Raw genomic sequence first — 144,179 nt, forward strand, 5'->3', positions numbered from 1 at the left:
ATAGTACATGATGCCCCAAGCAATAGGAAACCAAAAGGTATTTGATGGGCAGTGGGGGCACAAAGGGGGCTGTAGGGGAAATGGGAGCACTGAAGGGCCAATAGATTGGTTTATAAGGACACAGGTGGGTACGTGGGGGCTGGAATGGACATTTAGGACCTAGGGAGGGCACTTGTGGACTGCAGAGGCGGACAGTGGTGTTAGGTTGGTCATAAGAACTATGAACATACATCTTAGAAACACAGGCCTTCATGGGTCATGGCGAATCGCATAGTGCTTGAGGGACTGGAAATCATCTAGGCACTGGGTGGCGCATGTGGCATAAGACTGCCACAGGCAAATGGGGTCATAAAATGAGATTATGGGATTGGATGGGGCATTGGCAACCTTATGACTCCCCTCGGCACAGGGGCCTTGATGGACATAGGGGACTAGATGAGCCATAGGCGCTGGATTGCTTATGAGGCGACTAGCTGTGTTTCGGGTAACCTGTATTTTCACTGTCCACTTTTCACAGCGCTTATTTTTACAGTTTTTGCACTAAAATGTAGATGTAGGTTTGGGTGTGACAATATTAGAAGGTGGGTGACTGGCTGGGAGGAGTGGGGAGTGATGGGAGGAGGGTGCAGGTGTTCTACTCAACAATTTGCACAAAAAAGTTACATTTGTGTCATTAAAGAAATGGGCGATAAAAATTCAGCCGGTAAAAACGCATGGAACTGTATTGCATAGCGCTAGTTATTGGATGGGATTTTTTTTCGGGATGTACTTGGAGGTCATTTGTAAAGAGTATAGTGCCCCCAAAGGTTGTGCCACAGATTAAAACAGTAGAACGTTCATAGGACTCGTGGGTTTGCTGGCCCCCACCACAGTGGCTCTCTTTCTACTCCCACCTGTGGGACTAAGAACCTCAAGGTCATCTTCGACTCCACGCTTTTCTTTTCTTCAGACATCTCTGACGTCTATAAGAAGTCAAACTACAAACTGCACCTCCTCAGAGGTATTCTTCCTTTCCTCTCCTTCCCCCAGAAGCTCACTGTCTCTAGAGCTCTGGCTCGCTCTAGGCTGGACTACTGCAACAGCCTCTTTCTAAATCTGCCTGCCTCTACTCTTCACCCTCTGCAACTCATCCAGAACAGGACTGCGAGACTTGTCCTTGGCCTCAAGCCCAGGGATTGTATTTCTACAGCCCTGAAATCTCTTCATTGGCTCCCAGTGGTTGCAAGGATTAAGTTAGGTTCAAGACCATCTGCATTGTCCACAAGGCCTTCTGGGGGCTGGGTCCGCAATACCTTCAACTCTCCCTTTGGAAATACCTGCCTACTCGAGCTCTTCGCTCCTCCACCTCCAACTCCTTCAGGGTCAGTCACTTCTTCAAGCAACAAGTTGGTGGTAGAACTCTTTCTCTGGCTGGGTCCTCCCTCTGGAACAGCCTCCCTGCCTCTCTGAAACATGAGGAGAACCATCTTCGGTTCCGGAAGCACCTCAAGACCTTCCTCTTTGCTTCTGCCTTCCCTCTTTCTCTCCCCTGTTGATATCTGTCTGTTTCTGCACTGAACACCTGGCTACCCTCTGATTTCGGGCCCAGGTCCCTACCCACACATCTGCATACCCGCACTGCCTCCTGGCAACCATTGCACTTGGGTCTGTATCTGCAACCCTACAGTCCACTTACCTGCCCTTATTAGACACCCGGTGCCTGCGCTTAATTCTTGCACTTGCCAACTGCTGGCCACACAACCTGTCAAATCATATCGTATCACAGCCCCCGCTGGATCAGCGCACTTGATCCTGCTTCACAGAGGCAAAAGTAGCGCCTTCTAACCCACTGGCAGTGGCCGTGTTTAATGCATTTCCTTTCTACAGTGCTTGTTGGCACCATGGTGTTGTGCCAGTGGTACACAACTGGGTTTGCACTTTTGATAGTGGCAGTTGTTTCTACTTTCTACACAGAACATGGTTCGCTGTTGTGAAGGTGGTGCCCAGTCGATGGTCTGGGGTTAGGAGGAGGTGGCGTTATGTTCTCTATAGTCTCTGTGAATATTCTGGTGTTAGGGAGGTAGAGATGGTTCCTCCTTGGTGCACATAGGATGTTTTGGTCTCTGAAGATGGTGGTGGGTGGGTTTAGGATGGGAAGCCTTGGGCTGGCAGCTTGTGCACCCCCCTTGCAAGTATTGTTGTTTTTTTTTGTTGCCCACCCATTGACTGTTCATGGCCATGAAAATCCCTATGACCATTCCCATCCAGTTCCTGCCCTTCCCTGCCCAACTTCTCGCTTTCAATCGTTAACATCAAACTTTGCAGTCAAAGTACCTGTCAGTATCTTTTTAAAGCAGTCTTCTGAGAGTTAATGACTTAATTGGAGCTGTAAATGCACAACTGGCGTAATAGAAATGCCAACCAGGTCTGTGTTCAACCATTCGACTTATACGCGCCATGAGTGACCTTTACTAAAGTCCTGTTAAAATCAAGCACTGGCAGAGGGAACAGTTTTGGCTTGTGCATAAGCATGAGGCAAGTGCCTTACACAAAAGCCCAAATTGTTGACATTGCCAATGCTTGTTTGGGGAATGAGTTCCATTTGGTGTACGACAGTGGTTACGTTATCGGCTAAACAAAAAATAGCCTGGCTTGACAGTAGTAAAGAACTTGCCTGTGGCCCACCTTCCTGGATCAATGAGTCTTGGCATGCGTGGTGCTATGTATTAGGTAGCTTGGAGATTTCACAGAGATCTAGAAATGAGGACACCCAAAGCAATTGACTCCAAGGAGCTACTTCCTGCACCCTGCCTAATAACGTTTCAACAACCATTTCTTCTGTCTCGGGAGGATAGCTCAGGTGCAACGTGCTCGCCTTGGAAGCAAGACGACGCGGAGCAACACAGGTTTGAGCCCCGGGTCCGTGCTTAAAAACCTCTGGGTATTAATCGCGTTATAAATAACCAATCATATCATAACCTTTTATTGTTGCTCACTTGGCCCCCTTCAATTGGTGTAGTTCAGTCTTTTGTGCATACAATGAATATGTGGTGCTGTTGCACGAATGATTCTTCCATTCTGATATTTTATTTTTATATTCAGACCTGCATCTTCTCGTGGGAGTCCCTTTCTGTGTTCTCACACTTCAGTAAACCGCACCACTATTGAGCAGCTGACATCCAGCCTTATCTGTGACCACTGTGGGAGGTAAATGAAAATGAAGCAACTTATTAAAAATGGATAGCATATCCTAATGTTCTCTTAGTCCTTATGTATATCGACATTGCAGCACTGGCTAGACTAGTTGTTCCAACACTAAGGATTGCTGTGTTTCTGCCAATGAATCAGGGAATGCCACCAAATTAACTTAAAACTGTATGCCACTAAAGACATGCTTCCCTTCAGTCCATTTTCAGAACCTAGTGTTTTTCTTCTTTTTAGGGGCAGAGTTTGAACAGGGTACAACTGTTCATCTCTCAAATCTAAACTATAAACCCGATAGATAGGCCTGGCCTAAATCTAAGCTACACAAAGAAAGATAATTGAAAGCACTGCTTGGTATATACTGTTAAAACATATACGTCCTTGCATTTAAAGAGTATTTCATACATGCATGAAGCCAGCGAGGTAAGCTAATGGCCGGTATGCAGTTCCATCCAGAATACCCTTTTTAATGTGCTTACCTCCTCTAACAAAACTCACAACCCCATTAGTCAGAAGCTGTCCTATCTGTCAGACAGTTGATGCTTCCTGTTGACTTATAGGCTTTTCAAACTTCTGTTAGCTATCATAAACCAAAGCAAAACACAAGTGGTGATGGCTGGAAGGTTTAGAATGAATTTTAACCCCTGGCATTGCTCTCGGCAACCCTCCAGACCATCGTTCTTCGTCTGCCAAGCCATCACCTCTTTGTTTTTGAGCTATCATCGACCACCATTGTTCAGATGTGCTTATTGCCATTGATAGATAGTAAAGCAAACACATTTGTGAAGTGCTGTATTCTCGCAATATGGATGTTAGTTAAAAACCAAAACAATACATTTCAGATGTGTCTCCTATTATTTGATACGCAGCAGACCTGGTTTCTCAAAGAAGAGTGAAGAACAAGTGAGGAGGACACCCAGGAATCCATCATTTGCTTGAATAATAGCTTCTAATTTAGCAGAACTAAAACTAAGAACGTGTCTACACCTACAGGAAAAACCAAGGATCCAAAGCAGAGGTCAATACTTGAGCTAGTTGCTCAAAAACCAAAAAGAGCTGACACTACTACAGGCTCGGATTCAACCAAGTGAAAGAGGATGTCTTCTGATGATATCTCAAGTGGCAGTTCAGGCACTGCTGTACATGTTGTCCAACCTTCGGCCAGCACATCAACTCTTGCTGGCAGCAGAGCTGCTTCTTCAGGTGCAGACATTGTATCAACATCTACATGTGCTGACATTGGTCCGAAATCTTCAGATGCTGACACTTTGCCTAGAACACCTCCTTCCATGCCTGACATAGCTCCTAATTTATTTGTAGTGGACACTGAAGTCTCTTTTTTCACGTGCAGACATTGGCGTGATGGTTTCACGTGATGCTGACCTAAGCAATACTTCAACTTTCCTGGATAACACTGAATGTTCTTTCAATCCTGATATTGAGGATTGTTCATCCCGTGTTGGCATGTTTGAGGATCCCCCCTCTGTTGCTTGTCCTACCGACATTTCCTTCCTCGGAGAAAGCACAGGCGGCTCTTGGTTGCTGAGTGATGAGAGTATGCAGATGCGTCAAGCTGAACAGGGCATTCAGAGAAGATCTGCAGCTCCAAATTTAGATGACAGTGTGGTGACTGATCTGTCACCAAATCAATACAGTGACCCTGTACAGCCAAAGCTTCCTACATACCCTGTAACTGCTTCCCATAAGTTTAATGGAGACTACAAAACATATAATTAGCTGGAGTATTCAGTTCTGAAAGATAAGGTATACTGCTTTGCATCCAGACATTTTGGTTCTACCTCAGAGGAGGGGGCGTGCGCGTGGCAATGTTCCATTTGTTGACATTGGCTTCAGTAAATGTGAAAAGACAAGTCATGCTTTAAAGACACACTTAGATCCTGATAAGCATAAATCTTCAGTTGTAGATTGGGCAGACTTTAAGCATGTACAACAGACTACAGACCCGGCTCAACGGTCCATTGTTTCCATGCTAGAAAAGGTTGGAGACCAAGAGCTTGAAGAGAATCGTCAACATGTGCAGCAATTACTAAAGGTTGTATGTCTCTTGGGTTGTCAAGGGCTTGCATTCCGAGCCACATATGAATTGCAACATTCCCACAATTAGGGAAACTTCATTGAAATATTGCATTTGGTGGATGATAATAATGAACTTCTTCAAGTCAAAATAGCTAGAAAATATGGGCACTATACATCTCCTGAGTATCAAAATGACATGATCAGTTGTGGCAATTCTTGTACGTGAGAATATTGTTAGGAAAGTGACAAAGCACTTTGCGGTTTTAGTTGATGAAACCAAAGACATTTCACATAAAGAACAGATGAGCTTTGTGATCCGTTTATAGATCAAGATGGGAACATTCAGGAAAAAGCCATGGGATGTTACCACATGGAGAAGTTGGATGCCTCCAGTTTAGCTGCATCCATTGACAATTCTGTTTGAAAAGCAGGCCTTGACTGGAAGAACTGTGTGGCTCAATGCTATGATGGTGCATCAGTTATGAGTGGCTGTTTCAATGGAATGCAAGACAAAATCAAAGAATTTGTTCCACAGGCTATTTATAATCACTGTCATGCACATTGTCTAAACCTTGCGTTAGTGCAAATTATCATTAACATACAAAGAGTACAAGATTTGTTCTCAACTTTGCAGGCTGTGCATGTGTTCCTTTCGCAAAGTTCTCATCAACATGAACTCTTTGTAAAAGCTCAAAAAGAAAGTGGTCTGCAAGTATACAAATTAGAAAGACTTGCTGACACTAGATGGTTTTATTGGTACGCTAGTGTCCGAAAAATACAGGATCCATTTCAGACTGTTAATGTTGTTCTCAAGGCAATCAAATCACAACAACGTGACAAGCAGTCTAATTCAGAAGCCAGAAGACTTCTCTGAAATATTCAGAGCTTTGAGTTTTTGATAACTTTGCTAAGTATGGAAGTGATTCTCCAAACGATTAATGTGTTATCTGAAGAACTTCAGAGAAAGGATCTTGATTTGCCAAAATCCGAGTGAACTAATTGAAGTGACAAGAACTGAACTCGTCGACCTTCGACGAGAATGCCATTGGATGCAAATTGTCAATGACGCATCAGAACTGGCAAAAACATGTGCTATTGAAAAGTAGAAGACCACAACCGAAGAGTTTTACCATTAAGGCAGCACAAACTGAGCAACAAACTAACAAAATACTACTGTAGGGAAGAGGCCTGCCCATTATGAGCACTGTGAGGATAGAAGGCAAGACTGAAGGGTTAAAGCAAGAGGTGTTTTTCTCCACCTTTGATAGGTTTGTAATTGAGTTGGATGCTCATTTTACAGATAACATGGGGCTTATGAAGGCTGCTTGCATGTTCAATCCAAGGGCTACACATTTCTGGGACTCCTCATCTGCAAATGTTCTTATTGAGCAATACCTCGGGGACCAATAAAACAAAGTAGCTTGCATTCAGAGCTTGACAAGGAGCTTTTTAGCTAACAAGAATATGGCAGGTATTCAGCATCAGAAGGATTTTCTGAGGTCCTAAACTTGTTGCATCTGGTCCTTGCAATGCTGATTACAACTGCAATACATGAGAGGTTCTTCTCCTGTTTGAAAAGAGTTAAAAAATATTTGCGAAATAGGTGTGGAGACAAGAGACTTAGTGATTTATTGATAATGGCATGTGAACCTATGGAGGTTAATGAGATCAATTTGAGTGAGGCCATTGACAGATTGGCTGACGAGCGGCACAGGAGGTATCCTCTGAAAAGATGAACCATTATTTATTTATTTATTACATTTATATAGCGCGCAGGCAGCCCAGGGGCATTGTGGCGCTGTTACTTGTAAGGGAACTTAGTTACAGGTACAGGTACATGTTGTGCCTTGGGTTACAGTGAGGCCGTTCCCTGAGTTAAGCAATAGGGAGAATCATCCAGCAAGGTACATCAAACACCATAGTACATCATACATGTTAGTCATTAAAGTTTGAGCATGTGAGGCTGGTTAGGTGAACAGGGTAGTTTTCATGGCTTTGCGGAAAGCAGTCAGTGAGGGTTCAGCTCGCAGTGAGGTGGGAAGTGTGTTCCAGTGTAGAGTAGCCAGGTAAGGGAAGCTGGCGCCATCTGCTCTAACACTTTTTACCCTGGGTACTGAGAGCATCGGGTGTCCTGGTGGGTCTTGTGGAAGCGACCGGGTGGATTCTTTGGGATAGGTACAATGGAGCTGAGAGATGGACACATTTGTGGGTGATGCTTAGCGCTTTGAATATAATTCTTTCCTTTATGGGGAGCTAATGGGACGCTTTCCTGGCAGCGGAGATGTGCTCTCTCTTGGCAATGCCTTGTTTAGCACGCAGGGCGCTATTCTGAATTACTTGCAGCTTCTCAAGGTTTTTGCTGGAGGTCCCTAGGAAGAGAACATTACAGTAGTCTAGCCGGGAGCCAGTTATGGCTCTGGCTATGTTGGTGCAAGTGTCTTTGGACAGAAAAGGCCTGATTGCGTTGAGGAGTTTTGCATGGTAGGCTGCAGAGGAGGCGATCGCGTTTACTTGTCTGGTCATAGATAGGTTAGAGTCTAGGTAGATGCCTAGTGTTTTTACCGTGTCAAGTACTGGGATTCTGATTGAGTCAATGGTAAAGTGGCTGAACTGGGAGTCAAGTTTCTTGAGGGTGTCAGTGGAACCTACAAGAAGAAGCTCAGTTTTGTCTGAGTTAAGACAAAGGTTAATATCCATCCACATTTGGATTGTGTTGTATATGTTGTTGAGAGTAGCGCAGTCAGTGTCATAGTCCCCTGTTAGTGTGAGAAGGATCTGAGTGTCGTCAGAGTAGTTAGTGTAGGAGATGCCCATGGCGTCAAGGATAAAGAAGAGGGAGCGGGTGAAGTTGTTGTATAAGGTAGGGGAGAGGCAGGAGCCTTGGGGCACACCACATAGCATGATGGTGGGTGACGCTGTGGCTAGGTCAGAAAAGACCTGCATGGTCCTACCTTGGAGGAAGGAGGTGATCCAAGTGGTAGCTTCTTGGGAGAAGTTGGCTGTGGAGGTGAGGTGATGGCAGAGGATGTCGTGGTCTACAAGATCGAAAGCTGCAGAGAGGTTGAGGAGAAGGAGCGGGACAGGTTTGCCTTGGTCCCTTGCGTCATCCATTTGGTTTTTGAGGTCGAGTAGGGCGGTCTCTGTCCCATGTCTAGGCTGAAAGCCGGATTGTCTCAGTCCTAGGAGATTATTCTCTTTGAGGAAGTGCTGGACCTGCAGGTAGGCTGCCTTGTTCAGAATCTTGAGGAGGAATGGGACTGTGGTGATGGGGCGGTAGTTGTTGGGGGAGTTGGGGTCAAGTGTAGGTTTTTTTATGAGCGGTCGGACCCATGCTTCCTTGAGGCATGAGGGGACTCTCCCTGTGGTGAAGGATGCATTGACGAATGCTGTTAGGAACGGAGCAAGGGTGTCAGCGCAGTCTTTGATGATGGAAGCGGGGCAAGGGTGTCATGATGCCTACCCCCGGAGCACCAGGCCAGGCCCAGCACCCCCAGGAGCAGGCATCATGCCCCCGGGTAAAAGCCCAGCGGCCCCTTATAGGGGCTCTTTGGACTCTGTCCTGGCGCTGTTGGCGCCAGGCTCATGTTGGACATCAGTCCTGGCGCCATAGGCGCCAGGCTCATAAAGGAAGGTGTTTTGTGCACTTACCTGATGCAGACCTTGCTGCAAGATTCAGGCCTCCCTGAGACCTGAAAGGGACTATTTTTTCATCGGGACTATTTTGCCACTCGGGCGTGGCCGGGGAAGGATACTTACCTGGAACTACTTTGGGGAATATTTAAGCCACGCCCAGACAGTAGCTCACGCTTCGCGTTGTTCTGCATCCAAGCAGCTGAACGCTCACCGTGTCTGCTCCTGCATCTGGTCTCCAGCCACGCCCGCCTCGATCCTGGAACATCTGTAAGGAAAGAAGAGAAGAGAAAGGTGAAAACCAAGAATTTTATCAAACTTCTTACCTGCATCCGGAACCTTCATGCCAGCGTTCCTGAGAAAAGACTTTCATTTAAAAGCACCGCGTTGCTCGCTGCAGCGCCGCGCTTCACTTACCTGTCCTCGGGAGTTCTTCTGGCTCCACCGCGACTGTCTGCACCGGTCGCCACATCTCTGCGCCTAGGGGAGAGAAGAAGAGACAAAAGGTGAGCAGAAGGAACATATGAGGAAAGCCTAATTTTCCGCCTTAACACTTACCAGTCTTCTGTTGGTGGACCATTCCTCATTTCGGGTCGGCGCCGCTTCGTTGGCAGGTAACGCACCCCGGCCCCTATGGGGAAAGGATAAAAGACATTACTGGAGGAATATAAAGACATTGGGCCTCATTACGACCCAGGCGTTAAGGGTTAACGCCGTCGTTAACCCTTAACGCCTATTCTGATTTTAACGGCTGCTTTTAGCAGCCGTTAAAATCCATGGCGCTAACCTGCCATGATGCTAATTACGCCACCGTAATTTACGGTGGCGTAATTAGCGCCTTCCCCACTCCCATTATGCCCTATGGGGCAAAAATGGGAATGGGGAAGGGAAAATGGGAAATGGGGATTTACTGCCCCACTCACCTTGGAATGGGGCGGTAAATCCGCCATCCACCATGGTGTAAACATAGTTTACACCATGGTGGTAAAGTTGGCGCAATTAGCGCCTGGGTTGTAATGACCCCCATTAAGAGGGATCGCCCCCATCGCTAACTCACCTGAGTTTACCATCGGCAATTCTATCCCTCAACGCATCGCCTTCATTCTGCACCTGAAATAAAGGACAGATCACAGGTTAGGAAGGCAACAGAAAAGGAGGCTCAACACTTGAAATTTTGTAATCTTCATACTTACGGTGTTCCGCTCGGAAAAGTCAAGTGGATTTTGCCAGCGCCATTCTGAAAACCAGTGAAGTAACTGGACAAACACGCGCCCCTGCCCCAGAAGCAGGATGGAGAGTTCATCCTTTCAAACCATAAGGTGAGCTTCAACCGGGGATTTCGGAGGATGTTAGAGAAGAACGAAGGGGGGAAGGGGGGAGCAACCACACTATTCTGCAGACTGTTAATCCCCTTTCTCATCTGCAGAAGGATATTCCTACGGGCCAGACAAGCAAGATTTGAGGGTCCTGTTCAGTCGGTGCTCCGAGTTCTGCGCATCACGCTCGAAGAGACCACAGCAACCCAGACTAGACCAGCGCCTCCGTGGGAGTCAGGTGAGCGTTACAAAGGGTCTCCTTTGCAGTTGGAGGGTTTGATGTTTTTCATGATGTTGATCATGTCTTTCTCTTGAATGGTTTTGAAAGAGAAGGTAGGGGTGGCCACTGTGGGTGAGGAAAGGGGGGGTTGGGTAGGGGGTTGGGGGGCGGGGAACGCTAGTTTAGTGTTTAGAATTTTGGCTTGAAGTGAGCTGATCTTGTTGCGCATGGCTGTTTGGATGTCATCACACCATGCTTTATCTTTGGTGAAATCTTGGGGGGTTGGTGTAGGGGTCTCGAGTTCCCTGAATATGGCGAACATTTCTTTGGTGTTTGATTTGGCTTCGGAGATTCTATCTTCAAATGACTTGGCTTTGATGATGGCTTTCTTATATTCATTTGCGAGGGATTTGAAGCTAAATTTGTCTTTATCATCACGGGATGTTTGCCATTGCGCTAGCGCTGCTCGCTTGTCTGTGCGCAATTTGAGAAGGTCTTGGGTGAACCACGCATTGGTGTGGCTGGTACGTTTGGTTTTGAGCGGTTTAAGTGAAGCGATGGCATTGATTGCTGCTGTGATAGCAGAGTTGTAGTTCTTGGCAAGGATTTCTGGGTCGTTGGAAAAGGGGTGTCTAAAGGCAGGTCCCTGTAGGAAGGGTAGGAGTCTTTCTTTGGTCAGTTGGCGTGCACTTCTTGTGAGAGCTGGAGGTAAGGGTAGGGGGGGTGAGGCGGAGGTGGGGATGTTAAAGGTGATGGTGTGGTGGTCGGACCATGGGGTGGGGGTATTGACTGTGACTGTGAGTGTGCAGTTGTGGTGAGCTATCCAGTCTAGTGATCTGCCTAGTGTGCGAGTGGGGTCTGTGATGGTGTTTGCAAATCCTAGAGTGGCTAAAGCTTTGTCAAGTGATTTGGCAGCAAGGTCTTTGGAGTCATGCAGGCCTAGGTTGAGGTCACCAAGGAGAATGGCTTTGGATGACTCTTTTAGGTTGTCAGCCAGGAGGTGAGTGAGGGAGGCCTGGAAGTCTCCCAGGGGGCCTGGTGGTCGATAGACGAGGTGTAGGGTGATGGTGCAGTGGTGTGAGATAGTGAGTTTCAGTTGAAGGTAGTCACTGTTGTTGTTTATAGAGTCTTTGGCTATGAGAGCAACACCGCCTCCTGTGGTCAGGCGATCTTGTCTAGTGATGGCATAGCCTGGTGGGAGAGCGAGGGATAGAGCTGGGCCTGAGGCTTCGTGTAGCCAAATCTCAGTGACCATTAGAAGATCTAAGTCTAGGGTGGTGATGAGGTCGTGAGTGTCTAGGGCGTGTGCATTGATGGATCGGGCGTTGATAAGGGCACACTGGAGGTGGGGTTCGGGGGAGACATTTACATTAGTGGATGGTAGGGCTGTGGTAGAAAAATTGCACATTGCGGTAATCACATTAGAAGTAGTGGGGGGCACATTTTCTAGGGTCATAGGCATGGATAAAGTAGCATTTACATTAGTAGGTGGCAAGGCAGTGGTAGAAGAATTGCACATTGCGGTAATCACATTAGAAATAGTGGGGTGCACATTTTCTAGGGTCATAGGCATGGATAAGGGAGCATTTACATTAGTAGATCGCAAGGCTGTGGTAGAAGAATTGCACATTGCGGTAATCACATTAGAAATAGTGGGGGGCACATTTTCTAGGGTCATAGGCATGGATAAAGTAGCATTTTCAGCACTGGATGGCAAGGCTGTGGTAGAAGAATTGCACATTGTGGTAATCACATTAGAAATAGTGGGGGACACATTTTCTAGGGTCATAGGCATGGATAAAGTAGCATTTTCAGCGCTGGATGGCAAGGCTGTGGTAGAAGAATTGCACATTGGTATAGTCATATTCAAGCCTGTGGGTGGTGCCTTATCCGGGGTTGTGGCCAATGTTACAGATGCATTGTGGTCAGGGTAGTGCTTACTGCATGGACTCTGATCCATAGTGTGGTGCAGCCTATGGGGATTGTAGTTAGATGAGGCTGGAGTGTTTGGGCGAATGGAGAGTTTCATTGTTCTGGTTTGCAGGCGTGCATTTCGTACGCTTGTTGGTGTGGGTATAGAGGGTGGTGCCCATGTAAAGGTACGAGCACGCAGACGCTGGGTTCTAGTAGCGAGTGTGTTAAGCTGATCAGGAGGGCGGGACTCCTTACCTTGTGATGCAGGCAGAGTTCCACATCGGACACGTCGAACGGCAGACTTCGAGCAGCGAAGAGCTGCAAAGAGGAGTGCAGGCCTTGTCCTCTGGCTTTCTCCTGGCGGCTTCACCTGGCGGTGAAGGCGTCTCCCTTTATGGTGGGGGGGGTGGAGCCGGCAGGGCAGGAAGCCGTATCAGGCTGCGGGCTGCGGGCGGGAAGAGGCATCGGATCGGCGGGAAATTCAAAAGATGCTTTTTGAACAGCATTGCAGACGGTGATCATGCCTTCCATGGTGGAGGCCTCTGAAATGTGCGCGAGGCACGCTGGGGCTCCGAAACGAAGGTTGAACGCTGCAGATAGCTGATCAAGCTCAGCTGATGGAGGCACTTGCAGCAGAGCTGCAAAGAAGAGTGCAGGCCTTGTCCTCTGGCCTTCTCCTCGCGGCTTCCTTGACATTATCTTCCTTGACACTGTGCTTGCTCACTTTCCAGTTACGCCCTTCTTTTCAAGTCACTTAGACCTAATCAGCACCACATACAGTCTTCAAAACCGTCTGCCACCGTCCTACACTGCCAGCCTCTTCTCACCATGAAGTCAGCCATGCTACATCTCTGATGCATTACAACAGTTTCTGTCTACCTTCAAAACACTGTCTTCTATGCTGTTGAGGTTTGTCAGCATCCTGTTGTATAGCAGTGAGATAAGCAACAACGAACCATTAAATCAGAAAAATACCAAGTAATAAAGGAACCATAAGGACTTACAGCCAGCCATGTGTGCCCTCAAAATGGCAGCATCCACCACACTACCAGCCTGCTAATGATTTTCAGTCCAAGCAACAGTGAGACATACAATCAGTGTTTTCATCGGAAGGCAGACAGGCACTACTAAAGCGCCTTGGAGTAAGGCGCTATATAAATAAATATAAATACAAATACAAATACTACTAGCAGCACAGCCAGAAGCATCTGCCAGACTGCCAGTCTCTTAATTTCCAGACACCCAAGAAATGAGTAGCCTCCGTCAGCATCTTCTTGCCAAGTTAGCCACAAGCTGAACCACAGCCGCCAGAGTTTTGTGTCACAAAAGCATTTGCTATCCTGCCTGCCCCTTCTTGATTTCCAGTCAATAAAGCAATGATGGACCATTTTAGCAGCATCTCTCTTTTAGGCCAGTCACCAGCTGCCCCACGGCTAGAGTTCTGTCATCAAAATAGCATCTGCCACGCTGTCGGCACCATCAGGATTTGTAGTCAACCAAGCAACCATGAGACACACCCACTCAGTGTCTTCCTTTAAAACCAGCCACGAACCATCCGCATCACAGCCAGTGTTCTATGACATCAAAACAGCACCTGGCATACTTACAGTCTCTTCTTTGCCAAAGACCTGCAGCTCCACCACCAGAGTTCTGTGTCTTGATCTGTTGCCATTGAACACTCTCAGCCCTCTTCTGTGGTTTCTGGTCCCCTAAGCAACAACCTGCCTTCCTGTCAGAATCTTCGCCTGACATGAAGAAAGGCATGCACCATTTGTTCCACAGCCCAACTGTTTTGCCATTGAAATAGCAGCACCGGACAAGTCTGTGAAGCCATTGTTCTGCTCAACGTGGCAAGGAACCCAATTTTAAGTCTTATGATCAGAACAGTGAAGGTAGAGCAACTGTTGGGCATTACCCAAAAATCTATACAATAGTGCTAATTCTTGGAATGTGTACCTCTATTGAAAGGTACACAGTGTAGAGGATAATGAACATGTAGGAACAGAACCCTAGGCATATAAAGGGTGTTGGTGAGTGTGGAAGTGATGCAAAATGCAGCAAGGAATTGTTTTCCATAAAGTATAAGAATATGAGTGATGAGGCTTTTGGTACTGAAGTTGGCATCACTCAGTAATAGACCCTACGTCTTTAACATTTGACCTTTTCTGTTTGCAGCCATAATCACACAAGAACAAGTGTTACTCCAAAAGCTTCACAAGAGTAGAAGGAAGTAGATGGAATCTTGATCTCTGTTTTTCCGGATGTGAGTATAATACCTACCCATCCTTCAAATGTGTGCTGGGCATGGCAAGTTTTCAGGCAGAGTACTGTAAATATTCTCCTTTTCAGATTTTGGGTAAGGATGTGGCAGTAGATGGCAATGCAGAAGCCCTCCAAAGTGGAATAACAGGTTTTCAATGTTGGCAATCAGGTTTTGCAACACAGTAAACTTCTGCAGACTGTGTATGGAAAGATGTGTACATGAAACAAAAACATACTTGTTTGAAAGTGTGGGAGCGCGATGATAGTAATGTATAGAAATACTGTGAAATATTTTGTTCCTCTTGAGCTATGCAAGCACTTTGAAGAGATACAGAAAGTTGATCAGGTACCAGTGTTTGCCAATACTCTAATTAAACCCATTTTAAACGTACTTCTGAAGGAGATGAATATCGGAGAAGTCTGGCTGCTTTGTGCAGGAATAATGAAGTCCATGGAATTCCATGAAACAACTGCAAACAGTACAACACAATGCATCCGACTGACAGGTAACACTGAAGGTAACTTGTCGAATCAGAAAAAAAGGGGTAAGTGCCAAAATCATTGACTGTGGATTCCATTGACTATAAGAACACATTTTGTCTGGTGAAATATTCTCTCTCTCCCTTTCTGCCCTGGCTTTCCCCTATCCCCATACCCACCTATCCCCGCCTGTCCCCCCAGAATTTGATTTCGCTCTGTAGTCATGTTGAAATAACAGGGCGGATCCACATAAAGAGGGGATTTGGGTTCATACACTTCCTGTGGTAACATGGGCCTTGACAAACTGCTACATATGATGATCCATTCTTGTATGATGTGTATGTCACATTACAGTGATATCGTAACCATGTTTTTCTTAGCTCACAATAATGCTTTATGCCACTTCCTGTGATGACACTCGGGGGCAAGGCAAAATGTCATCACTTCCTGTGATGTCACTCGGGCGGGGTGAAATGACATCACTTCCAGTAATGTCACCCAGGAGTGGGATCAAATGACATTGCTTTCTGTGATGTTGTTTGGGGGCAGGGTCAAACAATATCACTTCCTGTGATGTCACTCAGGGGTGTGGGTCGTGTGATGTCACTTCCGCTACCCCTTTTTTTTCGTGAAATGACATCCCTGTTAGATTCTGGTGCTTGGAGTCGTACATTTATAATGTGAACAGACTACAAGTACTGTGCTGAAGTTCAAATTGACGTGCTTCAAGCTAGGGCTGCAAAGAACGGCTTATAATCTTTTCTGCAAGCTCGTTCATTACCATCTGCTTTTCTCTTTTCTAGTGGTGTTAAAGGGGAAAGGTGGTCAGTCAGTGGTTTGTTATGATTACTAGCTTTTCTGAGCTTTTGATCTTTAATATTCCTCAGATGTGTTGTGCTACTTCACTAGTAGATTACTGGGTGGTCTAGTTTTGCAATATCAAGACGTGTCCTGGGAATGTGGGTCATTAGTAAATGGGAGTATTTAATTAAAATGTTATGCTGATGTTTGTGGACGCTCCTGCGGGACATTGTGTGATCTGTTTGAATGCCCTTTTCAGTATTCCTCTACATCCAACCCTCCCCCAGCAAACATGGCGGCTGGCTCACCCGCTGGGTATACTTATAGGGAGTTATTTCAGGTAACATAGCTCAGAAATCAATACAAAACTGGCCTAGATGTTGCAGAATGATGCAGTCCATATTGTCAAGAATGTATCTAGAAGAGAGCACATCTCATTGCTTGCCTGTGGCATCTAGAATCTGTTTTAAGATAAACACTCTCACCCATAAATGCCTGTATGGGTCAGCCCCTTCTCAGAGAGAGTCTCATACAACATCCTCCATGTAGGTCCACATGGTCTTGTAACACCTTGCCCCTAATATGCCCTAGAGTGGCTGCTCCTTTCCTGTCCAAGCAGCAATTGCTTGGAATAACCTGCCGGCTGACTTGCGTAAAGAAAGGAATTTGTTTACCTTTTGGGAACGCCTAAAGACCTCCTTGTTTGATTAAATGGTCCTTCTGATACCCAGTCCTGTTGTGATATGTCCTTGGTGTTAATGTGCCCTCTGATGTCGGCGGGCTTTGGCACGCAACAAATAAACAAAATAAAGTAAATGAATAAACAGGCAGCAAGCACACCAGTCGCTCTGTTGTACAAATAAATAATCCGCCTTTGATTATCCCACCTTTTGCCAATACAAAACAAAATATGCCACCCTCAATACAAATTCGTCATGTGTATTTTTGACACCACAAAAGAACCCACAAGACTGTGGGTGGGGAGGTTGCTACAATGATTTATTCACCTGGTTTATAAAGCACAAAGCATTAACGCAACACAGTTTAAAAAGCAGGTGAAGGAGGTTTAACTTCTTCAGTGATACTTTTAATAAGCATTTTAAAGCCATTAGTTGCGCTACTATGGGTATTATGCATGTCTTTATATTTATTTCCTTTAGCCCTTACATGTGTGTTTGTAAAAAGAGTTTTAAAATACAATGTACTTTTATTGTATTGATTCTTGTTTGTGTAAGTATCGCCATCATTATTAGCACCCAGGGTGCAGCCAATCGGGTTCTGCAAAACACGGGCTGAAACCTCTGATCTCAGCCCCCGTTCCACAGAACCCGCAGGCTGCTTCCCGTGCCCCACAGCGCCATCTTCCCCCCACCCTCCCCTTCCCCTTCTTTTTTTTTTACTAGACGCACCCCTATCCGTAAACCCACTTACATGATTTTGGCGGTGATGCCGCCCACTGCCGCTGCAGCAGCTTCCCTGGATCTTGGTTTTCCAGATACCATGGTAATGGAAGAGGGGCTCTGTAAAGAGCCCTGCCTTTTACAACCATGTTGGTCATCTTGACAAAGTATTTTCAATCATTGAATGGGACGCCGTTAATGAAAATACTTTTTATTTTACAAAAAAGGTAGCAGGCGCCCCTCTCTAGAAAGCACATGGCATGATAACCTGTTCTGTGGTTTTTACCCACTTTGAGAATCCACAGCCATCGCTTTTTGCTCACTGTACTTTTCACAAAGGAGGAATATCCATTTGCATATCAGTCTTTTTCCCGCCCACAAGGACAATCCAGCACTGAAATGCCTGGCAAACCTCCTTTGAACAAGAGTACCAACAGCAACCACAGACAAGTGTTTCGGCCTAGTCGGGCCTCATCAGTGAGGTGGGTCTGTGCTGCTCTGAGCACAGTAAGCAAGAGGTCCACGTCTGGGTTCCCCCAGGGAACTTGGGGTACGAACCCCAAGTTGCTTTCAAAAATACAAAAAAGGTAGCGGGCGCCCCTCTCTTTTTTTTTTTTTAGCACGCTGAGTTACCACTTTGGTAACCTGGGGTGCTAATGGCATTAGTAATCTGTTCCACGGGCTACACCGGGGGTAGCGTCCTGGTGCCCTCATTAACTGCCCTCTCTTAGCTTTTGCCGTTAACTCGAGCTGCCAGGCCATTACTCACCCAACCACCCCCTTGTGTAGTCCGTAGAACGGGTTACTAACTCCACTTTATTGTCATTATATATGTAAAAATATGAAAATCCATTTGAACGAAGTGACACATTCCACAAAGTGGTTGCTAGAAGTTCACCTCCAGTTCAGAGCCATATCAGCAAAACATTTTGGGTATGCAAGCCTTTTGATCCACGCAAATTGTCTTTGCTTTTAATGATAATGATGTGTTATTTATATAGCGCCTTGATCCAAAGCGTTTTACAGAGCACATATTTACATACATTGGCCCCCATTACAAGTCCGGCGGTGGACCATGGTGCTATTAGCACCATGGTCCATGCCGGATTCCGCCATGGTGGATGGCGGAATTACCGCCCCATTCCAAGGTGAGTGAGGCGGTAATTCCCCATTCACCATTTGCCCTTCCCCATTCCCATTTTTGCCCCATAGGGCATAATGGGGATGGGGAAGGTGCTAATTTACGCACTGTAAATTACGGTGCCGTAATTAGCACCAAGGTCCCTTAGCGCCTTGGACTTTAACGCCTGCAAAAAGCAGGCGTTAAAGTGTGAATCAGGCGTTAAGGGTTAACGGCACCGGCAAACCCTTAACGCCTGACTTGTAATGAGGGCCAATATCACCCAACCGAAATTGGTACTCATTTATCAACCTCGAAAGGATGAAAGGCTGAGTTGGCCTTGCCGGGATTCGAACATGCAACCTGCTGATCTCACTCAGATCACAGCAGCAAGCGCTTAACCCGCTGAGCTATCTTACCGGCTTAGAGGGCAGTCCTACTTTATATTTAAGGTTTCCAGTTTTCCGTTTTCACTGATTTGTACACATAAATACCGACGGAAATCAATCTGCTTTCTGTCTGTATTTATTTATAAAAATTGAAAAATTGCAAAACTGGTCTTTCTGTCTGGTTCCCTATGTTGTCACTCATACATCGCAAGCCAATCACATTGCAGATTGGCAGCATGGAGAGTGTAAGAGTTGTATAAAATAGCACTAAGGTTCTTCAAATTGCTGACAGCACATATCTTACGGCAGCAGAGTCACAGGAGCAACCATTTGTTGTTATGGAAAAAAGGAAGCAAGCATTTCTTTCCTAAATGTCTGCAGGTGTGCTTCAATAAATTCATTTTTTATTAGAATAAATGCAGAAAAATACTGGCTGCAAATTATCTTTTATATGACCAAAATTAATGTGGATAAACAAAGAAAAAAAAGCCAACAAAGAAATATGGATAAATACAGACGGAAATGGCTGAAAAATAAATACCAAAGAACCGGAAGCCTTAATTATATGAAGCTTAATCAACCCAAGACAGACATTTCTCAAGGCTGCAAGACAACCACATACCTGGCTTCTCCCTTATTATGGATCATTAGTGCAGTATAGTCCTGACAGCCTTGTGGTTGGGGGCACTGGGGCATGTTTACAAAACTCCAACGAAGTAATGGTGGCCTTAGAAGGGCTGGAAACAACCCTTTCACTTGAAATGTGAAAGTAGGATATTCCATTTAAACCAATATGTATATATAGATTCACTGACAAAAACATTGTTAAAGGGACATTATGGTTAAGTTGCGCTGCTAAAAACCTATCATCTTTACCGAAAAAACTATGCTAAAGGAATGTTCTGGTTACAGTGCCCTACTAAAAACCTATGAAATTCACTGACAAAAAACATTGTTAAAGGGACGTTATGGTTCAGGTGCCCTAAGAAAAACCTATCAACTTCAGTGCCACAACTATTTGAAAGGGACATTTTAGTGACTTTGCACTAATAACAACCTATCCACATTATGGTTACACGTAAGACCGAAAATAAAACCAGAAATTCGCCAGTTATGGTAAGCTAAGCAACCATAACTCGCGCCACCACCGTGCACTGCTAAGAGTAACACCCAAGACATCAAAGATCACAACATAAATGCCATTGATGACATCACTAATGACATCACATGTGCAATTAATTTTGATGTAAAGTCCCTAAAACGGGTTGTGTTTATAATGTTGGTAACAAGATGTCAGGGGTAATCGGGAGACCTATCATGAACTACTTAATCTATTAAAGAATGTACTCATCTAAACAACATTGTAATGCAGTGTTGTTGGTAATACAGGAACCTAATCATACATAAACATAGCAATGGCTGCAGCATGCACCATAGAAGTACAATATTTGTAATCTTGTAATTTTGGATAGTACAATAATGAATGCTACCTTATCAGAGTTTTGAGTAATGTTAAACATGTAATAACTAGCTAACAATTCAAGACTTACTACACACGTGTGCTAGTACAAACAATACATATGAAGACCCACAATGCATACAAATCAGAGGCACATACTGGGAACCTAAAGTATGGAAAAAAGAAACAGCATCCTCAGACAATGTTAAAAACAATACAGTTTATCGTCATGTATACAAATGAATTGTGTGTTTGAGGCCTGCTTATTGCCCCATGTATGTGCACCATGACCTGCGACCAAACCCTAAGGAAAGTAGTTTACGAACATATGACAAGGTTAACGTCTAGATATGTAGCAACTTTTGATATTTAATATTCTGACTGTCAGTGAACAGAACAACCTTGTCTACATATGTCAGTTAACAAAAGTGGCCCAGATATGTGATGTCATCAGTGATGTCAACAATGGCATTTGTGATGTCATCTTTGATGTCCTGGGTGTAAGTCTTAGCAGTACACAGTGGTGGCGTGAGTTATGGTTGCTTCACTTACCATAACTGGCGAATTTCTGGGGGTTTCGGTCTTACGTGTAACCATAATGTGGATAGGTTATTTTTAGTGCTAAGTAACTAAAATGTCCCTTTCAAATAGTTGTGGCACTGAAGTTGATAGGTTTTTCTTAGGGCACCTGAACCATAACGTCCCTTTAACAACGTTTTTGTTAGTGAATTTCATAGGTTTTTAGTAGGGCACAGTAACCAGAACATTCCTTTAGCATAGATTTTTCAGTGAAGGGGATAGGGTGTTAGTAGCGCAACTTAACCATAACGTCCCTTTAACAACGTTTTTTGTCAGTGAATTGCATGGGTTTTTACTAGTGCAACTTAACCATAACGTCCCTTTAACAATGTTTATTGTCAGTGAATTTCGTAGCTTTTTAGTAGGGCACTTTAACCATAACGGTCCTTTACCATTGTTTTTTCAGTAAAGGTGATGGGTTTTTAGTAGCGCAACTTAACCATTATGTCCTTTTAGCAATGTTTTTTGTAAGTGAATTACGTAGGTTTTTACTAGTGCAAATTAAGCATAATGTTCCTTCAACAACGTTTTTTCAGTGAATTTCATCGGTTTTTAGCAGGATACCCTTAGTTTTTGAAGATGTACTGTACAACATACTGAACCTGCCGGCGCCGTGTGAATGTGCACAGCGGTCTCGGAGTATGCGTCTGGTCGCGGACATCGGGTGGCATCCAACCTGCTCAGAAAGGCAGAGGTTCTCTTACATTGTGGTACCATTCAGCAAACACAAGGAACATATGCAAGCAGTAGCATGCACATGAATTGCAAGGTAAAATAGAGTAGGAGTGCAAACTACTTATGAAGCAAACAGCACAAAGGCATAGGGACTGCACCATAACAGAATGCACCACCAACAGAAGTGACGTCTCCCTTAAATAATCTTACTGCACTGCTACTGTGCATAGGAACAAATAACAAATGGCCAGAACAAGGACGGGAAAGTACTAAGACCAGAACATCACTGCAATGTATTAAGCACACAACAGTTTGTCTGATAATTGCACAATTGGTGCCGTATACAATAGTACAGAAACATAACATTTTGTTTTTGTACATAGCAATGGCAAGCACCTTACAGCGGCTGGAAGAAAATGTCCCTCATGACGCAATGGCGTACAATAGTAACCCCATTGGTACTCACAGTAGTGTGAAACATACATTATGTAATATATATTGCTTCATGTACACCTAACACATTTTGTTTTCTGTAAGAGAACATATTGGAAAGGAAAGCAAGACAGCACAAGCGACACCCCTTCAATAACAGCATAAAGGCATAGGAAAGGAATGAAACTCTGTAAATAGCCAAATGGACAGCCTGGAAGCCAAAATGGAAGAATTGGTGAACAATTGTGCCGCCTTAAAAGATTGCGTACTATGGATATTATGGGCAAAATAAAATAGCACTGCCAGACCTGCATGTGTATCCCTTTCCCATGTCAGAGCCCGCCATCCCCTCAAAATCTGTGTGATGGGAGACGTTACAGTGATACCTCAATCCCTTCCTCCCCTCAAGGCCAACTTGTGCAAATCCCCAAATCCCCACAATAAGTATCCACTTCTGCTACCCCTTCCCTTTGCTAATGGTGTGTATGAATGTGTGCAAATAAAGGTTGATATTTAAATTGTTGCTGAGTGTATATGTGGTATTGTTTTTTTTAATGCTGCTATGCCTCAGCGGCGCACAGTCCTCGTAGGAATGACTGCAACTAAGCAAAAGGGAGGTGTCCTACGGACACCGCACCTGCCCGGGCTATCCGCAATGACAATGGAGGCATCCATACGACGCCAGTATGACCCGCATGTCTGCATCTTGTGCACCACCTATAATTACGTGTGGGACAGGACGTTTGTTCTTTGCACAAGTACACGCATGTGCATCTGTTCCTCTGTGTCCTGGTAACACCGCCACTGTGCAGCATATGCAAACAAACTTGAATGAGTTTGAGCCGCCCACCCATGTCCTACAGGTAGCTATACACATAAACATCCCACCTGCTATACCCTATAAACACCCAGTGTGTCCCAAAATGGCCGGCGCACGTGTGTCGCACTATTAATCAGTACAGAACTGGCAACGGTGTGCATAGGAAACCTATGCACATGCGCACAATGTATTCTGCCCAAAAACTGTCCTGCGGACACCCATTGCAAGGTAGAACAGTGTTGATGTCACCATGCGACCGCACCCACGCTGCACGTGGGCCCTTATTTCGTGGACACGATCCGGACGCTCGGACAGCAGAAAAGTGCAGTGTTGTGCAATGTACAGAGTGTTTTTCAGAAAGTGCACGCTTACAAACACACCACAATGTGCCATTGCACATGTATGTATGTTTTTGAACAATGTAGGCCTGTTTTCCGGGTGCAAGTTCTCCACCGCAGCCCTACAAAAGGCCACACCCCAGAGCTGCTCCGCAATCTGTTTTCAGAATAGAGTAGCAGGCCACGTAGGTTTAACCTGTAATTGATGTTGGACTGAATCTGCTGTGCTACATTGCCTTTGCAAGTAATGGCAACCATGTCAGCCCGGCTCACTACACACAGTAATGGAGAAAAGTATTTATGGCTTTTCCTGTGAACCACACCCTCAGTAGCGGTAGTCCCCACTGTCCCATTTCCATGGGTAGCATGCTGAAAACGGTAATATGTGGCATGTACGTTTCTCCAGGTACGGTGAAAGCTGCGCCCCAGTAAAGCAGAAACATTCCTTCATCCCTTTCCACGTTCATCTTTCCAGCACGCCGTCATTGGGTACTTTTAAATAGCTCCACACGCATCCGCTAATCACATTGAAGAGCTCTCCATGTAACAGTAGCAGCTCTGTACAACAGTCCTCTGCGTACACACCACACCCAGAAATGTTATTGCGCAACACCTCAGCCTCCACAGTCCCATTTCCATGGCCGCCATCCTCAAATCCCTGAATGTGGCTTTTGTGCTGCATGTGGCCATGGGGGAATAAATTGCAACCAGGGTAGGGGAGTTCGTTTTTAGTGGCGGCTCTGAAAAGAGCCCTTTTTTTTAGGTGCTTCTAGAGAAACACCTTTTTTCGGGTTTTATTTTATTTTGTGTTTTCTTGTGCTCACCTTGTTACAGTAAACTCTTTGATGCATCCTGTAGATGGGCAAACAAAACAGCATTACCAATGGGTGACAACGAAATGCCATTTGCATGGAAAAACTCTGCATTTCCACAACTAATGAGGTAATTGTTGCAGAAGAGCATTCCCCCAGCGGACAAAAAATTAGACCTGCTTCTGTTGATGAGACACCTTCCAACCTCTGGCTGGGAACAACATACATTAGCATTGTCCCATACTCTTCTTGGTCTTATGGATGAGAAAAGCACATGGGCAGTGGGAAAAAGCCACTTCAGTACATTCAGCAACCTCTTCAGTCGACAGAACAAACCTAAACAAACCACGTAACCCAAATGCATGCCACCCTAGTGCACGACGACAACATCAACAGTAGCAAAAGAGGCCAGGTCTCTGCAAAGTGCATGCATATTGGTGACACTGCGGTCATGGACAGTGCTCCACAATGCGTCTACTCCTTCCAAACTGAAATTGCCATCAAAGTGTCTTTCCTGGGCATACTTGTGCAGATCTATCACAAAGGCATCACCCAAAGTCAACACAATGCGTTTCTCCATGTCAGCCAGACTCACTACACAGAGTAATACAGTATGACTGCCCCTTCCTGTGAACCACACCCTCAGTACCTGATTGGATAATCCCTACAGTCCCATTTCCATTGGCCAGCATGGTGAGAAGTGCAGAATGTAGAATGTACACTTCCCAAAGTACCGCGAGGGCCGTGCCCCAGTAAAGCAGGAGCAGTCCTTCTTCCCTTTCCACTATTTTTTGTCCACCACTACCTCATTGGGCACTAATAAATAGTCACACATCATCCACAAATGCCATCCAAGACGTTAACATCTAACACTGTCAGTTCTGTACAAGACTTCATATGTTCCATTACACATTCAGCCTGCAAGCGTCGTGTCATTCGAAAGCACGTCCACTAGAAAATTCAGTAAAAGAATGCAAGATTTGTGCATCAACATGAGCACCCATCAACACAAAATAGAGGTATGAATACTTTTTCTGCAGTGTGTTGACAACTCTTTTATAAGTGCCTCTGCGCAGGGGTCCGGTATTTGCCAATGAGCATCCATTACGTTCTTAAAAAGCATACTGTTTTTTTCTCCCATCCCCTACCATCAAGTGGCACTTCAATGGTATATGCTTGCAACTGTTTTCATTTACCCATATCATCCATTGTAATATCGAAACAGGAACTCTCTTTGTTGCTTCCGACAATGCTACACATTTTTTCCCCACTCACCCATCTCCTACATAAATCGTAAAAATATGGCACCAAAACCAGCACTGCGTGTATCTTACCAACCTAAAGCAAGTTCCCAAAAGGTCACTGTCTGCACAGATGTGGTTCTCTCTATGCTGGACTATTGCAACAGTCTATTTTTAAATCTGCCTGCTTCTACTCTCTGCCCTCTGCAACTCATCCAGAAGAGGACTGCACGATTTGCCCTTGGCCTCAAACCCAAGGATCTTATCTCTCCTGGACTGAAATGTCAGCTCTAGCTCTCAGTGGCTGCGAGGAATAAGGTGAAAACCCTCTGCATTATGCACAAGGCCTTCTAGGCCCTGGGACTTCCATACCTTCAACTCTCACTTCCTAAATATCTACCTGCTCGAGCTCTTCCCATATCCGCCTCCAACTCCCTCAGGGTCAGTCGATTCTGCAAGCAACCAGTTGGTGGTAGATCTCTTTCTCCGGTGGGTGCCTCCCTCTGCAACAGCCTCCCTGCCTCCCTGAAACTTGAGGAGAACCATTGCCGGTTCCGGAAGCACCTCAAAGCCTTTCCCTTTGCTTCTGCTTTTTCTCCTCCTCTACCCTGCTGACTTCCTGGCTGAAACTGATTCTGCACTGGTTACATAGCCACTCTCTAATGTCGGGCCCAGGCACCTCCCCCCACCAGTCACACCCCTGCACTGCCTTTCTGGAAAACTCCGCACTTGGAGACTGTTTTCTGTATCCCTAACAGTTCCACCACCACCTGATGTCTGCACTTATCCTTGCACTTGCCACCACCGGCCCGTATTTTTACTTATTGTCATTTGTTCTTCTTCCCATGTACTGCACTTTCCCCTCCCGATGCCCTTTGGCGATCTGAGTGACACCTGGCCTAGTAGGTTTGCTGTCTCTGTCTCCCCTCTGTTCCCCCTCCTTTGCCTTGTTGTGCCTCAAAAAACTTGTGTATAGACGTATTATAAATGCCATATCATACAATTTCACATCATATCATATCATACACACATTGCATTCATAACAACAGGATTCATGCCACTTACCTTGTAGACTTCACAGATTTTCTTTTCCTGCATTACCCCACTTACTACATACTTTGCAAAAATTATCGCACAAAAGCAGCACTGAATGCGTGTTAGCAACTTCAAACAAGTACATACAGTGCATGCATACAAACAGGATGCCTGCCCCTTAACTTTCACACTTCCACCATAGCCTTCTACACTTCTCTGTACAAAGAGACATTCTGCCACATTTTTTTGCGTACACACCACAACCAGAAACCTTACTGAGCAATGGCTTAGCCTCCACAGTCCCATTTCCATGGCTGCCATCCTGAAAATGGCCGGATGTGGCAAGTGTAATCCTGAAACTACAGCGGAATACACTGAGTGCTAGGAAGGGGGGGTGTGAAACAGGGAAGGGGATTGGGCCTTTAGTGGTCATTCTGAAAAGATTTTTTGTTTTTTTGTTGTTTTTTTCATGTTTTTTACGTGCTTGCAAACAACTTTTTTTGTTTTTTCTCTTTGTATGATTTTCTGTTTGCATGGTCCCATACTCCTCTTGGTGGAATGGTTGAGAAAACGACCTTGGCAGTGGGAAAAATCTGCATCACTGCATTCATCAACTTCTTCAGTTGACGGACAAAATGTCCACATGACATGTAACCCAAATGTAGACCTCCATAATGCACCACAACAACTTGAACAGTAGCGACAGAGGCCACATATCTGCAAAGGCAAACCATCCCGCCAAAACTGCATGCATAGCGACTAGGCCACAAAGCGTCCACTCCTTCCAACCCGAAATTGGCAGCAACACCTCTTTGCACGGCATACCTGTGCAGATCTTGTACAAAGGTACCACCCACGATCAGCACTGTGCGTCTCTCAATCTCTACCAACCTCATTACACAGAGAGTATTGGGAAAAAGTATTAACGCCCCTTCCTGTGAACCACACCCTTGACACCTGATTCCATAATCCACACAGTTCCATTCGCATGCCCACCATGCTCAGAATGGCAGGATGTGGCACATGCGCTTTAACAGCTAAAGGGAAGGCTACACCCCAGTAAAGCAGGGACAGTCCTTCTCCCCTCTCCACTGTTCTTTTTCCAGCACTTCCTCATTGAGTACTGTGAAATATTCACACCCGCATGCAGCAATCACATTCAAGACCTCTACATCCAACACTATCATTTCTGTTCAGCACTCCATATTTACCGTTGAACACTCTGAGTACACGTCACGTGTGCTTCCAAAGCACCTGCAGTACAAAGCTCTGGAAAAGAGTCCACAATTTCAGCATCCAAAATCATCCAGAGGTTCACCCATCACGCCTTTGACCATAAACACAACAGTCTACTGCTTGCCCATACCCCACACAACATAATGGAACCATGCATGCGAACATGTGGGCAGAAACCACTATCCACAAATGTAACATAGCCAGCAGCACTTCTACCCAACCCCAGCACCATAACACAGTGATGCATGGAAACATATAACAGTTAGCAGATTCCACAAACATACCACTGCCTCTGCCACCCCTACCCACTTCCATTCACAAAGTACTGTGTCACTGCCAACCAAACCACACAATCTTCACGAAATTGGGCCTACTCCCAGGAAGCTGCACAAACCACAGTATACAAGCACATAGAAGATTCACTGCAACCCTCTTCTATACTGACAGTGTTCCAACACTGCACGCAGTGGGCATACTGCAGGACTTTTTACTGCACAATTTCCAGCCATACACTGAAAACTGTAGGATATTCTAACAATGACCACACCCATGGAACCAACGATATATGCATGTCAGCTCACTTGTGGTGCTCTATGAAGAGTAAAATGTGTTCCACAACCATTCTGTAAAGGTATCCACCCTCTGAGAGATGCAGTCAGAACTGCATTGCTGCGGTGGGTGTGGTGAAGGCCTTGGCTTTTGGGTGCATGGCCTATGGCCTACGGCCTTTGGTCATGCACCCAATAGTCTAGGCCTTGGCCACACCCACTGCAACGTAATACAGCCATGCATGGCAACATGTCACCAACTAATACAATCCACACACGTACCACAGCCACTGGCACTCTTACCCAACCTCTGCACCGTTACACAGCTATGCATATAAACATGCAACATTTAGCAGAATCTACAAACTTAACACAGCCTCCGGCAACCCTACCCACTTTCATTCACATACGATGGTGTTACTGCGAACCGAACCAACCAACAATATATGCGTGTCAGCTGACTTCTGGTGCTCTATCTAGTCTAAAATGTGCTCCACAACCATTCTGTAAAGGTGACCACCCTTTGAGAGATGCAGTCTAAACTGCATTGCTGCGAGAGTTGTGGGCAAAGCCTAGACTATTAGGTGCATGGCCTACGGCCTATGGCCTTTCTACATGCACCCAATAGTCTAGGCCTTGCCCACACCCACCGCAATGTAATGCAGCCATGCATGGCAACATATGACCAAGCACCACACTCCACACACATACCACAGCCACCGGCACTACTAACCAACCTCTGCAACGTAATACAGCTATGCATGGAAACATACAACAGTTACCAGAATCTACAAACATAACACCGCCTCCAGCACCCCTACCCCTACCCCATTCACATAGTATGGTGCTACTGCCAACCAAACCAAAACAAAATTCGCAACAGTGGCCCTGCTCCCAGCACTCTATTCAGTGCACAAAACCAATACTTCATAGTGCAGTACAGTAGTCAGTACTCCGCGCAATGGACACTACCCAATCCTATGAAATATGAAGTTCACCCCTATCCACTTCTATGCACACACTATTTCAATTTTGCACCCAGTTCAGACACTGCACTATCCAAGCAGATAGAAGATGCACTTCAACGCTACCTTCTTCTATACTGACAGTATTCCAACACTGCACCCAGTGCACACACTGCAGAACTGTTCACTCCATTAACTGCAACCATGGAGTAAACACTGTAGGATGCTAACAATCACCACACCCATGGAATCAACAATGTATGCAATGGTGACGAACCACACACAGAAGGCAACAATGTGAAACCTAATTGCAACCACGGCTCATAGTTGTCGGGGCAGGGCCTCCATCCGTGCATCGAATGGGCTACCGACTTACCACATGCAACACACTGTAGTACACGCTATCTTACAATGTCCATTTCATGTGCAATGCACTCCCCTTCTGTAATTCAGCTCCCACCAGTCACCACGGAAAGAGGTCGTCGCACCAGATATCTTGCCGTAACGAAGGCTGCCTCCATTCAGCATGCATGGTAGTCGGCTGTTCAGGGACCCGCAAACTGGCGCTTTATGCAACGATATTGCAGGCACACCAACGTCTTCGTCCACCTATTGACATAGCTCAGATGAACCACTTCTCACTCCCCTACCCTTTCCATCCCTTCTTCCCACGACCACATTGTGTAATGTATGTTTTGCAATGCACTCCCCTTCTGCAATTGAGCTGCCAACATTCACCATGGTAAGAGGTTGCGGCACGAGCTATCGTGCCGTAACGAAGGCTGCCTGCATTCACCACAGATGGTAGTCGCCTGTGCAGGGACTGGCGAATTGGCGCAGAATGCACAGATACTGCAGGCACACCACCGTCTTCGTCCACCTAATAATTACATATCTCAGATGAACCACTTCTCACTCCCCCACACTTACCATCCCTTCTTCCCACCACCACATGGCGTAAAGTATGTTTATCAGTCCCTTTCGGTGCTGCACTGTCCTCCGATACCCCATGGCAGCGTTTTGCAAAATCGTTGACGCACAGCGCACTCCCCTCCAGCCAACCACCGGCGTCGTACAATGTTCGCCGACATCACGCCGTACTGCAAGTCAATGAAACGTTTGTCCGCGGAGCGAACAGGGAAATCGGTGCATGGAGCGGAACCAGATATCACTAATTTTTTTAGACGTACATTTCAGTTCTTTGCAACAAAGTACTGGTCGGATTACCACCAAACACACAAAAGCACAAATTCAGAACCAAGCCCCAGCTCCTGCCGCAAATTTGTTTAAAATCCGTCCAGCCGTTTGGGCTGTAGCCGTGCGCAAAGTTTTTGCCCATTCAGTCTATGGAAGAAAAAAAAATGTGGGACCCCCCCCAATAATTTTGCCCCCCTGCACGAGACCTCACCAAACTTGCTGCAAAAATTCAGAGCAGGCCATATACTTTTTATTGCAAAGTTGGGTGAGGATTCGACCAGGGAGAGCGAAGTTATAAGCCGCCCAAAAAGTGCTCTTCCTATGGGTTTAGCAACTTAACCATAACTACACATATAATAGGTGTGGCAATAAGAATCAGTTTCATAACCTTAAAAACATTTCATGAATGAAGAATATTTGCATTGGATGGCTGACTATCTTGGAGCTCACATGATGATAACCCATGCCTGGGGTTGGGATGGGAGCAGGGTGGGGGGTCTCTTCTGCCTGGCTGCTGCCTATGGGGCCACCACGTAGGCTGAAGTCCCGAACGGAAGAAGGTGATTAACAGCAGACAACCGCCCGCTGCTGTGTAATCTCCGAGCGCCTGGAAGGGCACTCGGGAGCGGGCTCTGGCGCTGGCGGTATGAATGCTGACAGCTCTGTGAGGCAAGTTGTTGAATCACGAAGTAGCCCGGGGGCAGGGGAGGGCCGTGCTGGGCGAGTGCAGTTATGGGGTTGGCGCTTCCTGCCCTCCTGTAACCTGATCAGCTGTGCTCAGGTGCATTCCCGGAGCACTTTCCCCTTCTGCTCTGTGCTGAGGGCGCTCATTCTGTGACAGCCCTGCCAAGGGCACACCGCACTCCTCGGACAGGCTCCAGGATTATTTTTCATTTCCTCATTTTATTTCGGTAAAACCAGGTTGGGCAGTTTCAATTTTAAGCTATATTGTTTATTGGCGAGCGAGTGGGCACAGAGGCTGCCCGGCGCACTTGAGCCATGAACAGGTCGAAGCACTTCGGGAAAATACGGAAGCGCCTGGAAGAGGCCAAGAACCAGTGGAGCCGCTTGTCCAAGGTGGACTTCAGCCACAACGAGAGCGCCCGCCTGGCCACCGACGCGCTGCTGGACGGGGGCGAAGAGGCCTACCGCCGGGCGTTGCAGGAGGAGGGCGAGGTGGACTTCCTCTCCGCCCCCGAGGCCGCCTTCATCACCGGCCACGCCAGGGAGCCGTGCTGCGGCGAGGGCCCCGAGGGCGACCCGCGGAGCGGCGCCGACTCCCGCTCCGTGCAGTCCGGCACCTGCTACCCTATGAACTACTCGGAACCGGGGAGCGAGCCCGAGCTGCTGCACCACTGGGGCGCCGACGAGAAGCCCTACCTCAAGGACAAGTCCAGCGCCACCGTCTACTTCCAGGGAGACAAGGCCAACAGCCTGCGGGAGATTATCCGGCGCTGCATCCACAGGACCACCCAGGTGAGGCCCCCGGGCGGCCAAACCGCTCCCGCTCCCTGTGGCACCCTACTGTACGTCCACGTGATTACACGGCTTCCTCCCGCTGACATGCAGCCCACAGCGCGCAGGGACACCGTGCTGTGCATGCAGCCCACACGATCACACGGTTGACACCTGCTAAAATTAACCCCTGGTGAAGCTAAGCATTACAGCCCGCACGATCGCACACGTGCCCCCTGATCCTGCTTTGCCAACAAGATCACACAGTTTACGCCTGCCAAAATACAGCTCGCATGATCACACACGTGCCCCCTGATCCTGCTGTGCCACGCACAAGAGCACACAGTTTACACCTGCTAAAATACAGCCCGCATGATCACCCACGTGCCCCTGCTGATATGCGACCCGTATCACGCTGGGACACCTTGCTTTATATCCCACATCACGCGGGGACACCGCGGTGTGCTTGCAGCCCACACGATCACACAGTTTACACCTGCTAAAATACAGCCGGCATGATCGCACACGTGCCCCCTGCTGATATTCGCCCAGTATCACGCTGGGACACCTTTTTTTATATCCCATATCACTGGCGGACATCCCGCTGTGCATGCTGCTCACACGATCACACGGTTTACACCTGCTAAAATTAACCGCTGCTGAAGCTAAGCATTACAGCCCGCACGATCGCACACGTGCCCCCTGATCCTGCTATGCCGTGCACAAGATCACACAGTTTACACCTGCCAAAATACAGCTCGCATGATCACACACGTGCCACTGCTGATATGGGACCCATATCACGAGGGGACACCTTGCTTTATTGCCCAGATCAGGCAGGGACACCCTGCTGTGCATGCAGCCCACACAATCACACGGTTTACACCTGCTAAAATTAACCCCTGTTCAAGCTAAGCATTACAGACCGCATGATCGCACACGTGTCCCCTGATCCTGCTATGCCGCGCACAAGATCACACAGTTTACACCTGCTCAAATACAGCCCGCATGATCGCACACGTGCCCCCTGATCCTGCTATGCCGCACACAAGAGCACACAGTTTACACCTGCTAAAATACAGCCCGCATGATCACACACGTGCCCCCTGCTGATATTCGCCCAGTATCACGCTGGGACACCTTTTTTTATATCCCATATCGCTGGCGGACATCCCGCTGTGCATGCTGCTCACACGATCACACGGTTTACACCTGCTAAAATTAACCGCTGCTGAAGCTAAGCATTACAGCCCGCACGATCGCACACGTGCCCCCTGATCCTGCTATGCCGTGCACAAGATCACACAGTTTACACCTGCCAAAATACAGCTCGCATGATCACACACGTGCCACTGCTGATATGGGACCCATATCACGCGGGGACACCTTGCTTTATTGCCCAGATCACGCAAGGACACCCTGCTGTGCATGCAGCCCACACGATCACACGGTTGACACCTGCTAAAATTAACCCCTGTTGAAGCTAAGCATTACAGACCGCATGATCGCACACGTGTCCCCTGATCCTGCTATGCCGCGCACAAGATCACACAGTTTACACCTGCTCAAATACAGCCCGCATGATCGCACACGTGCCCCCTGATCCTGCTATGCCGCACACAAGAGCACACAGTTTACACCTGCTAAAATACAGCCTGCATGATCACCCACGTGCCCCTGCTGATATGCGACCCGTATCACGCTGGGACACTTTGCTGTATAGCCCAGATCACACGGGGACACCCTGCTGTTCATGCAGCCCACACGATCACACGGTTTACACCTGCTAAAATACACCCCTGTTGAAGCTATGCATTACAGTCCGCATGATCGCACGCGTGCATCCTGATCCTGTTATGGCGCGCACACGATCACACAGTTTACACCTGCTAAAATACAGCCCGCATGATCACACACGTGCCCCCTGATCCTGCCATGCCGCACACAAGATCACACAGTTTACACCTGATTAAATACAGCCCGCATGATCACACATGACCCCGCGCAGCCATGTAACCCACTTCACTCGTGGACACCGTGCTGCACAGTCGACGGGAAATCACATGCGCCCCCTGCTGATATAAAGCCCACATCACGCTGGATAGCCTGCTGCACAGTCCACATCACCATAGATGAGACCCCACACCGCACATCATCCAAGGACCGCCCACAGGGCAACGGGAGATACCCCCTGTGGAGATACCACTACCCACATCACCCGGGGACACTGTTCTGTACAGCCTGGCCATGTGTGGTACCCACTTGCTGATGTGCATGATGCATCCCACATTACTGGGGCCAGCATCCGGCACAGCCTACACGAGAATTACCTGCCTATATACAAAACAGATGTGCCAGTGATCCTTAGCTGACATGCAGCCCACATCACCCAGGGATTCCCTGGTGACATGCAGTCCACACCACCCAGGGATTCCCTGCTGACATGCGGTCCACACCACCCAGGGAGTCCCTGCTCCAACACCACCCAGGGATTATCTGTTAATAACCATCCCACACCACCCAGGGATTCCTTGCTAACATTCAGCCCACACCACCCAGAGATTCCCTGCTGACATGCGGTCCACACCACCCAGGGAGTCCCTGCTCCAACACCACCCAGGGATTATCTGTTAATAACCATCCCACACCACCCAGGGATTCCTTGCTAACATTCAGCCCACACCACCCAGGGATTCCCTGCTGACATGCAACCCACACCACCCAGGGATTCCTTGCTGACATGCGGTCCACACCACCCAGGGAGCCCCTGCTCCAACACCACCCAGGGATTATCTGTTAATAACCATCCCACACCACCCAGGGATTCCTTGCTAACATGCAGCCCACACCACCCAGGGATTCCCTGCTGACATGCAGCCCACACCACCCAGGGATTCCCTGCTGACTGGTAGTCCACACCACACAGGTATTCCCTGCAGACAAGCAGCCTACACCACCCAGGGATTCCATGTTGATATGTACAGCCCACATCGCCCAGGGATTTTCTGCTGTTATATACAGCCCACATTATCCAGGGATTACCTGCTGATATATACAGCAGACATCACCCGGGAATTCCTTGCTGATTTATACAGCCCACACACCCCAGGGATTCCCAGCTGATGTATACAGCCCACATCACCCAATGGTTCAGTGCTGATGTATACAGCATACATCAGCCAGGGATTCCCTGCTGCTTTATACAGCCCACATCACCCATGGATTCCCTGCTGATATATACAGCCCACATCACCCGGGGATTACTTGCTAATATATACAGCCCACATCACCCAGGGATTTCCTGCTGAAATATACAGCCCACACCCCCCACCCCCAGGTATTCCTTGCTGATTTATACAGACCACATCACGCAGGGATTCCCTGCCAACATATACAGCCCACATCACGCAGGGATTCCCTGCTGATATATACAGCCCACATCACCGGGGATTATTTGCTAATATATACAGCCCACATCACCCAGGGATTCCCTGCTGATATATACAGCCCACACCACCCAGGGATTCCCTGCTGATATATACAGCCCACACCACCCAGGGATTCCTTGCTGATTTATTCAGACCACATCACCCAGGGATTCCCAGCCAATATATACAGCCCACCGCAGGGATTCCCTGATGATATCTACAGCCCAGATACCAAGGGTTGCACACTCAAACTCAGATACAGCTCATATTGCCCAACAACAGCTCGCTGTAAAACGCATTAGACAGGGGCCTACATCACCCATAATTCATCCCTCATAATACCGGGAGACGTTTTACATTTCAGCCTACGTCATTCCGTGACGTCAGAGCCCATCCCCCTAGGGCCCGCTTCTATATAACCAGAGGGACCCCTTCTGAAATACGTATGTATTTCAGAAAGGACTCTATATATATATCCCATATCACGCTGTCACTGCATGCTAACATGGGCTCTTGTGGAGAAATAGAGTACCACACACAAGGACGTCTACTGGTGTGCTGCCGCAGCACCCCAGACCCCTCCTGGTATCCAACCTACATCACCCAGGCACTTCCATGCTTATATACATCTCCCAGAGACCAACCGGCCCACATCATTCAGGGACAACCTGCCTCCTTAGAGCTCACATCGCTATGGGACACGGTGCTGATATGCAGGCCTCGTCCCCAGGGACACAGTGCTGATATGCAGTCCACATCACCCAACGACACACTGCTGATATGCAGCCCGCATCACTCAGGGACACCCTGCTGATATACAGCCCGCATCACTTGAGGGCACAATGCTGATATACAGCCCACATCACTTAGGGGCACACTGCTGATATACAGCCCGCATCACTCAGGGACACACTGCTGATATGCAGCCACGTCACTCTGGGGGACACTGCTGATATACAGCCCACATCACTCAGGGACACACTGCTGATATGCAGCCACGTCACTCTGGGACACACTGCTGATATACAGCCCACATCACTCAGGGACACACTGCTGATATGCAGCCACGTCACTCTGGGACACACTGCTGATATAAAGCCCACATCACTCAGGGACACACTACCGATATACAGCCCACATCACTTGGCGGCACAATGCTGATATACAGCCCACATCACCCAGGGACACACTGCTGATATGCAGCCACGTCACTCTGGGACACACTGCTGATATACAGCCCACATCACTCAGGGACACACTGCTGGTATGCAGCCCACATCACTCAGGGACACACTGCTGATATACAGCCCACATCACTTAAGGACACACTGCTGATATGCAGCCACATCCCCCTGGGACAGACTGCTGATATGCAGCCCGCATCACTCAGGGACACACTGCTGAAATGCAGCCCATATCCCCATGGAACCGTTGTTGATATACATCCACACAGAAGGTGTGTAATTTTAAGGAAAACATGTTGTGGCATCCGCCATGCACACCGTGTCCCGGCTGATATGTATCACCCAGTGGCCACGCCCCCTGCCGATATTCAACCCGCGCCATACAGGGAACGCTGCCCGCGCTGCTATAGAGTCTACACCAAACCTGCTGCCGTGCTGCCAACCTGACCTAGAGACCACCCCCTCAATGCATCCCAGGTGACCCAAGCCACATCCCTCAATGACCACCTGTTGGCATACAGCCGACCTATAGCGACCACATCAGCGTGGAATGGCCTGCCCCGGAACACATGCGTCCCTCGCCACCCGACGCCATACACAACCGCCAACATCTCCAAGGGGCCGCCGGCTGTACCCCACCTGCCATACCATGCACATCACCTGAGGGGTTGGGAGGGGGGGCTGGGGCTGCCACGATGCGCGCATCCGTCAAAGACCCCTAAGTGTTACTACTGCCCAGCTCAATGGCCAAACACCCTACGATGTCCCATGTTGGGTGGTCCGAGTACCTCGTTTAATTCCCGCATTTCGGGCCTGGCATGTGTAATGGTGAAAACCACGCGCCAGACAGAAAGGAAAAAATGCCAGTGCCCAAACTAACCAAGCTCCAGCGCACGAGACCTCGCTCTCGACATGTCCCATGGTGCAGCGCGCGCAGCTCACCCAGTCCTTATATTCTTTCTGTGAGTTCGGTGCTTGCAGCGGTCTTTTTTTTTAATGTATGACTCCAAGATCCCAAATGCAAACTTAAACCCGGGACTGTACGAGCCACCCGTGCACGTTAGGACCATTAGAGAGCTCTTGCCGTCTTGCTGGAATGGGAGCCTGCGACCTGCGCATTAACCCACTGAGCTACCGCACCCTTGTTTTCCTTCATGAAAGCACCGGTGTTAATCTCAGATAATGCCGAGGTTTAGAAAAGCTTGCGCCGGATCCAGCTCCTATTGTAGCCGAACAATGGCTCCCTGCGCTTGAACACCTCCTGCTTGACGGGGATTAGCGAGTGGATGACAGCAGTTCACACGCTCCTTGCCCGGGAAGGGCCACTCCGTGCTCACGCTGAGCTGTCGCGCCTCGGGGCGCGCATTGTCACCCTCTCCGTGCAGATGCGCCAGCCGCTGCGCCCCCTCGGACTCAGCGCCAACAGCTCATTAGTGCGCAGAAAGCACGGCCCAACCGGGGAGCCTTTCACCAACTCATATAATCCTTCTTGGAGAAGTAGATCCCGTTTAGTGTACGGATTTCTTATTTTTAAAATACAACAGAGAGTGTTTTTTTTTTTTAATTCGGGCTTTCATTTAAACTGAATTGCATAATGAACATTATGGAACTCATGAGCCACGTAATTCTGCAGCCGTTGCCCCTTTACGTGTAGGCATACACCCAGGTGACTCCCCGCCGCGGAAATGTGTTCATTTGCATGGTGGAGCGCAAAAGTGCACGGCAAAGGTCGGCGCACGTTGCCTTCTGCCCTGCACCTTTGCACTCCGACGTGAACATTGAGTAAACTGTAAATTGAGTAAACGTTGCCTACCATGTGTTTACAATTGATCTCCATGGGGACCATCTGCTTTTTGCTGGCGTATGAAGCTGCCGGATCTCGTAGGGATCCACAGCATTTGCGCTGGCAGGAAACTGCATGCCGATGCAGATGCTGGCAGTATTTCTATGGTGGAAGTGGTGGAAGCACTTCCTCTTGGTCATTGTTCTCGGGAGGATAGCTCAGGGGCAACGTCACGGAGCACCACAGGTTCGATCCGCAGGTCCGCGCTTAGAAACCTCTGGGTATTAGGCGCTTTATAAATATCATATCATATCATACAATTAACAAAAAACAGGCCTTATGCACGACTTTTACACTGTCCTTTTAAACATGGCCGAAGACACGCACACCTTGAGGGCTGATCATGAATGTAGCATTTAATTTCTTTGTTTCTCTTAACTGGTTCTCAAAGCTCTTTGACCAAGCAGCCCTCCTGCAGAGCACTGTCTTAATTCTCAAAATGATCCCTAAAGGGACGCTGCATGCAACCTTTCCTTTGTGAAGGGTGGGTTCTCGCTTAAGAGTAAAGATTAAATCATCCAGTTGAGGGGCGCGACTGACCCACCAGCCAAGGGCTTGGATTCTGTGGAGTTGGGCCGTAGCATTCACGATTGGGCCTTCATGCAGGATCGGAAAGGTGGCATGGTTCCTCGTCATAAGTAAGTACCTTTTAAAATCCGATTCACTCCTATCGTATAGAGGACACGAGCACCCCTTCAGGGGATTCCCGGTGCTACGGACATGGTCAATTAAAAAGAATAAAATAAAGTTTAAAAAAAGCATTAAAACATAGTTTAATAGTAGCCATACACTAAAGAGTAGAAAGAAAAAAAAATCATAAGGTCCGCGTAGATGTTCAGGCTGAAATGTTGCAGGTCCAAACGACCAGGGTCCTGGCTACGCCATTGAGCAAGCGTGCCACAACACCAGACTCTCCATCAGCATCAACACTCGAGAACGAGCATGCTCCTCCTCCCCTTCCGCCTCGCGCACTGCAGTGCGCGGCTGGTGTTAGTGGTGGAAATGAACTAGTTCTCCCCTGTACCCACATATCTGTCATGGTAATATCAGCTCCAGGGGCGTTGCTAGGGGGGTGCTAAGGCGGCTATAGCCCCTGATCTTTTGGTTGTAGCCCCGGATAGAATCTCAGGAGCTACAGCCAAAAGACTAGCTAGCCCCCAGTGCCAACAGTTCCGACATCAGCTTAGCCCCGGGTCTTTTCCAGACCTAGCAACTCCCCTGATCAGCTCCCTAGTGGGTGTAATTTCTAATTGTTAATCATAAAGGATCAATATAGTGGTTTGTGCGTATGAGTGAGTCAGTGAGCAAGTGAGCGAAATATACATGTGTAGTGCTTTATAAATGACCTACCCATCTCAGAAGGTTGTAGATTGACGGCTAATTGGTGGCAGCTTAAAAGGAAACGTGTAGGAGAGGCTTCCAATTCGGTTCCATGTTGTGGTCCCTTTGAGGACCGATACCAGATGAGTGTCCCGGGACTTGCTTGCCGGGCCTCAGCTAGGTTTTTCTTGGGTGTTTGTCTTGCTGATGAACTGAGGGTTAGAATAGGTGGCTGTTTGCTAGTCTTCTGGATCATCAGATGTTCCCTTTACGTTTTAGAGCAGTAGGTTATTGTGGCTTGGACTAATTGCTGGTTAAGGAAATACTCCATGATAATGCATCGTTCAACGATGGCCATCAGCATGCGTTCCTTGTTGGCCCTTTTCTCTGATCTGTGATGTTGTGTCATGTTCATTTTTCAACAGCCTGTGAGATAGCTCAGTGAGATAAGTTAACTAAGTAGCAGCTCGCAGGTGTGAACCCCAGCAGGGCAGACTCAGAATTTCATCCGTTCATACTCTCAAAGTCGATAAATTAAGTAACAATAATTGGATAATAGTAACTAGCAATTATTATTCAACTATAATGGAAAAGAGTGAAATCTGAGACAGGAAGCAGTATACAGAAACACGTTATTTAATGAACGAGTCTTCTTCTAATGTGGTTTTTTGCTATCGTCCCCAAAATATGTGACTTTTTCTCTTGAGGTTGGCAAGATCCCGTTGACCCACTTGTTGATGACGTTTTTCTCTAAGTTCATTTTTTGCTTTTTCTGGTAAATTGATATTTTTGGTTCTATGTGAAAATGTCCCCAGGAAAATGTAGTCAATGTGAAAATGTAGTCAGCAGAAAGTCGCCCAAAAAGTTATTTTTAAATACACAAAAGTACAAGGCTGTTACCCCAACCCTCTAATAAATCCTGCACATTCACCCTAACTGCATTCCTAAACCTTCTCCTAATTCTAATTACAGCCCTGAACTCTTACAGAACACTAAACCTTCCACGCGCTAAAGCATTTTATTTGCACGTTACTCAATACAAAATAAATATCCTAACTCTTACCCTAATTCTAACCAAAATCTTTACTCCAACCCTAACCCCTATCCTTACCCTAACCCTAAACCAGGCAATCACAAGACCACTAAACCCTCCTTAACCCTTACAATGACCCTGGCAGCACTACATTTTTGGCAAATGTTCAGTTGTTTTGTTAGTCTACTTTTTGCTTGGCAACTTTTTCACAGCTGAGGTATTTACACCACACCTTTCTGACTGACTACATTTTTGTTTGCAACATTTCCATTGGATGCCATATTTTTGAGCTAGTTCCTTAGCGTTGTTGGTGTCTGATAAAGGTTTTTCGGTTCCAATCCGGTGCTGTTTTCTGATGAAAGCTCTGGAACTGGCTGCCGTGGCACGGATTCAGCCGAGCATGTCCGGCTCATGTGTGGTGTCTATTGAATCTTTTCTCTGCGCGATCCAATACGTGTGGTCAACGTCGCGGCTACTTTCCAACACTTGTAAGGGCAGACCAAGTAAGCCAAGGCCCCTCCGCTCGGCCTTTGATTTGAGGCTGTTATCCACTCATAGGGGAACCGTGCTCATCACATTTTCATTTCGACTGCCAATTTCCTGATTTTCCACGCTGAGGTTGCGTGTGTTTATTGGGTGGGTTTTCTTATTGCATCCGTTTTTAATGGCTCATTTTTTTTTTTTTTTTACTGAATTTCAGTCAGAAATAGTTTAGAACTCCTCAAAAATTGAATCTTTAAAAAAAGAACTGCCTCGATTTTACACATTTTGAGGGACAATTGCTGGGCAAATTGGAGGAATTAAATTCAGTTAAGATGTACCCATTTCATTTTAATGGTGAAAAACATTGTCCCTGCTTTATTACAAAGGGGCGTGCGAGGAGGAATTTGGCTGCTGGAGGTTAGACACAGATACATGTAAGATCTCGGAGGGCGGAAGCATGGGCGTGATCAAGTTATTTTTCTATTTTCCTCTTTTATCTAAAATCGTCCCAACATGAAAACGTATTCCCTAAGGGTGCACTCGCAGAAAATCGCGGTCCGCTTGGCTTGCCAAGTGCCAACCAGATTATTGTTACGAGTGTCTCGGGCAGGTTGGGGCCAGGTTTCATTCTGTAACCTTTGGCGGTCTGAGCTAACTGCGCCAGCAGTGATTTGGTCGGGACATTTTCAGAGGGATTCTTTGCTCTGCTGCGCCCTGTTATCTTCTGCCTCAATGAACCGTAATCAAGGAAAGCCAATTGCTTCATGGCCGCATAATCACGCACATTACATGCCCCAGTAAAGCCTTTGCGGCCCGTGAGAAGTATCGGCAGATTAAGGCTTTGGCTCAAGTTGGAGCTTGCAAGCAGAAGTGCACACTTACACACAGGCCTGTGATTAGGAGAAACAAATGCTCTGGAGAAAAATATGAGGTGAGCAGAGGATGGAAGCACTCGGCAAAGCAGGGTGGGAAGGGGTGGTGGGTGGGGCAAAGGTTTATCAGCACATGCAAGGTCCTGCAGTTTTTTATTGAAGGTAGGAGTTATGAATGCATGTTCTTCAGGAAATCACAGGGGGTCATTGCCAGCCCTCACTTTTAGGTCTGTCTGCGGAGAGCTTTAGATATCTTTTGACAGACTGTAGTTTAAATGCCAAAATGTTAAGAAATTGAATTTGTAGGTACATATTACATACCATGAAATTTATTAACAGCGATTTGGTAGTGTGAAAACGTATAAAGATTTGAGGGGTAAGGTGAATGGGGATGTGAAGGGAAGTGAGGATGGTGCGGGAATGAAGAGGGTACATAGAAGTGCCCCCCCCATGTTGAACATTTGGAGAGCGGGATGATTATCTGATCGTGAAAATGGAGGTCGGGGTAATCAGCGTCGAGACTATGCCTGCATCCATGCACCTACATTCAAGGCGCTCCACTGATGAGTGAAGGGTATCTGGCATTCGACTGCTCCATTGCAGAGCCATTGCACCTACATTCAAGGCACTCCACTGATCAGTGAAGGGTATCTGCCATTCTACTGCTCCATTGCAAAGCCATTGCACCTACATTCAAGGCGCTCCACTGATCAGTGAAGGGTATCTGGCATTTGACTGCTCCATTGCCGAGCCATTGCACCCTCATTCAACGCGCTCCACTGATCAGTGACGGGTATCTGGCATTCGACTGCTCCATTGCAGAGCCATTGCAACTACATTCAATGCGCTCCACTGATCAGTGAAGGGTATCTGGCATTCGACTGCTCCATTGCAGAGCCATTGCAACTACATTCAACGCGCTCCACTGATCAGTGAAGGGTATCTGGCATTCGACTGCTCCATTGCAGAGCCATTGGACCTACATTCAAGGCGCTCCACTGATCAGTGAAGGGTATCTGGCATTTGACTGCTCCATTGCCGAGCCATTGCACCCTCATTCAACGTGCTCCACTGATCAGTGACGGGTATCTGGCATTCGACTGCTCCATTGCAGAGCCATTGCAACTACATTCAACGCGCTCCACTGATCAGTGAAGGGTATCTGGCATTCGACTGCTCCATTGCAGAGCCATTGGACCTAAATTCATCGTGCTCCACTGATCAGTGAAGAGTATCTGGCATTTGACTGCTCCGTTGCAGAGCCATTGCACCTACATTCAACTCTCTCCACTGATCAGTGAAGGGTATCTGGCATTCGACTGCTTCATTGCAGAGCCATTGCACCTACATTTAAAGCGCTCCACTGATCAGTGAAGGGTATCTGGCATTCGACTGCTCCACTGAAGAGCCATTGCACCTACATTCAAGGCGCTCCACGGATCAGTGAAGGGTATGTGGCATTCAACTGTTTCATTGCAGAGCCATTGCAACTACATTCAACGCGCTCCACTGATCAGTGACGGGTATCTGGCATTCGATAGCTCCATTGCAGAACCATTGTGCCTACATTCAAGGTGCTCCACTGATCAGTGAAGGGTATATGGCATTCGACTGCTGCATTGCAGAGCCATTGCAATTACATTCAACGCGCTCCACTTATCAGTGAAGGGTATCTGGCATTCCACTGCTCCATTGCAGAGCCATTGCAGAGCCATTGCACCTACATTGAATGCGCTCCACTGATCAGTGAAGGGTATCTGGCAAGCGACTGCTTCATTGCATGGTGGCATTCTGGTTACTGGCACCATATCGTAGACAAACAATGTTTGCGGTGGGAAAGGGCAGGGAATTAGTTTGCATGGGTTGCGCGCCCCATTCAAAACCAAACTAGTATCATACGATTTCCTGAGTCTTTTCACGTGGTCATGCCTATTTCTCTAACACATGGGGTGCAACTGTTGGTGTTTGAACTGTAGATAAGAGGGTCAAGTCCTGGGGGGGCTTCTTCAAGTTATCATTATTCAGGAGTGAATAGAATTAGTACCAATGAGTCGGAAAAATGCACCATCTGTTATTTAAAGAGCAAAAAGTGCATTAGGGACTATGCATTGCACATACCCAATACATTTCAATGGAAATTATTTAATGCCATACTTTGGGGTATCTTTTAAAGAACATCTCTGGGAAAGCGCTTCAAACAAACTTCTGTGAGCCCCGAATCCCTGGATGTCTTCTTGGCATTGCCTATACATTTGTTGGTTGGACTACGTTTCTGATATGGATGCTTTGATTGGCTTATTTGTGTGCAATGTTTTGTGAAAATACAGCACACGGCCTGATATTTGCAGGTACTCCATTTTGTGCACAGCGAAAGGGCCCCATGAGATTTATTTACCCAAAGATTGGACATTCTTATAATCCTTTCCTGACCCATACATTGAGGTGTCAATAATGGGTCTTCTGGGCCTAGTCTTTCTCCAGAATCCTACATCATGCACGTGGGTTATGTGGACACCTTGTGAGACTGGTCTAATGGAATGTACACCAGTGCAGACACATAGTGTACCAGTCTTCTGGCATTTCCAATTGGGTCATGGTCTCCTGCCCAATCACCACCTACACCCCCCTGCACTGCCCTCTGGGCCCACAAACGCCTGTTGGGTGGTTCCACCCAGTCACCACTTGTACCCCCCCAGCCCTGCCCTCTGGGCCCACATCCACCTTTGGGTGGTTCCACCCAGTCACCACCTGTACCCCCCCTACACTGCCCTCTGGGCCCACATCGGCCTGTCGGGTGGTTCCACCCAGTCACCACCTGTACCCTCCCCTGCACTGCCTTCTCAGCCCACACCCGCCTTTGGGTGGTTCCACCCAGTCACCACCTGTACCCCCCCTGCACTGACCTCTGGGCCCACACCCACCTGTCGGGTGGTTCCACCCAGTCACCACCTGTACCGCCCATGCACTGCCCTCTGGGCCCACACCGGCCTGTCGGGTGGTTCCACCCAGTCACCACCTGTATCCCCCCTGCACTGACCTCTGGGCCCACACCCACCTGTCGGGTGGTTCCACCCAGTCACCACCTGTACCCCCCCTGCACAGCCCTCTGAGCCCACAACCGCCTTCGGGTGGTTCCATCCAGTCACCACCTGTACCGCCCATGCACTGCCCTCTGGGCCCACACCAGCCTGTCGGGTGGTTCCACCAAGACACCACCTGTACCCCCCTGCACTGCCCTCTGGGCCCACACCCGCCTTCAGGCGGATTGTCCCACCCTGCACTTACCTGTTCAGCGGTTGACTTTCCTCTTCACTTGGGACATTTCTGCCCATGCACTTACGTGCTGCCCCCCCCCCCTCAACAGGCACCTATTGCACTTCCCCACGAGGGGACCCTAATAGCACGTAACCCTCCCCCCAAACCACCTCCCACCCTTTTTCTCTCTCACTGCCCTTGCACGCTCCGAATGTCACAAGGCCCAGTAGGACCACTGTTTGCCTTATTATTTATTCATTGTCTTTTCCATTGTTTATTCACTCCCTTGTTCCCTTCCCTTCTGCCTTGGTGCGCTTTGAAACACTGGGCCTCATTCCGAGTGGGGCGGTAAGAGATACCGGGCACCGGTAAGGAGACCGGTGCTGGTAATCCCTTAACGTCCAACTACGAGTTCCCTTAGCAGGTCCCTCCTTTAACGCCTGGTTTTACCAGGTGTTATGGACGGGACCCGTTAAGGGAAATCAGAGCCAATAACCGTACCGCAAATTGCGGTACCGTTAATAGCTACTGCCCCCTTCCCATTGAGCCCCACGGGGCTCAAATGGGAATGGGGAATGGTTTTTTCAATGGGGACTTACCGATCCCGCAAAGGTCGAACTACACCGCTAAGTCCCCATTGAACGAGACCGGTGCCGGTACCGTTATTGGAGGCAGTCATGGTGCAAATAGCACCATGAATACCTCCAATCTCAGAATGCGGCCCACTGTCTTGTTGTACACGCGCCATATAAATAACCAATAAAATAAAATCAAAATACATGTAACTTCATGTGTGAAGGGGAAGCTCTTCTTTAAATTAGTGTATACATCAAGTGTTCTTCAAATGTACAGATTTTGATTGAACCACCCATGAAACAGCAAAATCTTGTATGCACTGGGACAGTCATGGTGGACGGATGGCATAGGCTGGGTGGGTGATGCGTAGCCGACATTGTGTGTACGCATTGAGCTGTCAACACAAGGCCTCTCGCACAGGTGGCAATGTAGCAAATCATTGGATACAGCATATATTTTGATTAAGTTCAATAATTTGCATTACCGAATAATCCCATAATGTTGTGGTGTCTCAAGTCTCCAGACACCAGCTACTGAGTAACACTCTTTTGTAGGAGAGTGTATGCAGTGTGTTCTGGATTTGGCTCTGCGGTCGCCCGAGGATACTTTGCACATGTTCTTAGCCTCTCCTTCATTGTTTCAGGCCCTGGCCATTATAATGGATGAATTCACCGATGCCGAGATCTTCTGCGACGTGCTGGAGGCGGCGAACAAACGGAACGTTGTCGTCTACTTGCTCCTGGACCTAAGCAACATAAAGCTCTTTACGGATATGTGTGAGAAGCTGCAGGTCAGAGACATCCACCTCAAGGTATGCCCAAAGCTAAGAATGCATTTAATGTTCAGATGAAAGCGCTTGCCTTGATCCCCACCTCCACGCTCCGCCCGCTCACGCAGCGTGGCCTATTCAGCCATCCGTTGGCGCATTCTCTTGCCAAGGCCGCCGTAAGGGAAGGTAAACAATATCAGACAGATGCAAAACGGAGAAACCAATCTTCTGGAATTATCAGCTATCCCAAAGAAGAAGCTACCGAATCACTGTGTACAAACATGGGCAGGTGCACAGCACCCACCCGTCAACTGCCATCCCAACAAGGTGGTGTCATTGCTGGCTGTTATTTGCAGAGCACATTGAGTCCTGTTGATAAATAGTTAGCTGTAACACGGCATATGGTTTGCTGACACAGGAACAGAGGCCAACCTCTTTGTCATGTGATGTAATGTTATGCCCCCTGCCTGCCTCCTGATTTCCCTATTTTCTCGTTTTTCTTTCTCATCCTTTTAGAGACTCCCACCTTTGTTACCCTCCCTGTTAGGATCTGGAATGCAGTCTTCCGGCTTAGCAGTGAGTGACTGTGATACTCCCTTCCAGTACCCTGTATCGCATCTGCTGTCTCCCCTTGGTCTTTTCCATAGGATCTGGAGTGCAGCCTTCAGGCATAGCTGTGACTGTGATACACCCTTTGAGTACCCTCAGTCGCAGCTGCTGCCGTCCCTTGGTTTCTTCCATAGGATCTGGAATGCAGTTTTCAGGCTTAGCAAAGAGTGACTGCGATACTCCCTTCCAGTCCTCTCTATCGCATCTGCTGTCTCCCCTTGGTTTCTTCCATAGGATCTGGAATGCAGCCTTCAGGCTTAGCTGTGAGTGACTGTGATACGCCCTTTGAGTACCCTCTGTCACAGCTGCTGCACCACCTTAGCTTCTTCCATAGGATCTGGAATGCAGTTTTCAGGCTTAGCAAAGAGTGACTGCGATACTCCCTTCCAGTCCTCTCTATCGCATCTGCTGTCTCCCCTTGGTTTCTTCCATAGGATCTGGAATGCAGCCTTCAGGCTTAGCTGTGAGTGACTGTGATACGCCCTTTGAGTACCCTCTGTCACAGCTGCTGCACCACCTTAGCTTCTTCCATAGGATCTGGAATGCAGTTTTCAGGCTTAGCAAAGAGTGACTGCGATACTCCCTTCCAGTCCTCTCTATCGCATCTGCTGTCTCCCCTTGGTTTCTTCCATAGGATCTGGAATGCAGCCTTCAGGCTTAGCTGTGAGTGACTGTGATACGCCCTTTGAGTACCCTCTGTCACAGCTGCTGCACCACCTTAGTTTCTTCCATAGGATCTGGAAGCAGCCTTCAGGCTTAGCAATAAGTGACTGCGATACTACCTTCCAGTCCTCTCTATCGCATCTGCTGTCTCCCCTTGGTTTCTTCCATAGGATCTGGAATGCAGCCTTCAGGGTTTTGGCGTTAGTGACTGTGATACTCCTTTCCGTTCCTCTCTATCACATCTACTGTCTCCCCTTGGTTTGTTCCATAGGATCTGGAATGCAGTCTTCAAGCCTAGCATTGAGTGACTGTGATACTCCCTTCCAGTCCTCTCTATTACATCTGCTGTCTCCCCTTGGTCTTTTCCAAATGTGACTCATTTCCTACCCCCATAAAATCCATCCAAGTCTAACACTTTTTCTACCCCCAAAATCCTCCTAGTACAGCGAAGTGTGACACATCTCCACCCCCAGAAATCCATCTAAGTGCAAGACAATTGTTACCCTTTGAACAGCCTTATGCAAACTTCTGAATTTAAGCTCAGTATTTTCCTGTTTATGCAGGCTTTGCAGAGCTTGGCAAGGCAACACTTGTGTACTCTATTCTCACCTGTCGGAGCACTGACTGTAAATGGATTCCTTGTGTATAGATGACACAGAATTATGGCATAGTCAATATCATCGCAGCTATGACAATCCCGAACCATGACCTTTTGTGTCCTTTTCAGAATATTTGCATTAGAAGCCTGGCGGGCGAAGTGTACTGTGCAAAATCGGGAAAGAAATTCTCAGGTCGCATCCAAGAAAAATTCATCATCTCAGATTGGAGATGTGTCCTCACGGGATCCTACAGGTGAGTTGAGCATCAGTGCAGGCATAAATTATCTTGTGACATCTCGATAGCCAACACTGTGATTTAAATGCAGCATGAATACACAGGCTGACCTAGACAGATACACTAGGACGCCCCCTCAACAGCACTCCGACCCTGAACCACTCAAAGCCTCAACCGACCAGGGCCACATTAGACAACAAGAGAACAGATAATGCCAACCCAGTTCCACACCCGAAAAAAGGTTCAGACACACTTTTCGCTCCACCGTAGGAGATGGTAAGCACTCCATACAATTTTCACTATGATAAAGCTGGATCAGTGCAGCACCAGCACAGCCAAACGACCCATAAGCAACAACTCCACCCACAGGGATACAGCCCGAACGGGACCAGAAGTACCTGACATCAAATCTGGCATCAGGATGCAGACCCCACTAACCCAAACCCTCGACTTTCTGCATACTTAACCCACACAAAAGTCACACAACAATTTCTCTCCCAGCAATCCGCATGCAATTTTCCACACCACAGCAAAAACACATAAACAGCACCCACAGCACACGAGGTCTCATCGGGTCCGATACTTGGACCAAAGCCCAGCACTCGGTGTATACCGAGCTGAAGCTGCCAACAGCACACCACTTCTCCCACTCTCCTACTCCCCTCCTCCCGACTAACCCTACCCGCCCTCCTTCCTGTTTACAGATCCGCCAGAGCGCCTGGGGACCAATTCCGTTGGTGACGGTGCGCTATATAAATGCATTTAACATAACATAACATAACATAACATCTGTACATATACATATACACTTCTACACATGTATTATTATAATCATAGCTCATGTTTTTTTAGTGGGGACCTAACTAAATTTATCAGTTTCATGGCACTACAAATAACAGGAATTTTTATTATGCATGTAAATAGTATTAATTTGATGGATCTCAGAAGGATGAAGGACTGAGTAGGACCCGACAGAATTCACACCTGTGCCATGGAGGATACACAAGCATCTTAAAAGGAAACACCTAATACTCTGAGATATCTTACTGCTTGCCACTTTCCAACTTAGCAGCATCAAATAACTACTATAGTTCTTTTTGATGATATCTGTTCGGTATGAAAAGTAGGGTGATTGTTAAATTCCAACACCAACTATCAGGATTTGTTGATACACTCTGGAGCTCATGTTCGTCATTTGTATAATGGAGAGGGGCGGGTGGTGAACACAACTTGAGTTTCTGACGCTTCCCTTCTTGTCTGCAATACAAATGCCCCAGCATTTGCACCAGCATGGATTTTAATGCCGGCGCAAATGCTGGCGATCCCTATGGGGTCCTCCAGCTTTTTGCACAAGCATAAAGCAAGCACACCCCATAGGAATTCATTGTATATGCTGCCTGCCATGCTCGCGACAAGCACACATGGTAAGCAGCGTTCACAATTAAAATTAAACGTTGCCTGTCATTTGAGCTTCTATGCCAGGCAGAGGGAGAAAGTGCAGGGCAAAAGTGCATGCCACCTTTTGCCCTGCACCGTTTCACTCCACTGTGCAAATTGTTTGGCAGCCGGGAGCCATCTACGTGTGTGTGTATACGTAACGGCTCCCGGCTGCCTAATTACTCATTTGACAAAAATGAGCTCCCTGTCCCTGTGTGACTCAGCGGCTCAAAGTGATCATGAATTAATGATAGCCAGAGCATCCATCTACCCCTATGAGCAGATGTGAGCTGTAGTTTAACTCCAGATGTGTCGACACTGTGGCGAGCAGCTGTGGGTGGTGATAGCAATGGTTGGCAACTGCCGGCCCACAGTGACACAAGCGTGCTAGAACATATTTGGCCCTGTTACTTATTTTAAGCACTGGGGCGGGGCATGCCTCCTCAACCCCCTTCATGTCCCTGGTGCAGTGCATACCCTGCCACAATGGCTGCCAGAAAATTAAGACCCCACCAGAAGGAAAATAGCACTATTTTAAGATATCATTAAGGGGATCCTCTTTCCCAGGTGTGATGGTGCACCTCGTTTCCTACATCTCTTCAGGAGCAGCAGTCCGCGTGAAGCCCCATCACCCTAAGACGCATCCAAACGCCTGTCTCAAAATGACGAACCAGTAGGCAGAGCCCTTTACTAAGGGTGCTTCACTGCCCACTGCCTTCCACAGCAACTCCATGAACTAACTGTTCCTTTCCCGAACAAGTGGCCCACAGTTGCCAATGGCAATTTGTTCCTTTTGTGACAGACCGTTTGAGTAGTACACAAGGGGGACGATTCTGATCAAATGTGATGCAAATTGTGCATTTCTAAGAATATTTATTCTGCAATACTAGTCAAAACTAGTAGGCGCATGGTGAAGTAACTTATCAAACTGGCCCACATGGGCCATAAAAGTGGCCCACTTCGACCAAAAAAACTGTCCGGCACCAGCATTTTGTGTTTTTGGTCATATTACTCTGTAGGCCAGTCCGAGCCCAACGGGCGCCATATCATAAGGCATCTTAAACCATAATCTCAAGGATTTGGGCATAGACTTGGTCCGATACCTGCAAAATCCACAACACCCTTTCCTGCATGGGCAGAGCAGCTGCTGTGCAAGGCGATGTAATCTAGGGGGTTCCAGAGCTGCAATCGCTATCTACCTGCTGCGCCGCATTATATCTAAAGGTGGCACCTCTCTGTATCCTGAATCGTATAAAAGCTCTAAATGCAAGAATCCTTTTTGCTCCATCCATATGATAATGATGTGTTATTTATATAGTGCCTTTATCCAAAGCGCTTTATGGAGCACATATTTACATACGATATCACCCAACCGATTTTGGTACTCATTTATTGACCTCGGAAGGATGAAAGGCTGAGTTGGCCTTGCCGGGATTCAAATCTACGACCTGCAAATCACAGCAGCGAGCACTCAACCTGCTGAGCTATCTTACCTGCATATATCTTGGATGAGTAGAAGTCATATGAGAGACCGTGTGTGCGGGCAAATAGGTGTATGTGGGTGGAGGTTCACGCTCCCCCTCTCCCTTAGGCTTGGCCTGAACCACCTGCACTTCAGATCCCTGCTTGAAAGCCCGCCCCTTAATGCTGCTTTGATTGGTCGATCCTTCCCGCGTTCCCTTCTGCAGTGATGAACAGAGCCAGGTGGGGATTTAGTTCAAAGTGTGCACTTTTTAAATTATGTCACTATTCATCCATCCAACATATGCCAAAGGCAATCACATATCAAAAAGTGACCCTGCATTTGCCCACTTGTGTCCAGGTAATCGACTTGCCAAATGCCCACTGGCTATTGCATTGCGTGTAATGTCTATATGCAGGTACAGGCTTCGCTTCTGTTCTGCGCTCAGTAAAACCCACGAGTATTTCGATATAATGCCAATGATGTACATTAACTCTAGGTGCATGTCTGTCTTCCTGGCTCCTTTGGCTCCCAGACCTAGGGTTTAGCTGGTTAGGAGGCCTCTCGCGTGCTAATTATTGTCCCATTTGCCATGTAGTCGCGCGCTTGCGCGGACAGTATTTAGTGCCTCACAGGAGCCTGCACGCGGTTTCCGGTAGCCTCCCCTTCCCGCCACTCGGCGCCCATCCTATAGAAGCTGCTTCCGGCAGTCCCTGTGGGCAGAGCCCGCGGTCGCGGGTGGAGGCCGCGGGGGATGTTTACCCCTGACTGCCTCCCCAGCGCCTTGTTATTAGACGTCCTCTCACCCCTCCCCCCCCACCCGCCTCCTGTCATCAGTCCCTCATCCCCTCAGAGGAATGCAGGAAATTGGGCAGTCGGCTGGCGGCGTCTTGCGCCGCCATGCTTGACGGCCTGCACGTGAGGGCGAATTCTCTTCGGATTCTGTGTTGACTTTTACAATTGTATAGGCGCCATTGGGCTTGCCTCTCGCCGCTGCCAGGTGCCCCGGGAATGTGTAGGAGATTTGCACCCTGCCTACGCGTGGCACTTGTTGAGTCCTTTCCCATCTCCCTCATTGGCCACTGTGCTATTTTCTTCTGTCGGCTCTAGAAGGATGAGGACTTATTACACGTTCTTTGACGTATGTTTCTCCTAGTTGGGCTATTATTTCGGGTCTCCCATTGGGGCAGTGGGAGGGGGGGGCATTGTAATTTCGGGCACTATATTTTGAGCGCCACTTGCTCTCTTTTTCAGCGCTGTGATGCCGTTGTAACGTGTATGTTGCACTTTATGCGTGTTTTTACCATACCATACCTAGTCCTATTGGAACTTTTCTCATTTCACATTGAGCGCTCTGAGGCCTGTGGGCGAACAGCGCTATATAAAAACATAGATAGATAGAAGCGGGTGTACGTGCCCTTCCCACAAGGGGCTTGAACCATAGGCAAGGGCCTATATCGATGCAGAGGTCGTTAACGACTGGTATAGACCGAGATGGAAGAGCTATGATGCTATTAGAACATTCAACCCAATGAGGGGAGAATGTTCTGTTTTACATAAGAAGCAACAAAGGCGAAACATTGGAATGTTGAAACACAAGACTTACACGTCCCCAGCCATTATTGCCCTCTTCCACTGAATTGTACCAAATGGAACTGTCAATATTATAATGCAAGCATTTGTGTTCATGCCCACCCCAAATGCAGGCATTCATTCCTGCTATAAGCACCTCAGACCATCATCCAGTGTACGAGCCATCGTCCAGGGCATTTTTAATCATTTGTTTTCATAGGAATCCGACTTCCCATAAAAAAAAGTACAAAACAAGATGGTTGGCATATGAAATAGTAAAAGGCGTGAATCCCTTTACTAGTTGAATGGCAGAGAGGCACATGGCTGGCTTGCGGAATCGGGGCGCCAGATCAGGATGTAGGTGGTGGAGGAGGAAGAGGTACAGGCAGGTGAGTGCCTGATTCCGAGGGCACTGGCTGTTTGGGGGGATGGTGGAGCTTCTGGAGAAGTGCAGGTTGCCAGAAGAGAACGTATTTGGATTAAACTCATGTTCCCGGTTGCCTGATTGGCTGGAGCCTCTCCCACCATTATCAATTGTCAATAGAGAGGAGCACGTCCAGTTCCCCAAACTAACGAACCACAATGAAACACAACAGTTTGTTAATAGTTCCATTTTGATGTTATTTTCATTAGAAGTTACTTTTGTGCTCATTTTTTCCCCCACAATAAAAACACTTTCCTTTTCAGTTGCAAGCCTCTGCGTGCTAATAGCCGTATAGACAGACCTTGGGATGGGTTATTATTGCTTTGGATAATAACCCTTTCCCAAAATTATTGTCCTTTGCTTTGCCTCAGACAACAATGTGGGGACTGGTCATTATCCCACAATAACGACCCTGCCCTTGGTGTATAAGAGTTCATTAAGACTATTTTCATAAAGTGACATGAAAAGGAAAAACTGTCACAGCGTGGCCCTGCTTGTACTGGAGCAGCAGTCATAGGGCCTCATTATAAGTTTGCTGGTCCGGGACCTACGGTACAGGTAAGCATGCCGGTACCATAGTTTTCGGACCGGCAAACTACAAGTTGTGCTCGCGGGTGCCTTTCTGCCCACCAGGTCGGACCATTCGGCCCCACGAGCTTCTTCTTTCCAGCGCCCACAAATGGGCAATTACCGGGTCCGGCAGGGCCGTAATGACCTGGTAATTGTCTATTTGGGGGCACCAGAAAAAATTGCAAGTTTGGCGGTAGCCTGCCGATTTTACCACCAAGGCTACCACCAAACTTGTAATGAGGCCCATAGTCTTTTAAGTGAATGGAGGAAACCTGATACAGCACCAGTTGAGTTACCATTGCCACTGTAAATCACATTAATAAAGATCTACTGTCAATGTGCCCCTGCAATGCCACTGTTAAACATTATAATGAAGCTGTGCCCACAATACATTCCAGTATTACCATTGCACACCATTTTGAAGAAGCTGAACCTACTATATATGCCAGATTTGCCTCTGTAAAAAATCATTCAGGGAGCTGCACAGCCAAGAAATGCCACTATTGGTGTTGTAAATCACTTTCATTATGGTATTCTCAATATATGCCCACATTTCCATTGTATGTTATGTTCATGATGCTGTGCCCACAAAATATGGCAACAATGCCACTGTGTATCACTTTGATGAAGTCACACACACACACACATACACACACAATATGCCTCGACTTTATAACTGTAAACCATTTTCATGATGCACTCTATCCTTGCCACACAAACGCATACATTTTGAAGAACCCACACACACACTCCTTCCTTCAGTCATCATCATCAAAATAAGTTTATTCAGATACAATTGTCCATGAAATTACAGAGCATGCTTGCAAGCATTAGAAATCCTTAAAACATAAAATAAAACAAAACATTAAAAATGGTATTCACCCACCATGTTGCCGGTAAATACATCTTTTGGTAAACAATTTTTTTTTCTCCCACCATCCAGCACTTTCCCCACATGTTATAGGACTGAAGTTTGTTTATATAATCATACAAGCCCTGGACTAAACTGGGAAGGATGATTACATGGAGAAAAAACATTGTTGAATCCAACAATGTTTTTCCTCAAATAAGCTCCTCACGCACCCATCTTCCAGTGACTGATTTGAAACGAAGCCAGTTGAATCGCGATCGGATAATGTGAAAATGGTGACAACTTTTCAAAGACCAGTGTAAGTATGACTCAAACTAACGAGTATAACAGATTAGCTGCATGAGTTCCGCCATTTCGGGATGTACAGCATACATTTGTTTGGCAGTTCACAGTAACAGGAATAGTGTCAGGGCTGCATTCATGCTTTCCACATCACTCCGAACCTTGGCCATTCCAATGAGGTTTCAACGAGGAGCTAATTTGCAGTAAATCATTTATCAAACGTTTTTTGCGATATCATGCCAGATCCAAATCCATAGCAGAACCAGTGCTAGTTTGGCCTGGTCCTCATCGTCAAGTTCACTTTGGACTGCAAACGTAGCAGCCAAACTAGGGATCTCCAGGATTTTGCTACAGAAAGCATTTTCAACAATTTGTAGAGGGATCCATTTGCTTGGCCCCATACGCCACAACCATAAAGACCTACTGATAGCACTTTGGTCGGTACGTTTGCATTAGAATATTCAGTGATTGAGTCGCCAGCGAATTTACCCCTAATTGCCCGTGCCATTCACTGTGACTGTTTAGCAACGTGACTACGTCTTTTTGCGTCGGATGAAAAGTGGATTCCTAGATAATCACATTCCTCGACAGCCCAAAGGCTCAGTCTCAGCGCAGTAAGTTCGTGACATCCTCTGAGCAGAAGACAGAAGACTTTGGTGCATTTCTCTTTAGGGGTCTTTCATTCATAAACATACACAATGCACCCTTTGGGGATTGAAGAGCCTTAGCTGCATGCACAAGCAAAACCACATCATCGGTCTATGCCAAACGGGGCATTCGATAAACGGCAAAATAAGTGGCTGCTGGTGTATTATGGCTGTTAGCACACAACCCCCTATTAAGAACCAGCGGCCACTCATTCTGAGCACTCCATTTCAGAAGCACTATTCATGACAGAATGATGAGGGCCTCTAAACCTGCAGTCTGCAGGTGGCAGCAGAGAGCACAGCTCCTAGGAAGCCATAGGGCCACATTCCGAGTATGGCGGTCTGGAAATATGGGTGCCGGTAGCAGCGTCCCGGCACCCTTTCTGGACCTCCATACTACAACGATGCTGGTGGGGGCCACGGATCCCCCAGCAGGCCTGACCTGCCGCGTTTTCAGGCCCCTACCAGCATGTTTGTCACGGAAGCACTGGCATCGTTAGCAATGGTGTCAGTGCGTTTCCGTGTGCCCATTTGCATTGAGTTCTATAGGACTCCATGGAAATGGGGAGTAACCGTTACCGCCACCCTTGTGATATCCCGGTGGCACTGGGACATCAGGCGGCGGTACGGCTGTTACGGGGTTGCCGGAAACCTGCCGTCCCGTCATGAGGGCCATATGGGCGTTAAATTCAGCGACCCTCCCATGTATTTCTACGGGCGTGCTGGAGGCAGGGCTCAGGGATGGAAGCGTCAATCAATTCAGCCCCTGCTTCCTGCCACAGCATTGTATTGGGCATAGGAAGGGGAGCTGAGGTACAAAGGACGATTCTTCTTAATCAGGAAAGTTAAACAAAACAGTGGCTGTGGGTGAGTATGTGTGAATTGAGCCTTGTGATTGCATGAATAAAAGAAAACCTTTCTTGTTATTATTTGGTTGGTTGGTGTCTAGTTTTTAATGAATGCATTGATTTCTTTTTTGTACTTGCTCTTGTATTTTATGTCTGTTGCTTGTTATTAATTTCTCTAGTGCCTAGAAACTGCTTTTACTGCTAATTTGCTGTGCTCAATAAATGTTTTTAGTACTACTTAGTACTACTACTACAAGTCGGTGAGGGCCACAGGGGAGGGAGGTCGGGAGAATGTGTTTGTGAGCCGATGTGGCAAATGCAAATTGGAGTGGACGGGGGTAAAAGGGTTACTTATAATCAAGGTGGGAGGAGGCAGCTCAGAGAGGCAAGGGACGCTCAAGCACGAGGATGTCAAGATGAATGACTTCACTCTGCCACTGTTGTTTGCCTTCTCCTTGCATGAGTAAAATGAAACCTAATCTATCAAAGTGGCAGGCATGTTGTTTGCTCCTGTAAACAGGGCCCAGCAACTTTTACAAGACACGTGACTTAAACAAACAGGAGATCTATGTAAATAGTACGCATTATATAGTGCAATCGAATAACGCCTGAGATTATTGTAATATTACATTTTTTTTATAATGCACTTAATAACGAAGAGGTTTCTAAGTGCGGACATGGGATTCGAACTCTGCGTCAGACAAGCGCCTTGCCACTGAGCTATACTACCCGTGTCAGACAGGAACAGTAAGACAATATACCACACGGTATGAGACAGGTCAGAGCCCCATTGAAAATGTTACTACTTTGGAAAAAGGCACCTTAAGAGCAGAGGGGAAAGCATTGACTACACCCATCTATTCCTCCTGGAGCTGAGCAACCCACCTCCACCCAATTCCTACGGGCAAATCCCTTAAGTCTTCAGAAAACGACCAAACATGGACCACAGCCATGTATTCCTCCAAGCCCCGAATGACCAACCCATCCCTAGAGCCTTTACCCAAAGCGATCAACCAAATTTACCAAACATGGAACACAGCAATTCATTCCCCCAATCCCAGAGTATCCCCCTGCAGCCCTACATGCCTATTATAAAAATCCATCAACCAAGGTTACATAACATAGACAACAACAATCCATTCCGCCAAAGCCTGAGCACACCCACCCATCCCTACTTGCTCACCCACAAAGCCTTCAACCAAATCTACCAAACATTGACTGCAACCATCCATTCATCCCATCAATAAGTGACGTCCCAACCCAGCCCTAGAGGCTGATCTCTGACGCCTTCAATCTGATCCACCAAAAATTGACTGCAGCCATCCAATCCTCCAAGCCATCCCAAGAGGCTGCATTTCTGTCCTTAAGTGCTGCGTGCGGTGTGCATGAGAATGCATGATCCTTTGGACAACCCTCCAAATCATGAACGCCACAGAGAACTGTTGCAGTAAACAATCAGATAAAGACCCCGAGGAATGACTGCTGCAACGTCCATGTCAATTACTTCTTGCGATGTCTCGCAGGATCCCACTTTGAGATAATTGGCCATCCCGTGTAGCGTGCTCAAACCTGCTCCGGTGACGTGATGTCTTTCTAAGAATTGGGCACTTAATACCATTTGTTTTGCTTCCAGGAAAGAGAAGTAACCCTGGGCTCTTTTGGAACATACAATAATCGAGGATATCATTTGATATGATCTTCGTACTTCGTGCTGTACATTTTTCTGCGTCGCTTTATCGCGTATTCTTGTAATCCGACTGGCTAAGCGTGCAGAAATGTATGGCTTGCTTTGAAATAGAGCTTCATTTAGCAGAAGACAAGTAACTAATATCTCTGAATCAAACCCAACATTTTCAAAAGGAATTCCGGACAGAGGCAAATCTGGAGGCTACATTTGATGCGCAGATACATGGCCATCGCTTGAGAAATTCATACCAGTGACATGGCGGCATCTTGCCTTCAATGGCCGACCAGAGCCACCAGCATCTCAGGCTAGGTCTCTCTCCATGAAGAATTTATGCCAGTTTGTAGCTAATAATGATCAATATCCCTTGCAAAAAAAATAATTAAGTGTTCTGTGACCACAAACACCATGTCACTGTGATGCTCGGTGTTCATTTATAACACAAATGCATTCTGGGAGTTGTGGTTCTATTTAACCTCAATTGAAAACATTGAACTTAAGCACCATGGTACTGATGATTTTTTAAATTAATGTGCTCGACTTGGAAGCTGTGTTCTGGTTGACTGGGTTTCCCGGCCACCCTGATAATGTGTGGGATTTCTTTTGTTTCAATAACCTAGATCAATTGTTCCATCATTTCTTTAAAAAACAAAAAACAGGCTCTGCCTTCTACAGAAAACTTCCCTAGCACTTATACCATTTTAAAATCATAACATTTACATATGCCCAACTTTACGGAAAGCCTGGACGAAACAAAGGCACTGGAGCTGGTTTTGGAAAAACAATATTGGTTTCCCCTTGCACCCTAATTTCCATCGGCAGGGTTCCAGCTCTCCAGGCCTGGGCAAAGCATCTTTAGCTTCCCAGCTCACCCTTTTACATTTATATTCATGCATCTTTGTGCAGTTACCTGCTTTTGCATGCTAGTAGTGCAGCCCTCTACCTCCCCGAGAACTCTTCCTCATTCAACGGTGTTTCCGCCCTGCTCCCGCCTCCCAGAGCTGCCAATTGGGCCTTGCAGCTCTACTTAAGACACGCCCCCGGGGCAGCCTCCTACCCGGGCAGCCCTCGACTAAGGGCCCCAAAGCAAAGGGCAACTCCTTAGTGAGCAGCTCCAGTCCGTGTTTGCCCATGTTTGCCTGGGAAGCCAGCATCAGTCAACCTGCAGTGACTGATAAGTTAAATGTGGTGTGGACTCAGAGTGCAGCCATTACTGCACTCCACTAAAACCCTACCTCTCTTATTATCTATCATCATATAGCCACTTGCATTGCACCTACTTGTATACTTAGCCACTCATGCAGCAGCACAACCAGCCATTCAGTATTAGTCAGCCGTATCTCTCATCTAGCCTATTTGTGTAAACTAGCCATACCTTGCACTAAACCCACCTTGTGTAAATTAGCCTCCGAGTGCACTCATCCTACTTGCTTAAGGTAGACTCTTGCTGCACTTAGCATATTTGTGCAAAGTAGCCTTACCTAATGGTGTATGGTAGCCTTCACTTGCCTTAACACATCAGGGTTAGTCAGCCATGTGATCCAGTTAACCCCTAATGCATGTTTGTCATCTTGCATTAGCCCATCCACATCCTGCACATGTTTACAAATCTAGGTGCTTTTCTTACTAGTACTGTGTTCCAAATATAGGTGTTTCTCCACTGCTACTGTTTTCAGAATCTAGGTGTTTTAACCACTAGTACTGTGTTTCAAGTCTGGGTGTTTCCCACTTGTACTGTGTTTCAAATCTAGGTGTTTCCCCCACTACTGCTGTGTTCCAATTCTAGGTGTTTTTCCTATTAGTACTGTGTTTCAAATCAAGGTATTTCCCCGCTGCTGCTGACTTCAAAATCTAGGTGTTTTAACCACTAGTTCTGTGTTTCAAGTCTGGGAGTTTCCCCCTTGTACTGTGTTTCAAATCTAGGTGTTTCCCCCACTACTGCTGTTTTCCAATTCTAGGTGTTTTTCCTACTTGTACTGTGTTTCAAGCCTGGGTGTTTCCCCACTGGTGCTGTGTTTCGAATCTAGGTGTTTCCCCACTCCTGCTGTGTTCCAATTCTACGTGTTCACATCTAGGTGTTTTCCCACTAGTACTGTGCTTCATATCTGGGTGTTTTTCCCACTGCTGCTGTGTTCCAATTCTAGGTATTTCAGATCTAGGTGTTTTCACACTGGCTGTGTTTTAAGTCTGGGTGTTTTACCCACTGCTTTTGTGTTCCAGTTCTAGGTGTTCAAATCTAGGTGTTTTCCCACTGACACTGTGTTTCAAATCTAGATGTTTTCCCCACTATTGCTGTGTTCCAACTCTAAGGGTTTCCCGACTTCTGCTGTGTTGCCAAATAACAGATGTACTAACCCCCCACTTTCTGCTCCTTCAACATAACCAAGGCCACTAAACACAACTAGGGGCTAGCCACATATAGACACACCTAGAACTAATCTAATTCTCACACTCAACCACCCCTCTGAAACTTCGGAATAACCTCAGAGGGAAGCTACCCATACACATATTCCATAAATCCATCGATACCGCACAAAGCGCAAGAGTATGGTAACAATAAACATCTGTTATCTATCAATAGCGCCAAGATACCCCTTCTGGGGGCGAACGTGCGCTCTACAAATACAGCTGTGATGTTATCTTATGTTATCTGAATGATACAAAATCCTCTCAAGGAAAAAAACAGTTTTGGGTTCACTGGATTGGATGGAATTTAGTACATCAGAGATATTTTGAGATCACCTGTGCAACAAAAGAGGACATTCCTTTCCTGGGAGAGGAGCAGTGCGTGAGCCCGGCCAACGCTGCTCCATGGGGCACTTAAAAGGCACAAAAGGTTTCCCAGAACAGCCCGCCCCGCATGTTAGCTGAGCTTACATTTTATTCAAAACAAACACGGCGTGTTTCGCTCGGCCACATCAGGGGCAGGTTGGGCTACACAGCACCGCTTCCCGGTTCATGCTAAGAACTGTAGCCATTTGCTCACACTGATATAACACGCCTGTGACATACAAGCCACTACCTGTAGGGCCATGCTTCTAATTCTTCCATTTCATCCCCGGGGTGACCTTTGACCCTGGCCCTCGTGAGGCTGCTCTGCCATTTCACCTTGGAGGTGGAAAGAATTTGCAGCAGGAATCTTGACCTCTTTTCTCACCCTGCATTTCATGCCTTTAGCGCCCCCTCGGGGGTAGCAGAGGAGGTGGTCTACAGGTTAGCACGGGGAAGCCTCAGGACAGCCATAACTCGATCTAGCTACATTCCATTGAACGCTCACTACCATCAATGAAAGCTAGCAGCAAAAAGACATTAAGGACCTGATTACAAACACGGCTTTCATTGGGACTTTTCCATGTTAAAACATGTTTGTAAATCAAGCTCCAAGTGTGCAGGTAAATCACAAAAGGCAAATAATGACTACATCCTAAAAGAAATGTAATACATGATGACCGGCCATGTGTGCGCTATTATTTCCCCTTGAAATAGACGACCCACACATTTCTGCAACAAGGAATCATGCAATGTCCGCCCTCCCCTTCAAGGGCACCTCCCTCGGCGCCATAGACACTCCAGCCCCTCCCCACCCCCCACCGGCCGATTCAGCCCCCACCCACTGCTCCTGTTGCCTCATTGTAATGTATTATTGCCCTGCTGTAACTTTTGCCCCCTTGCCTATATTCCTATTAACCCTTTGTTGTAAAAGGCTCTGCTGCTTCTTGAAACTCGGTCAAAAACTCAATCTAGTCGTTTTACCCACTAGTACTGTGTTTCAAGTCTGGGTGTTTCCCACTAGTACTGCATTTTAAATCTAGCTACTTTACCACTGGTGCTGTTTTTCAAATCTAGGTGTTTCTCCCACTACTGCTGTGTTCCAGTTCTAGGTGTTAAATCTGGGTGTTTTCGCACTAGTACTGTGCTTCAAATCTGGGTGTTTTTCCCACTGCTGCTGTGTTCCAATTATAGGTATTGTAGATCTAGGTGTTTTCACACTGACTGTGTTTCAGATCTAGGTGTTTTCCCACTGGCTGTGTTTCCAGTCTTGGTGTTTTACCCACTGCTGCTGTGTTCGAGTTCTAGGTGTTCAAATCTAGGTGTTTTCCCACTAGTGCTGTGTTCCAAATCTAGGTGTTTTCCCATTACAGCTGTTTTTCAACTCTAAGGGCTTCCCCACTTCTGCTGTGTTGCCAAATAACCAATGTAGTAACCCCCCACTTTTCTGCTCTTCCAACATAACCAATGCCACTAAACACAACTAGGGGCTAGCCACACCACACATAGACACACCAGAACTAATCTAATTCTCACACTCAACCACCCCTCTGAGACTTAGGACTAACCCTAGAGGGGAGCTACCCATACACATATTCCATAAATCCATCAATACCACACAAAGCGCAACAACACAATTCAATCAAACACCTAACAGTCATCCGTGACTCTGGAACCCCTTTATGGGTACAACTGACCAGTGCACACAATCACAACCCCACACTACCCTCATACGACGCACACCCAACACAACCACTAGCACAAATCCGAGGCCCTGAGTCCTACCTTTAAGGTCACAACGAGCGGGGCCTAACAACCAACTCCCACAGGCAAAACAACGCACAGAGACGCCGGTTTCTCCTGGTGCTGGACCTATCCTATCACCCCATCCTCACTAACACACCCAGCCCTCTTCTCTTGCAGAGCCATGTGAGAGCCTGGAGACTGCCCTGACATCATAACCTAACAATGCATCAAGGAAGTTTACAATGTAAAAAAAGTATAAATATATATCGTTTGGAAAGAAACATTGTATATTCATGAAAAAATCATTATGAGCCCCATTGAGTTTGGTAACAATAAACATCTGTTATCTATCAATAGCGCCAAGATACCCCTTCTGGGGGCGAACGTGCGCTCGACAAATACAGCTGTGATGTTATCTTATGTTATCTGAATGATACAAAATCCTCAAGGGAAAAACGGTTTTGGGTCCACTGGATTGGGTGGAATTTAGTACATCAGAGATGTTTTGAGATCACCTGTTCAAGAAAAGAGGACATTCTTTTCCTGGGAGAGGAGCAGCGCGTGAGCCCGGCCAACGCTGCGCCATGGGGCCCTTAAAAGGCACAAAAGGTTTCCCAGAACAGCCCGCCCCGCATGTTAGCTGAGCTTACATTTTATTCAAAACAAACACGGCGTGTTTCGCTCGGCCACATCAGTGGCAGGTTGGGCTACACAGCACCGCTTCCCGGTTCATGCTAAGAACTGTAGCCATTTGCTCACACTGATATAACACGCCTGTGACATACAAGCCACTACCTGTAGGGCCGTGCTTCTAATTCTTCCATTTCATCCCCGGGGTGACCTTTGACCCTGGCCCTCGCGAGGCTGCTCTGCCATTTCACCTTGGAGGTGGAAAGAATTTGCAGCAGGAATCTTGACCTCTTTTCTCACCCTGCATTTCATGCCTTTAGCGCCCCCTCGGGGGTAGCAGAGGAGGTGGTCTACAGGTTAGCACGGGGAAGCCTCAGGACAGCCATAACTCGATCTAGCTACATTCCATTGAACGCTCACTACCATCAATGAAAGCTAACAGGAAAAAGACATTAAGGACCTGATTACAAACACGGCTTTCAATGGGACTTTTCCATGAAACATGTTTGTAAATCAAGCTCCAAGTGTGCAGGTAAATCACAAAAGACAAATAATTACTACATTCTAAAAGAAATGTAATGCCCACATGGTGACCGACCATTTGTGTGCTATTATTTACCCTTGAAATAGACGACCCACACATTTCTGCAACAAGGAATCATGCAATGTCCGCCCTCCCCTTCAAGGGCACCTCCCTCGGCGCCATAAACGCCGATTCCGCCCCCGCCCACTGCTCCCGTTGCCTCATTGTAATGTATTATTGCCCTGCTGTAACTTGTGACCCCTTGCCTATATTCCTATTAACCATTTGTTGTAAAATGCTCTGCTGCTTCTCGAAACTCGGTCAAAAACGCGATAAATAGTCAACATTAAAAATTCAAATAAATGTTTCAGTTAAGCCTTAAAAAAATGTTAAGGATAGAAAAGACAAAAAAAGTTGACGAAATAGGAGGCAGCGTGCCAGGAACTTCCACAGATTGCCCTGTGCTTAAAATATGACTTCCACTTGTGAAATCCTAGACGTATTTTCAAACTTGCTGAGGGTTTTTGTATTTGCCTTCAACTTCTCCCAGAGCCTCTACCGTGTGCAAGTTTGTGTTTGTTTTTAAAATCCCTTTCTTGTGATCTCCACATTTTCATTCCTAAACGTGAAAAGCAGAGGACACCAGCTTCTACTTATCATGCCTAACTTTTGACTCCCATTTCTTTAATAATAGTCTGGAAGTCATTGACTCCCACAATTTTAAAGCAATCAAAGTGTTTTGACTTCCAAAGAATGACGTCCACATCTGTATTCTTGGAATGCGTGACTTTCTCGGCCATTGTGTTAACCGATGCCCTGGGCCCATGGCCAGTCTGTGTCACCGTTTCGGAAGCTTTGCTCAATTCTAGCCCCTGGAGGAGCTCGGTGATGACTTTCCTCTAGTCCTTCTGGACAGGTTTGCCCGAGGAGAGGGCCACTCTCTCAGCCAGGCCCAGCGCAGTGCATCTAACTCAGAGGGCTCTCCCGGTGCAGTCAGCGACAGCCCGGGGGTGCCCCAATCATGGCAGCCAGCCACTGCAGTCTGTAAAAAGAGTCCCTTCCACTCCTTTCCTTCACTCTTCTCATGCAGCGAGGTGCTGTGACCCTGGACGCCATGTTCCTGGCATTCAGTAATGCCCGTTCTCCTTTCAGTCCTGGTAAAGGAACTGCAGTTCACTTGCCTCATCGGTTCGACCCTCCCCCACGAACAGTGGTAGTCCCAGAAACCAAAGATTCACACTCCCTCGTGGCTGAAAGACACTTCTTTTCAGCTGGCCAGTCATCTAGGGTGAATTGCAACCTTTGACACTCGCGCTCCAAGAAGGCAGGCACACTTCAGATTCTGTCCTCGGCAGGGTCGGACTGGGGCATTCATTTGTCTCGGACAGCAATGAAAAAGTGGCCCACAGTTGCAAATGGGAATTCATTCTTTTTGTGATACTGTTTGATTAATACCCACGGTGGAGTTTTTTGATAAAATGTGATGCAAATTGTGCATTAAAAACATATTTATTCAGCAACGCGGATAAAACTATTAGCCGCATAGTGAAGTAACTCACAAACCGGCCCACATTGGCCAAAAAAGTGGCCCACTACGACCAAAAAACTGGCCCACAGAAGCATTTTGCGTTTTTGGTTCGCCCAATTGGCCTATTGCCCTATAGGCCAGTCTGAACATGGTCTTTGGTATTCATGATCGCAACGACCACCTGTCGGCCCTTTCTACCATACTGAACAAAAACATAGTGCCAAGAAGCCAACCGATATCACGCGCCTCCAAGAACTTCTCCCATGCAGAGACATAGAAAGAGGATGTCTGCATGATTTGTGGACTGAGTCTGCGCCACAGTGTAGTGGTTTGTGATGTCAAGCATCGTTTCTATTACAGTGATTTACTTTGGTTTCACCTTGAGTGCATGACAACACGCCCTCGCTGTTGTTCTTTGTCTTGGCATGGTTCCGGCTGACTGCTAGTGTGGGCCAATGACACTTCCAGACGGAGCAGTCAAACTTCTGGATTAATGCCTGTTTCTATATTTAAAAAATGAGGTTTCTTATCATAACACTAGTTTTATATTTGTGTAACTATTTAATGGCAGCCCTTTGAACCAATTCCATTGGACTAGTGTCAGGCATCATTTTACCAATGTATTCTAAGTGCGGCCAGGCTAGGACATTCACAAGAACTTCTCAGCCTCTACTTTTCATTCCCCTTTGACGGTAGGATAAGACTGCACCCCACTTTGAAAGCCACAGCAAGACACCTTTAGGGCTCATGTTGCCCAAAATCATAATTTGACTTCGGGGAGCTTTTAGGTTTACACTGTAATGCAAGCAGCACTCCGTTGCCAAATGTTTGTCATTTGCACTGCACAAAAGTTCACTATTTCATCACTTTCCAGACAAGAGTTCACGATTCCAATGTGCTTCCCAATGAGAATTCACTATTTCTACAGTGTGTGTGAAAACATGTGTGTTTCCCAACACCTGAGATTGTGGCCCTCTATTGGGGCCCCTAGTTCTTGCAGATTGAGTGTTAGTGTTTTTTTTTCTCCAATATTGTTGCCCTTCACCCTATAATCAACCTATTTAAGTGATTCCCAGAGAAAGCATTTTGCAATGGGATTATTTAGGCCACGTTGTTGATGCAAGTTCCTTCTCCCAGTCGATAACCTTCTAGTTCCTTTGGCCTCCCCGGCCTCCCCGTCCTGCACAGGAAGAAGCACACATGCATGATGCTTGTTGCTGCAGCAACGATCACTATTGGGATCAGAGATGGTGGGAGCTCCCCCTCTTCAGTTAGAGTCTCCTTCTGCATTCTTCCCCAATCCGCTGTGTCTTCTACCCCTACCTCGGGCAGTTGTCTCCTGCCCATGCTGTGCCCCATAAACTCTAACTGAGGCCAGGAATATTTGCGGCCTGGTCCCAGGGAAGCCATTGTAGTAGCAGGAACAGCTTCCCCGTGCTTCCCTCTAGGACTGTGCGTGCAATCCCCGCCTTGAGCAGCTAACCCCGTTACTCCATTCTCCCAAACCCGTGTGTATCCACTCCTGTAAATCCAAAGCTGTGTGACAATACTGCTCTTCGCCAGTAGATGTCACCATGTTTATAATTACAACATCAGTTAAAGACATTTGGCATTAGGTTGATTAATGTAACACATTATATTAAAGCATTGCCATTAGAATGATGTTAATTGGTACATACGAATCAGGGATTCCTTTTAAAGGATCTATGGGATTTCAGGGTGCAGTGAAATATTTTGATTTGAAGTTCTAATTTATATATGAAAATATTTATTTTAGTCAATATTTTTAAGCACATTTATTATATTTAATAATTTTAAAGTAGAATTTACTCCCTGTCATAGTCCCCACCTCTTTTACAGGCTATGGGATTTGAGGGTGCGCCAGACCTTTTTTAGGCCCCACCCAGAAACATTTGCATCACTGCGCACTAGAGTCCCCCCTCGATTTATTATCCCACTTAACGCACTGACCCCCAACAACTGTCACTACTGCACCTCCCACCACTCCTTCACATCTAGATGACACCAAAACTATTGGCTTGGTCAATGCGTGTTTGTGTTCACATAGCAGACCCTCTAACAACGCGTCAGAGTCAAGTTACCCTTCTCAGGCACATGAACCAAGAGAAGGAAAGCCACACTACGTCATCTGCAAAACAGCCCCAGCCACCACGCAGGCGCGCTGTGTGCAGGCTCGGACTGGCCTGTAGGGCAATAGGCCCAAGGCCGAACCCAAAATGCTTGTGTGGGTCCTTTTTTGGGGTCAAAGTGGGCCACTTTTTTGGCCAATGCCAGTTTGATGAGTTACTTCACCATGTGGCTAGTAGTTTTGACCAGTGTTGCTGAGTAAATATTCTTTAAAATGTACAATTTACATCAGATCTCGTCAAAAAACTCCACCTTTGGTACTACTCAGTGTCACAAAAGGAATGAATAGCCATTTGCAAATGTGGGCCACTTTTTCATTGGTGCCCGAGACAATTTTATGGCCCAATCTGACACTGGCTGTGTGAATCCCCCTCCCCCCACCAAAAAAAAAATATACGCTCTTTGGAGAAAAGTCAAATGCAGCAGGTTAAGTTAATAGTGATTTATAACTGAGAGAAACAGAAGCTGCTTAAAACCAGCACCAAACTAAAGGTTCTCCTACTCTGAATGCTCAAACGCCACGTGTGTGGAGAAGCTTTCCACGGGGGAAATAAAGCAATATAAGGGGGTAGCGAGTGCTTAACCTATCTACCCACAAGGGAAGGCCATGCTTGTCACGTACATTTCTCTCTTGAAGTACCCACAGGGAAAGCTTTGCCTGTGTCTTCCATGTGTTTCCCTGTGTCTCCCCGGTCTAGGCATGGCTGCCTGGTCACATGACACCTCCGGTGTTGGGGGGCCACATCCGGTACGTAATGCCTGCCCCCCAATCAGTTCCACGCATCAGTCCCGCTGACGTAGCATAACAACGCATCCGTGTGGTACCTTGGCTGAGAGTCAGAGGACGTGCGTGCATTTCTGCAGAAGGACGTGTCAGCAGAGTGCGAAACTTACATGCGCGTTATTATGAATCTGATCACTGTGCTGAAACACTAGGGCCTATCGGTCAGCAAATCACGGTATCCTACAGGCAGGAACACGCGCCCATTCCAAGACACCCACATTTGGTTTCTTCTTAATTTTGCTATTTTGCAGCTGTAGCGAGAGAAGTCTGTGTGTTCCCACATGTCATGGAATACCTAAGATTCACTGATCGATAAGCTCAGAGCTCTCTGGTAGCACGTAGAGCTACGGTGACGATGGACGTGGCCTAAGGCAGGCCTCCCAAAACCTGCTGGCCTTCCGCCAACACGGATGCAAACTTCGGTGGTAGCACCCTGCAACAACAAGGCCCGACCCTGCGGAACTGGCTCCTGCTCTGCATCGAACTTGAACAAATGGCATTCGAGAGAGCCCTGAGGGTGTACCTGCTCTGACGGCCCGCCCTTCCAAAGAACTGCCACCCTTCTATGAACTTCCCCCAGCCTCAGACATCTTGCTCTCTCCCATATCACCCGCACCCCAATGCAGCAAAGGGAGCGCTACAAAATCACACGTAAAACGATTATCACAGCGCAGATCCTGTGAAACCATCTCTACTGTGGCAAATTACTACAGATCAAGAAGGGTAATCCCTGCAAAAAACGAATCAGAAAACGAGGCTGAAAAGATCGAGTTTTTTTGGTCTAAGTTAGAGTGACAAGACGCCCTCCGTCCGGGGGTCCCGAGATTTTTTAAATTTAATGAACCTGTCCTGGGATTGGATGGACGGGTGACTGTGGTCCTGGTTTTTGCCGGGGGCCGATTCAGAACTCCTGAAATCAGGGGCTTGGCGCGACTCTTTCTGCGCGTGAAGGCTTTTCACGCACCCATTTCCTCCCCCATCCCCTCCCTGGTCACTCTCCTCCAATGAGAGCAGTGTGCCTGGAACAACCCCCAACAGGCCAGCGACATCGCAGTAGGAATACAGTTTTTATCAGAGTCCTGTTTGTGTTTACTGTAGTCCTACTTCTATGTCTTTGGCCTGTCCTGTTTTTTTAAAAATCTGGTCACCCTAGTCTACGTTTGCTGGGATTTTTGTATCCTTTTTTATAATAAATAGATGGGGGGGTTGGGTATGGGTGTAAATAAAGGTAGGGCGAAGAGGGGAGGTTTGGGGGGCCCTGCCCCCGCATTATAACACAATTGCAAAAACATTTTTGGAATTCGACCAAATAAAACCTCAGTCTTTTGGGCCTCGTTTGTTTTTGTTTTTTAATGTAGAAGCATCAAGATGCAACCCAAACCATGACTATGCTTTCAACCAGAGGCATTGGAGTAATGAAGCTCAGCCTTGGTATTCAACAAGACCACTGACAGATCACAACTTAAGATAAATAGCGAGGACAAAAAACGAAAAGCCGTTGTCTGGACCCCGGCCGACTGACCACCTTAGTTGGCAAACATGCCTTGTTGTTTAACCCATGTTCAAGCAACCAGAGGCCTGCGTTTGCTTTGTGTATTCAGTACTTTCGGCACCTTGCACGATACAGGCAATATTAGACAGTTCAGTGGGTAAATGCCCCCCTTGCAGAGAGATCTTTTGCTAGGGTATGTAACTTTCACTCCACACCTTTCCTTCCTTACCTGAGAAATGTGCCAGTGACCCCTAGTTAAGTATTCCTTCAAGCTGAGTTAGAGCTGCCTTATTCCAGTTCATGGGATGGTAGGAAAGGGCATTTTTAAAGGGCATGCAGATTCTCCAGCAGAAAGACCTCTTGGCGTGGAGAAATTGCCACTCCTTGACCTCCTGCGGGCAGCTTTTCAGTGAACTTCCCATCCCTGATGCCCTAGTTCTACCTGCTAGGACAGGAAGACCCTGTCTAACCGGTGAAATTTTTGATGTTATCTGAGGTGTGTGTCTTCTTAGATGGTCCATATTGGGGAAAGGGTGGTGTCCTCCGGCACACGTGGATTGAAGGTTCTTGTATTGGGGCTAGACGCCACCCGCCCATCCCCTCCCTGCTACCCGATACAGCGGAACCCCTGCTCCGTGTCCCATTGTGTCCTACCACCCGCTGTATATCTGTTCTGTTGTTACCACTGAAAAGCGCTCTGTTATGCATCTGTAATGTTGTACACATTTGTAAAGCACTCCCTTGTGTATCTGTTTTGGTGTATACCTCTGTAAAATCCTCTGTTGCTTCTCGAAGCTAGGTCCACGCTCAATAAATACCATAATAATAATAACTGTGCGGTGGGCAGCCCATGAAGAGAGGTCGGTGCTGGTGAGATGTGCTTGCTTTTCTGTAAGACACAGGCTGATGGACTTTACACTCTCTGAAGTCCATGTAATAACTTAATTATTGGACATGTGTATAGACACTTTTAGGAATAAGGGTGAGAAGAACTACTGAAAGCAATGACGGTAAGAATATTACAAGACAATATAAGTTTCGGAAATCTAAATTTGAAAAAATAACAATGCTACACCACTGGGCCCTTGTGGGGAGCAGTGAGAGTTGAGTGGTGGTCACTAACAGCAGCCCCTATTTGTAGGCGCTGGTGTGGGCTATAGGCCTTAGTCTGTAATATCAGTGAACCTGGTAAACACCACCACCGCCAGCTCTGCTTGTTTTGGCATTCAGATGCACAAACCAGTGGCTTCTATATATAGCTTTAACATGGTCCATCAGTTCCTTTGTTCCCACACCGCCATCACATCTCATTAGAATTATAGTGTTAAGGGCACAGTGCTGAGCGCTGCATGTGTTAGGTGTTGCTGAACTCGTCCACTACGCACCCCGCCTCACAATTTCGGCTGAACCCTATCACCTTGGACTTGTAATTACTCCAACTAGACCCGAGGACTCCACCGGCAACCCAAGAGCCACTACAACAACCTCCACGCAAGCCCAATGAACCCCAAGGATGCCCGCTCCACATGGAGCGCAGGTAAGCGCCCTGGTGCCTCAACCTTCAGCACCTCGCCGCTCCTCCTTTGCACCCCAAGGAAACTCCACCTACTCCCCTATCAGCGCGACACTCTTGGCTCCACCATCGCTATGACTCATCCATCCTTACGAGGAATAGCCTCCTCAGGCTGCGCACATAGCTCACTGCATGCATCCCACACCACGCTTTGCAATCACTCCGCCCACTGCAAACCCACAGACCAGGCCCCACGCAACCCGAAATCCTCGACTCCGACATCGCAACACCATTACTGATCCTTTAAAAACACCCTCACTATTAGAGTCACGCAAACCAATGTCATCCCCAACTGCAAATCCCTACACGCCAATATCTCCATGTTGCTGACCGATTCCATCACCATCCTATGTAGACCGTCCACCTGGCCCCAGCCTTACCTTCAAAGAGAACTTCATGCAAAGCATCTTCACATCCATCAAACCCAACTCAAAAGTTATATTCCTTGGGGACCTCAATCTAGGCCTCAATGACCCAGCACTCTTTGGCCACGAGTGTAACCAACGACCATGGCACTTAGCCATGCCGGTTTTACACAACGCTCTCTCAAGCCCACCCAGGACCTAGCCTGCACCCTAGATTGGTTAAGCAACATCAATTGTAATATCCCCACCCCATCACCTCCCCCTGCCCATGGTCAGACCATCACACTATTGCCTTCAAAATCCCCACTTAGAACTCCCCAGACCCGCTCACCCTGCCAAACCTGAATGCATGGCCTGGTGCACAAAAATCTCAACCCTACTAACCTTGCCCCGCTACCTGCCACCCTGGGCCACCCCCCCACCCTCAGTAACAGAACCAGCAGCAATGGTCGACCTGCACAATTAGTCAACACGCTTGCCCTTCTCAAACTCAAGAAAACCAAACCCTTGCTACAAAAACCGCTCCTGAACTCCTTGATGTCTGTGCAATAAGTGTGCCGCCGAACTAGCTTGGAAAAAACCCTCCCCTGCCTCCAAAGCCCTCTTCTCCTCCCTCGCCAAAAACTACATAAGGGAAATCCACGCTGCCAAAGCCAACAGCTACAATTCCAGAATCAGTAAGGCCTCCTCCAACTCCCAGGAACTTCTCACAATTCTCTGGGAACTAGAGAACCCACCCAGCCAGACCCTGACAGTAGACAGTACCTGGTGCTAAAAAATCCAAGACGCCCTCACTGCAAAGGTCAACTCCCTCAAAGGAAAAATCCTCACCAAGCAACATGCTATGCTATCCAAACCATAAGCGCCTACAGTACCCAGCCCTTTACCAACCCACACCGGCAGCCCGTTCAACTTCCACCCTGTCTCAGACATGAACATCACCTAGATCATCAAGAGCCTCAAACCATCACGCTGCAAAGGTGAAACTTACCCAGCTCCAATCATCAAAGACTGTGTCGAGTCACTCATTCCCCTCTTCACAGACATCATCAACGCATCCTTCTCCACCAACTCAGTGGCAACTTCCCTGAAGGAAGCATGGATCCTACTGCTCCTCAAGAAACCCTCCCACGACCCCTCCATCCTGACAAATACCACCCATTACTACGGTACCCTGCCTCTTGAAGATTCTGGATCGTGTTGCCTATATCCTGGTTCAACAGTATCTTGAGGAAAACAACATCTTGGGCACTCGCCAATCAGGATTCCACACAGAACCGAAACTTGATCTGAAAATACAAATTGAAACCATTAAAGACACTGGCAAACCTGCCCTCCTGGTTTTGTGAGACCTCTCTGCAACATTCGATTTGGTAGACCACCAAATCCTCTGCTCTCAACTTGCCTCAACAGCGAACTTCTCTCCATCAGCAACCAATTGGGTGAGTTCCTTCCTAGCTGACATATCCTCACATGTCTTCATGGATGACTTCTCCACTGAACATACTCCTGTCACCTGTGGAGTCCCCCAGGGTTCCTGCCTCTCCCCCAACCTCTCCAACCTTTATATAAAACACCTCTTTGACCGCCTTGACCTACTACGCATATCATACACAAACTTGGCTGAAGACATGCAGCTCCTTATCCACCTTTTCGGATCATACGGCCAGGACTCAGCCACCATAAACTCTGCATATGAGGTCATACAAAATTGGATGGCGTCTCACCTACTCTGCCTCAATGACGACAAAACCGAAATCCTCATCGTCGGCTCAAACTCTGCACCATTGATCCAGCATATAAGGAATTTATCATCGATGGCAACCCAATAATCACCTCTGCCAATGCCAAAACTCTTGGCGTCTACCTGGATGCCAACCTCAACCTCTCACGTCAAGTGAAATCGATCGTCTCAGCAGCAGCTTCCACAGCCAAACTGCTTCATGCCAGCAGACCTTTCCTCTCCACTCCCAACCGCCTAACAATTGCAAGAGCTATCCGACCGTATCTCCGTAGCCAGGAGAGCTGCACACTGGGTGCCCATCCGCGAAAAGGATTACGTTCAGAACATTGTCCCTGCTCCACTGATGTCCCTCCAACACTGCCCCAACCTACCTCTCACGCTGCGTGGAGAAATACGCCCCTACCCGACCTATTAGATCATCAAACTTTCACTACCTGAAGACCCCCAACTTCAAACGCCTCTCAGTTGGGGGCAAGAGCTTCCTGGTCATGGCTGTCAAACTCTGGAATAATCTTCCACCAGCACTCAGAAAAGAACAGGCCTACTGGACGATCTGCAGAAACCTAAAGACTTGGCTGTTCAACTAACTGTGTTCCTCCTAAGACTATTCCATCCAACTACTGCATCTGCTCACCCACCCTTCCTCTGTCATTTACTTTAATGTAACATGTAACTTTATACTTTAATGTAACTAGCACCTAGATACCCGAGGTTTTTGTGCACTGTAACAAATGCAAAAATAAATATATACATTATTTGTTGTACATGTACAAAATGAAGGCTAAAAACATATACATCACAACAAATAAAAGCAGAAGTATGGACAAGCATGGAATCATAAGAGGGCACCCATTCAAAAGAGCTCAGATGGACCTTACGGGACTGTTGCCATCCCATCAGAATATCAGTGCTGCATTAAATACATGTTAATTACCAATTACTGTCAGACAGCGGTATTAGTTCAGCCTGAGAATGTGGTGATGCGGGTTTCCCTGCCTTCAGTGCAGCGCACTGATTTTCTGTAATGTGTCAATCATAGTACTGGTGTCTCTTTAACATTTACATTATATGTTCTGGATGTTTTTATTCCCCTTTTCATAAAATTGTTGTTGACATGTACCAAGAAGTGTATGAGATGACATTTTTAACAGTGATGATAATAAAGAAATCCAGTAAGATCTATGTTAGCAAGATGTTAAAGAAAGACCGATTTAGGATCCACTTGAAGGGTGAAATCCTGCCATGTTTCATTGTTGTTTTTAAGGATCCAAACCCGGACCTTCCATGCTACATTCTTCATACCATAGTCCACAGGCTTGTACCCTTTGGCTGTCCAGATGTTTTGGAATACATCTCCCATGATCCTTCACCATTGCCTTTTCTGGTTAGGGTTGATTGGCAGTGCTGGTAATGTTACAGTTTACTGGGGAAACTCCGCCGCTTTCCTGTTTTTCGTACCCAGCGGGGAGTGGGCAAGCAGGCATGGGGGAGGATACAGTGATGTCAGTGTTACTGAGTGGCAGATCTAGGTGTTGAATAATGTGGGTGCCCTGAATTGTACAAAGTCCTTTCATCGCGGGATGTTTTTTCGCGTGGTTTGTTACCACGAATTATCGACGAAAAAAAACATTTTATTTTGGGGGGGTTAGAAAATTATATATATGGGATGTGGGTGTTTGGGAATATATACAAATGTAAGGGAATGAGGGGTTTGGGGTAACGACCCCAAAAATAATTTTTAAATAATCGATGGGATTTTCCGTTAAAAAATTTGCTATTAAAAAACCCAGCGAAAAAACATCCCGTGATGAAATGACATGAAAGTAGGATGCTGCCTGCTTTGCATAACAACAAAGTGCATTTTAGGAATATAACAATGACCAACAATGTATATAATATTTCGGTGACAGTAATTCAAATATGGATTCCTTCTGAGCATGCAATGCACACTGGGTATGATGCTTATTTCATCAGTCAGAATAGTCACCCTGACAGTCAAATGTGTGCAAAGCATGAGACGTATATACAGCTTTGGACCGTTTTAGTCTTTGAGTTTGAGCTATCCTATTGACCAAAGGATGCCTTTAAGATGCAGTTTGTAAACTAATTGCATGTTGCTGCACACATGGAGACTCGTGGCAGTCAGCTAAGAGAGTTTCCTCAACTTGGTGGTGTTTGTGCCTCGGGTCTACACATAACGATGCGTCCACAAGACAATTCTGGAAGGAGCACAGCTCTGTCTTGTTCCGACCCAATTCCTACCCCGCTGACAGGAGGTCAAGTCCAAGACATCTGACGAGCCACAGATTGCAGACCCCTGCCGTAGGCACTTTTGACAAATCTTTATTTATACTTGTGCTCCATGTCTCCAGTGTTTATCAGGATCTGAAACTTCTCGATCTTCGATAGACAGTTCCTGTAGCTACATGCTACTGTCATTTGTGACTGCAGGAGCAGCAAAGTGGGGCGTACAGGTAATATGGCTGGCTAATCAGCAGAGCTGTACTTGCCACATTAGTACTTCACCCTGAGTGGAGAACTTGGACTTCAAAGGGTGCTTATTAAATTCTGCACGCCCAGGCCCATCGCCCAACCAAGTATGTTGCAAGTGTGTTAGGCACTGGGTGTTTTCCTGAGCACGACAGATGTTAATTATCACTTTCACACATGGCAGGCGCCCAAGAAAAAATATACACAGGAGAAGCATTCAAATTCATTAGCACATGCCCGGTAGACGTGAAAGCATTAGAACTAATCACTCCGCTCTGTCAAAAAGATCAACAAGAATATGCCCATGGACAAAAAAACACCCATGCGCGTAATCTACCCAGAACTCCGGAGCAATAATCTGCATAATAGGCTCCTTACAGCCTTTACGTGCTCATCCCCCATCCTCACAGTTGCTATATTACACATGGCTTGCGCCATAGTGGTGTACCAGAGGCATAGCCAGGATGGTCTAACAAGTGGGGCCTGAAGCTATTGTAGGTGGGCCCACCGCAGCGACATTAACATCTGTAAATTTCAACACAGCGCTACAGAGTGGGTATCTGCAGATTTTGTGTGGGCCTTGCCCGCTCAGGCATTACCCTGTCTACGCCTCTGCAAGGTACACTAGCGATAGTGTGGTAAATCCCATCTCTGGCACAGGAGCCTTCATAAATATCTCTTAAGGGCAAGCTCTGGTGGCCTGAACTGCTCTCTGACCTCTCATATGCGCTTGATTGTTGAATCCCTGGTTTTGAGAGCTCAAATTAAAGCGTTGTTTTGTTGCTGCTGTTTTGCTTTAATGATAGCAACATATTGTTACCAGCATTAATGATCACTGGTGGCAGTTGCCCAGTGATAGAGCTGTAAATGAATCACCTTCTAAAGTTGCAAAACTCCACCTACAGTATTTCTTCCGCAATGAGATGCGCTATGCCAATTCTTTATTTTTTTGGTCCTGCGGGACTGATACATCATGGTAATAACATATTAAAAACCACAACGTTGGACATATCAAATTAATGAAACAATTTCGGGGTAGTTGATGGGCATGCGATATGGCCATAAAAAGCCAAAAAACAGGTGGTTTTTCATCTCCGATGTCCGCAACCAGTTTGGGGACAGCCCTCTGAAGTTCAGATGTTCGGGGGCATCCATATATATTTTTGCATTACAGAGTTGTTGAAAAGCAGTTTTTGGGTGGCGTATAACGTTGGCGCCACTCAATGAAACTGTATAAAATTGTGTGATCTTATTCTAGACGTGACCTTCAATGGTTCTGCAAAGCCTGGTGCTGTTTTGCCAAGAGGGAACAAAATTAGAGGGGGGGGTCCCAAAATATTTGACAGGATTCTAAATTTGGTACCGTTTCACGAATCTGCACAAAAGTTTGTAAACAGATTTAAGACCCAGATAGTGAATGTTTTTGTAAAGATTGGTAGGATTTTGTGAAGGGCAAAATTAGCGGGGGCGGTTTAACATTTTAAGATGGGTTATAACTTTGTTGCCATTTGACGAATGTGCACAAAATATTTAAGAAAGATTATAGACCAAACCTTGAATTTTTTGCCAAGTCTGAACGGATTTTGTCACCTGGGAGCTAAATTATATGACTTTTTTATGTGCGTACATTTTGAGACTTTTCTAAAAATAAAACATGGATGGATTTGCAGGAATGTTGAGCAAGGAGCATTGACAAGAACTGGAAAGCATAATTTTGCAAATGTGTATGTGTCTTATTTTTAAAAAAGTGTCATAATGTAGGTACATAAAATAGTGATATACCATTGGCGACTGAGGTATAGCCTTTGGCCATGGGCAGTGGCCATTTTGTCCGAGTCATGTCCAAGGGCCATGGGCAGTGGCCAGATTGTCAGTCATGGCCAAAGGCCATGGGCAGTGGCTAGATTGTCTACTGGCCATGACCACAAGAGACTGGCAATGGGGTTAAAGTGGGAATGGCCACCAGGGACTGGCTATGTGGTGAAGTTTTTCGAAATCGGGATAGGTTTGAATGGGAACATACATTTTGCCCGTTGCTAATATTCTGTCTGTGGCTACAGCCCCAAGTGCTGCACAGGATTGCATCAACAGATCGCCATGACTATCGCTGCATAGACTCTGAGACAATGCTAATCAGCAGATAATTACCAAGCATGACAAACCAGGTGCCCACGTGGTCACCAGGCCGCCCTTTGAAATCATCACTCACCCGTATTTGCGACCATAGTGGGACAAGATATTGGGATTGAATGCTGGACTCATTTCCACAACATCGCAGTAATGACTAGCCCACAATCCACATGCCTTGATAAAGACTCTTGAGAGTCAAATTACATGTTGGCTGAGTTCTAACAATAAATATAGCATCAAGATTGGTTTTGAGGACTGCTTCATCACGACAACAGTTACTTATTGACTAACCCAGCACTGAGGTGAACAGGGCCCACTCACCTATTCCAAACCTAACACTTGAAGGAAGGGCACCTTCGCAAAAGAACCCCATTACCAGCAGCAGAGTAATATGTTTAAAGCACTAGATGAAGTGCAGTGATCTACTCACTCTACCACCCTGCAATTACTTCATAATCGTGTACTCTGTTAATTATTGGGGCATGCAGCATGGCCGAACTTTAGGTTGTGGCATGCAGCATGGCCAAACCCTAGGTTTGAATGGGAAGAAATATTTTGTTTGCGGCTACAGCCTGAAGTGCTGTACTGAATGAAAACAAACCTGCGCAAGGAACATTAGCAAGGAACTGAAAGGATGCGTTTGCAAATCTGTCCTGTTTAAGTGTGGAAACGTAAGTACAAAAAATAGTGATATCATTTCTGTGCCGTGGGCAGTGGCACAAAAAATTGTAATGTAAGTTTGGTGCATGGACAATGGGTCTGGCCCTCTGCAAGGACGAATGCCTACTTTGATTTACTTATTGGGGCATGTTGCATGGCCGACATTGTAGGTTTAAATGGGAGTAAAAAATCTGCTTGAGGCTGCAGCCCGGAGTGCTGGATGGGATTGCAGTAAAGTTGTGCGAGGAGCTTCAGCAAGAATCTGAAAGGATGCTTTTGGAAATCTGTCCTGTGTTTAACTTTTTTTGAAATTGTCAAAACTTAAGTACAAAAAATAGTGATGTAACTTTTCTGTTGTTGGCAAAGGGCCTGGCCTTCGGCAAGGGCAAGTGTCTACTCTGATTTGCCTATTGGAGTATGTGCTGCTGATAACGACTCACATAAGTATGCTTTGCAAAAATATGTTTGTTAAAAAAGGTTTATAATTCTTTCATATATGTTAAAAGGAATTATCAATAACCTATATACAGTGATGTATCATTATGAAACATTTTAACTTATGAAAACATATTCAATTGACAGAAACAACTTTGTTAAAGGGAAGTTACAGTTAAGATGTACCCCTCCCTTGGGACTCCTCTACCCCAGCAGTTAGCTAGTGGCCTTCCACTTTGGGATCCTTTGGCACCTCCCTCCTGGGCTACCATGAGCACTTGTGCATCTGTACTGCCCCTTATATTTATGCACTTCTGTCACTGCACAATGCAAATTGCGGGAGGATAGCTCAGCGGCAACATGCTTGCCTTTGAAGCAAGACGACACAGAGCACCACAGGTTCGATCCCCGGGTCCGTGCTGAAGAACCTATGGGTATTAAGCGCATTATAAATAACCTATCATAGTATATCATTTATAGGAGCGCTATGTACAATATGTTGGTATAATTATGGAAAATGTAGATGCAAATGATTTGCACAACATTGTTACGTGGCAATTAGTGGGTGGATGTTTAATATGTTGATAGGCTATATGTAGAGTTTTTTAAGTGATTGGTGGATATATGTGTAAATGGTTTAAAGCAGGCAATGAGGGAGTGTTACAAACATAACAGTAAAAAGAGTAGAAGGGCTGTTTTGTGTAATGGTGTGCATGTGCAATCCGGGTTTTCTAATAAGGCATGGGCAAGACAGGGACTGTGGATAGTTATAAACGGCAATGGATTATGGTGTTTATTGTATACTAGAAAGAAGAATTTCAGACAGAAATGTGTTTCTTTGCTTTTTTTCTTCTTTAGTATACAATTGTCAATTATTTCCATTAGCATAGTAAAAATTGCTAATGGGAATTTTGGAGAATCTTATTGAATCTAACTACTTTACTGTAAAATGTAAAGTAGATGGAGTCTATAAGGTTCTTTTTTTAGTTCTATTTTTTAAGTGTGAAAGGTGGTTACCAAAGAAACCTTTCTTAATAGTTTTAAAACATTTTTTTTCAGGAGGGTCCATAAAGTAATTTGGGGAGGGAAATGAGAGAAGGGGCACCAACCACACATATTGAGGGGCAGGTGGACAGGGGAAGATGTTGCATGTGTGTTAAATCTAAGGTAGAGTGCAGTGTTTCTCATGCTCCTTGATTACAGCTTCAAAAGCACTTAGAAATTGCTCCCCCCTGCAGAGTGGTGTGTTGCAGTATATACAGAGTACTGTTGTTCTTGAAAGATATGGATCAACAGCCTCTTTTATTGCTCGCAATGTAGCTGATGGGATTTTGTGTCCCACAGAAGTAGGGTGTGTGGTTACAGCATTGGTTGAGGAAGATGGGGTAGAGGAAGACAGCCTACTGGTTCTGAGGGGAAAGGAACAGCCTTTCTGAGACAATTGCGGTGGTTGGATTTGGTGTGCGCCTCATGGAGGTGGTCCCGCAGCAGCGCACAGTGATGTCATCAATTACATTTGTGATGTCATCTTTCATGTACTCAGTGTTTGTCTTAGCAGTGCACAGTGATGGCGCGTGTTATGGTTGCTTAGCTTACCATAGCTGGTGAATTTCTGGGGTTTTTCAGTTTAACTTGTAACCATAACGTCCCTTTAACAAAGTTTTTTCATTGAATTTCATAGCTTTCTATTATTGCAACTTAACCATAACATCCCTATAACAAAGTTTTTTCAGTGAACCCTTTAACCTTAACCATTAATAAAAAAAAGGAGAAAGCAAGTTGTTGTGTTCCCGGCATGTGTTGCCATGGCGTGTTCTAATGAATGATGCATGGCTGTATGTGATGCTTGCATGCTTGTATTGCTTCTCCTCCCACATGATTAGGGTGACCAGATTTTAAAATGAAAAACCAGGACTGGCCACTGACATAGAAGTAGGACTACAGTTTCATTGGACTCCTATGTGTGTTTTAGTCCTTCTTTTGCTTTTATGTCTGCCAAAACTATAGTACTACATCTATGTTGGCTGTCTTTTCCCCACAAAGTACGTTTCTATTGAAAGCTCACAGCTCTCATTGGAGGAGAGAAGCCATGCAGGAAGGGGGAGGGCATGAAACGCAAGCAAAACCCAAGCATGAAGACCCATACCAGTTCCGATTTCGGCATTTGTTGGAAGGGTTACCGGCAAACACCGGGGCAATAGCCAGCCATCCCCAAATCCCAGTACAGGGTTTCAAAACTTTAAATAGTCACATGACGCCAGGACCAAGGGCAAAATACTGGGACGGGTACAGGCAAAACCGGGACGTCTGGTCACCCTGCGTGACATGCTGGCGCACAGCCCTTGAACGTAGATTGTTTAAGCAGATATGAACACATCCTTTAACTAATACATCCTTTGCAGAGATCACCACCACAGTGTGCAAAGACCATGTGTAAAACGTGTTTGTATGTACGTATGTTTGTTTGAATGTATGTATGATAGAGAGTTTGAATGTGCATCTTTGGTTGACTGCGTGTGTGCACATATAACTGCATGTGTGTGTGTGTGGAAACATGTCATAGCAGAGGTTTAAAGAGAGTGACACTAAAGCAGGGCCTTGCCAACACGCAGCATTAAAACATGTTTTACAGGGCAATGCTGGCAGATGCTATTTGATCGCTGGGATATTTTCTTGGTGGCACCATGACAAATGTTTTACTGGGCATTGCTGGAAAATGTTGTTCGGGTACTTTCAGCATTCAAACATGCTTTCTAGGGCCATCATTATTTGCTAGGGATTTGCTTGGGATTTGCTTTGGGCACCGGCACCGGGCACCGGCAGCTTTGAAATGTGTTTTTACAATGGTGGCATGTTTTCCCCAGTGCTGGCAGTATGAAAACATGATTTACCTGGCAATGCTGGCTTATTGGTTTGAGACAGGGCCCATGATTTTTCTTTAGGCCCATCCAGCATGATGATGTGTACTGTTGGTGGCCTGGCAGCCGTTACATGTTTTCATGTGTTCCCCTGCAAAACTTATTCTAAACATAACAGCCTTTTTTTACAGACTTTTTCGCTACACCTGGCAAATTCAGCAGAAAGCCTTTATGCTACTACACTTTAATAGTTCACTAGCCACCAGTGGTTGTCAGCCAGCAGGACATTGCAGAGTTAGCCTGTCCTGAGACAGATCTACTGTCGACTGTGGCGCTGTTACCTCACCGCGCGGACACCACAGCTTCGTCTGGCAGATCTGCAGCTCCAGAAATCAGTGCTATCTCAGGAGGGGTGGATAGGAGGGAGCAGGGGCCCAACAAAACCTACATTTCAGGGGGGCTAAGTGGTGATGGGAGGGGCCACTTCACTAAATAGGCGGGGCAAACTTAGAGGCTCTGCCCCACTGTTCTATCCTCCTACCCACACGGTCTGGTTTAGGGAGCATCCATCAAATAGTATATTTTAAAGCGCAATATGCAGAAAGGTGATGGAAGTCTTTCTTGAAAGTAGCAGCTTTAAAGTTTTACTGCGTTTGTTCAAGTACATTTTTCTGAACAAACACAGCAAAATTTGAAGACCGCCATTTTCGGGGGAAAGGCTTCCCTCACCTCTCTCCCTAACAAAATGCAAGTGCGCACATCCAGAGGTGCACCTAGGCTAAAATGTAGGTGGGGGATAACCCTTCAAATGCTGGGAGAGGTGCTAACTTTAGATACGGTGTAGGAGAGGCAAAATTACCTGTGTAGGGGCATCTAACATCATTACTCATTGTAATTGGACTATTCTAGTGCAGCGTCAATGTTACAATCAGTTAACTCTCTCCTTTAAGTATGGAACACCCACTTCTTGTAGATCCTGAAGGTCCTAAAAAGTGTGAAAATGGCAGATGGTGTGCAATGGAGACATAGCCGAGTGTGGGGCCGTATTCTGGATGGCCCAAGCAACTTCAGTGGCTGGCAGCAACAGGGGAGGAAATGTAATGTTGGTTCTACTACAGTTAGTCCGCTATTCTAGAATCTTGGGTGAACTGACTGGCTGGTGAGACTATGTCTGCCTGTCAAATCAAGTGATATGAGACTGGGGGAGGGCCAGTGCAGCAATAATGCAATTCTATGTGACAGTATTAGAGCCACTAGCAGAGGAGCATCAGGGTACACCAATTTGTCCCTACACTTATTAAAACGTGTAAACGTAAAAACTTAAAAGCACTCCAATTTTTGCAGTTGAAGTCAGTGTGAGATTACATTATTTGCCCAGGATCACACACTTACGCTAAACAGCGAAACAGGGATTTTAATCCACTGTGCAATTTCGGCTTGGCCACCTTCTTTCACGCTTTACTTGGAACAAATATTTATGTTTTGGGTGCCAAGACCTACAATAATACTGTCCTATAGAGTTTACTTGCAAAATACACAAATTACATAATCACAAATTGCATCATGACAACATGTAAATCCTTATAGCAGCATGTTGGGCCAAAATAATATCAGTACACCTTCATTTTCCACATCCTGAATGGAAAACTATACGATGCATTTTTACCCACTTAGGTGTGGAGATTCATCACAAAGCTCCAGCCTGTTGTTATGTATGGTTTAAGTACATTCAACTAAGCACATCAAAGCAAACTTTACTTTTTAGCATATCAAACTATTAGACGTTATAGGTATGAACACATTTTCAAAGGGTGCTTTATTGTAATCGTCACAGATTTGCAAGGTGTCTGGCGGTCTTTCAGTTGGAAATTGACCATCATGCATAAGAAAGGCTATGCTGCAGATGACAAAAGAAACGTGTTGTTGAGTTCATCAGGGAAGCAGCCTGTGCGTCTCAGGTGGGCTATGACTCGGGAAACGGGCAGTGCTTGATCATCCTGGCCGAGCTGATAGTAGATTTGCCTCGGAAGAAACAAAATGCTCCTAAAAGCATGTTCCTGATTCTTTAAACTGCTAAAGGACACTGAAGCCCCGCCTCTCAGCTAACATTTCGGGGGAGGAGGGGCTTCATCCCGGTCAGCTCAATGACGTTGCGCGCCTGGGAAGGAGCAGGACTGTAGGCACATGGCAGAGGGTGGCATGGCACAGGGTAATGGTTTTCTTTTGGGTGCAAGCAGAACACATGAGGGAAATCAGGGAGGGGCTAGAAGGCTAGGTATTTTCTTGGTTTTTGGGACTAGATAGATAATTGAGGGGACTTTTTTTCACATGTCTTTGCTTCTCTATTGGGAAGCACAGGGGCCATACACATCATATAGTTACCAACAGGTAGCTATCACCAACTGGAAATATTCCACTTATGGGTTCCGAGTGACATCGTAGACATCTCCAGCTTGGCTTTTGTGGTCTACGATGTCGCTCCGATTCCCTCCGTGGAAAACCTCTCTGTTCATCATAGCTACCGAGCCATAATTTGCTACCTAGAGCAATCTCAGTAGGGCAAACTGACATAAGACCCTGCAGAATTACTTCCTGAATGAAGACGCCCCATCGCTTCAATTCACCGAGCCAAGTCCCCGGCCTTCTTAAGGAGTTTGCCATACGTTTGTCGCCATACGGCACAAGCTCTCAAAGCAGACAAATGCTGTCCATCACTCCTACAAGCAGTGCAGCCATTCTTGCCTGCCCGCGCGTTTTTCACCATGATCAAGCATTTGCCATGTCAAGACTAAACTGCGGAATACCCTGGTCGCAGACCTGCCCTGTTCGTTGCCAGCATCCCTGTAAAATGCCTTCCTGCTCAATGGCCAGACTAGTGGACTTCCAATAGACGAAAGGAGAGTGTTCATGCATGAAGGGTTGGCAGCCTGTGGCTCTCCAGATTCCATGGACTACAACTCCCATCAGGCCTATCCAATGAAGGCAATGGCGAGGGATCATGTGACTCATAGGCTGCCTTCCCTTGACCTAGTGTCTCAGTTACATTGAAGCGCCCCTCTTGTCCTAGGAACTGACATCTGGTGCCTTCTCCAGGCTAGTGTTCAAGTTACCACAAGTTATCAGGCTACTTGCAAGGACATTGGAGGGAGGGGAGGGTCAGTAGTGATGTCAAAGGTCATGGGAAGATCAGCAGAAACCGCTGCAGATGTCCCACTGTAAACTACAAATGATCATTGCATTCCTTGCAGATTACAGTCGTTTCGCTGCACCTTTTTTGTTTAAACATGTGCTGTGTCTTGAAAAGAAAACTATTTGGCCGGTCATGGCTTAATTGCTGCCGCTCCACCCTGACAGTTTCCGTTCCAGTTGATGAAAAGCTTATATAGGGTTAGGGTTTTCATGTAAATTCCCATAATGCCTGTGCACTCAGAAAGATTAGTGGCCTCGCACCAACCTTTAAGTTTAGCCTCCCGCATGCGCATTCACGAGTACGTGCACGCTTACGGGAAACCTGCTCCCTTCAAATGCACGAGGGCGGGATGGCTGGTCATGTGATAATGTTTGCGCTAGTTCTTGTAGTCCATTCCCTTTGCATTGGTGCACCTATAGAACATGTAGCGCTGTGTGTGGGCGCGTCGCAGGTGAGAGGCTTTGCGCCCAGTGTTGTCCTGGGCGAAAAGGTTACGTTCAAAGAGATGTTCTCCAGAAATGCATTTGTTTTCTCGAGAATGTAGTTTACAGTCAATTTGCTTATCAAATTCGGCGTTCATCTGTAATACATATTTTTACTACAGTATTTCAAGCCCTTTCTATCCCGCTCAACTGTGACTTAAAACTCTGTCCAGAAATTAATTTGCGTTTCTTGGACAGCTTTGGACTTGATCAAAAATATGTTTGGGAGCATTGCAAATAACTTGCGAATACTGTGCGGTTTCCTGAGCCTTCCCCTATCCTGCAAACTCATGATTTAAGGGCACATGCCCCAGGCCCTTGAGTGCACGTTACAGGGCAGATGTGCCATAGCCGTCTTTCCGCCTGCGGATAGAAGACATCGGAAGAAAGACAAGGGGGGTGGGGCGTGGGGTACTCGGGTTCCTCCCAACAGGACATTGGGGCACGGGTTTACTGGAGGAATGGGGAGTGAGCAGGGGTGTTGCTAGGTCTGCAAAAGATCCGGGGCTATGCTAATTTTGGAACTGTCGGGACTCGGGGCTAGCTAGCCTTTTTGGTTGTAACCCCCAAGCTTCTACCCAGGGCTACAACCAAATGACCCGGGGCTATTGCCCCTTCAGCCCTCCCCCCAGCAACGCCTCTGGGGGTGAGCCGCTAAGGGTCAAGGGTTAGGGGAGCATATAAGGTACAGCAGAAAGCAGGATCACCTCTTTTGCAACTGCGCCTTGATGTGGATTCTGCCACCCGCAGCGCTTTATAAATATCTCAATCAATCAGACCTGCCGGCTGGCACATGTACACACTGAAAACTCAAGGTGGCACATTTTGAATAGAATATTTAAAATGCAAGTCGCCCTCCACATTTAGGGACTTGGATAAACAAGTATTGGCAATCTTTGGCGTTTTGTGGGGTGCATTTAAAGGCCCCGAAACAGAAGTCCATTTCACAAGCATAGCGAGATTTTAAACACTGAAACAAAATCGCCCTAACTTTTGTTTTGGTTTTCCAAGCACAATTAAAAAGCATGCGGAAAGGGGCCTACCTGTCATTACCAATGGATAAGCAGCATTTTAATCAACAAAAGATCCCTGTCCTATGGAAAACAGGATTTTTAAATATTGAAAACAAAAACGTTCTGCACATGTGTGTGCAAATAAAAACAGTTTTAAAAAGTAAAAGTGAAAAAAATATCACTGCTCACAGAAAAATGTCAGGAAAACCCAACATGATGTGTGGGTTGACCAAAAGCAATGTATATTATGTTTCACCTACCAAAACTCCAGTGACATTTGAAAAGCCACTTTGTCTTCATGGAAAATGTCAGCCAAAGGCAGACCCTTTTGGTAGCTGTGGGCAAAAATTCACAAGGAAAACTCCCACTCTCAGCATGGATGTCACATTTCTCATCTAATAACCAACCGCAATAACATTTCCTGCTAAAGGTGTCGAATTCAGTTTTCTCCAGACCTGCTGACTCTGAAAGCATTAACTTCAAGAAAAATTCACGCTTAGCTGGAGGGTCACCCACTTCAAACACCAAGATTCCAGCACAAAGGAGTCTGATAAAAAAAATACTCTGGCCACAGGGCAGAGGCTGACCCAGTGAAAACAAATGGCCGGAAGGCAGGAGTCGGGGCTATTAGTCCCACATGAAGATTCACAATTAATTTAAAAAGGACTATTATCATCTAGGCTTTTTCTCAGCCATCATAAGGCAGATTGATTTCATTGTTGTAACATTTTTATATGTAATTTCAAGGCGATTTTGCAGATATAAAATACATCTTCCTGTGACTCTTGGAACTGTAATTGCCAGTTAAACTATGTTTGTGGCTGATCTGAGCAGTCTCCAAATGTGAGAGTTGTTGAGCGGGTGGAAAATTAAATTAGGGATATGCTTAATAACTTACATATTTATAACTGTTGTGCTTTTTATGGAAATGGCAGAAATGTGCCACATGGCCATGCTACATGGTACTGATTTGGGAGTTGTTTTATTTAATTCTCCATGATTAGCTGAATCAGAAAATATGTTTAGTTTGGCAGTTGCTTGTAAAATTATAAAGTTGTGATACATAACTAGTTTTTGCCAAAAATTTGAAAGGAGAACAAAGGGCGATGACGAATGGGAATTGCCTTGTGTTGCTCCAGACCCGTAAACCAATCCTGACTTTTAGGCTGGGTTTGGGAGGAGAGAGAAGGGTAACTGTCCAATCCTAGTGACAGAGATTATTGCAGGGCACTTCCCCAAGATTGTAAAATTGGTGGTGTAATCGCTGCTATATAAGGGGGACTGCACTAGGACAGGCGACTGCACTAGGACAGGCGACACACAGAGAAGAACAGAAAAAGGAGACAGACATGAGGACAGAGAAAAGAGGCAGACCATCAGGAATGCTGCTGAAACTTACCATCTGACAGCTGTAAGGAGACACCAGAGGAGATAGCTGAGAGTGCATCTGAGTGGAGCTGTCTGTGCGTCCTTCTTGATGGGCTTGCGGAGCCTTTGCGTCAAGTACGACGTTACTCTTAGTGACAGCAGCCAGACGTTTGATCTTGGTGTACTAACGACTCTGGGTCGAACATGCCCATCATTTCCTCTTTGGGCTCCTCCAAATGCTTTGCATTTTTTCTTTCCACTTTTGGACATCTGGGAGGATTTAGAGTCAGATGCGGCTGAATCTGAGGAGTCATCGTTATCCCCCATATTTTGCACCCCTGGGGAAGGGAGTAGGAGGCTCGGCACAGTCGACCACATCATGAAAGCATCCTTCAGCTTCTCAAAGTCGTCGACAGCCTCAGGAGTCTTTCTGTTTCCCTCCTTGACAGGACCCGGGGGAGATGGGGAGTGTTTTCTCTTATGCGTCTGGTCTCTCCCCATCTTAGCTGCCTTAGAGAGTCTGTTCCGGAGACATGCTGGTGTCAGTATCGGTGCCTTTTTTCTTAAGGCCATGCCCAATCAGGTTCTCCAGGGCTTCAAGCCTCTCCTGGTGTGGGCGCACCTCTTGCGATACTGCATTGACCAGAGAGTTTCCCAAAACTCTTTTAAAACTAAGTGTGAGCTCTGAGACCTCCTAAGAGAACACTTGGTCCTGGCTCCTCACACTCCCTTCATCTGACTCCATTGCAGTTACTCTACACATTTTTGTGTGTCTGGACTCTGCAGGCTGAATGGCACGTCCTCTGGGAGGAGGAGGGGGTGTTGGCTGCCCTTTAGGGATATGAATAAGCCAACTCACACAGCCTCAAATAGCTGTTTACAAACTTATCTCGTCAGTCTGGAGTTTTCTGAACAGGGATCCTGTGCAGCACAATGAAATAAGATGTGCAATGCCCACGTCGAGGTGGGTCTTAAAGCTCTGCCTATGACCAGCTCAGTTGCCTGCTTAACATTAATCGTACCCACGTTATACAAGTTTGTTCGTGTCAGAGAGTGTTAAATCAGCACTCTGCTCTCCGCGCTGCTACAATCAAGATGTTGTAAAATAAGAAGGGGAAACGTTGCTCGTGTGCCGGGTCGTGCGTGTCTCTAATCCGCGGGGAAATCCTTGTATCAGGCAGAGGAAAGCACCTTCTGCCATTCCCATGCATGTGAAAGCTCTCCGCCTCAGGCACGTTTGTGACCCTGGCGTCCGTGCAACCGAAAATGGAGGTATTGAAAGCCTAGCTCGGCCGCGGCATGTCAGGGAATAGAAGCTGCCTCGCGGAGCACAGTTGAGTGCCCAGGCGTGAGCTAGGTACTCATAGGTCCGGCTGCACTCTGTAGCGTAAAAGGCTACTGCTTGGGCATTAAACAGCAGGCTCATGCAATACGCTGTGAAAGGCAGCAATTTGTTCTGAAAAATGGTATGCATGCTGTGAAAAGGCAGCAATTTGTTTTGCACAAGACAATGTTACACTTGTACACTAACTCATGTCAATTCATAAAGGCACGATACCACTGTGCTTCACCTATACTGGTAATATATTTCATGGTAGAGCTAAATGATCTGCTACTTATCTCATGGAATAGCAGAAAAAGAAGAGGGAAGGACCTGTGCAGGAAGTGTCTTATGGACCCCAGGGACTGGATATGGACATGGGTCTACCAGAGACACTGGGGGTCATGGGATGTGACGTTCTTGGAGAATGTTCTTTCTGTTTCTTTTCTGACACACCAGAGCAGCCAATCTGATTTCACTTTTCCAGGAGCTGAAGGCCCACACACCCAGCGAGGGAGTCAGAACCCATAGCTGCATGCCCCGGGGCGCGTTATTGTTTACATGTCATACAGGCAGACCTTAATTCATGTCATTGTCCGCAAGAATCCACATAGAAGAGCTTACTGACGTGCGTAAAATGTGTCCTCCCACACTGCTGTCATATCTGTGGTGAACCACGCCCATTTGACAACAGGTGCACCTTCTGTCATCTAGGCGCTGGAAGAGAGAGTAGGAAGCGTGCTGAAAAATGTAGATTAATAGCAAAAGATTGTGAAAATGCACGCCAGTCCCCTCTCGTTGCCCACGTTTTATAACAGTTATGTAATTGATATCATTATGTAACTTTGTTGTTGCCACAGTGCCACTGTCCAGTCAATTAAATTTTGCAATCGGATTCTAAGAGACAATTTTATGCCTTTTACCCTGTTTTCAATGTCGTAATTCTCTACACTACCCCATTGTGTTATTGTTTGATCTTTCAAATTCCTGTTTACTGCCACACTTGAGGAGGTTGAAGCGCTTTATATATAATGACCCTAATTCTGAAAGAATTGTGTGCAATGTGAAACTGAATGTGTAAGGCTCATGTCCTAAATCCCAACATGCATAATGCCTGCTGTGTCATATCTCATTTACATGTAGCTTGACCAACCATTTTCTATGTATAGACTCTCAGCCCTCGTCCTTTCCTTCTGTGTAATGCCCATTTCCAATTCGATTTTCCTATCTGCAAGATAAGCCCCTGTATGGGTATTTTCCCTGCCATCCTCGATCTGTATAATACATAAATCAGATATGATTTTCATGTCCCTCTCATTCCTTTTGTGTGCATAATGTTCCTGCCGACCGCCTCATACTATGTATCCTGACATCATCATGCATGGCTTGTGTACAGTGCTCCTGTCATCAGCAATGTTGTGTGTACTGTGTCCATGTAATCAACCACTGTCCCGGAATATGTTTAACTCGCCAACCCCTATCTCCAGTACTACAGACCCCATGTGTTCCTACATTTAGAGAATTCGCACCTTAGTGAGGATAGCTCGTGGGACCCCAGGCAAAGGGATGATATGACTAAATATGGCAAACAATATATGCAGAAATATGAGGTCTTTCTCAGCAGCTCATGCATGTCTTCAGTGCCTATGCCATCTGGATCTTCATGTGTTTCATGCCTATTTCATGAAGGCTTTCTTATGGCACCCTATTGACTCTTACATTTGACAACTCTCCCGGCCGTCAAACTTTGCCTTCGATTGCTTTACCTGTCATCAGCTCTTGCATGCGTAAACCTTTCCTATCATCAACCCTCACATGTACATCTGTACTTTCCCTGTCACTAATCCTTGTATATTTATACTTTGGCTGGCATCAACTATTACTTGTGTAAAGGTTCCCTGTTATCGGTTCTTGCATGTGTAAAACTTTAATATCACTACTTCTCACATTTACAAATGCACTTTCCCTATCACTAATCTCTGCATATTTATACGTTTGCTGTCGTCGACCCTTGCATAAACTTTCCATGTCCTTAGCTCTTGCGTAGTAAACCTGTAGTATCACCAACCCTCACAAGTACATCTGTGCTTTTCTTGGCATCAACCCTTGCATGTGTAAACTTTCGCTGTCGTCAATCCTGTACTTTCCCTATCCCTAATCCTTGCATATATATACTTTCCCTATCATCGACCCTTACCTGCATAAACTTTCCTTGTCCTTCACTGTTGCGTGTGTAAACCTGTACTTTCACCAACTCTCACAAGTACATCTGTGCTTTTCTTGGCATCAACCCCTGCATGTGTAAACATTCGCTGTCGTCAATCCTGTACTTTCCCTATCACTAATCCTTGCATATATATACTTTCCTTGTCATCGACCCTTACGTGCATAAACTTTCCATGTCTTTAGCTCTTTTGTAGTAAACCTGTAGTATCATCAACCCTCACAAGTACATCTGTGCTTTTCTTGGCATCAACCCCTGCATGTGTAAACTTTCGCTGTCGCCAATCCTGCACTTTCCCTATCACTAATCCTTGCATATTTATACTTTCCTAGTCATCGACCCTTACGTGCATAAACTTAAGCCCTTGTTTGTGTAAACCTGTACTATCATCAACCCTCATATGTACACCTGTGCTTTTCTTGGCATCAACCCTTGCGTGTGTAAACTTTCTCTGTTGTCAATCCTTGCATGATTATATGTTCCCTGTTATTGGCCCTTGCAAGTGTATAATTCCAGTATCATCAAAATGTACATGCGTATACTTTCCCTGTCATCAACACTTGTGTGAGTAAACTTTCACTGTCACTAATCCTTCTGTATTTCATGGTTCTATGTTCCTTACCATTGACTCTTGCATCTGTACATTTTCACTGTCATGAACATTTGCATGTGTATACTTCTTCTGTCACCAGCACATGCATTTGTTTACTTTTCACTGTCATCAACTCTTGCATATGTATACTTTTAACGCCATCCACCATTGCATTTCTATACGTTCCCTGTCACCGACCCCCGCCTGTGTATATTTTCGCTGCCATCAATGTATTCAAGTGAATTGAACAAGTTTGTATATAATGATGCAGCGGTATCAGTATATGTGAGATACATCCACAAAAACTACTCTCAGCTCTCAACTAGGTCAAGGAACTTTCAGAAGACCGCACTCATAAACATATGGGTGACCGAACGGGATTTCAGAGGTATACAAATCAACATGTTAGAACCATTGTGCACTGTTTAAACTAGATGGCATGTGATGCCTTTGTGCTTGAATGCTTTGTTATTATGAAAAGAAGTCATAAAAAACCTTTGAACAAGAAAACGATTATATATCTGGGGAAGGGCAGAAAGCCAAGCTCAATACAAAGCAATAGTATAAAACGCACAGCGACTCTACAGAAATGTATTTACATAATATAAAACTAAACCTCTATTGAAAATGTCCACTTAAATAGTTTTCCACTCTTGGAGCATTATCATCTCATTAATTATTAAGCGCTGCCACCCACTCCCGGCTAACCAAACATCTACTGGTCCTTCCAGTTTTCCCTGAAATCAAAAACTATTTGATACTATTGATCACTCTATCTATCGCCTGCTCGATGTGTTACTGCGCATGCTGAAGTTTTCTGCCTGCAGACCGAGGGTCTCAAGGATGAATTCTTGGGGAATATGGTGTTTCAGTCCATGAATCCATGATATGTTTGTCCGTGAACACGCATCTAAGTGAACGGGTATTATGGATAGCTACTAGACTTGTATGTGTATATGTTAATGTCACGTGAATATTGCTCCCCAGATAACAAGAATGATAGGCCACTAATGTTGAGGTCATATAGAAGTAGCTCCAACACCATTACATAACCAGTGGAAACAGGGCTCTCCCACAGGCCATCTAGCTATATGGACATTATTTCAATTGTTAGGTTCCAACCTTGGATGGCCGGCTTGGTGCCAAGATCTTGACCAAGATGCACTGAGTGGCACTGAGCAGAGACTGGTAGCTATAGACAGCTTTCCTGGCTACTGGGTGGGAACCATTCAGTAAAAAGAAGCACGGGAGTTCAGAAAGTTGGTATTTTTGTGATATCCATGGAAACTCCATAACTCTTTTAGTGAATGCTTTCACCCTGGGATTTAATCAGAATATTTGAGACTCTCCACTGAAGAGAAGGGATAAAGGCACTAAACGTGTAGGATTACAGGACGAGGAACCGGTTATGCGCCTATCAAAGGAAATTAAATGAAGATAATCATCTAATGGTGTAGTGCCAAGGTAGCCAAGACACTTTCCCGTCATCCTGGTGGCTTAGACGCCATCAAACCACTGATAATCAGGCCACAGCCTTTTGGGTGTGTCGGCTAGCCATTTCGTAGAATGATCAAAAGAGACAATTTGAAATGATCAGTTCAATGATGATATTGAGCCTTTGGACCATCTAGAAATTCGTAATGATGGGACAGTCAATTCTCTTGTGGCTGTGATTTCCCTTCACTTTTTCACGCTTTCCCCCGGTATCGCTATCAAGAAGGCCAAGTTCCTGCGGTCCAATGCAGTCTCTGACTGATTTTCTATTCGATTCGACTCTGTTTTTGATAAATATATTTCTGTGGCACATCAGAGACAATCAGTTGGCAGGAAGATGCGAGGGTGCCCAGTCCCGGATCATCCATGGAGTCTATTCTGTTTTTTTTAGAAAAAGTGGCATATTGACTGGTTGAAAATATGGGATTTGAAAGCAGTCCTTCCACACACCAAAAAGTGTCTTTGCGTTTTCTATTCATTAAATATTATGAAAATAGAACCAAGATTGACAGATCTTCAGTGAAACATATAACAAAAAGGTAGTTTTAATAAGTTAAGGCATAGATCAAACAAGTATTAAATCATTAAGCAATAGTCAAACACAAACAGTGTAAATCCTTTACAAGTTACTTGCTGACATCAGAACATTACAACATACAGCCTACAATGGGCTATCATTTGATTGGAGAGTAGAAAGGTGCAACAATGATACGTCACAATTTGCACTGGTTAATACGTCTCCCTGCAATTCACACTAACGCGAGAATCAGTGTGAATTGCAGGGAGACGCTAGTGGCCATGGCCTGAGCATAGACCAGAGTAGGGAGCGGAGATGCAGAATGAGGAAGAACAAAGAAAATGGAGGGCGTTCCGAGGGATGGCCCGCGTGAGGCGATCGCACTCCCACAACTGCACAGGTAAAATTGTATTCATGGATCAGACCGCGCAACCTCACATCGGAAAAATGACGACGCAAAGCACTCAATGTTACTGTCACCCATCCAAAGGCGTAGAGACACTTAAGCAAAGGAATCACCGTGCACCTATTTCCACCAATCAGGCCATCTGTCCCTAATTATAGACCCAATTGTGCTAAATGTCGATTTTTGTAGCCTACACTTGTACATCTTACCAATACTGTTACCTGTCACACGTGCCAAATGTATGCTGCGGAATTCTGTGTGTATTTTTCAACCATGGCATGTGAATAAACATGTACATTGCCATCCCTTGAATGCTGCATGTGTGCAATACCAATATCGTGAATGGCCACGAATTAAATGTAGAGGCAACTGTACAAATAAGAATAAGATAAGTCACTGAGTGTTGCCCTTTGGCACTGGCACGCAACTCTGGGGTGAATTGTAATACCCCACACATGTATTTCATTGGGTTACCTTACTCAAGCCGATACTAACATTAAAATGCAACTCTCCCTCAGAGGTAGTGGACGGGCATGTGTTTGTTGGGCAAGTTTAACAGGGCTGTCCTTTCCCTTTGCAACTGAGCTCTACTTCAAAATGAGTTCAGCTTCACGCCCTGCCACTGTGTGTTCCCCGCCATCACAAGTAGTGCTTTACAGTGCACTTGCCCTGCTGTGATGTCACCCCTTGAGCATTATAAAGCCACGCGACCTCATGCCAGCGTGCAATGACTGCTTCCCCACCATTACACGTTTCGCTGGGTTTTAATGGCAGTGGTGGTTTTTGATGTTGGCTGAAACAGATCACCTTCGGAAGTTACTGTCAATGGTGAAAATAAAGCGGACGAAACACACCGTTTACTTCATTTTCAGCCATGTCCTGAATACTGTTGATGGTAAATTGCATACTGGGCGGTAAAATACCTCTGGCAAAAATATACATACATTTCTGCGGTGAAATAGGGACGCTACAGAAAAAAAAACACTGCCATCATTTCACAAATGTTACGTAACAACACAACACACAATTTACATTGTGGCAGCTGCTTGCGTGTCAGAAATTTATTTTAGAGCTGATCTTATTTTCCTGTCCTAATAATAAACATTTAAAGATATCATATATTGCTATGGTGGGAATTTATGGTGGTAATGCGTTTACCACCTGTGGCAATTTTGCCGTCAAAAGCAACTGAGTCCTACACTAGTAGAGGATATTTTTCAGTTGAGGGATAGTGGTCCCTGGTGGTGCTGTGTCATTGGCGGCATACACCACGTACCATCAGCAGTAGCATTACCGCCCCTTGCAGACAGAAGGCCATTAACTCTAAGAAATGATCATTGTATTATGTTGTATTAGTTGTAATGGAATTGTGTGTTCTTATTGTAAGCCCCTATGTGTGTACTTATCAAAATACTGGGCCTACTCTTGTGTACAATGTCACTATTGCTGTCCGTGTATGTGTACGGTATCCGTGATGCCCATTCCTGAGTATGTAAAATGTCCCTGCCATCCTCCAAGACAGGGGTACAATGCCCCTATGCCAACCATTTCCATGGATAGCCTTGCTGACTCATTCTAATTGACTGTACATTTCTAAAATATTGGCAAAAAGTGTAACTTTAGGGCATTTGCATAAAAAGCGCATTGATCCCACGTCAATATTTAAGAATTGTGAAATGCCTTGGAAGGCACCAACTACCACCTAATAAACTATACAAATGTAACTATTTGGTGCACTAAATCACTGCAAAATATAATTGGTTTGACATATTTTGTAGAACAATACAAATGATAATGCAGATTAGAGCTGAGCAGAGAAATTATGTGTTGCATTTGGAATGGAGGTGATTTCAATTTCTTATTATTTTTAATCTCTCTGCAGCTTTACATGGCTATCCGGGCAGGTGCATCGCAACATTCTTTCCAAGTTCTGCGGCCATGCGGTGGAGCTGTTTGATGTGGAGTTCCGATACCTCTACGGTGTATCCAAACCGGTAATGGGCCTGAAACCTCCTGTGCCGAGAGTTCCAGTCCTGCTACGAGAGACCACCGCTGCCAAAAGCAGTGTCACTAATAGCAGCACCCCAGAGAGTGCTAACACTACTTCTGAGCCCCTCAGCGGGTCCTCCACTCACAGCGTTTCACAAACCCATGAGCCGCCAAGGTCTCCGGTCTACAACAGCCCTATCGTCAACTCGCCTCTCCAGAGAGTCAATTCTTTCCACGGTTACACGATAACATCACCTGCGACGTCAAATGGCATGCAGACCACGTACTACCAAAGGAATTTCATGACCAACTCCCCGACATCCTTCTTTAACAACGGCAGTATCTACAGACCTGTGAGGAATAGACAAGAGGACAATTGCAACTCCAGGTTCACCCATAACTGGAGAGTCTTCAGTAGGCCCACGGTCACCTGATTCCGCAATAGACGCCTTCACTTGTATCTCATGATTGCACTTTTCCAGGTCTTTAGGTCTGGTGCAGTGCGTTTGTAACTCAGACAGTGTTGAACTAATCGGGAGAAAAAGTCAAAAAGAGATCTTCAAAAAAAAAGGCAATCTTCCAACATTTATGTGGACAATGTTTTCAGTTTGCATATCTGAGCTTCTAGTTTCGTTCTCCGACTCCACGTGCGCCCAAGCTGAAGATTCCCGGTCTACCCGCCCGTCTCATGTTCTCTCTTCCGAGAAGAGCCCTCAATGTTTTCAGAATGTGAATTTGATGTCTTCGGCTGGGGTTGAAATGCATCGATGGTCTGAGGCCGTACGGGCTGACTTTTCTCAGTATTAAGCACTGTATCAAAGAATGAATTACAATCGTACATTTCTGAATTTACTTTGCACTGCAAATTGGATTGCACATAGTAGGACAAACTCATCATGAATTTCCCTTCTTAGGGACATGACATGGCAATCAAAAAATGTAAACATGTATGTGAAATTGAGGTTCAACCAGTGTCTTTAAAAACTGCACTCTTGGGTGGCCCCAAACATCCCCATAAATGAACTCAGAATACAGCGGCACAAATAGGAAATTTGACAATAAAGTCAATGATAATATGGCTCTGAATGGGATCAGCCTCCTACCTGCTGGGCACGCGTCATGTGTTCCATTGTGTCCACCTTAATCCCAGCTCTCACATCGACACAGGGTCTCAAAACACTCACCAGTTTATCCATATACTGTGATCTCCTCAAAACGGACAGTCTCCAAAAGATATCAATTAAAAATGCATCCTGGTTGGTCGCACAAAGCCTGGTTACAGGAGGGAAGCAATCACAGTGTAGGCAGTATACACGCCTACTTTAGGGTCCGTATTTCTGCTCCCAGCCAGAGCAGCTGCACCCTATTGCCATTCCACCTAAGGTGGGTTAAGTCACCACGAGTTGAAAGCAGACCACTGACTATTGGAGAACATGTGGGACCATCGGAGGAAACCCGCAGATATAAACCTGCCCGTGTGAACGGCACCACCCCTCATGTCAGCTAAACCTTGTGGTTGAAACACTTGAAACTACAGAACAATATGGACCATGCATGGCTCCAGAAATCACTGAAAGCCAACTTGCCTTCTTCCCCTGGAGAAAATAGCACTCTTGAAGTGGTGGTAGAATACAGTCAATTTTCTTTATGCCCAATTCCCCAGTTGCTCCCTATTTCCTCCTCCCTATTTTTCCCCATGATATTGGCCCACCCCTTACAGAAAATAAGCATATTAATGGCTGTGCTACCAATCAGCCCAAAGTGGAAAAACAGGTGAGCTGAAAAACCAGGTGGTAATGCCTATTGGAACAACACTCACAATGGTTAAATGGAAGTTTGATGACATTGGAGTGAGCCTACACACATAGTATTTGACAGTAAATAAGCACCACCGGAATCTGGTAGTCTACACATTTGCCTGTCTTTTCTTGACTCAAGATGGTGTACAGCTTTATTCTTGATTTCTCATTGCTATTACCATTTAACCCATCTATTGTTCTATTCTACCGCAATCTGCAATGGGAAAAAGCATGGTGGGATTACATCAGACGACAATAAGACTGGCGAGGAGATGTTCATTCTGCACTGGTCGTTGATCGAGTCAGAAAGCATGTTGCGATGACCTGGCAATGGCGCAACCCAGTGTATTTTTGTCTACTGAGGGTGCCCAGTTGATCATGATTTCAATGCAGTTTGCTGTAAAGGAAGTTCTTTTTACAATATTCATTACATTTGATGTGTTTCTTCTTAACCACAGAAAAGGTGTGTAAAACCAGGAAGAAACATTGTGTAGGCAAGTCTACCCCTCTTCACCCTGTGGCACATATACAGAACTGTTAAAGACTGGCAAATTACAACAATTATGGTTGAGCTGAAACATGTTGGCTGTGTTGGGGTGGAAGCAGTTTTCTTATACACACAATCCCCTTTTAATGATACTCTAGACAAAGTCTGACCCAAATGAGAAGGAGCTGTGGATTGGAGGACTCCTCTTAGTATTGTAAGACTTCTAAGACTCTGAGAGCAGATCATACTAAAATAAGCGACACGCTTAAGGGCTTCTTTTTGGCTCTTATTATTGACAAAGAAAATAAGACTTTTTACGGATGAAAAGCTTTATTGTGAATATAAAACTTGACTATGAGGCACCAGACAAAACTGTGCTTGTGGAAGTCCTGCTTTTGCTCATCAGCACCACCTGGCAGTCAAGGGCTCCAGCTCAGTGCTGCGGATGTAGGTGAATTGTTCTTTGGGGTCGAACGGGGGAAGCTATGAAATGAGGCATTGCGGCAAACACCACACCTTAAACATAATTCCACGATCTAAAGGGAACAGTTCTGTTACATTATTCATGACTGTGATTAACAGGGCGTGATAAGCGTACACCCATACAAATCCTTATGTTGAATTAATTAAGCGCTTGTGTTATTGAGGCTTCATCTATTCACACCAGATAAATCAAATCATGTCAATGATTTGACACAAATACCATGTAGTCATTTCATTTGATTGGAAGGCAGGTCTAGGCAGGAAATGGTCCATTGCTTCGTAGAGAACCTGTGGCTGGGAAGAGGAAGTTAGGGAATAAAGATAGCTAGATATCGAAGAGACAAATGCAGGCCAGAATCCCTTACAGGGACTAGGAAGCAGCCTCAAGGACAGAAAGGCACCATTCGGGTGTATGAAAGGAAAGATGGGCTTCAAACTAAGATTTTAAATATTAAAAATCACTGTGGGGATTGAGCTACCAAGCCTGCTTCCAATTCAGAATGTGCCATGTGCGTATATGAAAGGAAACACAGAGCGACAGCTAATGCACCGATCTCCTTATGCATTCAATGGGCCTCATTATGACTCCGGCGGTAGCCATGCCGGTAAATACTGATACGGCTGCCACGGGAGTCATGAATTTACCGGCACCCGGCAATGGGCAATGACAGGGGCATTCCAGCCCGCCGGACACGGTAATTGCCCTTTGCCAGGTGCCGCTAATTATTGTTCCCCATTCCCATGTGAGTCCCAAAGGACTCAATGGGAATGGATGCACCAGCACCATTTGTGAATGGTGCCGGTGCATCTGACATGGTCTGCTCGCGGGTGCCTGTACGCCAAGGCACCCGCTAGCAGAACTTGTAGTTTGCCGGTCCGGTAATACCGGTGCCGGTAGCTTACCAGCACCGTTGTTACCGGACCAGAAAACTTGTAGTGAGGCCCAATTTCTTGCACCATAATCATGTTACTCGATGCCTCCTTATTTGAGACTGAAAAGTGGATGGCTTGGCATCGATGAAAATTAAATAGATCTATAATTATAAGAAAATAATGAAAAGGTTGCAGACATACATTATCCTTTCATGGCGATAATCCTTTTTGGTTATTGATTGGTTGGTCACTAGTCATCCAATCTAAACAAAGACTGTCTGTACCCAATACTTTCATAGAAATTAAATTGGTCAAGGTTTGGGTTGAAAGAAGTGCCCCTAAAAACTCTTTAAATGAATATTCAATAGATCAAGGTTTGGGTTGACAGAAGTGCCCCTAAAAACTCTTTAAATTAATATTCAATCATTTACTTTGCATGGCAGATTGCTGTTACATATCCACTGGATGTTTTCAGATTCCATTTGAATTTGTAATAATGATATAGAGTTGTAGATGGGCTACTGCGAAGAATGTGCATATACTCTCCTGAGAGGTTCTGGGTGATATCTAAAAAGAACTACAGTGAAGATTGAGTTTCCTTTGATGTTAATCGGAACCCAAGGAGCAATGTCTCCCTCGCCCTTCATGGCCCCCTCCCAGCGGTGATGGGAATGGAGCGTACTGCAAATAGCTGACCTCTTGCCACCATTACGCACCTCCATCTTGTGGCTCCCTGCCCCTCTTGCCACCCAAAAAGGGAAAACATCTGAATGTCTGCCACCCACCCCACCTACCAGTTGTGTGTGTCTCTCTCCCTCCTTGCCAATCCAAAAAGTAAAAAAATAAACCTTTGGCGTGCCACCACTCGTCTCCTGAGAGTTGCTCCCTCCCCCGTACTGATCACCACAAATTGTTAAAAAAGAAAACACCATGCGGACCCCCCCCCTCTTTAATCAGCTTTCCTTGGCCCTCCTTTTCATCATGGCCTGTGGAAGAGAGAGGGTCTGGATTCCATTGCTGCCAACAGGCAAGGCCATGCTTAGTGCAGGCCTCTGACAAAGGCAAACAGATGTTTGCAGTGCTGCTCTCTGATAGCTTGGGAGCTACCAACCCATTACTCTGCCAGGCTCTCGGATCTAGCGCTGTCACAGAGCAATGGGGTGTTTCGTGGTTGGTCAATTGATATCATCATCCTTGAGGCAAGCTGAGGCCAAGGGAGGCAGACAAAAGGCCGCACAGGGACCGTTTTTTTCCTAACTAAAGCTACCAACAGCACATCAAAGCTCTCTAGAGTTTTTCCTCTCCATCCTACTAAGCCCTCCCAGCTCTCCTTCCTTTTCAGAGCGCCAGAGCGCCCGGAGGCCATGAAGATGGCGACAGTGTGCGGTATAAATCACAGGAACATCACATGTTCCTCCTGTGCCCTGATGCCAAGCCAGTGTAATGTGACTTCCATATTCCACTGGTGGGACGTCATAGCACAAGATGAGACATTTAGGAGATTTGTAGGGTTTGCGTACATGATTCTTTTAGTATGGTGTTCAGATCACTCCCTAATCTACAGCACAACACGGAAGCATCATATTTGCAGATGTGCTTACCTTAGAAAATCTGATAAACTGTTTATTTGAAACCCACCGTAACTCAATCAATCGAGATACCTCACCTTCATTAAATAACAGCGCTGGTGAACTACAATGAGGACATTCACCCATGGATGACGACACTAATGCACTGACATCACCTTGAGCCTCCGACACTAACAGATTAAGCCGTAGTAGCCCTTGGTCCATAGAGAGGTATTAATAGTCTATTTGCCCTCATAGAATAAAAAGGTGACTTGCAGTCTACAATTCCGATAAGAATTCGGGGCGTGGGGGGGTGCAAGCTGTGCTTAACGAGATGAAAGTATTGTGTCCACTTTGAGGTCCCATCATGTTTGTGGGGTATCGCTAGTGAGTGCATACGTAGCAGTGCACATGGCCTGGTTTGCCACCTAGATGCCACTGTTGGATGTTTAGTCTACAGCAAGGGATGGGCACAGATCCATCATAATTTAAGAATAGCTTGGACCAATGATCTTCTCTTTAAGCGAGTCGAAAGGGAAGACGGTGATGTACAGGAAAAATTTGTGATAATGTGTCCTTATAAATGGACAATGTATAATGAAGCTTTATTCAATTGGAAAGCAGTAGTAAGGAAGTGTGTTTAAAATACAATATGCTATGAATGATGTACAGTACATAGCTTGACATGTTTGTAAATAAAATAAAGTTGTGCTTCTGTTTGGAATGAGAATGGCTTTTTTCATTGATCAGAGTGTTTTCATCAGCATCTGGAAGCACCATCGAGAATGTAATAAGTGGGAGCATTCCTTGCATCTAAAGGGGCAATCATTGCTCCCAGTTTCTACAGGGAGAATGCCGCCGCGTGCATGTTATACACCCCCCGTATCCAGACTTAGATAGCATGTGTATGGTCGATATACAAAAGAAAAGGCAGGCTCTGCAAAAGCCGCCTTGTGGAAGCATCACTTCCTTCTCATCTACCAACCCCACTGCCGTTGCCAAGAAGAGAAACAACCTCACCGCCCTCATCCTTCTGCAGAAACTGCAGCCCCTGCGCCAGTTTAGTGAAGAAGTTAAACCCCAACGTCCCTACACCTGACTCACATGGCTCGCCATCTTGGAGCAGGGAGCTCCGTATTTAAATATATTTTGTCTATCTTTTGGCAAAGCCCTCTCCAACCAAGGAAATAGAACATACTAGACAAGCTTAGAGCAATTACGAGTTTGTAGGAAGGCGTTCTGAAGTTCAGGCTCGAGTAACGAGAAATACAGAGATGCAGTGAATGTCAGACGAGAGAAAGAGGCAGCCATAAGAGGACCATTTTTTTTAAAGGAATAGATTAAAGAAGGGGCATAAGAAGAAGTAGAAAAGCAAAAATGATTTCTGAGGATGTGTAGAGACAAAGCAACCAAGATTTGGTTGCATGTGTGATCCCATTTAAAAAAAAGATTATTGGCCATCTTGGCCTGAAGAAAAGTGAGCCATCCTGTTTTATCAAGGGTGTATCAAGGGTTAAAGGATGACTGGAAAGATGCAGTGTCTCTCATAAATCCACAAGCTAGTCACTGAGTTGGTAGTTCGATCCTGTGATTGGATGCCAGACTCAAACAGAAGTTGGAAAAAAGAAGGCCAAAAGTGAGAGATTTCTGCCTCGATTCTCTAAACTGCGGCCTGGTAAACTAGGCCCAAAGCTCATGAGGAAGTTGTTTCATACCTATAATGCGGAAAGCAGGGAACTTTCTCAGTGATTCTCCGACCAAACCATAATCTGCCTTAATGGGGGAGGCGAAAGGAGACAGTGAATGGCTTGACGTTGTTGGTACAGAGAAACACACAAGATGCTGTGGCACCTTAAATTCTACTCTGCAAACTAACCTTCTAGGATGGTAGCGCATAGTATTTAGAGCTGCTATTGGATTTATGCACCACGGGACACTGTTTCAATTTGGTACTTGCCACCAATCTATTACTGCACCTTCTTCATAAACAGAGTAGACTGTAGACTCAAGCGCCACTATAGGAGGTGGCAGGAACACCACAGATAGGTTAGATTCCCTGCTGAGCTCTCTGGACCCCCAGCAAACACTAGCACTACTAATTTGTTTCTCTCCATTTCTTCCAAAGCTTAGTAGCTCCTTTGGCTGTTTGACTGCAGCAGCTCATTGTGTCACATTGCATCCTTGGTCTTCACTTGTCTGTAAAACATGTGCTTCTGTGAAAACATTATATTTAGTTAATAAATGGTGTGAAAAAAGAGACCATCCCAAGACACTGGTTAGGTGTCCTCCCAGCCTAGTGGTGTTGGATTCCCACGGCTCATCCATGAACATGAAAGCAAGACTCCCCTCTGCCTGTTCATGTTGCAACTACCCCATTAAATAGGTGGACTACATTTCCCATAATTGTGATACTATAGAGGATCATAGGTCGTCTTGTGTCCAGAAGTAAGTTTATTCTTTGTTGCAGGACCCCACACCTCATCCGCCACTCCCTTATCCGTCACCTCCACTCTGTACCTTCCAGAGCGGTCTCGATAGTCCCCAGTGGGATGTGTCTGAGAGCACGGCCCAAGGCATGGGACATGATACCACACACGCCTTCCCCTCTTAAGAAAGGTGGCGTCATGGCATTGCCATCATGAAACCTGGATGGTAGCTGCCTTTTTCGCCTAAGCCGAAATGATAGAGAGCCAGGACCCTCCATCGTGGGAACCCTGGATTATTCCTCTGGCATTCTCCTCTTTCCTAGATGACCTGATGGGAGATGAGGCACTGGCTGGCCATTTATATTCCCAGATACTCCAGTTTCCTCTTGACCTCATCAGGGAGGGTCTGACCCTCTCACCCCTTCATCTCTACACTTTGCACCCCCATTTAAATTCTTTGTTTATGGCCAAATAGTCATGTGTATAAGATGATGTATGCAAGATAATACCATGCTATGACACTGTTTGTACAAAATAATAAAAACACGTTTTGAAAAAAAAAAAGGTGGCGTAGTACGGTAGACTACAATATAAGAAAAATATATAATCATGAAACACAAGATTATAAAAACAAAACAGAAAAACTAATGGAAATATGCAATCAACTCTCAAACAGTCATGGCATTGCCATCATGAAACCTGGATGGTAGCTTCCTTTTTCGCCTAAGCCGAAATGATGCAGAGCCAGGACTCTCCATCGTGGGAACCCTGGATTATTCTTCTGGCCTTTCTCTTTCCTAGATGACCTCACCACCTGGTGAGATGGGAGTTGAGGCACTCTCTGGCCATTTATCTACCAGATACTCCAGTTTCCTCTTGACCTCATCAGGGAGGGCCTGACCCTCTCGCCCCTTCATCTCTACACTTTGCACCCCCATTTAAATTCTATATGGAACCATCTCCAACCTCTCAGTCTTGGGGAACAGCTCAATTACCTTCTTAGGATCAGTACATTTGGACTCGCCTTTGGCAATGACTCGACCCTTCCTCACTCCAATGCTCTTCCCTGGAAGACATTCGCCTTGGTGAGTCAGAATTTCTCTGTCATATCACGTTAGCCTACCGCAATCGTTCCCCAACCTCTTGGTCTATTACTTTGACACTTTCCAGCAACATGTTTGCCAAACTCAGATTGAGGCCGAAGTTACAATCAGTTCCCCACTTAAGTCAGAAAGGTGAGACACCAGTCAAGACACAGGAAGCTGACCTCACGCTCCAAATAAGGTCCCTAAGTGCTGTGTGCACATTGAGATTTTTCCTTAATGACTGTTCCCTAATATTAATCTTGTAAATCTCTAGACTAATCTGTTAGATTCAGAAAGGTACTTGGAGGTGAACTTTCATTTTATTTCTTTGACAGTGGCATATTCACTCATTTCCACCCTTCTAAACTGTAGCCTTTTACCAGTCACTATCTTGAGTGGGTAATCTTCCCTCCTGCCAACCTGTTCCAAAAGCTATAAAATCTCATTGCCTGTGACCCTTTTGACCGCTTTCACATCTGGCCACTTTGAGAACATATACACCAACAGGATTATAAACTGCCTTCTCTCTACTTTTGTGTGGTACAGACCAAGAATGTCAATGACCAAGCACTTCCACACTCCATTGGGGGGAATAACGAGACACAACTCTTGTTCAGTAACTTAATACTCTTATTGGAATTGTTGCATGGCCAGCATGCCCTGACTTTGTGCTCCACAAATGTGTCTACCCCGGCCACCAACATCTCTCTGGCACCTTGTGTTTTTTGTCTCTGCTACTCCAGGGTGTCCCTTGGGTGTTCTTTGAACCAACCTGTTCCTGAGTGTTGTGGGTGCAACCAATTGTTGGCCATGCAACAACATGCCTTCCTCTGCTGATAACTGGTCTTGGTTCACAAATAGGGGCTTCCTTTTCACTGACACCCCCCTTACTTGGCTAGCCAATTTGTGTCAACTTCCAAACTTGGACTAATTTTGGGTCTGTACTAAACTCACACCACTATAGTCACCATAGCAACTGACCCTTCGCCGAGTGCAGCCACTACGAGTGCTACTATTTCTTCTTCCCTCTCACTCGAACTCTCACCCTCCAGGGTAAACCGCTACTGGAAGTCTGCTTCTCTATTATGGACCCCATGGACATACTCTACAACATGCCAGACAGTAAAACCATATCACTACAGCCTGAAACTCAACCTTCTATTCTCGGGGTAGCACTCGACATGCCCTTGACAGTGACCACCTCAAGCAGTGGTTTACGATTGCTTTTTATATGGAAGGGACTTCCTCATACAAACTTTCTAAAGCACCCTAACATTCAAGCATATGCCAATAATTCCTTCTCTACCACTAGGTAGACTGATTCCCCTTCTGACAGCGATCTAGACATGGGGCACATTGCCCTCACTTCCCCCGTTTCTTTCTGTGATATACACCAAGGCCTTTTTTCAAGCTAGCATCTACCAGAAGGGTGGTCGTTTTGTTAACGTCATAGCCTCCCAGGTTCGGGGCTCCACTGATTCCATCCTTTATCCTTTTAGCTGTCTCTTCACATTTGATATCCAACTCAAAATCCACGTGGCATAGGTCTATAAAGTTCTTGATCCATTTTCTATAAAATTCAGCCATTCCTATCAAGGCTCGCACTTCATGTTTATTTGTGGTACAGGGTGCATCCTTTATGGCCCTCATAACGTCGCCCTTGGGTCTGTACCCCTTTCCGTTAATTACATATCCTAGGTACTTCACTTTTAACACCCTGAATCTGCACTTTTACAGTTTTATTGTCAAACCCATATTTTCCAACCTGTCCAATACGGCACACAAGTGTCAATCATGTCCTTCCTGAAGACCAAAATGTTATCTTGATAAACCAAGGTCCTTGGGACGCCTTTAAGAATGTGGCTCATTACTGTCTGGAATATTGCTGCTGCGGGCGCTCAGTCCACACTGAATCCTTCGGTATTGGTACAGCCCAAACTGTGTGATGAAAACCATCAACTACTTGCTTTCTTTGTTCAAGGAGATTTGGTGATAAACCGTTGACAGGTCATGTGTCGTGAACAGGTCAGCATTGTCTATGCAGTTAAAGATCTGTGCTATCAACTGCATCAGGTATTTGTCAAATACCATGTTCCTCTCTGATCTGCACACACACATACATTCAGATCCTGCAATTCTTTCTTGTACTGCCACAATGGGACTCACCTATTTTTGCAGACTCAATGGGTTTGATCATTTCTTGCAGTGCTAATTGCTCTGGTTAATATTCTACCTCATATCTTTATCCAAGAGGTGTTTCTGGCCAACAGACACTGCCCCAGATTACACAATAATCATTTGTGCATAACCCTGCAGACACCCTATTTTCATGGTGAACAACTCTGGATATGCCACCTTCTCCTCTATTGTTGCTCAATATATATGACCAAATCCTCCTTGTTCCAATCAAGTTTCCAGGCAATGCTTGGTCCTTCCACCCAAGCACCTACACTCACTTCTTCACCACCTATACTCTGGCTACAGTCACCCTGTTCGTAAACGCGAGGAGAGGCTGAAACATTTTAACTATGTTGATCTGAGATGCCTCAAAGCTGCCCTGATCGCTTATGTCTAACCTGTTGATACTCTCCTTGAGGCAATTTCTCACAAAATTCTACCACTTGTTTTCAGTTATGATAGTGTATGGAGAACAAATGACCACTATCATTCTCAGTGGAATTCCTCTAATTCTAACTGTACACCTTGGACATTTCACATCAGCTTAATTTTTAGGTTGTATGGAGATGGTCATCAAGCATCGCATGTAACAGTTAAACCTGACTTATTCCTATATTTGACTTGGACAGGTAGCAATCTGTTCAGATGGCCTGGGAAAACCCCACAATTACAAAGAGGATCGGGAGTCAGAAAAATCAAACTCAATAATGGAAGCAGACAAAGTGAAAGGCAAAAGTGAAAGGCAAAACCTAGCTTTATTAACATCCAAATAAAGCAGAGACAGCATACAAGCAAAAAATCCACAATAATATTTGTACTATGAATGTGTCATCAACAGCGTCATCATACACTCACAGTTATCAAAACTTATGGGATGAGGGGATTGTAAAATCTTGCTGTTTTTGCTTTGTTCTAAAAAGTCAAATCTTGCTGTTTTTGCTTTGTTAAAAAAAAGTCAAATCTTGCTGTTTTTGCTTTGTGCTAAAAAGTCAAATCTTGCGGCCCATTGCGAAATTCTCTGTATTTTGCTTGTATACTGTTTCTTCTCTGTAACTTGCCAGTCCAGTGACCTCAACACTCTCTTTTATCCCACACGTACCTGCCTTAGCCCCTCCAGTATCTCCATCCTCTCCACTCTTCCACCCCAATGGCGCTTTCTGTTTCTCCTATATTTTCCAACTGCTTCTCCATTGACTATCCTTCCGTTCTCACTAAGTCTGGTAGGAAGAAGTTCAAAAAGGATATCTTGGCCTCTAACCCTGGTCTTCCTATCGCAGATGCCTACTCCACCGCTTCCACCAGACAGACCCTCACCGACATCCTCTTTGTTGTTCCTTCGCCAGATCTATGGACTCCTCATATGGTCTCTGTGCTCTGCCCCATCTCCTCCTCTCCCATTAATGGTGGCACTCACTGGGAAGTTCTCATGGCTTCCTTCAACTCTTCTAAAGTAATCATTAATGTCTACCTAAATGGCAGTGTCATGGTCCAAGGCCCTCAGGCCAATCTCCTCTTTGATAGGCGCTTCCCTCGCCTCATCAATTTCCTCTCATCTCCTGCTGTCCCCTCCTGTATCCCCTTGGCTATCTTGCCCTCTCTCTCCTCCTCTTTCTCTGCCCCTCCTAGGGCTCTTTCTCCTCCGCAGGGCGTACCTCTGATCTGCACCCCTCCCGGGAAGGTCTTTAAGGCTGGCAACCTTCTTCATATTGCCACTCTCAACTCTCACTCTGTTGTCAAACACTCCTCTGACATCTGCCACCTCCTACAAGAACTAGACCTTGATGCCCTTCGTCTTACTGAGACATGGTTCACGGTCAGCTCTGTCACAAGCTTTGGCACTCTCCTCCCTAATGGCTGCACGATCCTCTCTGCACCCAGATCCTCCCGGTCCATTGGGGGGTAGCCCTGATCTTTCCTGAGTGGATTCCTGCCTATATCATTCCCACTCAGACCTACTCCTCTTTTGAATGCCTTGTCTGTAGGCTTTCTCTCTTGCCTACCTATTCTCTTACTGTGGTTACCATCTACCGGCCTCCTGGTCAAATCACCTCATTTCCCTCTAAGTGGGCAGACCTCTCCTCCTCCGTCCTGGCCTCTACCACTGAACTCATCGTCCTCGGTGACTTCAATATACATTTAGACTCCCCTTGCTCCTCCTCTGTACTCTTCCGTGACCTCTGCGACTCCCTCTACCTGTCCATCCTCCCCTCCGGCCCAACTCACTCTGCAGGGCACACACTCAATGTCTTGATCTCCTCTGACCTCCCCCTCTCCATCCCTCTGACCACTCCTCTCTCCTGGAGCGATCACTCCCTCCTCTCCTCTCATCTCTCCCTCTGTTCCCCCCAAGCCAAGCCTACCCCTACACTGCCACCCACCCTCTCGGACATCCGGCCCATGAAGCGTGTGTCAGTTGAGGCTTTTGCCGCCACTCATAGGTACTCTGCCTTTCCTCTACTTCCCCCAGAAGCTCATGGTATCCCAAGCTCTGGTTCTCTCTAGCTTGGACTATTGTAACAGCCTCTTTCTAAATCTACCTGCCTCTACTCTCTGCCCTATGCAACTAATCCAGAACAGGACTGCAAGATTTGTCCTTGGCCTCAAGCCCTGGGATCGTATCTCTCCAGCTCTGAAATCTCTCCATTGGCTCCCAGTGGATGCAAGGATTAAATTCAAAACCCTCTGCATTGTCCACAAGGCTTTCTGGGGCCTGGGTCCAAAATACCTTCAGCTATCCCTCCGCAAATACCTCCCCTCTCGAGCTCTTCGCTCCTCTACCTCCAATCCCATCAGGGTCAGTCGTTATTCAAAGAAACAAGCTGGGAGTAGATCTCTGTCTTCGGCTGGGGCCTCTCTTTGGAACAGCCTCCGTGCCACTCTAAAACCTGGGGAGAACCATCTCTGGTTCCGGAAGCACCTCAAGACCTTCCTCTTTTCTTCTGCCTTCGGCCCTCCCTCTCCCCTGCTGATCTGTTCTCTCTTGGCACCGTGCACCTGGCCACCCTCTTCCTCCAGGCCCAGGTACCTGCTCAACCTGCCACCCTCCCGCACTGCCACCGGGCCACCCCTTGCACTGGGGTCTGTATCTGTACCCATACAGCTCCCCCTTTTTCTTCCTGCACTTATCAGGCCTACCCTGTCTGCTGCCTTAAACCTAGCACTTGCAAATTGCTGGCTGCACTACCACTGTTTGTTGTCTTTATTATTTATTTATTCTTATTTATCTGTTTCTCCTCTGCTTCGCAGTTTCCACTTCCCTCCCCTTCCATGCACTTTTCTCCTCCCTCTCTCCCATGCACTTGCGCATTCTCAATGTCACCGGGCCTAGTAAGATCGCTGTTTTGTTCTCCTCTATTCCCCTCCCTTGCCTTGTCGCGCTCTGAAACACTTGTGTATGAGCACGATAGAAATAAAATATCAATATCAATATCAATTGGTTAAGGGGATTGACTATATACACATCCCATTGGGGTTAAACATCTGATTCGGTAACAACAATCTGATGGCTTCTGAGAACACTTATAATTTGATAACAGTAATAAAACATAATTTATACGATTGACTATTGATTGGCGTAAGACATATTGGGCGGCCTAACATCGGGGGTTTTGATTGGTTGGCTCTGTACTAACCAAGCTTGGACCACTGGCAGGTCCACAAGACATGAGCCGGACAGGAGTAGGGGGGAGAGAGGTCCATGGACTGCTTTACATTCAATACAAAAATACCATCCCTTATTTCTAGGCCATGAGACAGGGTGATTCCTCTGCAGTTGGATTTGTACGGCATCCCGTGTCTGGGAATATGCATGAGGAGTCAGGCAGGTGTCCTAGCTGTGTTAGTTGCTAATGAATAGACAGTGTTCTTCAATTGTGGGTCATGTGAGATGAGACCGCATTCAGAAATATTTCACCCTGCATTTATTGGAATTTTAGCTAATATTAGTGTAAGTGTTATGGTTTTCTCTACCACTTGGGACACTCCTTGTCCATTCCCCATGGAGTTTTTGGGCTTATGATTAATCTGCACCTGGCTTGCAAAGGATGGTTATTCTATTTAATCTACGAATATATGGCTTGTGTCTTTGGAATTGTTATCTCGTACTCTCTCTCTCTGAGACGTTCGGACCCTCCTTAATTTTTCAGTAACCATGGCTTGGTCTGCGTAGTTGAGCTCTACACGGATATGTATTTCTGTAAATTCAGCATTTTGAGTTCTCATGAAGACTTGAGGCCTTTCAAATACTTAGAAGCATGTTGTGGCTTCCATTTTGGAAAAGGTGGCTGCCCATTACTGTTGTGCTTCTATGTTAGTGAGCTATATACGAGTGTCATTCATATTGATTTCAGCTTATATATTGCTTGTGTTAGTATTTGTTATGTCTTATGGATGCCATGTTAATATTCTCTGTGTATAAATGCATATTTGACCTATTGGTTACCTTCTTCGTGTTGTGTGCACATTCGTTTTGTGCCTAATGCATGCACATGTTATTTCATTGTGAGTTTGTTTATTCTTGCCATCTTAGCTTGTGTCCATATTTTGCTGTACCTGTCTGGGATATGGGCGGTACAGTTGCCTCAGTGAGTAACATTTCTCTCTGGGGCTGTCTTGGGCCGGGGGAAGGGCTGCAGCTTCTCACAACATATTCTTTTGTCCTTCAACCAATAATTTAACTGCTTCAAGGCTCTCCCATGCATGTTCAGATCCCTGCTCCTAGCTTCTCTGAGATGGATGGCATTATGGTGTTGGTATAGATGGATGGTTGGTGCTGTATGTGTGGTTAGATTAGTCTTTGCCACATACATATTGCACTATTTACTATTCAATTTTATATTGCAAAGCCTGTGGCATAATATCTCTCGTTTATGGTGCCTTGTAAATGTTGTGTTGTTTCAATTGCCCTTGTCGCTTGAAGTACCCATGGCCTGGCAAAGTCGAGTGGCATACATTACATTAACAGGCGTGTTCCTCTGATAATTGTTGTATTTTATTTATGTATTTATTTGGTGAAAATCTGGTTTATATCATACCAATCGTGAATTTGAAATACATAGTTTGAAAATTAACTTAAGTAACCATTTCATTATAAAACTTCAATAGATACATAAAATTACAGCAAAACATATACATAGCAACAATAACACATATCCAATCCCCTCTCATTAATGATAGCCATTACTCTTTGGTGTGCAGAAATGATAATTTACATACAATACAGTGTATAATCCTGGAAAAATGCAAATACACATTCAATATATACATAGATATACATATATATATATATTCAGTAAAAAAAACTTTGTTAAAGGAACGTTAAGGTTAAGTTGCGCTACTAAAAACCTATGAAATTCACTAAACAAAACTTTGTTAACGGGACGTTATGGTTCCAAGTAAAACCGAAAAACCCTTGAAATTCGCCAGTTATGGTAAGCGAAGCAACCATAACTCGTGCCACCACTGTGCACTGCTAAGACTAACACCCAGGACATCAAAGATGACATCACAAATGTCATTGATGACATCACTGATGACATCACATATGCAGTTACTTTGCATGAACACTCTGTAGAAGGTATTCTTCTACATGGCCACTTTAATCCTATCTTTTCTCCCTTCTGGTCATGGCCAGTAGCCACATTGTGCGGATCATGACCTTATACCATGACCCCGACATTCTGCCCACTCCCCATGACTACAGCCTGCCCCATAGTCAGTAAAGGTATACCGCTATTTTTTTTAACTACATTACAACACTTGTCAAATACGAAAAAACTCCCACATCTCATCACATAACCAACCCTAATGATATTCTACACCTTTTTTGGATGACGTTCCTCTCCAGCGTAGCCAAAATCGTCCATAAGCACCTGCGTGCCGTGACGCAGAACCTGAAAATGAACACACAGCGATGTACAACGTAACACGTCACATTTTGAAGTAATAAACTAGTTTTTAAAAGAAAACATTAACACTTTACAATTTGTAAAGTACTTTTATTTCACAATAAACTGTCCGAGACCATCGGACTAGTCCCATGTTCAATCAAATAGTAACTTTGTTTCTTCGGTCCTCATTGAAAACGTTAATCGTGAGGCACACGTTGTTCTTTTCCCATACACAAAGTATTCCTTTTTGTTAAAGCAACTGCTTCTGTCGCACAATGAATTCCAAGACCTCGGCATGAACATGGGCCTAGACCACCATAAAAGATGTTATGTTACTCCCAATGGCCACTGCAGCGAACGGACAAATGGGGCCTGCGCGATCGTCCCACAAAACAGTCATGGTTAGGCAGCCGGTGACGAGTATGTGCATCTGGCATGAGAAAAATCCATCACTTGGCACCTGGAATCCATGGCAATCGCAGTAAGGCAGGATGTAGCTATTTGGAAAACATAACAGAAAATACGAATCAATACGCAACCTTTAGCAAACAATTTCAAAAAAGACAAAAAGAATGTGGAAACTGATACACAAATCGATGTGGTCATACATGACATTTTAAAGAAATATTAGCGTTGAATATGGGTGAAACTAGTGATAGCCTACAAACGCCGAGAATCTGCAGTCTCCATAACTAAAAAACAATGACAACTACACAGAAAATGGTACTTTAGTTACATTGCCAAAATTAATGTTCAGGTAATAAAAAATTAAATCTCATGATTTCAAAAAAGACAAAAAGAATGTGGAAACTGACACACAAATCGATGTGGTCATACATGACATTTTAAAGAAATATTAGCGTTGAACATGGGTGAATCTAGTGATAGCCTACAAACGCTGAGAATGTGCACTCTCCATAACTAAAAAAAATGACAAGTACACAGAAAGATAGTACTTCAGTTACATTGCCAATATTAACGCTCAGGTAATAAAAAAGTAAATCTTGTTCTGGTGTAGAGTCGTCAAATGGAAACTTGCACGAAATTCACTGTCTCCATTGTCTTTGTGAAACTCAGACAGCAATGTGCTTGCACCAAAGATTCTTCTTGAACTGATATTACATGTGCCTTACAAACGTTTTGAATGCATAACCTTATCAAATGGTATTTTTTGCAATGTTTCACTCCCTGCATTCCTACTGAATTTTGCCTTTCGCTCAAGGTCAAAAAACAATTTACCCTTATGGTTTCAGTCGGATGCGTGGGCCTACTGAGCTCGCAACCAAAAAAGCAATGCAAGTGACCTTCACTCAGAATGCAAATAGATTCTGACTTTGCAACAACATGTCTCAACGCATTCATGAAAACTGGTACTCCCATACACTTGCAGACCCGCTGCTTCCATCAAACAGTGCAGGTGGCTGCCTCAGATTTCAAACTCTAGGGTGCCAGTCTGACTGCAATATTATTTTAAATACATTGTAACACAGACACAGTAATTCTTTGCCTATACTTTACGGACACTATATTGAGCAACAACTTCCAATTTACCGTATAACTTTGGTGTCAGAAAAACACCACTTTTTGACTTCCTGCTGCCACATCCCATCCCAGCCTCATTAGCCCTCACCTTCCGAGACAGTATTTCATAAGTTTAACAAGTGCAATGTTGTGTTCTTTTATATGTTTTATGGTGATGGCTGCATACACCAAAACACGAATGAAAGATGGCGGGTGCATCGAAACAATCTGACGCACTTCACGCTCTTCACCATCCAATCAGTGAACGCGTCACATGTCTGCAGACATGATGCTACGGATTAGCCAATCGGTATCTTGTCCGCGGAGCAAACAGGGAAGTATGACCGTGGAGCGGACATAGATATCACAAATTATTTGAGAAATACTTTTTGGTAATTTTAAAGAAAAGTAATGGACGGATTGGCACCAAATTTACAAAAGCATGCTTTCGGGACCAAGCTCCTGCCGCAAATTTGACGAAAATCCATCCAGCGGTTTGGTCTGTAGGCGTGCGCAAAAGTTTTCCCCCATTCAGTCAATGGGAAAAAAAGATGTTTGGAACCCCCCTATAAGTTTTCCCCCCCTGGACCAAACATCACCAAACATTGCAAAAATAATTCAGAGTGGCCCATGTACTTTGTTTGCAAAGTTTGGTGAAGATTCGTCCAGGGGGAGCGAAGTTATAAACTGCCCATAAAGTGTTCTTCCTATGGAAATAGCAACTTAACCATAACTACACAGCCACTACCTTGGCTGTGTAATATAAATCTCAATGAAAAAACGTTGTTAAAGGGATGTTATGGATACAAGTAAAACCGAAAAAACCCAGAAATTCACCAGCTATGGTAAGCTAAGCAACCATAACTCGCGCCACCACCGTGCACTGCTAAGACTAACACCCAGGACATCAAAGATGACATCACATACCTGGGCCACTTGTTTTTGTTCACTGACATATATAGGCCAGGTGGTTTTGTTAACTGACAATCAGAATATTAAAATTGAAAAGGTGCTGTATATCTAGACATTAACCTTGTCATATGTTTTTAAAGTACTTTCCTTAGGGTTTGGTGACAGCTCATGTTGCAAATACATGTGGAAATTAGCAGGCCTCAAACACACAATTAATTTGTATACATGAAGATAAACTTTAATGTTATTAACATTTTCTGATGATGCTGTTTCTTTCTTCCTTACTTTAGTTTCCCTGTATGTGCCTCTGATTTGTATGCATTGGGATTCTTCATATGTATTGTTTGTACTAGCACAAGTGTTGTTAGTCTTGAATTGTAAGCTAGTTATTACATGTTTAACATTACTCAAAACTCTGATAAGGTAGCATTCATTATTGTACTATCCATAATAACAAGATTATAAATATTGTACTTCTATGGTGCATGCTGCAGTCATTGCCTATGTTTATATATGATTAGGTTTCTGTATTAAAAACAACACTGGATTACAATGTTGTTTAGATGAGTACATTCATTAATAGATTAAGTAGTTCATGATAAGTTTCCCGATCACCCCTGACATCTTGTTACCAACAATATAAACACAATCCCTTGTAGGGACTTTTCATCAAAATGTATTTCACATGTGATGTCATCAGTCCTGATTGTTAGTCTTAGCAGTGCACTGTGGTGGCGCAAGTTATTGTTGCTTAGTTTACCATAACTGGCGAATTTCTGGGGTTTTTCGGTTTTACTTGTAGCCATAACGTCCCTTTAACAAAGTTTTTACATTGAATTTCAAAAGTTTTTATTAGTGCAATTTAATCATAACATCCCTTTAACAATGTGTTTTCATTGAATTGCATAGGTTTTTATTAGTGCTACGTAAACCAAAACATCCCTTTAACAAAGTTTTTCATTGAATTTCATGAGTCTTGATTAGTGCAACTTAACCATAATGTCCCTTTAACAAAGTTTTTTCAGTGAAATGTATAGGTTTTTATTAGTGCAACTTAACCATAACGTCCCTTTAACAAAGATTTTTCAGTGAATTTCATGGGTTTTTTACCAGTGCATGCTATTTTCCTATATCTTACTAATATCATACTTACCCAATATAGCAATATGTGTATCCAATTTACAAAGTGTCACCTTAAAGCTCTGCCATTACCCACCTTCTAGAATCATTTTAACACTTCTCTACACGTTTTGCAACTATCCCAGGTGGACATGGCCACTTTAACCCCATGTGTTGTCCCTCGTGGTCATGGCCAGTAGCCAGATTGTCCGGATCATGACCTTATTCCATGACCCAGACAATGTGGCCACTGCTTATGGCCACAGGCTACATCTCAGTCCCCAAAGGTATATCACTATTCTTTGTACCTACATTGTGACACTTGTCAAAAAATAAAACACAGACACATTTGCAAAACCATGCTTTAAGGTCTTTGCCAATCCTCCTTACACAAGTTTCCTGGAAATCCACCCATGTTTTATTTTTTCAAAAGTGTCAAATGTATGCACATACAATAGTCATATAACTTAGCCCCCACTTGACAAAATCCATTCAGAATTTACAAAAACATGTATATCTAGATTTCAAATCTTTTTGCAAACTTTTGTTTAGATTCATCAAATTGCACCACATTTATAAGCCTTTACAATATTTTGGGACTGCCCCTCTAATTTTGTACTCACTTGACAGAATCCTACCAGACTTTGCAAAAACGTTTATATCTAGATCTATAATCTTTTTGCAAACCTTTGTGTTGGTTTGTCAAATGGCACCCCATTTATAAGACTTTACAATATTTTGGGACGCCCCTCTAATTTTGCTCTCTGTTGACAAAACCACACCAAACGTCACAAAAACATTTATATCTAGATCTATTATCAGTTTGCCAACTTAAGTGTACATTCGTCAAATGGCACCTCATTTATAAGCCTTTACAATATTTTAGGACCCCCCTCGAATTTTGCCCCCTCTTGTCAGAATCCCACCAAACTTTGCAAACCCATTCAGAATCGGGTTAAGAATATAAATGCACAATTACATGCAGTATCATTAAGTGGCGCCACGGTTATAAGCCATCCAAGAACTGCTTTTCACCAACCCCGTAATGCAGAGGTGCCCGTGAACTTCACAGGACTGGTCCCAAACATCAGAACTCTTCTCAGATTTTCGTGGTGAAAAACGCCATTTTTTTTGCTTCTTGCAGCCATATCCCATCCCATCCTCATCACCCCTCACCTCTCCAGGGATTATTTGATAAGTTTGACACGTGCAATGTTGTGTTTTTTAATATGTTTTTACTGCTATGTCTGCGGAAAACGGTCGATGCGGCGAATCCAAGATGGCGGGCGCATTGAGAAAATGTGACGCACCTCAAGCTTCACTCCAACCAGTCAGCGAACACATTGATTGTCCGCAGACATGACATAGCCCCACTAGCCAATCGATGTCCTGTCCGCGGAGCGAATAGGGAAGTGTGTCCGTGGAGCGGACATAGATATCACAAATTGTTTGGGATCTACTTTCTGGTCGTTTTACAAACTACTGGACGTATTTCCACCAAATTTACAAAAGCACACTTTCAGGACCAAGCCGCAGCTCCTGCCGCAAATTTTGTGATAATTTGTCCAGCGGTTTGGGCTGTAGGCGTGAGCAAAGTATTTTCTCCATTCAGTCTATAGGAAAAAAAAAAGAAATTTTGGCACCTTCCCTATCACTTTGCCCCCCCTTAACCAAACCTCACCAAACTTTGCAAAGAAATTCCGAGTGGGCCATATACTTTTCCCGCAAGGTTTGGTGAGGATTTGTCCAGGGGGAGCAAAGTTATAAGCCTCCTAAAAAGTGCTCTTCCTATGGGTTTAGCAGTTTAACCATAACTACATGGCTGCTGCTGCATTCTCAAAGGCCCCTAATTTACAGTACAAGTGACAAATACAGTGTTCTTTCTTAATCCGCAAACAAGCTCCAATTACATCTAAAATAGCTAATTGATTAAAACCCAATAACGTAAGCGAAATGTGAACAATTCATGTGAGGACATTTTAAAATATATTGCTGCACATGATTGTAATTGGGTAATATATAGGCATATTCCTGGAGAGATTGTTTGGTACAAAGATACTCAAGGGAGGTTCACTAATCCCAATGTGAAGCTGTTTTTCATATCTGTTTTAAAATATTAACTTTTAGATAATCGTCACACTTCTACTTTAAAGCATTTAGAGATACCCAGTTTTCCTATTAAGTGCTTCCCCAACCAAAACAGAATAGTCCTTGAGGTGGCAAATGTAGCTTTCAAGTCCCAGCAGGGTGGGGGTGGGGACAGGTGGCCACGGGCTTTAACAGCCCGCCAGCCCAGACTTTAGTATGCCCAAGCGAAACAAGGGATTCAGCTCAGGGTGCAAGCTATTAAAGCCTATGTCTGCCCCCCCTCCTCCACCAGTGGGGCGTGAAAGCTATTCGCAGTGCAGCTATTTTTTGTTTTTGTTTGATGGGAGATCAACTCAGCACAAGCCCATCTCCCACCAGGAATTTTTTTGGGGGAAAAAATTACCACCGCCATTAAAATGGAAAAGCGACTATGTCCTTTTCAAATGACGGCAGACATAATAAAACATGTTCCAAAATGGCCACCATCATCCAAAAAGGGACCTAGTCCCTTTTCTATTTTGATGGCCGCAGTGCAGGCGTTGATTAGAGCATCGTGGAAAGACAGATTTTCATTGGCCAATCTGTCTTTCCCGGGTGCGAATGTCATATTCATATATAGTTTTTTTTCAACAGAATTGTCAAGGTATACAAGGAAACAATACTCATCTTAGGTCTAATTAAATCAATCAGAAGAAAAAGAAGCAGATTCAGCGACACAGACCAAATGTTGCCTTCTAAAACATCCACCCAGGATTCAGTTACCTTAAAATTCATGTTGCTTCTGAAAAGATCTGCATGAATAATTTGTTGCTTATACAGTCAATTAATGAGATACATAGACACACCACCGTACTTCCTGTGACACCCATTCATTTTAGAAATTAAAGGTCACCTTTTGTTTTATTTTTTTTAATGGTTATTTTGGGTAACTTTACATTAATAATAAAATCCAAATAGCTAATTTCAGATTTATTTCAAGTTCTTAATTATTTATATGGCCAAAAAAAGATTATTACATTTCATAGTGAATGATTTTACAGGATTTATATTAAAATGATATGTTATTTATTTATCTATAGATTTGTAATGCGCCGGGCCAGTAGGCATCAGGGCGCACAAGTACATAATGAACAACAATAACACAGGACAGGAGGAGTGTATCAAACATCTGATAGTCAGGGATCACTCAAAGAGGAGACTCTTGAGGGTTCTCCTGAAGGTTCTGGAATCTGGAATTGTTTTCACATCAGTACAGAGACTGGAAGAGTATTCCAGAGTTTTGCTGAAATTACGGCAAAAGATTTGCCCAGGCCTTTGGTTCGCTTAAAGGTTGGGCAAGCAACCTGCATCAGATTAGATGAGCTCAGTGATCTAGTTGGTGCGTAGTGGGTCACTAAAGATTTCAAGTAAGTTGGGGTTTTTCCATAGAGACATTTGTGCACCAATGTGGCAACCTTGAACTGTATCCGAACTTTCACTGAGACAGATGTTTTTTAAGAGTCTTAGGTAGTAGGTGCAATTTTTTGCAACCTTTTTGGTATAGGCTTCTGCACTCAGGGAGGAGTCAAGATGAATACCGAGCCTTTTTACCTCACCTACTACTGAGATGTTACAGTTCTGGATGGCAAAGGATTGATAATTGGGCTTTAGTTCAGCTCTTGCCTGAGATGATCCGAAGATTAGGAGCTCTGTTTTTTCTCTATTGAGGCAAAGCCAGTTTTCTCTCATCCAAGATTCAATCAGGTCGTAGATGTCTTCAACTTTTGCTGCATATAAGGTGTGGTTGCCAGAGAGCTCCAGGACCAGCTGGGTGGTTTCTGCGTAGTTGATAATGAAGACCGCCGATTCTTCAAAGAGACTGCAGAGAGGTCTAGCCTGTAAGTTAAAGAATACTGGGGACATACATGCCCCGTGAGGCACTCTGCAGGTTAAAGGGGCGGGTGAAGAGGAGGCATCTCCCCAGAAGACTCTGGAAAGCCATCCAGTCAGGAACAACTGGACGCATTTAGAAGTCCTCTCAGGGCAGTGGCCCATGTCTCTCAGGGTATAGAGTAAGCACTCATGGTCTAGGAGGTCCGAATTCGCCAATAAGTCCAACAGGACGAACAGGCCGGCCTTTCCTCTATCTGTAATTCCCAACATGTGTCTGAAGATCCATGAGAGTGATCTCAGTGCTTTGGCAGGGTCGAAAGCCCGACTATCTAGGATGCAGTACACTGATGAATTCAATGAACCTCTGAAGCTATAGAGTGGCCACCTTGTCCATGATTTTTAATAGAAAATTGCAAATCATTATTGGTCTCAAATTACTTGAGTCGTTGGGATCTAGCACAGGTTTTTTTTTAACAAAGGAGTCAGTTACATTTTTAAGATTTTCTGGGACAGCACAGGTTCGAAAAGAGGCATTTATAAGTCTAGCCAAGAATGGGGCAAAAATAGCCTTATTGTCTAGGATGAATTTAGGTGGAAGGGTATTTCCTGGACAGGCAGGTGGATACATTGTGCCAAGTATACCCAGTAATTCAGGGATGGATATTGGGTGAAAGGTGAATGCTTGGGGGTCTGAATTTAGGGAAAGGACTTTAATAGTAAGATAATTTGTGTTATTTATTTCCAGAAATGTTTACATTTTGTCTCTTGCTTTATAGACTTTAGTTTTGAAGGCCAGGTGCGCCTTCGTGCAGTCCAGATTAGAGGGAGCAAACGCCAAAGATTGTGCTTTTGGTTTTTCTAAACGTTTCAAGATGTCAAATAACTTCTTAGTTTTATTGCAGTTTTTTAGGCGCCTTCTAATATTTTCCAGCCAGCTTTGTTTTCCATGGAGGGGCATTTTAGCCAGCCTCTCTCAGCTTTTCTTTTATCTGACTTTTAGCGATTTAAGGTCTTGGGAGAACCATTATTTGGGCTCTATGCTGTCACAAACTGTTTTGGTTTTAAGCTAGGCTAATTTATCTAGTATGCATCGAAGCTCAGTGTTAAAGGAGTCATCAACAAGTTGCTCCGGGGGTTCAGCTGTAGATGTAATGATCATCATTTTAGAGATGCATTTCTGAAAATCTAGAGCGTGTACTTTTTTAAAGTTCTGGATGGCCACTTTTTTAGCCGGATTGTTTACCTTCGCAAGCGGTGCATGGAGGTGGATGAGGCAATCCTTTATGTAATGGTCAGACCATATACATGGTGAAGTGTTGTTAACCTGGACAGTGAGGGTCCTACCACTATCCAGCCTCGGATATTGCCTTTGGCTGTTGTAGGGTCTTTTTTAGCTGCGAGCTACTCAATATTATTGAGGGCTGTTTCAAGGGCAATACCTTCTTGGTCGGCGGGGTTCGCTCGCCAGAGGTTTAGATCACAAAGGAAACGTGAGGCATTATTGGGCCCGTTGTGATCATCCAGGAGCTGTAGGAATTCTTCACTAAAGGAGGCAATTTCCACAGGGGGTCGATAGATCAGGATACAGTTAACACTGCTGCATGGGGTAGGTGTGATTTTTAAGTGCAGAATCTCACAGTTAGTGCAGTGGCTTGGAGCTGCTTAATGGAGTTTTTTGCTATTATTGCCACACCTCCCCCAAGACCCTGACCTCTGTTTATTGTCAAGTGTGGGGATCACTACACATTTTTGTACTAATCTGTACTATTATGGGGAGATGAAAACACAGCTTTTAAAAATGTATGATCACTAAATTAATTACAAATGACGTTTAAAGAAAGAGGACAAGGGCAGGTTTTGGAAATAAATATATTATCTAATGTGCCAATTTCAGAACCCAATATCTATGTAAAATTGCCCGGGATGTCACCCAGCACTTTTTCGTTAAACATGATACAATCACAACTCTGACCAGGCACAACCATTAACGTTGCAATCATTTAGTCGGGGATTACTAGAGGGAAAATTGGATAAATCAATATCTGACCCATCCAAACATTCTGGGCATAAACCATTAAAGTCCCCAGCTTAAATGATATTAGGAGACTGATTTTCTAGTATGGCAGAGGGTACAATGTCAGCTATGCAGGAATGAAGAGAATATTGCAGCTTACATTTTTCAAGGAAATATACATTCATTACAAGCCAAATGGCCGTCACCCCCGATACCAACCATTGCAACTTAATAATAAGGAGGGCATTGCGATTTACCTTCAGCTCAACAATTGTAAGAGCAACATATACATCTCCTTCAGGTCGATGAACAGGCCTGTAGAAGCTTTAAAGGAAAGAAATAAGATTTGATAGCCATCAAAAGCTATATTGTGCATAAGCCATTCCATGCACAGGCAGGGTTTTCATATAAATAGCACACAGGTTATGATACTGTCAACGCCAAACAATACATGTCAGTTATCCTCTTTAACGCAATCCCCTCAGTCTTCTAACCTTAATCTTCTCTAACTCATTACCCTCTAATTTTTCCAATATATGGCCCCTTGCCTAAAATCTCCAACGCAGTAATAAACATAATGGTTAAAATTATTTTTCTCCTACTTGCGCAATGGTTTTTTCCTGTGTCCCAGAAAACAGCATAGTGTGGCCATGTGTCTCCACATCATCGGGACACCTGTTTTTGAGTCATGGGCTTTCATTTCGCAAATCAGTGCATTCTGGGAGCTGTCGTTTAGTTGGTTTCAATTGGTTTAATGAACCAGAAAAATTATTTTCATATGAGCGGTTGTCTTCTTGGTTTCAATTGTATTAATGTAGCAGAAAACAAAGAATTTTCTAAAGAAACCTTGGGTTTGGAGGAGTGGCATCAAAATGACACAGACTCACTCGTTTGATTCCCCAAAAAACATCAAGCACAAGAAAATGAACCTCGTCACCTACTGCAAAATCAGCAATTAATGCTAATTCATCCTTTCCTTGTGCATACTTTAGTTCATCCCATATTACTGCTGTCTTCTGTTGCTGCCAGCCCCCTACGACCTCCAAACTGTCCCCTCTTCCATACAGTCTCTACCCTATTTGAGCACTAGAAACAAAGTGCCGTTTTCACCCTCCATCTGCCCTCAAATCTCTCTTCTAGCAGACCAATGTCTCTAGTAATTGCCTCTCTTTGACCAAGAGGCTAGGTTTCGCAAAGACATGCTAAATCGTTGGAGTTGGAAGCCATCTAAAAACAATGAGCAGCACAGTTATGCCTTTGCCTGACTCATATGGGATTTATTGACATGCACAGGGCAGGTTTCTACATCCAAATGCCCTGTTAATGATTGTCAGTTAACAAAACACAATCTCAACTCTCACTTGTAAGAAATTCAACAGGTTATCCTCCAGGGCCTCCTTCCACCTATGCCCGGGCTATCGCCCACGGTCACCTTAAAGCCCCCAAGCTACCTCACTGAGAAACCCAGCAGCTCTGAAAGCCTATGATTCACCAGAAGTGAAGACATGTGCAGGCTTGAACTCGGCTGGTGCAGGAAGAAAAGAACCATAAGACATGCCTTCTCTGTCTATGCCCCAGACGATGGAACCTCCTCCCCATCATCAGACCCTCCCCTTTGCTTCTACTGTTTAAGAAGGAGACAAAACCCCTCCTCTTCCAGCAATGGCTCTTCCGTAACACATAGATCCATACCCCATAGACTCCCCACCATACCTGGGACTGGGTGGTCTGATCCCCACTGTTTCCTTCCCTGGTTGCTTGTAGATCCATTGCTGAAAAACTGTTAGAACTCCCCTATCGTTAGCTCCTCTTTCCCTTGTTTCTCTGCTTCCTTAACCATTTCTTCCATCTATGATTGTAAAGCACTTTGTTGCTTGCCGAAGCTAGGTCAGCGCTCAATAAAAACCCTAATAACAATAATAATAACTCTAATAATAGGAACAGGTCTAGTTGGCCGCAACACCTTTCCTGTAAATTCAATACAAAAGTTTCAAAAATTAAAATCCTCCAATCTTTGTGATTAAAATACACCAAACCCATAGGAAATTCTGTTCTACTCTGTCCCATATAAAGGAATGAGGGATGGTGAATTCTGCCAATTTGGGAAAGATAGTGGGATAAGGAGCAGCATCAACTCATTCTCTGGTCAAGAGGAGGAAATATCAGTGAGGTGGCCCAGATTCCTGATAACCGCAGGCCCTCTCGGATCAAGGAAGAGACTCAAATGACCACAGGAGAGGTTATAGTTGAAGAAAGCCAGCAATGGCACAGAAGAAAGCACACCTGCAATGAGGATCACTGCAAATACAATGCAAGAGAAGGGCTGTTGCAGGGACCAGGGAGGAGCAATGGGCAAAGACGCCTAAGTCCCTTGGGCCCCGATAAACACCATTTAATGCCTATTGCCAGCTGCCCTCAGCCTAAGCACTAGATTCTAGTCGCAGGTAACCAAGCCATCACCTGAACAGCTGCCAGTATCTGAGAAAGATATTGACTTCTCTACCATGCGAGGCGGTAACCCTGGTTTTCAGAACTTTTCGTCTCCATCTTCTCTCTCACATTTCCCATCCCTAATCCTACCCCCACCCACACGGTTGGCTTCCCTCTTGAAATTTCAAAGATACAAATTGTACTACTTTAATGTACGTAGAAATGTGTGAACCTTTAAATAAAACTGCACAAATTTCGCAAACACATGATTAAAATGTCATTGAAATACCGTACACTTGTTAATTTGCATTGCCTCTTATAGCAATAAAAGGGCAATAGTCCACTACACCTGACCGAGGCCCAGCGCTCCACCTGGCAGTGAGATTGATATCCTAATGGAGGCTGTCACCTGGAGAACATACCCTCTATCGAAGCTGTGCACCGTAGCTGACTGTGCACATCAGAGGAGCATTGCTGACAGCTGCTTCGGGCAAAATGTTTTTGGCAGGCTATCAAATAACAGAAGTCAGATTCAACAAGCTCCATTAAGTCCGCAGCGAACAGACACTTCCTATGCAGATTTAAAGTCACGTGTGACTATGAATACTTGGACTTAGCTTGCATATGTTTTCAATTCTACGGGGCATGTAACCCTCCCTCATGCCGCCGTATGATTTGTATTTTAAAGGTCATGTGGATTCACAGTTGCTCCAGAGAGCACCCTATGGATCTTCTATTGACCTAAGTTCTTTCCCTTAATGTGTTTCCATTCTCATATCTGCCATCCCATGTCGGACTGGTATTGCTGGTCTGACAGATCGAGCTGCATGTTTTCAAAACCAATTAAACAGAGCAGTGCTTGCTATCATTTTAAATTTGACACTTTTGTAAGCAGATCCTTGAAGGCAAATTCAAATTTCTGCCATATACTTGTTTAGTGCTTTACAATTAAGTCCTTCTTTGGACAGAGTTATGTACAGTACTTCTCATCAACATTCATAATGTTTTTCAGCACACAATTCACCCTTTACTGCCATTGAAGAAGCTTTGTCTTGGTGAGTAGCCTCCAACACATTAATTTGTTTCCCCTTTGCTGATGGTCTTAAAGACAAACTAACGACCCCCAACTCTCTCCACAGACAAACTGCACTAGCAGTGTGCAAAGTTCTGGCACCGAATGCCATCTCAAAGATGGCGTGAACACATGATTATGTGTAGAGACGTAACGTGCAGTCTGTAGGAATATGCATGCTTGAATGGGCGTCATGATCACGCCATTGGTAGTGTAGTTATTTCAGAACTTGATGGAGTAACCCAGAAGCTGATTTTTGAATATCTCATGCAATGCCTTCTTAAATGGCCAACAAAGACATATAATGGCCTGCAGTTTAGAGAACATACTAATAAGTATCTTATCAGTTTAACAAAGTACAATTTTTCATTTTGAAGAAGAAGACACTTGACTAGAGACTAGAAGCAAAGCAAGGTACATCACAGATAAGCCGAATCTGAACATGCTACTGCTGTGGGCACTGGAGAGTCAGAAATCTATTTATTTTAATGTTTTATTTTGGGAAAGTAATCCCCCTAATGAGTTGGCAGTTGAGGTGATCTGTCCATACACGTGGGAGCTTCAGGAGGTCCATTCAGGGATTAAATAAAGGTTCCCCTAATTCGGAATCCCGAGATGACTAATTGATCGATGCATTTTATTAATGTTCTTTTTACGTCTCTGCCAACAGCAGCATACAATTGAATTATTACAATTAAAATACAGTACTCGAATAAAATGTGTGCCACTGTTTACAGGGATAGGTACAGCAGGAACATGCAGGGAGGGAGCCCACATAGAAGAAAGCACATATCTTTATACAAGAACGAGATTTGGTTTGTAACCCTGTTATACCTTGGCGCTGGAAGTGGTATATACCAATACGTATTTTAGTACTCCATATTCAGTCTCAAATAATAAGGGACACCATTGTGTGCTTGAGATACGTTGAATTTAATATTCAGTAGGTTCAATTTTACACATATTTTGCTGTTTTGTTGGCGGACATCTCTAGTGCAGTTATATATGTGCGATATGCTGTTTGCATTTGTTAGAGTGCCGACACATGTTTCAACCATAGGTCTTTCTCAAGGCGTGGACTGGTCAGCTATCGGGTGCTCTGTAAGTGTGTCTGTATACTTCTGGTGGGTCTAGTTGGTTAGCTTTGAGTCCCGGTTGGGCAATTGGCGGTGATCTGCTGAGCTCACAGTGATCAAGATCAAAAATGGAAACATATTTGTAAAATTGAACCTACTGAATATTAAATTCAACTTATCACAAGCACACAACGGCGTCCCTTATCATTAGAGACTGAATATGGAGTACTAAAATACGTATTGGAAGATACCACTTCCAGCGCCAAGGTATAACAGGGTTACAAACCAAATCTCGTTCTTGCTTCAACTTGAGGCTGCAGGACCTCTGTCCCACTGGAACCCTAACTACCGGCAGGAGGAAATATAACCTCATGCAGAGAAACCTAATTATACCAGCGCAGAGATCCACAGTTCCGTAAGCTCCCACCTTTGAGTCTACACATATCTTTATACTTTCTCTTTACACAGAAATCCAGCTACACTTTAAAGACAAACCAAAGGAAGCACATCAACTGGCCATCCTCAGGCATAACAGCTCATGTTCCAACTAGCATTCATCCAACACTCATGCATCATCACACAACTAGCATTCCCTGAACTGCCTTTCACTCACAGACACCAAAAACCGAGAACCAACAGCACCACTAACACAGGACAACTCACACATGTAACACAGAGTCAAGCTACCATGCACCTCGTTCTCTTTACCACAGAGACATGAGTCAGACCTAAGCACAACACATATGCACCAACCGTACAGGGCAAACATACTTACAAAGCAAGACATTAGGGTGGAGAAACACGAACACTGTGATGGAGGTATGTTTGCTTTATTTCTGTCAAGCAGGCAGTTGAAGTAGGCAGTCTCTAGGGAGCAGACCAGCAGCACCACCCAGGCAAGGATACTTCAATCTCCCTCCAACTGACTTCTTTAGAACACAGATCTCATACAAACAATAGCATTCTAAAGTGGAACACATGAGCTCATACTCATTGCAAGCTAGTTGGCTCCATAGACTTAAGTGCCCACAACAGACACGTCTTGCAGATGTGGTCTCCTCCAAACCAAAAACAATGTGACACCACAAATTCTCGGGCCCTGAAGGGAAAACCTATGATGGAGAAATGGTGGTCTCCAGCTTCAAAAAGCAAGAACAGCTGCATTAATCAGGTGCCTAAAAGAGGATACATCTTGGAGAAATTCACCTCCAATTTCAAACAGCAAAAACGCCCCCATGAATCGCATGCTTACAAGAGAACATGCTATGACGAAACAGTGGCCTCCATTTGCCATAGGAACAGTATTGTAATGCAGTCTTGTCCACAGATGACACTGAGACTGGTGTAGGAACAGGGAACATCTTTACTTAAGCTCCAGTCTCAGGTACACGTTAACATGACTCATATATAACACATCAGGTAAGTTTCTAGGGGTACAACATCCTCCGGCACCCTCTCTCTCAGTGAACCCATGTTGTCACTCTCACAACAACTAGGAGGGAACCTTCACTCGCAGCAACACTCCATGTCAGTCACTCCTAACATTCCATGCATACAGAGCGGGGTTGCAAGGGAAAAGCAAGTTACAATGCACAGTTTCTGAAACAATTTTACAACCGAAAACTGACGGTTTTGGCAATAGCCCCTTAAATATGCAGTGCATTTCGAATCCCTCATCACCAGTATTATAATCCAAGCAGTGAACTCCCATGACAGGTACGGCAGGAACAAGCTGGAAGCCTGCAGAGCAAAATAAATTGTATCGTTATTCTTACACTTTATACAGGAACCCACTTTGTCTTTGTAACTGAAGACAAAGGAGCACACCCACCGGCCATCCTCAGTTCTACAAACCCGGGTCCTAACGGACATTAGTAGAACACTCACGCATCATCACACACCCAACATTCCCTGAGCTGTCGTTCACTCAAAGGCACAACATTATAACCCCATGCACAGATTATTAGCAGGGCCGCTAACACAGAAAAACGCAAATGCCTCTTACACAAATCCAATAAACCGCCATGTTGTATAAAATAAATAAAACAAAGGCACCAATTCCAGTGAGGCACAAAAGGGAGGAGCAGAAGTCCCCACCAACTTAATGACCTACAATTGAGCATTGGAACTGTGCACGACTCACTGCGTCGCCCTCTGCCTATGGCCGGACTAAAGTCCCCATGTCGTGCATGATGGGCTGTTGTCTCTGTTGTCTGAGGGCGCAGTTCCCTTGCTGTGATGTCCTTCTCGCGTGCTATTCTAATACTGACGAAGGGGGTGCCGGCTGATATGAAGCATGTGCTAACACCTTGTAAAGCACATGGTTATGCCCTTAAAAGGTGTACATTTGTACTATTTCAGATTTGGAATATTTCTGTCTTAATGGGCTGGGAAGGTCAATCGTCCCTGGTTTCCAATGTGCCAAACTGATAGCATTACTCATTCCGGTACCCTGTGAAAGAATGACCTATCCCATCAGTTCTTTAAGAACAAGAGACAGATGAGACCAACTGAGATCCAATTAAACCTCCCAATGCCTTGCAATGCACAGTACTGTAAGGAGAGTTTCCACACAGGTGCAGACATGGCAGGGGCAAAATGGGCAGAGCGAGGACTGGCAGCAGGCCACATGAGCAGTGGCAAGCCCATTCACAGAATTCATTCTCTGGAATGTTTGTGAAGCAATTTATCTGTGTTCACATTTAACAGCTCTTTCACAAGAAGGATGTGGGTGGTAACTGTATTCTGTGAGGGATCAGTAATGTGAGACTCACGACTGTATTGAGTTTTCTCAGGATTTGCCATTTTATTACACACAAAATAATAACAGAAATCCTAACTTAACCTATTCTACCAGAGGATTCCCTACCTATTCCAAGATCTATGGGAAAACCTCCTAGGATTCACAACACTAACCCTCACACTAAACAACATAAACACTCAAAACAACATACATATAACATAAATAAAGGGTTACCAAAACCCAGTGTATTGGATGACTTCAAATGGTCCTGGGTGGATCTTGCTCCCCCAAGAATGTCCCAAAGTCAATTTCCTCTGAGGAACAAATGTTCTAACCAAAGTCTTGAAAAGTTCCAAAGAAACAGAAATTTCACACAAATAAAATCCTCTGGCCCAAAGTCTTTGTGTGGTGAAAGGCTTCTTACTTTACAATCCCACAAAGAAATAACAACACCATTTGAGTTTCCTGGACGACTTCCTTCCAGGAAAGAATGGATGAAGTTGACAAAGTACCTCTCACACTTCGGCAACAACTTCTCCCCATTTCAGCTTTTGCACTGTCGTATGTACACATTGTCAGGATGTTCTCGCTTGCGATTTGCTCCTCTCCCAGCAACTTCCTATTGTGATATAACCATGAAAGCAGGTTCCTTTGCCCCACAGTTAACTTCAACAGTTCTGACAAGTATTGACAGCCACAGTCCTGCTACTACTGCTACAACTTCTACTGCTTTGTGATTTGCTGTTACAATGGCAACTTCAAGGATGGGCAATTCTACAAAACATCTTCTACCTCCACAAGCTGGTATACACCCTTTCTATTCCATAGGAAAGGGCAGCCTATTTCCCTGTTTTACAGGTAACATAAAATCTGCTTTGGGCTTTTAGACCACTTCTTATTCTTGCAAACAGTCTTTGTCATGCAGATATAGACACAACTTTGGTGAACAAGCACCCAACTCCCTTCCCCAGCTTAATAATAATAATAATTTTTTTTTTTTTTTTTTTTTGTATATAATCAAAATTAGATTTTTACAAAAGTCGAGATTTTTCTTTCCTACTTAGTCGTCGGCTAGAGAGAGAAGGCAAACAAAACAAAACAAAACAAAACAAAACAAAACAGAACAAAAACAAAACTCCTATGTTTTAAAGAAATGTTCAAACCACAGCAAATTAGTGATCACCAGTTTCAGGTTTTTGTTTTTTAATAATGCCTTCAATGGTTACCCCAAAACAGCTGTTCCACTCTCCCAGCATTGGATGAAGGCTCTTGGTTAACAATACACTCACCAACTTCAAAGCACTGGCGCACGGTTCTAACATTTTAAAAAACATTATTTTTTTAAATTGAGGAATTGGGCAGGGGCAGCTCACAGGGTCAGACTGGAGCATAAATCTGTCTCGGCACCAATAAAAAAGTGGCCCGGAGTTGCAAATGGCAATTCAGTCCTTTAGTGACAGACTGTTTGAATTATACCCAAGGGGGTGTTTTTTTAAAATGTAAGAAAATTGTGATATTTAAAGAATATTTATTCAGCAACAATGGTCAAAACTACCAGCTTCATAGTGACGTAACTCATCAAACTGGCCCAATTTCACCGAAAAGATGGGCCAATTTTGACCCAAAAAACTGGCCCACACTAGCTTTTGCATTTGTGGTTTGGGTATTGCTCTATTGCCCTATAGATCAGTCCGAGGCTGGCGGCACATCCATAATGGGCGGGGAGTGTCGACCCAGTGACCTCCTCACCCATTTATGGAGGAGCCAATGAGCCAACCCAGTGAAACACTCAGCACTCCCTCAGCTGCTTTTTCCAGCTGAGGGAGTGCTCCTGGGTTGGCTGAACTCTCAAAGGGAAACAATGTTTCCCTTTGACAGTTCAGTTCCCCAGCCACACATGCTTACTGAGCAATGCAATGTTGGGGACTTTTTTCGCTTCGCCGGCCTTGTATAGCTCATCGGAAATGTTGGCTGGGGACCTGCATGTCTGTATGTGCGAGGGGGAGCTCTTTCGCCTCCTAGCACGTAAGGACAGGGCAGCCTGATTGCTGTGTGTGTATGTGTGTGTGTGTGTGTTTATTTTGATCCATTGAGCTGATTTTGGTGAGTGGGGGGTAGGGGAGGGAAGGAGGGTTGTACAACAAAGGCATTTTAAAAATGACTTTGTTGCACAATACCCCTACCCACCTGCCAAATTCAGCTCTCATTCTGAGGTGCTGTGGAGCCCAGGGGACAGGAATGATATTTTATTACTGGACATCTATCATAGATGTCCAGTAAAAAATATCATGCCTTCCCCCTGGCTCCCCAGTGCCAATTGCAAATTGTTTGGGTTTTTGCACAATTTTATTTAAAGTATGCTCTAAAATGCAACATTTTAACCCATTATTTAAAAATAATTTCCAGGGGAAAACCTCCTGATTCCCCCTTGATTGGTTTGGGCACCTTCGCTATGCTCAGTCGCTATGGCATATCTGGTGGAAATATACAAGCCCCTCCACTTAAAAAAAGTACCAGCTGCCACTGGCCCTGGGACTGTGCTGAGCAGGGTGGGGGTGCCCAGGGACTGGAGTGGGGTGAGGACAGCCCAAGGACTTGGTAGGAGTGGGACGAAGGAGCCCAGAGGCTGTGATGGGAGCAGGTGAGGGAGCCCAGGGACTATAGTGGCAGTAGGGTGCAGTGATGGTGCACAATAGTTCATAATCATTTGAACTTACTGTCCAATTAGCATTTTTGGGGGGGCCCGGCCAGCCCACATTTTGCTCAACGGTGGGCCCAGGCCTAAAACGTTTGAAGACCACTGCTCTATGGGCTTGGGTATGCTTGTTCGGGCTTCAACTTCTACTACTTCTACAATCTCCTGCTTTACCCTTTATTGTGTTGTAAGATGTGTATCTTTAATTGAAACCAAAATTAGGGACACACAATTGCATTTTAGTATTAAACTGCCACTTCAAATAGAGATGCATTCCAAACTTTCGGTCAGCACTCAACCTCCAAGGTATCAGGAAACATTGTCTCATGTGCGCGGTCTCTTTAAACAATACTTGCAACTCTTCAGGAAGGTCAGTTTAACTTCAATTAGGCTAATAGCAGCTTTCTCTGTGTTAACTGGAGCCACACGACCACTCAGCAACAAAGTATTGCTGATATTAGGGAAAGAAAGGCTTTTCATCAGACGCAAGCGTTTCAGTTAAGCACATGTTACTTTCCAATTGATAAAATGACTTCCCACTTCTGCAGCTAATTTCTACATGCTCATACTTCAGCGCAAGTGCAATTAAAAGCTGTCTACAGTTACTGGCAAGGAACCTCTGCTTCTCAGAAGTACAAAGCTTCCATTTCTGACACCCAATTATAACAACTGCAGGCTGCTGTGATTTCCAGACTTTGTTTCTTCTCCTGCTACTACTGTGGGCACTCTTGGGATCCACACCCCTCTGCTGCACGGGTGTCTCCAATCTGGCCTCATTAGGGGAGAGCCTTCTAATCTCCAGTTTCCTTCAAGTTGCCTCTACACATGGGCCTTAGGAACAACTGCAACTTCAGCTCTGAATTCACATGAATGAGGCGCACCGGGAAAGATTGCCTGTTGCCTCCTTTTCTCTCCAGTGCTGCCACAGCTATTCAGGGTTTGTGAGCACAGGACCAACTCAGAGTTTGCAATTGGAAGTTGCCTCTCTACTCCGGCGTCCCTGTTGTGGTCACACTTCCTTGTGATCTGCTGGTTAAGTGCTTGGCTTCCTCTGCTGCTGCTACTGCCGACCTTTCAGCATCTGCCCCAGATTCATTTTACTGCTTCTCTTCCAGGCAGCCTTTTATGCCCCTTAGGTGAGCTTATTGGGTTCAGGTGCAGGCCCTTATGATTAATTGCCTGGCCTTGTATAGAGTCATTAGGCTTGCCTGCCTGACCTGGACTCCTACCTGCCTCTTTAGCCCTCTTCTTCTTCAAAGTCCCTGAGGGATTTTGGGTCTGTTTTGGAATATTTCCGTTTCACTTCTCTAGACTGCCAAAAGGCCATAAAAAGGGCAGAGTTACAGGAAATTTAAAAAAGGGGTTCTTCTCAATCATCCTGGTCTGATTCCCCCCCATGTGATCCTCCCGCAGTACACCACCCCCAGGGTTAGGATCAGAGACCACATGGGAAGGGTCCCAGACCAGATATCTGGGGGCAATCCCATCAGACTCTCCACAATTATTTCTCTGGACCCAATGACACATTTACAGCAACATTACTTTGCTTCAGGCACATATCCAAATAAAACATATATAAAAAATACCTTTAAATACAGTATAGTGTCATGCTCTGGATTATTATTTGCTCATAATCTTCTGCTGTGGAAAGTGCTCTGGTATGCCCTGTTAGGGTAATTTCTGGTGGTCGACAGAGCCGTACCCGGGGTCTTCAGACCTCCAGCTCTCGGAAGGTCCTTACTCCTTCCGTGTCCCAAAGAAGTAGGAGGCCCACACAAGAGCAATTGTTACTGCTGTTTTATTATAAGAAAACAGATAGGGACAGGCACAAGGAGCGCAGGTTCCATACAGCTTCTCATCCTAGTCGGGCTCGCAGGCCCCTTTTGTGTCTGAGTGATGTAACAATGTGCATCATCTGCGTAAGCTTGTCCCCGAACCTATCTTACTCCGGGTTGGTTCCCCGAGTGGTGGGTACAGTATAGACCCATATAGTGAAAAATGTAATTGGTAGAGTAGAGGTCAGGTGGTATGCTTGCATCATCCCTAAAAGCGCTACTTCTAAAAGATTACATGGAGAGAATTAGTGATTGGTGTGTGGTAATGGCGTCAGTGGTTAGCCCCCAGTGTACTGATTGGTCCATCAGCGAACCCCCAAGCCTGGGACCATCGTCGTTCCCAGCTTGCGATGTACCTAGTGTTAGCAACAATGTGTGATGATGTGTCAGTGGACGACAATGGACAGGTCCTGTTATTTGCCATTAGAGCGCTCCTTTCCCACCGCCACCGGTGTCTGAGACGTGGGACACTAGTGCTTCTTCAGTCCTCGGGGGCTGGCGTCGTATCAGGTCGGCTTGGTCACGTTTCGAGAGACCATAGGTGAGGCAGAATTATGAGGATTTGATTTGTATTTTGCTCCGGATAGTCGCAGCATTGTCAGGTGTCACCTTGGCTTGGGGAACACAGAATGTGGATTGCAACATCGCGACCTTGGCTGCGGGGCTCCGATCAGGGTGGTTCTGCATGGTCAGCACCTTGTAGCTCTGCATGGCCTGCTCCGGGTCTGTGGACTCTGGTTTGCGGCGTACTTCGGATTGGTTGCATGTTATGGCATAAGGTCCATAAGGATGGGGGTGCGAGGGTGCAGTGTGGTTCTTTGTGCAGTGGTCCAGTTACGGTCTTGTCTTGTCAGGATTAGTAGCATGAAGTCTCTGCAAGCATATACACAAACTCTTCTGGCGTCTTGCGTTTCTGCAAAGCGATTGCTCGCCTATGTGAAAAATAATAACGATGTGCGTCTGTGAGTGTACACGGCTCGCTACGTCATAGCACTGAGCGTGTACTTCATGTGGTTTGGTGTGTGTCTGATCCAGGTGCGTTGTAGCACATGTGTTTCTGTCTGCTGCAGCTATGTCGTCATGTCATCTCTAACGATGGCGGCTTAGGTGGTGAGGCGGGTTAGTCAAGCTGGTCCATGCGATTGGCCTCAGCTCCGTCTTGGTTCCCACCTTGTGCCCTGGGTGGGATGCGGCCAGGTTTTGCAGGTGAGGTGTGGTCACGGTGAATGTTGACATCCACAGTAGTGGACAGAGGTGCAAACTCATCCCGTTGAGGGTACTTAGGTCTTGACGTCGTTGGCCATAGTTTGTACGTTGCCCGGGGAATGGACCGTCCCATTTTCCCTCTTCAGTCCCCCCTCTGGTCGACTTGTCGACCACAAAATTATCCACTCTCTTATCGTCACGCAGGCACCATACCTTTGTTATCCCTGCCAGGTGTCTGTAGCGGTTGACGTGATCCTCAAACGACCAGTACATGTATATGCACCCACCACCAGGCTTACAATAGACCCATTTCCCAACGTATGATTTTGGATTTAATGGATTTTCAACCTTTATGAATGGTTGGTACAAGTCTGCTTCCACTATCTGCTGGCGCAGCCTTTCACGTTCCTTGAGTATTACTTCTGTGTGAAGTTCATCTTCTGCAGACATGAGTATGTGCATGCCGATCATTTCTTCAGCGGTGTGTTTGATTTTTTCATCTATAGCTTTATTCCCATTAGTGAGGCCATTCCCAATATTATGCATTCCACTAGTACCTAAAGACCATCCACTAGCCATGATGGCATCCACGACCAGATGCATGAAAACCAGTTGCCATCTTTCTTAGTTCCCTTTGCTTCGTCTTCCATCTTTGTGTGCATTTTGGCCAGTTGTGATACCACTTCTGATAGTGTGCCATTGTCTTCATCATTTACGGGGCTGAACGTGCAGCAGGAACTGCCGATTTTTGCACAAACTCATCCTTCCATGGCAGTGCGGAGGTCCAGGACGTACCTGTTCTGTTGTGCAACCATGCGTATTGCTCTTAACTCTTCTTTGATGGCGTTGAATCCATTTTCTGTGTAGTTTATTGTCATCATCAGCTCCCACCTGGTGATCTGCAACCATTTCACATTTGCATATGCTTGTAACCTGGATGTATTATCGACGAAAAGAACATGGCAGCTCTACTGAACAGTCCGTGAGTTGCTGGAATGTCGCTGAGCACTGTTTCTGGTTTACCCCAGAGGTCATTTCTCATGAGTGGCTCTCCTTGGCTTTTCATTCTCATGAGTGTTTTTTCCATGGGGGTGGCACCCTGGGGTGTGCTGCCAGTTGGTCTCAGAGACCTTTTCCTTCTTTTGTTACCTTCATCCATTTCCTGGAAATCATCCATGTTGATGTGCTTCTGTGGTACTACCAGAGAGGGTACGTTGATGTGTACCAAAGTACACACTCCACCCCATGATTGGGGTAAGCTGTGATAAGCTTTAGCTCCCCAGGTCCAGCAGTAGTCCATTAGTACTGCTGTTCCAGCACCCCCCTTAGGAAGCTTCACTATCCTTTTGCATCCTTCATTTAGTCCTACATCAACCTCTCCATCATGCTGATAACACAGTGTGGGGGACGCAACGGGTATTATTGTTATCGGCTCCTCCTCCTTGTACAGCCATGTGAGCAGTCTTGCACTCCTTGCCCACTCCTTGTAGCACTTGTCATTTTCTTCTTGCACCGTCACTACTGGAGACTTTGCTAGCGTCGATATTTTGCTTCCCACTACTCCGTCTGCCCAGCCGTTCTTCGTATACACCTTGCCCTAGATCAGCATTAGTGGTCTTTCCCAGCACCCAGGTTCACTTCCTATTTCTCTTGCACTCCATTTACATGGTAGGTAGTCCAGTGTGATTTCTTTTGTTTCTCCTTTATCTGGCCCGTCTGTTACGTACTGTAGTCCTTCAGTGAGTTGCCAATAATTGTCAAACATAGGTAGTGTTTTGATGAAATTATCTTTGTATGGGTATGTGGACCTTGACTTAGTGTTACCATTTTGCCTTGGAATCGTCCTTGTGTCTGGAACAATTCTAGATATAGGAGGCACTCTGCTGTGGACGCTGGTACCTCAGTGGCCACAAATGTTCTGGAGGCGCTCATGGCATACGGGATTAATGAGCAAACGTAACAGTTGTCCTTTGTCGTATGCTTACCAAATCTGAACATGTGTTTGCACCACATGTTAGAGACTTGTGCAGACTCTGTAAGTTATGTGTCAACCCCATGTACATCAAGGCAAACACTACGTTTACCTCTTCTTATTTTTTGCCCTGTGCTACTCGTACCACCTGACACAGTGCTCCTTGCAGCTGTATGGGGGGAGATGTTAGTACTGGGTGTTGCAGGTGCATGCAAAGCATAGTAGGCCTGCCAGACAGCAGCAGTTATCAGCCCAGTGGTCAAAAATACCCCCAACATTTTAATCACAATTGCTACCACTGGCATGTTACTCTTACCTATGCTGCTGTCCTGCAGCTATTGCGTCGAGATGATATAGGTGCTCGCCTAGAAATTCTTTAAAATGTTGCGTTATTACTGTTAGTATTTGTTACTCAAGCCCTGCAGATCAAATAGTCATTCAATGCCCATGCAAAAAGCTCCTCCCACATCCGCCTAACCACCCTGTCTCTTAGAGCGGGTGGGGCCGCATGGAGGTGTGGCTCTGATCGTACTATGAATTGAATAAAAGCATTGTAATAAACACGTGGTCTCCTGGGCCTAAATATGTTGGCCTTCTAAGCCCGTGTAAGAATGGGTGTGATGGTGCTTCTGGGTGGTCGATGGAGGCAACATTTAAGCCTGGCCAGTGATTGTGTGTTTTTTATCAAATATTTACATATAAACAGTACAGTACTGGGGCATGGCTTGGCAGCCATGCGAGAGTGAGCGAGTCACCGAGAGCTCCGCTGCACGATCCTTGTAAACGGCTGAAAAACGGCAGGAGACCCTGAACAAATCTAAGGAACGGCACCTGGAGGTTCCAGGGCATCCACGGGCGGAAGCCCGAACAAAATCGAAGGTCGGAAAGACCAGAAATGAGGTGAAGCGGAGGCGCGAGGCCACCACACAAAATGGCGGCCGTGGCCCACTGAGGACCTGCCAGCGCTCCGAAAGGCAGTGGAAGCTGAGCACGCAGACGGCTGGGCGTGGGGGTGCCCACAGCTGCCCACCGGAAACCCACACACCACCCGTGGAAGATCGAGGGAGGCCCCAAACCCGACCGCCCTCCCTAACTGGGACGTGGAGCAGGCAACCGAGGATAGCGGCAGAGGAGTGCGGAGGGCCGAGACACGGGAAGAGCATGGCGCCTGCGGCCCGAGACACCGACAGGGTGCCCCCCAGTGCACAGAAGTCCTACTGCAGTGCACCCTCACAGCAGCAGCCCGGACGGGGAGACCCAGACCCTTGACAGCAGAAGGCAAGCGGGCTACCGGCCTGGGGCTGCGGCGGCACAGCGGGCAGCAGCAACCAGCGGAGGCGCAACCGGAGCCCCCAGTAAGGACGAGACAGCAGAGGCAGGAAATCGTATTGGCCCCGGCGAGGCTGCAGCTGGACATAGTGACCTTAGCTGCTGCACGCCGGGCCCAGGGAGGTGCTGGGGAGCGGCAGGGCCCACGCAGGGAAGGGAGAACACTGACTACAAAGTGGAGGCCGCCCAGGGGCACAAAGCCCCCATCCAAGCACAGACACACAAGGCCACAAACATCAGCATGCCTGAGAAACAGAAAGGCAGCAGAGGGAGGCAAACAAACATGGAGACATTTGCCCGCAAGAGCGAGGACTCACAACCTGGGACGGCGGCAGCGGACACAGCCACATCATATGCTACGCAAGGGGAGCTCAAACAAGTGGAAGGCAGTATCCTAGAGGCCATAGAGGAGCTAAAGGCCTCAATAGAGGGCAAGCTGGACGCAGTGATCGCGGACGTTGGGCTCCTCAGGCAGGACACGAGGAACCTAGCGAAGAGAGTGACAACGGTGGAACAACAGGTACAGAGCAATACAGCAAACGTGACCACCTCTCAGTCACAAATGTCGGATGCACTGGTGCGGATTAAAACACTAGAACGCAGGGCCGAAGATGCAGAAAGCCGGGCCAGGCGCAACAATGTGCGCATTGTAGGGCTGCCGGAGGGGGTGGAAGGAAGAGACCGCACAGACTATGTAGAGAACTTACTGATCCAGGAAGTAGGTGCAGGGACCCTGTCCCAGTGCTTTGTGGTGGAAAGGGCGCACAGAGCACTGACCAGGAAACCCCGCCCGGGCACGCCACCGAGACCCATGATCGTGAAGATCTTGAACTTTAAAGACAGGGAGAAAATCCTGACATTCTCAAGGGAAGGCGGGGAGATAACGTACAACGGAGCCAGGATAACCATCTACCCTGACTATACGGCACTAGTGCAAAGACAGCGGGCCCAGTTCTGCCGACCAAAGAGCACCTTCGGACAGCGGGAGTCAAATTCATGTTACTTTACCCGTCCAAGCTCAAAATCCTGCACAACGGGAGGACACAGATCTTTGAGACCACGGCAGACGCCCAGGAGTGGATGGACCAGCAGGGGATCCCACAACTAAGAGAGGGGGTTGAGAGGAATCGTGAGGCACCCCGGCGAGGAAGGGAATGAGGGTTCAGACAAAACACCGAGGACACATGCCGAATCGAGATGCGGCAAGAATGAGAACCGAAAGCATAAATTAATGGATCAACCTGGGAGCTCGAGTCCTCCGGCACTGGACCGCCAAGACTCACAGAGGGGGCCCCAAGTAGCGACTAGTTAGCAGTGTCAGTTTTTAAGGCACTACGCCACGACGAGTGCGCCCACGGATCGAGGGTGGCACCTGGAATGCGGCTGGGCCCAAGCAGGGGGAGGGAGGCTGGGCGTTGGTTTATAGTAGTTGTAGTAGGGTGGTTAAGTTTGTTAAGAGAAGGCACGAGAGGAGGCAAACATAATGAACAAGGAGGTCACGGACGCGGCAAAGACAATGCAAGGGCGCAAGTGAGGTAGCACTCAAGTGCGGGAATCCGGCGTGGAACACCAGAGAGTGGAGGTGGAGAGAAGCGGAGACAGGTGGCAGGGTGGTCCGCCAGGACAGAGGAAGCAAAGAGGGAAGGCGGACCCGCAAGCTACCAGGGGAATAATTGGGAGAAGATGATAGACGGACCTCCCAGGCCAGTAGGCCAGGAAGGAAAAACTAAACAGGCCGATGGGAACGAGCGGGACGCAGGAAACTGTAAGACACAGGAACCGAGATGAACTAAAAGTGATGACTTGGAAAGTCAGGGGGCTAAACGCCTACGTGAAAAGACTGAGGGTCTAAGCATGGCTAAACAAAGCGAAAGTCCACATCGCAATGCTGCAGGAGACCCACCTGACGGCGGAAAAACAAGCCAAGATAGCCAAGAAATGGGGCGGCCAGACATACAGCTCCACATACTCTAACTACGCGAGAGGGGTAGTGACTTGGATTGCCCCGGGTATCCCATTCCAACTCATCAAACAGGAGAGAGATGCCGAAGGCAGGGTCCTTATCGTACACAGAATGCTGGAGAACCGGGAAGTGTGTCTGGTGAACACCTACGCCCCAAACCACGATGCAACAGATTTCTTTAAACCACTCACACCCCGGCTGGCCCCGTACAGGAACGCCACGACCATCTGGGCCGGAGATCTGAACTGCACGCTGGATCCCAGGATGGACCGGTCGGACGACAAAACCAAAAGGCCGCACCACCAGCGCGGGTGTTGCAGAAGACACTGGACCAGCTTGAGCTGGAGGACATCTGGAGGAAGGTACATGGGGGTGAAAGGGGATACACGCACTATAGCGCCCCATACGGGACATTTACCCGTATTGACTATTTATTCACGGGCAAAGAGACACTAGGCGAATTCACTGGGCACACATTCACGCACAAACCCTATCTGACCACGCCCCACTGGAAGCAACATGGGCACATACATACAGGAAAGCCCTCATACCCACGTGGAGACTTAGGGCGGAAGCACTCATAGAGGGGGATTTCCAAGACCATATCCAAACTTCAATAGACGACTACTTCGAGCACAACACGGGTAGTGTAGACAGTACGGGAACGACATGAGAAGCCTTTAAGGTGGTGATCAGGGGGGCGGCAATTGGGAAAACGGGAGGCCTTAGGAGGGAAAACCTGGCTGAACTGGATGAGATAGAAGGGAAGATAGAGAGGGCGGAAGCACAGGCCTGGCGAGAGGGGGGGAAACGCGGGACCTCACCACTCTGAGACAACAGTGTATGGCGGCCTGGGTGAGATTAGGGCAGTTAGACTATGGGATGTACATACAAAGGCTGCACGCAGAAGGGGATAAACCTGGTAGACTTCTCGCCTGGCTGACCAAACAGGAGACCAAGCGAGAAGCGATAAATGCAATCCGAAATAGTCAGGGGGCGATTGAAAGGTCCCAGGAGGGTATAAATACGGTGTTCTCGCAATTCTATGAGGAACTATATGCCAGAGTACAGGAAGCAGAAGAGGGAGACCTTGAGGACGCATTTGCGGAAATCAAACTCCCACGACTGTCAGAAGAGCAGGCCCAGATGTTGGACGCCCCCCTTACTGTGGAGGAATTGACAGAGATTATTGCCCAGTTGCCGACAGGGAAGTCCCCGGGGCCCGACGGGTTGCCAGGAGAATTTTATAAAAGATACAAAGATAGCTTGGCTCTGAGGTTACTAGAGACACTGGAGGAGGCTTACGAGTGCGGACGACTCCCAAGTAGTAAGTCAGAATCTGTAATAGTCCCGATACTTAAAGCGGGGAAGTCGCCCTTCGAGTGCGGGTCCTACAGGCCTATCTCTCTGATAAATCAGGATTCCAAGATACTGACAGCGGCATTGGCCAATCGGCTAAAAAGGGTGATACCCACACTGGTACACACAGACCAGACAGGGTATGTACCAGAACGCAACACAGCATGGAATCTCCAGAGACTCCATCACGCCATTGACAGGACGAACCAAGAGGAGGGAGAATACGCAGTGGCGTCATTAGATGCAATTAAAACGTTCGATTCAGTGAACTGGGACTGGCTACTAGGGGCGCTTGCCCACTTCGGGATAGGCGGGGGGTTCCTACGCTGGATAAGGCTGCTGTACAACGACCCGAGGGCCAGAGTTAAGACGGGCGAGGTACGAAACAGAGAGAGAGAGGCATCAGCTTCACCTCACTGATGATCCCCAACAAGGGCGAAACACGTGTATGGGGTTGCTGGTGGTACTCTCATTCAGGTTGGAATTGCCATTGCATTTCGGTGCTGGACTGCCCCTGGGCAGGACAAAGACTGATATGCAAATGGTTATTTCCCATCTGTGAAAGGCACAGTGAGAAAAGCCAGTGGCTGCGAACTCTCAAGTGGTTAATAACCACTGAACAGGTTATCAAGCCTTGTTCTATCGAGAGAGGGGCGCCCGCTACCTTTGCAAACCAAATTTCAAGGAACCTGGGATTGGTAACCCTAGGTCTCCTGGGGGCAACCAGACGTGGTCTCCCTCTCACTGTGCTTAGAGAGGCATCAGCTTCACCTCACTGATGATCCCCAACAAGGGTGAAACACGTGTATGGGGTTGCTAGTGGTACTCTCGTTCAGGTTGGAATTGCCATTGCATTTTGGTGCTGGACTGCCCCTGGGCAGGACAAAGACTGATATGCAAATGGATATTTCCCATCTGTGAAAGGCACAGTGAGAAAAAGCAGTGGCTGCGAACTCTCAAGTGGTTAATAACCACTGAACAGGTTATCAAGCCTTGTTCTATTGAGAGAGGGGCGCCCGCTACCTTTGCAAACCAAATTTCAAGGAACCTGGGATTGGTAACCCTAGGTCTCCTGGGGGCAACCAGACGTGGTCTCCCTTTCACTGTGCTTAGAGAGGCATCAGCTTCACCTCACTGATGATCCCCAACAAGGGTGAAACACGTGTATGGGGTTGCTGATGGTACTCTCGTTCAGGTTGGAATTGCCATTGCATTTCGGTGCTGGACTGCCCCTGGGCAGGACAAAGACTGATATGCAAATGGATATTTCCCATCTGTGAAAGGCACAGTGAGAAAAAGCAGTGGCTGCGAACTCTCAAGTGGTTAATAACCACTGAACAGGTTATCAAGCCTTGTTCTATTGAGAGAGGGGCGCCCGCTACCTTTGCAAACCAAATTTCAAGGAACCTGGGATTGGTAACCCTAGGTCTCCTGGGGGCAACCAGACGTGGTCTCCCTTTCACTGTGCTTAGAGAGGCATCAGCTTCACCTCACTGATGATCCCC

The 144,179-nt window shown here is 45.8% G+C and overlaps 1 protein-coding gene across 1 annotated transcript; it reads left to right on the plus strand.

The window, feature by feature from the left end:
• Positions 1 to 30,845: 30,845 nt before the first annotated feature.
• FAM83A (family with sequence similarity 83 member A) lies at positions 30,846 to 102,621 on the plus strand. Its single transcript, XM_069621573.1, has 4 exons — positions 30,846 to 31,565; positions 46,182 to 46,349; positions 48,307 to 48,431; positions 96,575 to 102,621. The coding sequence occupies exons 1-4, from the start codon at positions 31,089 to 31,091 to the stop codon at positions 97,113 to 97,115; spliced, it is 1,311 nt and encodes a 436-aa protein (XP_069477674.1). The 5' UTR covers positions 30,846 to 31,088; the 3' UTR covers positions 97,116 to 102,621.
• Positions 102,622 to 144,179: the final 41,558 nt, after the last annotated feature.

This window comes from Ambystoma mexicanum, chromosome 5q (genome assembly GCF_040938575.1).
Source record: "Ambystoma mexicanum isolate Mex_15411 chromosome 5q, UKY_AmexF1_1, whole genome shotgun sequence".
In the NCBI taxonomy this organism is placed as follows: domain Eukaryota; kingdom Metazoa; phylum Chordata; class Amphibia; order Caudata; family Ambystomatidae; genus Ambystoma; species Ambystoma mexicanum.

Excerpts from the sequence above, each read along its gene's own strand:
- FAM83A (XM_069621573.1), top strand. The coding sequence starts at position 31,089 with ATGAACAGGTCGAAGCACTTCGGGAAAATACGGAAGCGCCTGGAAGAG. Across the intron at positions 31,566-46,181 it reads GCATCCACAGGACCACCCAG|GCCCTGGCCATTATAATGGA; the intron begins GTGAGGCCCCCG and ends TCATTGTTTCAG. Across the intron at positions 46,350-48,306 it reads TCAGAGACATCCACCTCAAG|AATATTTGCATTAGAAGCCT; the intron begins GTATGCCCAAAG and ends TGTCCTTTTCAG.